This window comes from Spea bombifrons, chromosome 4, assembly GCF_027358695.1.
Source record: "Spea bombifrons isolate aSpeBom1 chromosome 4, aSpeBom1.2.pri, whole genome shotgun sequence".
Lineage (NCBI taxonomy): Eukaryota > Metazoa > Chordata > Amphibia > Anura > Pelobatidae > Spea > Spea bombifrons.
This window is the reverse complement of record NC_071090.1, coordinates 55095114-55224273: the sequence shown is the minus strand read 5'-3', so window position 1 is coordinate 55224273 and position 129160 is coordinate 55095114. Positions and strand designations below refer to the sequence as shown.

Here is a 129160-nt window from a genome sequence, read left to right as displayed (position 1 = left end):
ATCTTGTGACGATATATTTGTGATGGATCAGAAGACCAAAGGAATATGTATTAATCAATGAACCCCACAGAAGCAATGCTGTTACAGAATTGTCACTGTGAGTGCTCTGTGTGCAGAAACCACTGGGATAAAAGTAAATGTAAGTACGGAGGCAGCGCTATAAATTTATTTTTAAGAAATCTATTGACGCTCCCTTCTTGGTAAAACACTAAGAACATGTACTGATGTAAAGTGATATTTATTGAACATTTTTTCTATGAGAAACTAGCATATAAAGAACTAGCATAATCTATCTAGAAAAATGTGTCATACAACAATAAATGTAAAAACATGCTACATTATTTTTAGATCTGGCTTTAGCTGGCTGCAACATAGTTTGTGAAATTCAATCAGTATTTTAGTCGATAATCTCCAAGGAACAGCGTAGTCTTTGGTACCATCACAATGCTTCTCCTCCTGTCAGAGTCCCAACAAATCTATAGAGGCTCTATTATCATGTCAAAATAAAACAGCGAGGATACACACCTAGCGAGACTGTACAGATGTCTATACAAAACAAAAACAATGCTTGACAAAGCCAACAGAGAATACATAATGATCCTAGAATAAGTCACTTTGGGGCACATGTATTATGTATGGAAATTGATCTGCCCACCCATAGATCCTTAAAAAAATACAATGCTATGTTTTACGTGATGTAAATGTGTTTCAAATGGCACTAGTTACATTTTGATGAGGCAATATAGTGAGATATCAATAGTACAGGTGCCCCCTAGCGCCAGAAGTGCACCTTGTTCCTCATGGATTCTAGAATAACTATGGAGAAACATTCTTCACCCATACAGGTAGAACTTCAACGAGAACATCGACTTCTGATGCATCCCTCCCTAGCACAGGGGTTTTAAATTAGACAGACACCCTTTCACATAAAGTTCATTAACCGGGCTGAAAAGTACTGGTATCTTGTTTATTTATTGTTCATAGTAAAATGGCTCACAAAGCTTTATACGCTTAACACTTTTTGCACCTACTCATAAGCTGAGTAAGCAACCCACCGGCTTATTCTTATGGAGTAATTAAGTCATGTATTAGCTTTGAAATTAGAAAGTGATTTAACGCGGTATGACCTAGGATTACATCATCTTTAAAGATATTGTAACATGGGAAATATCATATATATTTATCATATATTCTCTATGTGGTATGTTTATTTCTGAGGTCCATAACATTTGTGTTAAAGGGCCCCAATAGACAGGACTCGACTGTACATGAAAAACAACCCCTACTTCCCGGCTGACCAACTGCTCATAAATGACATATGCATGGCCTTTCGACTCAATACACTGGGCAGCGATTTACATTTTTCTACTCTTGCAGCATGCAGTGACCCATATCCAGCCATAAGTATGGGGATTTGTCCATTGTGTAAGGTGGCCAATCTTGGCCTGCAAACAGATGGTCTCATAAATGTGCCAGTTTCTCTTTAATTATCATGGGTGCTTATGGAATAAACTATGCATTATACTGTATCTGGTCCGCTCAGATCTGCTTGCAGAAGAAACTTTCCAGGGATGGGCCTTCATAATGCACAGTAAAACACTGAGTTGAAACCACAACTTCCCTGTAAACTCTCTTGCCAACTCCCACTTTGGTGAATAAACTCCTTTTAGCAGGGGCTGTTTCTCTTCATCACTGCCCAAGGACTAAACCAGGGCAGCTCCACTAGCAATGGCTCGTAATTGGAAGGATACTGTGGAGGACTATGCCCCATAGTCCTCCATGATGTTAATGGGCTGTTTGGGGAGATCAGTGATCTCCCTTTTTATCTGACCCATTCAGCAGTGATGCTATGGGGAGCTTGATTGTCCACTAGGGTGATTGGCTTCCTCCAATGCAGCAGAGGAGCTGCTACCGCCAGGACCTGCCACTCCAGAACTAGTTGGGTTAGCCCAGATAATGTCACTGCTTTCGAGGAAACGAGATGGGGTCAATTAGTATATACAGTCCAAAGTAACAAATGTGCTTGTAATGGGCATGGCTGTCCAGAATGTATTGGTAAGCACTCTGGGAATTATTTTCATTTTTAAGCACAAAATAATTTTGGCTTTTGTCTCAAGGGCAGGATGTTGCAAGACTACTCTACGTGTGATTATGGCCACTAGAGTAGTAGATACAAGTTTTAAATCGAATCCTAGAGCACTCCTTGCTTCCCAGTAAAAGCAGCTGTATTACTGATTGAATGCTGAGATGTAGTTTTAACCTCTTGACTTAAACAGTTGGTGGTATTCTCATCCATCTAATTTATGATATGTTAGTACACATTCATAACCTCTTTTTAAGGCATCTGATGTTTTGGAGATATACTGCTTTAAACACGTCTTACCTGACCAAATAACGACATTCTGAGGTTTGCACGTTATATATTAGTACATACAGTATATCTAATATGTTTAGATGCTTGCAGATGCAATACGAATACCATGCTGTGTACTATTTTTGCTACACCAGCCATTAGTGGCGGCAAGATATTTCTCAACATGTACTCTGGTTGAAATGATGTTGCCAAGGTCGATGATTATTAAATAATTGTTTAGCTGATACAAAATGGCAGTCTTGTCAAAATAATTTGAAATCGGTGACCTTTTAGAGCAATATAGCTTTGCTAAATAGATATGTGCAAAACTGTGTCATACATGTTAATCAACCTGGTGTTTTTACATACACTTACAATAGAAAAAAACCCAAATATTGTGCTCATTACTTAATTCCCTTATCACTAATAGCAAAAAATACAAGCCTACTCTGGATAGGATACCTATGTTTAAAATCCTATGCCAGGTAATGCCAGATTCTGATGCATTGAAGGTAGTTTTCTCAGGTGTGTATTTATTTGAGTCAAATTTTCGGCAGAATATTTGTAAAGAGCACTCAACTTTTCTGCTTTTTGTGAGACCTATTGCTGTGGCACCAAGACCTGCTAACAAATATTACAAACAAACATGAAAACAAAGCTCTTTATGTAAAGTCCTGATTCATGTGATATAACTGGCTGCAGAAATTCACAGTAACATCTTGACTGGGCATTTCCACCATTTTTTAAATACAAGGAAACATTTCCCCCACTTTTAGTATTTACCAGGCAATGAATTACAAGGTGATTTAACATTTAACATTTACTAACTTCATTGCGTTACAAATGACCAACACTGGTGAACACCCCCAAATGCTCTTGCTCTTGACACACCTGCCCCTCGTTCAGTCAATAAAGGCCCAATAAAAACCAGGCATTATCCCAACCTCAGTGCTAGAGCCATGTGTTCCTGGCCTTTGCATTGTTTGGTTTGGGTTCCTGTTAGTCTGCTTGCAGCTACAGCTCCTTGTACTTTGTTCTGATCTCCCGTGTTTGACCTTGGCTACGTTTATGATCCAGATTTGTGTACCAGACCCCGGCAAGTCCCAGACTTACCTTCCTGTCCAGCCGTGTGCCCTGCCTGAGGGCTTCCTAGCCGTGTGCCCTCCCTAAGGGCTACCAAGCCGAGTCCTGCCACTCTGATTTCCCCTGTCCTCACTACAGTTTCCCTGTCCTCACTACAGTTCCCCTTTATTCTTTGATGCCAGTCTTGCTTTTCTGTCTGTAGGTGCCTGTCTGTACCGACCTACCCATCATGATGCATCAAGGGGTACAGAGAGAGCCTCTAGTATCCCCTGCAACTGGGCTCCTACCGGACCTGCTGGCCTGGGTTCTGACATAGCCTTCTTATATTAACTATCAAAAATGGTAAAAGAACTAAAAAGAAGGGTGCTAGCCCCAACAAATGCAAAATAATAAAACATGAGCTGCACAACCATAACAAATATATAAAATACTTAATTACTCGAATAATGTACATGCCAAAGAGAATATAGTCAAATAAGTAAACAATTACATACAGGTCTCAATAGACCATTTTAATGCAAATACAAAACAAGATAGACGCTGAAAAGAAAAAAGAAAAGGGTCACTTACAGAATAAAGACAAGGTAATATAGAAAACAGGACAAACCCGCAACGTTTCGACAAAAAGCCTTTCTTCTCGAGGTATCCTAATGATGGACTAAAGAGAAGGACCCTAAATAATGCTGTGACATCATGGTATTGCAAAGTGATCACGTGACATGGCAGCTGCCATTTTTAAATCATTTTTTAGGGTTATTTAAGGTCCTGCTCCTTAGTCCATTGGCTCACAGGGGTTGGTCCTTCCTAAAGCATGTTAAAGTTAGCGAGAGAAATGTTTAACTCAATCCTAGCTCTTAAGCATAGAAATTACAATTGAATCAGAAACTGTGCTGGAGCTACTTTTCTTTTGGGCAATTACCTTCATTTGCTTTTTACACCCTTTTTCTCAAAGATGTCTTCCTCCACCCAGAACTAGATTAAGAAGCCACCAGACTTTAGGTAGGGTACCAAATCAGCCCCCATGCTTAACAAGGTGAGTTTTTCAGTAATCATTAAAATCCCTTTCCAAATTTTTGGGTGACTGCATTCTTGGTAAGTAGTGCTTTATAATGCTGGTCTACAAGTAAAATATTTCCGGTTGAAACACATAGGACAGAGAACAAATAAATGTTGTGTGTTGGACACTCAGAATTTAATGTATGGTTCCACTTTTTGGAACCTGGCTATCACAGATCACGGAGTAAGAAATGCAAGCAAAAGGGAGGGACCTCTTACCAGGACAAAATGTACCCAGCCTTGGCTGCAATGTATATTATACCCATATGAAAGCAGACAAATAGGTAGAATAACGCAAGGACAAAATTCTACAGGAATCCTTCTCAGAGACAGTATGACCTGGCAACTAAAGGCAGCAATAATATGTGCAGAGATGATCTCCAACGGGCTGAAGGCTATCACTTCAGTATGTAGGTAAACACACTGGTATTATTATTTTGCTCTAAGCAAGTAATACAAAACAATGATGTGTGAGTTGGCCCTGCAGGCATTTGGTGATCTCTACCACTCTTAACTTTCTTGAGCAGTATACACCATGCAGTCTGTCATAACATACCTTTCACAGCAGTGTTGTAATGATATATCTGTGATAGCAGGTTTGTTATGCCTCTATTCCCTTCATGTTGGGACTGCAGGTAAAAAAAAAACATTGCAGAGAACAGCCAAAATGCCATTAAACACTACGGATGTAATAAATACCAATAGATGTTAATCTCTCCTTAAATGCACGAGTAAAAAGGAGCTAAGAATGTGCATAGATCAAACAATGGATATCACCATAACCTGCACAATTTCATTTCACTCATAAAAATGTATTTTGGAATGTATTTTTTATTGTTTTCAAATAATTATTTTATAGAGGTTTTAACAAAATAAAAAATAAAAATATTTTTATTTATAATCCATAGTGTTCCTTAGGTTGATCCTATTTTGAAACAATAATGTATTTTATTAACACAGTACCAATTGGTTTCTCATGAACATCAAGCCTGACAACCAAGAGCTCTAAGGACACACCTTAGAAGATTGTCTCCACCCCCATGTTTACTGGATTCTTCCTTTTAGAATTCTCTTTTTTGCTTGTATTAAGTGAAGTAATCAAGGAGAACAGATGGATATAACGATGATGGCTTGCTTTATACTAATGTGATTATGCACAACACTGTGCTATAGCCATCGTATGTTAATATTAAAGCAGGCCAATACATGCTCCTTAAATGAAAATAAATTCAGTTCTTAAATAATGACATTTACCATAATTGGCTCTGGACATGAAAGACACAGAGTATTGTTTGTGATTGTAAGGATTTTAAATATAAAAGCTTTAGTTGTTTCCAACAAATAATTTTGTATTGGAAGCTGTAGTTCTTGGATATTAAGGTTTAATTATACTTTTGCCCCCTGTACGCTCCCCAAAATGCCTGATATATTTTATATATTGCTGTACAACCTCTGTTTCCTTAAGCATTACATATGGGGCAAGTTGTGCAAGTAGACAGTAGCTTGTCAGAGATATGCATATAGATCAAAATGCCCCCCAAAAACATATGAATATATCATATTCACATAAAGGATGCAACATGTAATGGCCATGATGCATTGGTAAAAGTAAGTTTTAGGTTTCTCCGGCTGGCTTATGTGTGGAGTTTAAAGATAAAGGCCTGAACGAATCTAAGCCTGGAAGAAAAGTTGGATTGCTAGTTACTTTGCATTGATACATTGTACTGATACATTTTACCACAGCTTTTTTTTCTCTTTTTAAAGTATTCTTCTGATTATTCTTGTTGGATAGTTTCTGCACTACTGTTTCAGGTTACATTGATGCTTTCTTTACATTTAAATAACAAAAATACAGCTCAAATTTTCAATAAAATTCAATAACTGTAAAAAAACATAGACATATATTGACCAATTTTCTTTCTTTTTTTATTCTTATCTTCTAAAAGTGCTAGTAATCTGTTGCCTAGTTATAGTGATAAAATAGGCCTCTGCCCTTATCTAAAAGGCTGAATCTTTTATGGGCTCATACTGTTATTATCGCCACTGACTATAAAATACAATTAGCCTAAACTCAGCATCCTGTGCAATCTTCACATCTACTAAAAATCTGCTTTAATGCAATAAAATACACACAAAAACACATTCAGGAGACGAGGTAAGAAAAAAACAGGATTAAATGCCTTAAAAAGTTGTCACAATAATAGTCTCATGTTTTGGCTTGCAAAAAATATAGAAGAAAAAAATGATCTCAAAATAGATGATATCACGCCGTAAAGTTATAGGATCAGATGGCAGGAATCCTTGAGACGAATACATTGGAGTTTTAATGTGAATATTTCTCTAGAAAGTACATGCACGGCAGGAGTTTCATATTTTTTTCAGATGCGTACGTTGTGCTTGTGCTTTCCAGGGGTTTGCATTTTAACAATACTTTCAAACAGGATGTTTAATACAACAATTCAACACCCACTAAAAAGAAATGGGAATAACCTGTAAGAAACTGTAAACACACAGGCTTGTGATGGATGTAGCAAAGTCATAGCACAAAGCTCAGTTTGAGTTTAGATGAGCTCAGTTGTTTGGCAGGCTTCCTACTGGGTTTAACAAAGTTTGGTGAGTTGACCAATTTGACATAGTTGCGACTCAATATATAAGAAATAACACTACAAAATGGCAATGTGCACAAATAAATCGAGTAGGAAAATGCCTGTAGCATTTTATAACAGCTGCATACCTACCAATGATGTCTTTTTAGGACCCAAAACTCTCGATTTTTCCTCCCCTGTGTCTTTTTTAGTAGCAACTCTGATTTTTTTTTCTGTGTTACAGTGTTCTACAGCATTAAATGTCATAAACACTACCCAGTGGCCATGTGTGTAATTTTTGTCTCCCCAGCATGGAGATAATGAGAAGGTTTTTTTAATATCTTTTCACACACACACACACACACACACATATATATATATATATATATATATATATATATATATATATATATATATATATATATATATATCCTAAGCAGCCATTTCTACTTGGCCATTATGTCTGTATATTGACTGTTTGTAAAATATGCAGCTCTGCATTCTAATATTTTTTCACTGCTGCATGTTGACTTGTAATGAAAAATCTAGGCAGGAGGCCATTGTTTATAGACATGTTAAGCAGCCATAGCTCTCTGACTCCATGCTGTAAGGTTGGTCAACATGACAGAGGCTGTACACACAACAGGTGGTCATATGGTAGGAATACTATATTTGTATAAGCAATGGTGGACATATATAGAACTCTGTGAAAGTCATGGATAAGATGTACATTTATCTATAATTACAAAAATGCCCCCCCCCCAATTATCTGATATCTATAGTGATAATAAGAATTCAGGAAGGGGGATATGCACTGCCACTGATGGACAAGGAGGTGAAAAACCCTGTGTTCTACATCAGATGTACTCTCCGAACCCTTCAGGTTGTAATAGCCACATACCGTATTGGCTCGAATATAGGCCCCACTTTAAGTCTTTAAAGTGGGGGTGCGGCCTATATTCGGGGTCTAGCGCCTGACGCCCGGGACATGCAGTTCCGGGCGCCGGACAGGCAGCGGGGTTAGGATACAGATCCCCCACAGCGGTGCAGGGGACCTGCATCCTACTCTCTGATACGCTCAGACAGCCTCCCCTGCCAGCACTTCCCACGGGGGGAATATCTCGGGGGGGAGGAGGAGGACAGTGGCAGCATATCTCGGGGGGGGGGACAGTGGCAGCATATCTCGGGGGGGAGGACAGTGGCAGCATATCTCGGGCGGGAAGGACAGAGTGGCAGCATATCTCTATTAAAAAAACTTTTTCTTTAAAAAAGCACCCAACTTTTAGGGTGCGGCCTATATACGGGGGCGGCCTATATCTGAGCCAATACGGTAATACCTAATATAAAATGAAACTTTTTATTGTGTAGCACGACTTTTCATCCTGCGAGAAGACAGCCTGTGGATTAAATTCCAGTTTGTCTATGCAGCTTCGTAGGATGAACAATTTGTTGGCAATGTATTCAAACTGCAATTTCTAAAAATGGAGGCATGAGGTTGTGTCCTTAAAACAACAGGGCATGTATAAAAAATATAGCACACTGCTTGGGAGTAGCTCAAATCTTGCCATTTAAATGTAATATACCAGTGAGAAAGCATTAGCAGGGATGCTCAGCTTTTCATTAAATCAGAGTAAAATATGAAGGAAACAGCTCTGGACCATATGAGCCCTGAGAATTCATCTATTCATTCTTGAGACCCGAGTAAAACACCCGTGACTCATCTATATATGAACATCTGAGCAGTCGCAACATGAGCAGTCATATTTATTCCTTTGCAGCAGAAATGAAAGCCACCAGCCTTGTTTTGCAGAACAGCCATGCTCCTTCCTGCACTTAGTGTGCCAATGGACTAGATGGGCCATGGCCATGGGTTCTGTGCTGGGGAGAATGCATTGGCAGCATAGGAACATGTGTTTTCAATACATTTTCTGACAATGTTGCTCTATGTCAGGATGCAGTTACTGTAAATACAGAAGGAAGACATGGGGCACTGAAGCAAATATACTTTGCTTTACTAGCCCATCATAATAGGGCATGGCTGTCTCTATAAATGTAATTCTATTCATAGAAAGCACAGAGAGTGATTGTAGGTCTCATAACAGATGTAAAGCTTGAGCACAAGTACATATGTTATACTTACAGACAGGCATTGCTTTATGCTTTGTGCTGGTGCACATGCACCATGGGCATTAATATGGACCCCCCCCTTTGTATGTATAACAGCCTCCACTCTTCTGGGAAGGCTTTTGATAAGATTTTCAAGTGTTTCTGTGGGGATTTTTGCCTATTCAGCCAAAAGAGGATTTGTGAGGTCAGGCACTAACGTTGGACGTGAAGGACTGGCTCACACTTAATGTTCCAATTCATCTCAAAGGTGCTCAGTGAAGTTAAGATCAGGGCTGTGTGCAGATCACTAGTGTTCCTCCATACCCAACTCGCCAAATCATATATTTATAGGGGCACAGTCATATTGGAATAGGAAAGGACCTTCACCAAACTGGTGCCGCAAAGCTGGAAGTGTCTAAAATGTCTATGTATGCTGTAGCATGAATGATACCCTTCACTGGAACTAAGGGGCCCAAACTCTGAAAAACAGCTCCAGACTATTATTCGACCACACATTACAAACACCACCATGAAACATTACAATAGAATAAGAATATGAAGCTTACGCCAGGCATTCACCAAACTCAGATTCGTCCATCAGACCCTCTGAGTAGTGTGCTTTACACCACTTCACCTGACACTTTGTGTTGCACATAGATCTTCAGGTTGTGTGCAGCTGCTCAGCCACAGAAACCCATTTAATGAAGCTTCCGACACAGTGCTTGTGCTGATGTTGCTTCCAGAGGCAGTCTGGCGCAGCTGCGAGAGGGCGCACAGCCGCCCGATCAGCAGCTGCAGCCTGCAGGACTACATAGTTACATAGTTATATAGGCTGAAAAAAGACATGCGTCCATCAAGTTCAGCCTTTCCTATATCTGTTCATTTGTTGCTGTTGATCCAAAAGAAGGCAAAAAAACCCCCAGTTTGGCTCTTTCCAATTTTGCACTAACCAGGGAAAAAATTCCTTCTTGACCCCAAAACGGCAGTCAGATTTCTCCTTGGATCAATAAGCTGTTTTCCCATAATTAAAGATTATATCCCCGAATATTATGTTTTTCCAAGTATACATCCAGTTGCTGTTTAACCGTCTGTACAGACTCAGATAAAACTACCTCTGCAGGCAGAGAATTCCACATCCTTATTGTCCTTACTGTAAAAAACCCTTTCCTCTGCTTTAGAGTAAATCTCCTTTCTTCCAGTCTAAACGCATGACCACATGTCCTATGCATTGTCCTGTTTATGAACAGATTTTCACACAATGGTTTGTATTGGCCCTGAATATATTTATATAACGTTATCATATCCCCTCTGAGGCACCATTTTTCTAAACTAAACAGATTTAAATTTGTTAACCTTTCTTCATAACTATAGTGCTCCATTCCTTTTATTAATTTTGTAGCCCGCCTCTGCACCCTTTCTAGTTGGGGAGATCACGGCACAGGCACAGGCAGGCTGTTTCAAGGACAGAGGTGGCACAGGCAGGTTGCTTAAGGGCAGAGATGACACAGGCAGGCTGCTTTAGGGACAGAGGTGGCAAAGGCAGGCTGCTTTAGGGGCAGAGGTGGCACAGGCACACTATTTCAGGGGCAGCAGTGGTGCAGACAGGCTGCTTCAGTGGCAGCAGTGGCACAGGCAAGTTGCTAAATGGGCAGCAGTGGCGCAGGAAGGCTGCTAAATGGGCAGTGGTGGCACAGGCAAGCTGCAAAATGGGCAGCGTGGCACAGGCAGGCTGCTAAATGGGCAGCGGTGGCACAGGTAGGCTGTTTTGGGGCAGAGGCCTACCACGTCAATGTTTGGCTTAGTGTATAATAATAGGGGTTATGCTGCACTACCGTCAATGTCTGGGTCAGTGTATAGTAGTGGGAATTACACTGTACCATATTTGTTCAGAAAATGTTTTTTTATTTAAAATTATTTAATTTATTTATGAGTTGTTCATTTGTTTTTCCAGATTTCATTTTTGTGTGTGCGTGGGGGGTCCAACTTACAGGATCTGCCCCGAGTGCCAAATACTCTAGGTACACCCCTGGATCTCCCTAATCAGCCCAACATTAAGGTAGCCATCTAAACACATTCTAGGGGGCCTGTGGTGAATCACAATTCTGCCAGCAATGTGATTCACCACAAAGCCCCTAAAAAACAGCAGTGATTCTATAGGGGAGGGGAGAGCGGAAAGGCTTTCACGGTGCTGAGGCAGCTGCAAGATTGTGATCTCCCCAACCAACCCTGCTCATCGAGCGCCCCTGTGGGCAGTGCGTACCCAGTCACCATGAGCGCCGGTCTGAGTAGGAGGTGTCCAGTTAGCAGGGCTGGTTGAGGAGATCACAATCCCCCTCTAACCAGCCCAACGTTAGGGAGCGCGAAGTCTGGCACTTCAGACCTCAGCATCCGTGCTCCCTAATGACTATGCTCTGGCAAATTATGCCGGGCACCGGAATATGATGTTGTACCCCCATGCTCTGCTACAATAGCCGACGCATAGTGATTAGGGAGCACTAAAGCTGAGGCCTGAAATGACTCACCTCGCGCTCCCATGATAGGATAGAGGATGAGAAAGGTAAGAGGTGGGGAGAAAGGGGTGTAAGGGCAGTATATGTGTATATATGTGTGTTTATGGGCAGGTGATTGTAAAGGCAGCATATATGGGCAGTCCTGTGTAAGGGCAGTGTATGTGTATATGCATGTTAATGAGCAGGTGTGTATAAAGGCAGCATGTATGGGCAAGTATGTGTAAGGGTAGTGTATGTATAAGCGTGTTAATGGGCAGGCGTGTGTAAAGGCTGCATGTATGGGCTGGTGTGTGTAAGGGAAGTGTAAATAAAATAACATCAGTAAAAAAAGTTGCCGGGGGCACAATTTTCCATTCTTGCCTCGGACGCAAAAGGAGCTAGCTACGGCGGCGCTGCAGAGACAGGCGATTCTTACACGCTTATGTGCTTCAGCGCACTGCTCTGAGTGTGCACAGTGTGCCGCTTCATTACTGAGCCATTACCCCTAGGCACTTCCACTTCACAATAATAAATAGCAAATACAGTGTGTGTAAGGGCAGTGTATGTGTGTATGCATGCAGATCTACGAGGACAGAAGTTTCATGAACAGACTTGTGGCAAAGTAGGCATCCTATGACAGTGCCATGTTTAAAGTTACTGGGGTCTTCAGTACAGCACATTCTACTGCCAATGTTTGCCTATGGAGATGGCTGCCTATATGCTGCATTTTATACACCTGTTAATGTGTGGCTTAAACGCTCAATAATTAGGAGGGGTGTCTACAATACTTTTGGTCATATAGTGCATGTATACGCAAATACATCTCTTGTCGAGTTTATGTTGATGGAAGCACGGATATGAGGTATATGCAATTCAAAAACCCTGTCCAATCCTTACTGTACATACATGTTTTGTAATATACATTTTGGTTCAGGTGACGGGTTCACTTAAGGCAATTCTTCCCTCTTAAACATACCTATTCTTAGTAATTATCACTTTCTCTTATGGCACGGATACGGAATTCGGTTTAATTATTCACCGTCAGCATTTATAAGCTAGTTTAACCCTCAGCGCCAAATCTACTCTGAACCCTCAGCAGTTTGGCTCTGGTTTCCGTTTCCCGTGTACGTCTTCACTGCCATACGCATAGACCCTGTCAAGGCTTTTCACACTGCCCGGTCGGGGCACGCGTGTGACCGGTGCGTGGGCAGCCTGTCAGCACTTCCACGGTCCGCGCAACAATATGAGTGCCTGGCGCACAGGGAGGGCCGCGCTCTACGTCACCGCTCGTACCCTCACCTATTGGCTGATTTGGGAGGCTGTGTCCTGCCGTGAATGCCCATTGGCTGCAGTTAGGAGCTTTAAAGTTCTGTAAATAGACCCTTTGACTGTTCCTGATCCGGTGACTTCACTCCAGCTGTTTGGATAGGTCAGGTAGAGGGGGTGGGGCGCCTTTATCTTCCTGCACTGACTGTAGTCACGCTTTAATCTGGTGCAAGGTAGGTGTCATAGTGAGTAGTGACTTTAGCCTCTTTGTTCTGCTGAGCGGCCTCGTTGGTGTTTTTTCTTCCTGCAATCTGATAACCTAATCCGCAGGCCCGTGCATCTTGTGTCAGAGCTGCAGAGTGATGTGCCCGGACTGGATTCCCAAAGACCGCTATCTGCACTAGACTCCCGTTGTCTCTCCCCGATCCACTACTTGTGCACTATTTGTATATGTAGAACACTGCACGCGTGCTGCACCAGCCGATCGCGAGCGCACAGTGTCTTTGTTTAGTTCTAAAGGTATTACATATAATCCTCTTTATTAATGGAAGGGATCTACATCTAGGTGCCGAGTACCCCGTCTAGTGACTTTAATAGCATGTTCCTTTCTGTATTACATGTTCATTGATCTCCTTTATTTTACTATCAGATGCTAGAAATAACTAACACATCTAAACAATAATTGCATTGAAGGCAAGTAACCATCCTGATCTATTGGGCCTGTATAAGACATCTGGATTGTGAATCCCCCCTCCTGGTCTGCTGAAAATATTAACTTCAATTCTGCATACTTTTATGATCTGCATTAATATACTTCGTCTAATTTAATGTATGATTTGTATGTGTCAAACTTTCTATTCCAGGAGAGAGAGTTAAGAGAAATGTTCTAATATTTGGCAATTATAGTAATTCACAGAGAGGCACACTTCATATGGCTTTACTATCTGCTATACAGCAGATGATATATCTATATGTACATGCCTACTGCATACCATACATAGGCATATGATGAGACAGGTGGTGAGTATGACCACACAGGATTGTATGTCAGTTCACAGAAGAAGACATGTCTGGCAGACGTAGGAGTTCTTCTTTCAGCCTTGTGTCCCATGCCTTATCAGTTGTACTCATTTGTTCATCAGAGTTTTACTGTAACTTTTTAGCAAAGGCACACAGTGTTCTCAGATGTTTTGCTCTCTCTGTCGTCTTTAAGGACGTTAATGGCTTAAGGCATTTACTGAATGCTTTCTGTTTGGCATAAGAACCTTGTTACAATCCACACCGCACCTAAGACTGATTACTTATATCACGTAGTGGAACTTCAAAATAGTTTGTGGGGGGAATTTTACTCTTCCGGATCCTGCATGTCGTAAATTAAAATAGATGACCGCTATCTGTTTTGCTTTGTAACTCTCTAGTAAGCGATTCTGAGCTCCATGTCCTAAATAAATCTGATCCTCCGGGTCACTGCCCCGTGACCCTTTCTCCCATGTATACCCGTCTTCATCTGATGTTATAACCTGGTGCTTATAAAGTATCTAATATTTAATGGTGAGCAATAGAAGACAGGTGGTGGAGTTGGATCCTTCATTACTCATCTACCAACTAAGACTTGTCTTTATTCTTTATAAAGATTGTTCCTCCCATAAGGGAGAATTTAAAACCAGGTAAATATTTGTGTATTTATCCATAATGCATTTAATTGCGCATGCAACAAGTTAGTAACCCATATACGCTCATATTTACACAACACTCTCTCACATTAACTCCTAAATTGTCACTACAAGTGTTTCTATAATTTATTATTGGCTGAAATCTGTATATTTGTATAGCGTGTCTTAACATGCCCACACACTATCTATAGCGTATTGTGTGTGTGTGTACAGTACATATAGTGCTCAATAATTTATCAGTATGGAAGACAAGCTTTTATATGCAGCAGCCCTATTGTAAGATCAAATGTGACATTATTTGTCAAGTTAACATATCTCTGAGCAAGTGAGAGACACATTCCTAATGTGTGTGCAATAAATAATTTACCTTAAGGCGGAAGAAGGGTATAATGTTAAGTGCGTTTCTGATCATGTGTTTATTATGTGTTCTTTAGGCGGTCAACATGTGGCAGATATTCAAGTGTAAAAGATATAATGGACGGATTGTCCATCTGGTGCGACATCATCACAGGGCTGTACTGGCTATTAGACGGGAGGACATCAATGCCTGGGAAAGAAGAGCACCACTTGCACCAAAGCATGTCAAAGAACTTACCAACCTGGGGTACAAAGTATTGGTACAGCCATCAAATCGACGAGCCATCCATGAAAAGGTCTCCGTCTCAAAATTCTCTTTTATATTATGAAACCTAATGTTCAGTAGAAAAGAATTGAAAAAAGGGAAATCCCAAAGGTGAAAAATACTTTTCTCCTCAAGCATAAGATACAGTGCTGTATACAGTAGTGTTGGTCAGCACTGACAAATGATCTTTTTTTCTGGTGGCTTCTAGAATACATACAAATACTATGCAGCTGTCTGAAAATAATATATTATGCTAAAACTAGGGTTTTTAACCCGTTAAGGACCAGTGGTGTGCCTGGCACGTCATGGGGTTGAACGAGCGTAGAAAGCAAGCAACGGTGTTTCTGCAATGCCTCAATATTGAGACATTCAGAAAACCCCAAAAAAGGTTGCAGGGGCTCTGTTGGATTGTTCTTGGGAGCAGTATGTTCGCCATATTCAATATGGCAGCGGATGACTGCTTAAAAAGAGCTTGGGAAGGGATCAACAATCTCATAAGATAAGTGGGTGTCGCTGAAATGTTTCAATATCGTCAAAGGTCAAGGCGTCTTAATTTCTGACCTTGCTGCGTGTTTTTTTTGTTTGTTTTGATGTGTAGTATGAATTAAGATTTCACCAGTCCCTAGGTGATTTATCAACCCCCGTCTTTTGTCCGCATCGTTTTAACACAAGGGGATCAGTAAGTTTGCACGGTCATTTCATGATTCCCTTAAGCTGCGACAGATCACTTTTTATCAAACCCAAGGCAACTGAGTAGAGGGTTGTGGATAATTCTGAAACGTTGCAGCAACTGTCCATTTTGCATTACAGTCGTACTACTTTCTATATTGAGGATATTATTAACTAAAATAATAAGGCAGGCTATCGACCCTGCTTTATCGAACAACCCAAAATAAATTCAGAACTAGTCAGCAAACACTGCGTATATATGTGTACACCAATAAGTATAATGTGATACTCGCACAGTTACAATTCTTTCACGGCTGCTGAACCAATGTAATGCAATTCCTATAGTGAATAAATATGAATAAGGCACGCACTCCTGTTATCACCTGTGCCAAATTTTACAAATTGTGTGTGTCCCCTTTTAATTCACAGTACTATGTAATAAATATGAAGGGATTTTATTATATATAATGTGTATTTCTTTTACTAGTTTCACATATTGACAAAATGCAATACCTGTAAGCGTATAAAATATAGACAGATGGGTAAAGTTAAACGGCAAGCTGTGATCATAACACTGATCAATCAACGTTTAATCTCTTGTGATATCTCTGCAAGTACGGTACATATACAGAGACAAGGAGAGATTGCAGCGTTTTTCCTTCATCTTTCATGTCTTCTATTACTAGGAGTATATGAAAGCTGGTGGAATTATTCAAGAAGATATATCGGACGCGTCTCTGATTGTTGGAGTGAAGAGACCTCCGGAGGAGAAACTTATTCCCAAAAAGACTTATGCATTCTTTTCACATACCATTAAAGCGCAAGAGGCTAATATGTCCTTGTTGGATGAAATTCTAAAGCTGGTAAGCTTAGCTACCTTTCCGCTGCGTGATAAACGGCATACTGCACATATATTCTACTGTGATTCCTTCCAATGACTTTTGTTTTATTGAGTTTATCTCATTTGAAATACGATTATTTTATGATAATAAAAAGTGGATATTGAGAATCTTAAAAAATATATCTTGAGCAGGACTATTTAATATAATGTCTTTCCTATTAATATATAGTCCTTGATCTCCAAATTATTTTAATTTATTGGTTCTGAGACTCAGAAGATTATATTTTTTTTCTTGCATTTATTTATGGTGTATAGTCTTAAATATGGTGACTTTGATGTGCTTAGACATACGATTGACACTTGATAGTTTGCACAAGGTGCTTCCACAGAAGTATCTTTCCTTGGCAATGGACAGCCTAGATGACAGTTACATACATTTATATTGTGTGTGTGTGTGTGTGTGTGTATATATATGTATGTATATGTGTGTATATATATATATATATATATAATGTGTGTGTGTGTATATATGTATGTCAAGAACACATTGAGAAAGACGGGCTGTGATAATATAGTAAAGCATTCACAACATGGTTTAATATCTTTCTACATGGTAATAGTCAACTGACTCATGTCAAGATGATTGAGCAAGAATGAAAATGTCGACATTGTCCATTGTGTTTCCTCTTTTTCTTTTCTTTATATAGGACATTCGACTGATTGATTATGAGAAAATGGTGGATCATAAGGGAACGCGAGTGGTGGCTTTTGGACAGTGGGCTGGGGTAGCAGGTACTGTTACATTATATAAACAGCTTCTATGCAGCTTTGTCGCCCATTAATAACGATGTACCCAAGTAAGGTTTTTAAAGATACATATTTTATTTATACAATTTAATTTATCTACCTTTTCTGTAGATAGATCTTACTGTAAGAGCTGTAGAAGACTGTGACATTCTTAGCACCTAGGAAAAAGTGGCATCATATAATTGTTTTGAAATAAAACTTACATTGGAGTCAATTTTGCATGAGCTTCAGCACGCTTTACTGCAAGCGCTTGACAGAAGTTATAAAATAAGACTTCTTCAAGCATTAGACCAATGGGATGCCTCTGCTCAATGACTTGGGTTTTCCCAACCAGCCCATTTACACAATGGAAGACTATGCCAACCTCCATAGTATCCATAAAAAGCTGCTGCTGACATCATACCCTGGCACTCTGCATTGAGGATGATGGCGGCGGCTTGGGACTCTGCCCTAGGGAAGCACCTAAGTACAGTAAGCCACCATATACTAACCATCACATTTTAAATATATGTGCAAAATAACTTCATACAATGTTTTATTTTAAGAAGCACTGAAGATTACACAAATTCAATGTCAAAATGGCCTTTTACAATCCAATCAAATGCAATTCAATACATGGTGAATGGCAAAGGTGTCATTGTGCGTTCAGAAAGAGCCTAACATATGTGTATGTTAATAACGCAGGAATGATCAATATGTTGCATGGCTTGGGTCTACGGTTTCTTGCACTGGGACATCACACCCCATTCATGGTGAGTATTTTTTTTCCCAATTTATTTTGCATATTATATAATACTACTTCTACTACAGTATAATCCTAAAATATCTCTCTGTGAATATTCATGGCAAAACTCTATAGTTATTTTAACACTTTCTTTATATTTTTTATATATTTGAATGTAGCTTTTTTGAACATCACACTACACTCTGGGCATAACAGAGGTTTAAAGCACATATTCCGTACCTTATGGTGTTGTACATGATTGCAGATATTATGTTCGAAGCACAAGCGGCGAGTTCATATACTACTGGACAATGTTTATTGTATTATATGACATGTTCTCTTGATGACGAGTACTACTGCAATCTTATTTGCTTTCAGCACATTGGGATGGCCCATAACTACAGGAACAGCAGCCAGGCAGTGCAGGCAGTGAGGGATGCAGGCTATGAGATATCCCTCGGCTTGATGCCCAAATCCATCGGGCCACTTACCTTCGTTTTTACTGGCACAGGGAATGTATCAAAGGTAAGAAATATCTTTACATACGTGTTGCATATCACATATGATTAGAAGGAAGCTGTGTATGGATGTACCTCGCTACCTACCCATTATCATGTTTTGTGGTTATTTGCATACCTAGGAACATTCTAAATGAGCTGGCCCTGAGACTCTTAAAATTCTAACCCTTAATAGCTCATTGTAAAGATTCTATGTAGTTACACTCTTAATGTGCCAACCAAATTGCTCTAATTGCGTCACTTGAGTTGAAGTAGGGATATCAACCATAAGATACTTGTAGCAAAAGCACCAACTGTGAGTCGTGTCTATAATCACTGCAGTGTAGACTAGGAATCCGCTCTAGACTGTGTGACCCTGAGAATCTGCCCCTTCACCCCGAGTCTCGGGGTCAAACCCTAAGAGTTCCCAGGTATGGTTATCTTTATGGGATATGCGTTGTCACTAATGACTGCACCATAGATACGTGGAGTGCACTAAAAGTATAGATCCTGATCTAGTTATGTTTGCAAATGTATAGATCAAATTATTTTCTTGCCATCTCGGTTACCAGTATTGTGGTGTAACCTCTTGCTGTGTTAAGGGAAAAATGACGTTTGCTGAATACAGTTTGTGTACTTGCTATTACTGCCGTTGATTAGAATGCCATTCATCATTATTGTCTCTTCCTTCATCCCTTTATATCTTCCTTTCTTCTCCTTTATTACCATTATGTCATTGCTAAGAACTGTGCTTTCTTTTAGGGCGCACAGGAAATAATTAACGAGCTTCCTTGTGAATTTGTGGAACCACATGAATTGAAAGAAGTATCAAAAAATGGAGGTAAACAAATTCTCATTCAAAGGTGTGATCTTGTATAATTGTTTGGAAGTACTGACTTTGAGACCTTCCTCTTAGATCTCAGGAAAGTGTACGGCACAGTGTTAAGTCGTCACCACCATCTTGTTAGGAAAACTGATGGCATACATGACCCAATAGAGTATGAGAAGAATCCTGAGCTTTACACCTCCCGTTTTAACACAGATGTGAGTATTATACACGGGGGGCGGGGGAGGCTCTTGCAGTTGGAATGCAGTCAGACTACAGTGCGATTGACTTCTTTACTAGCCACACTACAGTGAAGCTTGCCAAAAAGCTACACCCTTCCGACCGAAGAAGCAAGTTTGACAGCTCAGGTTCTTGTTCTTGGCACCCGTGAGCTCTTTTACTAAGTATTTCAACACAAGTGCATGGACTTGCTCCAAGATTTGATAGATTTGTAGTAAGTAGTTCAATGACATTACCTTGATCATATTTGATGATCATATAAAGGGATGAAAAAAACAGATCCAAACACTTACATAAAAATAAAAGTTAAACATTTTATTTCAACTCTTTCAATGATAAGATGTTAAAATATAGCACATACCTCGCAGCATTGCATATTTCAAACCGCTAAAGGAGGACACTTGTTTTTTAGAGGCGGATTTGTGATTTTCTTCCTGAACAAATATCTTTTCTAGCAAAAACAATGTTTTGTTTTGTCTAGTTCCTCATGAACGTTTTTTTTTTTTTCCCCATTTGTAATAATTAGATTGCTCCTTACACAACGTGTTTGATTAATGGAATTTACTGGGATCCACATACACCACGTTTGCTTAACAGACAAGACGCTCAAAGGCTGTTGGCTCCTGTGAAGTCTACATCAGCAGCGATAGAAGGATGCCCAAAGCTACCACACAAGTGAGAGCAGTTTTTAATACTCTTCTACTTCTTCTTATATATTCTGTACTTTTAGTTTCTTCCCAAGATTCAGTGCTTCTGGTGAAGAACCCAGTGCTGCTTTATACTAACTTTTTATGTAGTACTGTATTTTGCCATGCTGACTGGCGATAAGTACTTCGGCCCCCTGGGCCACACAACTGGGAAACCGATCATGGGCCATCAGGCTTCCCAATGTGCAGCTGCTTAATGGCAGGTTACAAGGGAGATCTCTGATCTTCCCAGCTGGCCCATTTATACTATGGAAGGTTTTATTATAATATAATTTAAAGATCACTAGATTGCATTAAGAGACACAACTTTATGTAACAGAGCACTGGAATATGACATCATACCCATGCTCTCCTCCTGGGGGGATGGCGCCTTGCGGTGTTGCCCTGGGTCAGCAACGGAGGTAAAAACACATATGATCCATTTCCATGGCGATTGTACAGGTGTTGTGCAACTGTAACATTTACACCCACCATTGTTCTTTACAGGCTTTTAGCTATTGGTGACATTTCTGCAGACACTGGAGGATCTATAGAGTTTATGACTGAATGCACTACTATTGACATGCCTTTTTGTATGTATGATGCAGACCAGCATATCATTCATGATAGGTGAGAACCTTTTTAAATTCTTTCTTTCTTTTTTTTTTTTGTTTTTTTTTTGTTATGCACATTTTGTGCATATTATAATATCTGTTACATTTTTTTTACAGTGTTGAAGGCTGTGGTATCCTGATGTGCTCAATTGACAATTTGCCAGCTCAACTCCCAATTGAGGCAACAGAGTATTTTGGAGACTTGCTGTTTCCATATATTCAAGAAATGGTAGGATAGATTTATTTTACAAGCCTGCCCTAGATATGTTAAGCAGGTTTTAAAGAAAACATATTAAGACATGGGCGGGGGGGGGGCTTTAGCTATGAAGCAATAATCTTCTACATCTTGACGCATAGAAGAAAACAATACTTCAGAACTAAAATAAAAACAACAACTTAACCAAAACAAGCAACAATTAAAGCTAATGACCACTATGTGCTATTCATACAAAATGAAACATAATTGGATGACCATGTATAATTTCCTCAAATTTTTGAAGATGGTTATTAAGCATTAATACAAACCTTCATGTCACAGGAATTAAAAAAAACATATGCCATGCATAATTTCACCAAGACTGTGCTATCTAAATAAGTGTTTGCCAATACAATGATCTTTAAGATACTGTGAAACTGTTGCATGGCATCACCACTAGATGTCACTACACTCAGAGGTTGCGTAATAAGTTTCCTCTGCGCTCACTTGTTCTGTCTATGGTGAGATGACTCAGGGTTTGTGCATGGGACGACAAAGTACCTCTCTGCATGTTGTGTGAGTTAAATCTCTTTCCTTGTTTGTGATTGGCCTCTACATTCATACTATGGATTAGGTTTTTAATGCCGCATTATAATTTTAGTTAAGAGTCGGTAGAACAGCACCTTTCAATTGAAAGCAGTGTTTATCTTTACTCTGTTGTCCAAATATGTGTCTATTCCATTTAGTATAGCAAGTCAAAAGTGGACCTGTTCTGCAGCAGAGAGCTAAACTTTGTATCCAATTCAATGTTTCTGATGTTTTTGTTTGTTACATTTAGCACTTTAATAATCTAAGCTTTTTATTTGTACAGCTTACATCTGATGCATCCAAACCTTTAGAGAAGGAGAGCTTTTGTCCTGTTGTACGCGATGTAAGTGCACTTACCAGCTTTTTATTGACAAAATCATTCTGCTATTTGGGTTCTGCATATTGATGTGTAATGTGTATACATCATGTTGTGTTGTAATGCAGGCGGTGATTGCATCCAATGGTTCGTTGACTAAGAAGTATAAATATATACAGAAGCTGAGGGAGAGCAGGTACAGAAAACACAGCTACGAATGATTATTATATATTCTGCTTGCTCATTAGTTCTTTTTGCTAATGTAATTTCTGAAAGTGTCGTCTTGGGCAAACGATGGGCTCCATTTGTATAAAGCGTTCCGTTTTTTTCTTGCCGCCTTCATGGCTTTTAGCTTGAAACAGTTCGGATGTCCTATCATCTACTCCCACTAACAGCATGCAGTAGACGTAGCTGCACAGATTTATTTCATTTTCTGAAACTTAATTATAGAATTTGAGAAACTGACATATTTGATTTGATGAGCACATAACTGGAGTATCTAATAATGTTTGTTTTACTTTCCAAAGTAGTCACATGTTTGTATGAAGTTGACCAGTAAAGTTAGTTTTTGTTCATTTATATTTGCTTGTTTTTGCTTGCAGAGAGTATGCACAGTTGATGACAATGGGGACAAAGAAGAGGATCTTAGTGCTTGGATCTGGCTATGTCTCTGAGCCTGTCATAAGTTACCTTACAAGGGACCCCAGTGTTGAAATAACTGCAGGTAATGTCAATGGAAAGTTAAAACTTTTAACGGGTAGTGTCTCATAATGTTTGTTTTTGAGAGGCTTCGGAACCTTATGTGGCAGAAAGGGAACAGGAAAGGGGTTTGCAGCTGTACTACTTGGCTTCGAGTCCTGTTCATCAAACTAAACTGCAAACAATTTAATGTCCGGACACCCTGGTCACAGATCCATAAGAAAGATATATTTTGGAATTTGAGGGAGGGTACGTAAGGGGCACGTAAGGACTAAGTTATGATGAGTACTTGGCCAAACTATCGCATGACTGTTTAACTGTGTAGAAGGTCAGTACAAGGGGAACTGTTCATCTTGGAGACCAAATGTCCACCCTTTTCAGAGGAAGCTGTAAGGGCAGAAAAGCTTTAGATTGAACTACCCATTCTGCTCCTGGCATTCTCTGTAGAACGGGGTTAAAAGGTACACTTTAACAATAGAGAGTCACAGTTGTCATTTGTTTTTTTACATTTCCTTTTATTCATATAGATAAAAAAACATTCAGGCATTTTAGACAATACAGAGGTCACATGATAAAGATTAGATCAAGGGAACCTAAAAATATTTTCACATTTTTAATTTCTAGTATCTGTCATCAAGGATCAAGTTGATCACTTGTCAAAGAAATACAATAACACCACCCCACTGGCCCTGGATGTCTTGAAGAATGAGGAGAAACTTTCCTCCCTGGTTAAGAAACATGACCTCGTTATCAGGTTTGTATTGCAATACATTTAAGTGAACTTTGCGGGCAGAGTACAGTTTAGGTAGGTTGCCTTTGCCTTGTTCTTGCTTAAACGTTTACTAACCTTTTCTTTTATTGTTGGTATTTAGTTTGCTGCCTTACTCAGCGCATCCTTTGGTGGCAAAGAAATGTATAAAGAATAAAGTAGATCTGGTAACGGCAAGCTACATGACACCTTCCATGAAAGAGCTCCAGCAAAGGTATACCGCCTAAGAGTTTTTTTTTTTTGTATAATCATGTCTCCGCTAATTTTGTCTAGTTTGATCACATAGCCTCTTAAAGTGAAAATGACATTTAAATATGTCCCTTTTTCCCCCCTCAATTTTTCAATACCATGTCAGTAGGTAAGTAAACTCGCCTACAAATGCTTAATTCCTGCCCATTTTGCTATCTTCCTGCTGGCCAGATGAGCTTGCTAGGAATTGTTGTGCTGTGCTATGCCAGGCGTCATGTACCTGCATAAGATCATACGTGTCAAATGGTCATGGTTGGGCATGATTTTTAGGGAGCTTGGCTGGTGGTACTTTAGTGACCATTTGTCTCTGAGGCTTCATCAGCTTGTACTTGTTTTTCCAGCTGATTAGCACAATGTAACAAGTATTCTGCTGATCGTTTGGATTGGTAGTTCAAATAGGAACTCTCTCACCCACTTACAACCCTTATCTCGCCCTACATTAACATCTTTGGCTACCACGCAGTCCTCGCCTCCTGTTTCTCACCCCTTATACACTTAGATTGTAAGTTCCTGCGGGAACAGGGCCCTTCATTCCTCTTGTATCTGTATGTCAATTGCTGTATTGTACTTGTCGTTATCGGTAACATTTTCATCTTTGTACAGCACTGCAGAATCTGTCGACGCTTTAAAAAGTATAATAATAATATATCTGCAGCTTTTGATGCAGCGTGCCTGTTTTATGGTATCTCCTGTTCTCCCTGTTTCCTGTTATGACTAGTGTTAACCAGCTGCTGCCTGCAAACCAAAAAGCAGACATTGACCATGTGAAAGAATCTAAAGTTTGACTGTTAAATGTCAAGTTCTTGCTGCCCATCATCCATCCAAAGACGCATTTTTGTATCCAAAACATAAAGCTGATGGCGATACAAAAGAATGAAGTAGAAAAACTATCGTTCACATTTTCTGTTTTCTACATATTATAGTGCTGAAGATGCTGGAGTTACCATAGTTGGAGAAATGGGTTTGGATCCAGGTCTCGATCATATGTTGGCTATGGAATGCTTCGACAAGGCTAAAGATGTGGGTGCCAAGGTGAGCGTAACGGAACTCTGTCCAGGTCCCCCTATCTGTAACCTTAACCTCTGCAAAAGATCTGCTGTGAAATATCATCAATTTGTTTAGGTATAACCAGAAACTGGGGGATGCATCTTCTAACGGGCTTTTTTGGGCTTTTTTTTAGGTGGAATCGTATATTTCCTTTTGTGGAGGTCTTCCTGCACCTGAATTTTCTGACAATCCTTTGAGGTATAAGTTTAGCTGGAGCCCATTGAGTGTCCTTCTGAATACAATTCAACCGGCAACATACCTGAAGAATGGAGAGGTAAATATTAACCAATGAAAAAGAGGAAAACGGGATAAATCTTTTGTGAGGTAGAATCTTGGGCCATATTGAGTTTCTGAATCTCAAAAACTGTTTACTGTGTCTTTGAATATTAAAAGTAAGGTAATAAGGTATTATCACATGAACACAGATTGCAGCATGGGTTGACATCATCTTTTTATTATTATACGTGTACTTATAATGGTGTATGACTACCTGCATGTGTAATGAATGGGACTAACCTGAGGAGGTGGCAAGTCCACATTACTTTTATTATTTGCTGGTTTATTTTTAGGTGGTTAACATTGAGGCAGGCGGCTCCTTGCTTGAGTCTGTTACGGTCATGGACTGCTTCCCAGGATTGAACTTGGAAGGTTTTCCAAACAGAGACAGTACAAAGTATGCTGAACCGTATGGGATCCAATCGGCCCATACTTTAATCAGAGGGACTCTGAGATATAAGGTAAATATTTTAAAATACTGCGGTTACCAATGAACTGGGTTTGAAAAAAAAAATGCTAGATAAAAACTATATCAAATGATGTCAAGACCTATTGAAAGAGGTATTAACATGTCGTCATGCTCTGCGTCCTCTCTGGTTTAGCTATGCATTATTTGTGTTGGATTAATGATCCTGGAGCTGGACATTGATGCGTTTTAGGCCCTGTTTATAGAATAAGTAACCAGATTATTTTATTTTAAATTATGTAGGGAACTCCTATATTTAGTAGTGGGGTACATGATGTGTAAATTGTGCAAAAACAAAAAACATGGGCTGGCAGTTTAGAAAATAAGATGACCTTATAACAGCCACATCCAACTGATTATTGTATTAGTAATGTTTGATTTAAAGTTTGCCATATTTTGGAAAATCTGTCCTATAGGTTTTTTTTTTTTTTTTTTTTTTTTTTAAATAAACTATATCCGTTTCTAGATTGAATGAACATATTGTTTTATGCATTTGGTTACATACCCCATTCCCTTGAAGATAAAGGTTTGGTCTCATAAAATTAATCTAGACATTGCTTTAAGTATAGCATGAAAATTCCCCTCCTCGATGTGGTTCTAGCCAAAGGTATAGAGGCATTATCACGGAAGTATATAGGATAAACAGCTAAACTATCAATTGTGTTGTGGATTACGAACTACTCTAGCACTTGATATGGATCAGAGCAGCATCATGTTCATTCGCCCCTTGGATGAGCATGAGAGGTGTGATTTATGGTGTGTCCCCATGAGCTACGAAGGCAAAGCATGAAAAACAGTCGGCTAAATGACCATTTACTTTGCACTTTAGATCTGTATTAAAAAAAAAAAAAAAACTCTACTCTTACTAGCCCTCTATACTCCGCTTCCATGTAATTAACATTTAAACAAATGTCTAAAGGACAATGTTTCAAGCACTGTGAAAAGCTGTAATGACCATTTCCCTTTAATGAACCTTTTAAAATCAAATTCTTCTTTTGTAATACAGGGTTTTGCTAAAGCAATGAGTGGCTTTGTGAAATTGGGATTAATTAATTCAGAACCTTGTCCGCTTCTGGCCATTGACGCTCCAGTGATATCTTGGGTAAGTAAAGCGGATCCCTGTGTTCTATATTGTTATTATATGGAAATGGACTATGTACCCTTTTTTTTTTTTTTTTTTTTTTTTTTTTTTATTTAATTTTTTTTAAATAAAATGTAGTACTTGGTACTTTTTTAAAGGATGATAACATCTTAAGTTTATAGGAAGCAACTTTAATTTATAGCCCTAAAGAGGAAGCGCCTTTAGGTAAACAAGTTGCTTTTACCTAATGGATGTCAGTTGGGGCATGTCAGCAACCTGGAGGGCTCCCCAGGTTTGGGTACAACCCCACACAATTCTTTATAAAAAAACAAACAAACAAAAAAAAAACATCGTATTACAAGTGCACAATTGATTGTTGAGCAAACAAAATACATGAATAAGATTTGTATTCACTGTTGTACATTTTTTTTTCTTTTTACATGGTTGGCATTCCCTTGAACAAAATTAGTTGTTGGAATGAATCGGACTATGAACAATATGCAGTTAATTTACTGTTCTGATAGAATTGTTAAACTTAAAGTGCTTTTAATTGCTTACTTTACTAATGTACAGAGAGAGCTACTTTGCCACACTTTGAATGTCCCAGCTACAGCTAACCCCGACCTTCTCAAAGAAATAGTGTTCAATAAACTGGGAAAGGATGAGAGCAACTTGGAAACCGTTGAATGGTAAGAAAACTGTACCTATTCAGGGGGTGCTGCTGTCTTCATGCAGCCTGGCTGGTTTAGATCCTTTGACACCGCTGGAGGTCTAGTGATGATCAGGAGGATCAGCATTCTAGATTTTCTTTGAGAGAAATCCCTGTTTTAGGCAACCAGGGGGCTTGGTCCATGGACAAAGTTGAAGGACACAAGTGAAGCAGGGAATATCCAAATGATCCATTATATATAGAAGTGTTTGTGTACACATTACATTTCAATTATGCCAGTGCATATCCAATGTCTGCATGCAGGGCCAGACTGGGGACAATAAAGCATCCCTGACAATCTAAGCATGGTGGCTGCTAATGACATAAGTACGGCCAATGGTTGGGTATAAGAGGTGGCATGTTTTCAGACATGTGCAGCACATGGCGTGTATGTCTAGCCGTTGGATGCACACTGTACCCCCTGGTCTGCTACTGGAGCAGCCAACCTGCTGTGATGTTGGGCAGCAAGATTGAGCTCTTACTGCTTTTTAACTTTTTTTTTTTTTTTTTTTTTTTTTTAATATTTATTTTCAATAAATGAATGTTATTTTTCATCGACAGGTTTGGACTGCTAAGTGAGGAACCAGTGCCAGTAGCAGAATCTATCATCGATGCTCTTGCTAAGCACTTGGAAATCATGCTTTCATTTGGTAGGGATGATATATCATTTTAAGTGAAAATGCCACAATACTGTATTAATAGGTGATCTGTATCATGTACTTCAGACATCTTTTTATTTTTTCTTCTTTCAAACTTCCTCTCTGATCACTTTATTTTACCAAAATGAACAACATTTTGCTTAGGCCAGCTTGTTGGGTTAGCTGTCTCTAGATACCAGTTGGGTACCGTTTTCCTGTCACTGTGTATACATATTACCAATGCCTTCTGCCCTTAGATCTGGGTCCAGGGCTTAGACAGTCTGCAAGGCATGGAAAGGCTGCAGAGAAGCTTTATCCATTTCTTTATTAGCATGTGAATAACCATCATGACCACTCTTTCAAGTGGCCTGGTGTATTAGGAGGTAATGACTATTCCTTTAAGGCGTTTGGCCTGTGAAGGTGATGTTTACATAAAATAATAAAAAGTACAATAAATATGAAGATGGTATTAACCATATCGGTCTGAGTCCTGGCAAAAGACTGTAGTGGTGAGGATTAAATGAATCAAGCCTCATCATCCTTCTCATCAGAAGCGAATAAAACCCATTCTGTAAAGCCTAATATCAACCTAAAATGTTTAGTTTCCTTCTAATTAATTTTGCCTCCATTGCTGAACTCGGCTTGATAGAGGGAGTTTCTCTAGCACAGAAAAGGACTGAATTTCTGTTACCTTATTCTTTTCTCTCTTTATTATCCAGGTCCTGGTGAAAGAGACGTGATTGTTATGAGAAATGATATTGGCATCAGACATCCCTCTGGACATTTGGAGGCCAAAAATATTAGTTTAGTAGTGTACGGCGATGTAAATGGTTACTCTGCTATGGCAAAAACTGTGGGTTATCCCACCGCCATTGCTGCAAAAATGGTACTGGATGGTATGTATTTAATTTGTTTGCCTTCATGGTTAAGCTATTTTATGTGATGAGGGTCAGAGGAATCCACAGATGGATGAGTAGAAACAAACTCTTGCAGCAGGGATAATGAGCAGACTACTTGGGTTATCTCCCATTAGATTCTTATTTAGGATGACCAGACAGAAACACTAAATAAGGGAGCTTATAAAAAGCTACATAAGAAAGATTGCAATATTATCTTTCATCAGCCGGCAGTGTTCATAAATAGAAATAAAGTAATCTTTCCATTGAATCAAAATCATGAGGAGTGGCAACAAGACTGGTGAAATGCAACATGGAGCCCCACACGTTCTGAGCTTGAAGCATTTTAACGGCCGTAGAAAAAAATGCTTCTGGGTGGGCAAAATAGATTTTAGAATCTCTTTACCAGCCTGCATATCTATATCATGCTAGATCCCAATCAGAATATGAACCTATGACTATTCCTGCACTTGCAAGTGTTTCAATCTGAAGTCATAATAATCATTGTTTGCATTCAAAGCCCTGTGAAGGTTTACATTTCCAACCGAGATCCAGAACATGGAGCACAAAAGATAATTTAGTGCGCTTGTTTTATACTATATATATTTTTTTTTCTCTAATAGAATGTTTTTGTGACTTTTGTCATGTATGTGTTTTTACTAATTTAATTCACACAAATCCATGCCCTTGTAATAATCCTGTGTTATTTCCTTATCTTTTAGGGGAAATTGAAAGCAAGGGTCTGGTAATTCCATTGACCAAGAATATCTATGGACCAATACTTGAGCGTGTTAAGGAGGAGGGCATTATCTATAACACAAAGAGCAAATTTATACTCTAATGCGCCATGCCTACAAAAAAAAAATGTTTATTTCAATCCTGGAACATTCTCTTTATTTTTCTTCATTGACAATTTACCCACTTCCCTTTTTATTGCACGGTGTTCTGTCTTTGCATTTTGGAATGAACAGGAGTCCACATTTCTCACCTAATCTGTGCTCGCATCAATTTTTCCTGCCTGCTCTTTTAAGACGTGGACTTTTTTCGCCAATCTTTGGTATCAACATGGGGGGTTTTCCCCAATTGGTTTCCCATATAAAGTGGCAATAAGGTTTTTTGGTTTGTTTTAAAAGAGAGGCTTGCACAGTTGTCCTCCTCAAGACATATAGAAAGTCCCTGTTCAGTGTAGAGCTGGTCTCTGACAATACAGGAGCCACCAGGGCCCATAAAGCTGTCTCAGGTTATCACTTCACAAAGTGCAGGGGGAAGTGAGCATCGTCCAGTAAGTAAAATGAGCTTTATTCTCCATCTCTTAAGAGGTAGATTGTGCAAACCTTACTTTTAATAGTTTTATCACAAGCAATTGGTTACAACAAACCCCTGAAATGAGTATTCCCAAAGAGAGGAACTAAATAATCCTACCCCAGTTGCACATATGTCTTTTCAAAATGTATAATTTATGTCTTCAGAATTTTTTATGTATGTATTCAGTATTTATGAATCAGATTTTGTCAACAAAAGATTTTGAAAGCAACCAAAGCTACCAAGATTTAATTGAGCTGTTTATTCTACAATGGAAAACGAGGCGAATGCTAAAGGCCATAGCATCCTCAGTCTTTTATGGGCAGGTCAAGAAAAGTAAAATAAGGGATTAGGCTATTGCCAGCGAACATGCTTTAAGGGCACAGATTGGTTTAACTTGCTGTAAAGAGAATTTCACTAGCAGAAGGGCTTGACAGGAGATTCATTAAAGGCTGTTGCACAACATTAACTGTAGTTTCTACTTTAACCCTGAATATTTGTCATTTTATTCTATCCCCTGGAGATGTAGTCACATAAAAGCACAGACATTTTTAAAGAGCTTTTATGCCAACAACCCATGGATGCCTGCTTTTATGTCACAAAGATCCCGGTACAAGGCAAAGTTTAATGCAATTAAGTATGGGGAAGTTATTGACACTCGGCAGCACTAGGAATTACGGCTGTTGTACTAAGTGCAGCTTACAAAATGTAAGTTCTGCAATAGATAGAGCAGCACTGTTAAAGGCAGTCCTATGTTTAGTGGGCTAAAAATCCAGAACACATCTGTATCAATATTTTCTGGTGTGGAATGTATTATTTTGTGAATTTATGGTGCAATATCCTGGGTTGGTATAAAACCAAAACATAATGGCCACAACTGATTAGCAACACTGATCCATTGCTTTCCATAGTGATTGCACTACATGTAGAGCTTTGCGCCAGAGTCTCTCTGTATAAATATGGTCCTACATGTTCTTTACTTCCCTGCAATGTTTTTCATAAGAAGTAGCAATCTGAAAGTAAGAAGTGCTGGTATTTCATTAAATAAATGCTATATTTTGAAAATAGTGGGGTTTTTTTTTAATCTTTTTTTATAATACAGTCTGCACATTATAAGGACATGTTGCTATCGTCTGAATCTAAAAAACAAACAAATATTATATTGGTCATCGGTGATATTTGCTTTTCCAGTAAGTGACCTGCGTGTCGTAATGGACATGTATTTCAAATGTAGATAAAAGACCTTGTACCTAAAAGGCAACAAAAAAACAACACTGAACCTCTTATACAAGTGAACATCTGGAAACTTAATGGAAGATTACTGTGAAATAAGTTCAAATAGTGTGTATTTTATGTATGTGTGTGTTAGTACTGTGCAAAGGCTTTCGCCAGGTTAAAAAAAATAAAAAATAAAATAAAAAAGGCACCGTTGAGGACTGTAGCTGCAGTGGTCGACCAAGGAAACTTAGTGCAGCAAATGAAAGACATATCATGCTTATTTCCCTTTGCAGTCGGAATTGTCAGAAAACTGTGGGATCCTGGTATTACCATCTACTGTCTGGAGAATTCTGGTCAGAAGTGATCTTTATAGAAGACCTGTGGACAAAAAGCCATACTTCCGACGTGGAAAGAAGGCCAGGAGACTCAACTATTCATGAAAACACAGGAACTGGGGTGCAGAGAAATGACAACAGGTGCTCTGTACTGATAAGTCCAAACTTGAAATATTTGGCTGTAGCAGAAGGCAGTTTCTTTGGTGAAGGGATGGAGAGCAAGAATGTTTGCAGGAAATGGTGAAGCATGGTGGAGGTTCCTTGCAACTTTAGGGCTTCATTTATGGAAATGGCGTTCATGATTTGGTCAGAATCAATGGTCTCCACAATGCTAAGAAGTACAGACAGATACTTACTCATCATGGAGGCATCTGATTGGCCCCAAACGTATTCTGCAGCATGACAACAACCCAAAACATACAGCCAAAGTCATCAAGAACTATCTTCAGCGTACAAGAACAAGAAGTTCTAAATGTGATGATATGGCTCCCACAGAGCTCTAATCTCAAAACCTTCAAGTCTGCCTGGGATTATATGAGGAGAGAGAAGCAACTCAGGCTACCTAAATCCACAGAAGATGTTTGGAACAAACTACCTGCCAAGTTCCTTAAACTGTGTGCAAGGTTAACTTGAAGAATGGATGCTGTTTTGAAGGCAAAATATTGATTTGATTTAGAATTTTCTTCAGTTCACTCACTTTGCATTTTGTTAAATTATATAAAAAAATAACTATTTTTGAAATAGCTTCAAACAACACTAAACACAGATTATAGGCTACAAAAAATATTCCCACTATTTAGCAATAAACCTCACAATTGATGCCAAGGAGCTCTCAAACAGAAAAAACTGACCAGACCCTAAAACACCAGATGCATGTAAAGAAAAAAAAAAAAAAAAAAGACGTACATACGCGGGACAACATTTCTGCTGAAATAGACACAGCATGAAAATGTCATTGTATTATTTGGGAACCTCCACACAGTGATAAAGGAATCTATGGGAATATAAACTAAAGTAAAATGCCTTCTAGATTAAACTGCGAAAACAGACACATAGTAAATGTGTGAGCAATTCCAGCTTTAATGGTATAATATCCATTAAGAAGAGGCCTAAGCTGTCTTGAAAGCTTGCAATCTAATGCACATACTATTTGCCAAGGTTTTATGGAGGAATAACTTCTGAATGTTATATTGACAGTTATATGTGTTATCAACCACTTGTATTTATATTTTAATTGCCTTTTAAACTTTTGCTAAACAATATCGTTTTATATAAAACAATTATTTCCCTCCGTCTTTGTTTTTCCTGTGTTTAGGTGATCCGTTCAGTAAATATGTTCTTGTAGCACCCATAATGCAAATATTTCAGTTGAATTTTAAGCACTTTATTTACTGTCACTTTTCCTAAATGTTTGCTTTACTGAAGATCTTTTTGTCTTAACTGTTCCTCCGATATCAGGTGTCCTCTTTCACCTCTGTTCTTGTGGATGCTTCTGAAGAAAGCATAAAAAGAAGGGAGGTAAGCAAAGGTCAGGTTCCTGAGTAATGCCGCTTTTCTTACACGATTCTCAAGAAGGTATCTGGTAGAATTTTGTGGAGGTAAAATTCATCATGTTAATATATCTATGTTATATCCTTAAAAATGCAAATTAGATGAGTTGGACATTTTGTCCAATTTATTCGAGTTTTCTTTTGGAAATCGACTGTCCAACTGTACTTGACCTTGACTGAATTGATACAATTGAGATTATACATTTTCTGGAAAAAAATACTTTTACACTAATGACTGTACCATGCCGGGAAGTCTTCTTTGAAATCCAAACGCAAACAAAAATATCTAACTATGCAAACAACCACAGGTTAATTTGTGTTATCACATTATGTTAATATAATGCATTTGAAAAAAAACAAGGAAGAGACTTTTAGAAGGAACCAGGCTCATCGTGAAAAGCCAAAAGCCAGCACAATGCAGTTGCAGCTTTCTAAAACCTTGTCGGATAGAGGTCTTTTGGTTCCATTATTCTTCTTCTTTTGATGGCACACAATTTTCAAGGACTACATTAATCACTGAAAATAGCACTGTCGATGGAACAAGGCAACGTTTTACCAACCTTTGAAAGTTCATTGTTCCCTGCTGTATTGTACGGTTGATAATAAAGTGTTGTGTCTTCGGCGTCTGAGCTGAACCTCTGTGTATATTTTCAAATGTGAAAATGTTTGTATGAGCTCACAAATAGAAGACTCTGTTTAACAATTTCAGTTCCCGAGGTTGTGAATTTATTGTCCTGAGCATTGTGAGGAACATGCCATTGTAACTCCATGAGAGTTTGGGAAGAAATTTAGTGCTTCTGCCTTTAACAGTTGATGTGTTTTTATTATTATTATTAATTTATTTTTTGTTGTTCCACACGTGTCAGACCTTACCTCCGTGGGAGTTGGACAATGACCCCATATAATGGCTGCTGGAGACTACGGTAGAGGGACCTGGGCTGCAGCCCCACCTTAATCCGGGCCTGGGCCTAGAGCTCAGGTCTAAGGAGGGAGACGGTGTCCTGGTGCACAATGGGCTACAAACAAGGGATACTTTTATATCCCCAACTGGCATATTTATGCTATGGAGGCTGTGCAGACTCAGCATGGCCTCCATAGACTTTAAAAGGCACTGCACACTTTTAAGGCACCGCATGCCGGGATATGATTTGATGACACAGTGTCTTTTATCCTACCTGGCACACCGACCATTGTGGAGGAGGTGACTGGAGGGGGGCCATGGTAGCTCCAAAGGTAAATACACCACTGCTCAACTTGCCCATTAGAGGCAGCAAAATATAGAGCCGTCGTGCAATATTGAGTGCGGTTAGAGGATAAAAGCTTTTTCAAACTTCAGAGAAATAAAGTGTGGACCATTGTCCAAGTTGAGCAAGCATGGTGGAGACAACAGCAATGGTTCTGGTTGAAGAAGTGATAGACATGGAGACTATTTATGGTCATTTGGAGTAGGCTCAGTAAAATCAAGTGCACTCTGGACCTAGGCCATGCTTTAGATGAATCCCAGATGGGATTTTGTTGCACCTGTGCACAGGCTGTATATGCAGCCACATAAGCAGTTACTGTATGTCCTTATCCACCAGAAATATTCCCTGTTTTAGTCTCACTACTTTCTGGTGTGAAGTAAGTACAATACCATTTTCTGTAAAAGGGCTGAAGTTATTATTTTTGAGCCTCATATGAGGCAGCCCACGGCACGTTACAATTTCTTTCCTTGTGGCAAAGAAATAAGTTGGGTCAGATAACCTGAGAGTGGTGGTAAAAATCTGATGGACCACAGGAAACCATGAAACCATTTGTTGTGACACTGATAACAAATGTTGTTATCATGTGCATCTGGCTGTAATCTGAGCATAATTTCTTAATGTCATAATAAACCAGAAGTCTGGATTCCAATAACATTTGTTTAGAACTATTTTAGGTCTATGGAATTTTATCTAACAAACAATACAGTGGGTAAAACAACTGAGCCAGAGTTGACGCAAAACTGTAATAATACTTGAAAAGACCCAGGTCGAAAAGGAACCGAGTAACCTTAATAGGAGTCAGAGCATGGACCAGTTCTTTAACTTTCTCCTTGATTGCGTGCAGATCAGGCTTATCCAATAAGCCCAATATTCAAGGCGCCTTTAAAGAATTCCTGGAGACGATGGCATTGTCCTCACTGATGACAAGCATGTCATTTTACATGCAATGTGTGTGAGGAACCGCATTTAGAGAGCCATGTATCCCAGAGGAGTGATGATGTCATTTGAGTATGGTTTTATTGTCATGGGAAGTAAGGGATGGTGGAGAACTTACTGGACCCAGTTTTTTTATGTAATAACTGAGAACGCTGCTCTTGTGTCTACTTCCATGGAAAGCAACCCTGTGGTCTGTAACTTTAGAAATCTGTCCCTCACATAACTTGTATAAGGTAATGCCCTCCTCAAGGTCAGACTTTATTGTTTTAAGTCCTTTCTTGAGTCAGAACTTTCAACCTAGTCTAGTATTGACTAGACTTGGGCGCCAGCCAAGTCTTCATGTTTGTCTTCGTGTTCGTCTTCGCGAAAAAAAACCCTTCATATTCCACAAATATTCACCCTTTCTCATGTTCGTTTCGGGAAAATATTCCTGCATGTACTTCGTGTTTGTTTTTCTCTCTGTTTTAATAAACAGAGGGTTAATAAAAGGGTTAATGCCATAACACTTCACAGCAGCTTTGGTGCCAGGATTTTGAACATCCGAGTGACTCTATTGGTCGCTTGCATTGGCCTCCTCTGGCATCAACCAATGAAGGGCATCATCAATTTTATTTACCGTGGCATATAACGCTAGACGCTCCACCCATGCAATGGTTTGTATCACCTTCCACTCCATTAGGCTACTACTTTACATTAGTATAAATATTACTAGTTATAATCAATACATCTGGCATTACAGTCCCACTCCAAAAGTAAAGGGTGACTATGACCTTGTATTCAACCAAGCAAGCACACATGAAAGATGTTGTCCTGAAAAAAAAAAGGACTACAAAAATGGTGTCTAATACACGGCTCGGTTTTGCAGTCCTTTTTATTTTGTCATGACAACTGCATAAACATTTGCAAATTATTGTCAAAATAGCCTTCAAATGTTGTACAGTATATGCCTTGTTAAGAAAGGATCCCACTGGTTTTCCAAATTGCAATTATGTGGAGACAGTTCTGGGAAATATTCCAAGGACTATAATATTGCCTTTGAACATCACTTTGAAAAATTAATGTTTTCTAAACCGAGAACACATCCCCCAGAAATATAGGTCTCTGAATGCTTTATAAACCATAAATAACATAAATTAGCAGCTAACAAGAAGGGCGTCATCCCTTATGTAGACTATTTGATATTGCTTGCATGATATAAACTGATACAGCTTATTTTATGCCATCCATGTACATCTCCGTGGGGGTGACAATAAAGTAGAATTCCACTTTCATATTACTGGAGCTTTTGCTAGAGTCCAGGTGTGGCTGAGAAGGAATACATTTCTATTATTTGAAATGGATTTATCACTGCATAATTCTTTCAATGTTTCCAGTTCATAGCTCATAGCAAACTAAAGCGTATGATGATTTTATGTGCACTCGCGGAGCAGGCTTAATAGCTTCCACAGAGATATAAGATGACAGATGATACAGGAACCGAATAGTTCTTTCAATACAAACTAGTACGTAGCAGATTCCTTCGTATTTCAGGAAAATACAAGTTAACGTTCTTTATTTCAAGAAGATACTAAATAAAAACATTTGTATGCAATTTTTGTTATTATTATTTTGAATACTATTATCATTCCCAAGAGGGGGCAGTTTTAAGATACTATGCACAGAATTATTATCATTAAATGCTTTGTGTTAGTAGTAATTAAGATTAAATAGGGTAGAGTACTATCCAGATGCACAATATTTTAATTTAACAGAAAAAAAATGCCACCAGCCCCCTACCGATTCGAATGGGTGGGACCAGGTTGTTAACAAGAATTGAATTCCAAAAATTCTAAAGAGAAAGGAAAAAATAACTGCAAAAAATGATTTTTATTAAATATAAATTAAAAAAATTGTGGTTAAGTGTACTACCTAAAACAGAAGAATAGGAATAAAAAGAATAGGAATAAAAAGAAAAAAGCCGACACGCGTTTCGCCAAGACAGGGCTTGGCTTCGTCAGGAGCGAAATGCATGTCGTTCTGTTCTCTCCTGCTGTTTGTTTAGAGTTTAACCCTTGATTGATTCAGGGAATCTGTGAATGGATAGGGCTGCACCTCTAGAATTTTTTATATAGGGCTATTATTGAAAAGCCCAGACTCTATTTAGCAGTCTGGACGGCATGTGGTTGTGGATAGAGGGGTCAAGTTCAGGTCAGGCTATATTTCAGCTTAGGTGAGGTTAGAAAGTTCTAGATGCACTCGAGCCGCTTAGTTGGCCGCGCCCCTTTGTGCTCAAGGGTGTCGCGTGCCACTTAGTTTAACCTCGCTTTTGCGTTTCTGAGGGGAAAGTGTGTCTCGCGCTGCGCTCGCGCTGCGCTAAGGGCGGGAATTTGCCCTATAAATAGGGCTTCTGAGGTGAGGGATTTCAGACCTGCGGCGAACCGCTAGCTGACTGCACTGACCTCTTGTAGCGTCTGGTGAGCGGCAGCATAGCGGGAGAGCCAAGGGTTGAAGAATGGAGGAACTTCTTCTGAGGCGCCCGCCCTCCCACCCTATTTAAAAAAAAAAAAAGAAAAGAAAATTTTTCTGTCGTGGCTTTTATTGGGGTTAAGGTTGCCCCCCTTTTGAGGGCGAACCAGTGCTATTTTTGACTGTCCTGGCTTTAGGGCGGATGGTCTTTGAGTATTGTGTATGGTGACACTCTGGGGCTTGGGCCAAGAGTGTATCATGGTTATAAGGTTTATGTTGTTATTAAGTATTTGGTTTATGTTACAATGTAAGCTAAATAAAAGACCACGGCCTGTTTTCTCCAGTTCTAGTTGTCAGTGTCTTTATTTATTTATGGAGTGTTTGAGTAACGTATTTATTTTACACATATCCCTTACAATCACATGTCAGAACCTAGTTAGGTGTAAGAAAAACGAGGGAAGCTCGTGAGATGAATTGAGTTCCTGCCAGGGAATAAACGGAGGATCCACTTGGGTTGAGATGGTGGTGAAATAGAACTAGCATTTCTTTCTTTCCCTCACTAGTAGAACTACTATTTTTAGAATACTTACCCACCAATTCTTTATTTTAATTTATATTTCATAAAAATACATTTTAGCAGTTATTTAAGCTGTTTGTCATCTTTAAAATCACAGGACTACGGTAAGCATTTAGAGGTCATGCCTGATTGGGATACAAATGAAAAGTTCAAGGTATGATGTGATACATTAATGTATTATGTGATTGTGCAATGTCCCCCTTGAAAAAATAAATAAATAAATAAATATTTGATAAAAAAAAAGAAAAGTTCAAGGTATGAAGAATAGAAGACCATGGCATGCTTAAGCCTAGACCAGCGGACGTCCGCAATAATGTTACTATCCGTGAGGAAGCAGAACTGTGTTTTGTAGTTACCTTTATGCTTTGCATCTCAGTTCTGCTGCTTTGTACAAATGGGATAGGACAGCAAAGGCGAACCTATGGCCTGCCTGCCAGAGTTGGCACGCCAAGGACTCTGTTGTGGCAAGCAGCTAGGTTAATTTTTTAAATCGATCCAAAATAAAGGGATCACAAGGTCTGTTCATAGAGGAAAAAATAAGTCATGTCTTATGAGAGCGTTCCGCAGGAGGAGGCAGGTAGCTCCGCTAGGCCATAGGCAAGTAATCAGTACAGGGATCATGTTGCCACTTTGCAGTAGATACATAGCTGGCACTCTAGGAATTTCACAAGTGAACCATTTTACATTGGCAATAATGCCTTTTGCTGTTTAATGGCCTTTGGCTAAGATCAAGCGAGCAACTCTGAGAGAGGGAAACCTCGATGTGTTTGCCTTAAGGCTGAGGGCTGATTGAAGCCTGAGGTGTGCTTTGGAGTCCCCACATTCAGTCGATCTGGGAACGCATGACTGTGGTGTGTATTAGTGAGAGGGCACACTGTGTACTTACTGTTTGGTGGTGGTAGAAGGACTGATCACACATTGTAATCTTCATTGTCGTTTTTGTTTCCATTCTAGCTTGGCTTATGGCTGGCAATTTTGTTACAGCTCTGGCCAGGGGCCATTTCAGCTTCTTTTGAATTATTCTTTTAAAGCAAATAGAACTTCCTAGCTTTTGCATATTGCAGTGGAGCCATGTCCCTTAAAACTTGTTTTTGTGGTGGGGTGGGGTGGCCCACCTTTCCTTTTCTTGTCTTCACCGCTTCATGTAATCATGAGGTAAAACCATGGCGAAAGGGTATGTTAATATATTGCTGTACACATCCACAGTAATACTTTCACCTGGGTTGTGGAAGACATTAAGCTTATTAAAATGTTTTAAAATAATTTTCCTTCCTAAATGGACACAGTAACTAGTTTTGAGGCTTAAAATGCAAAGTAAAAGCATGGCTATACACTATGAAGCCATAGTATATGACGGAGCTTACCACAAGGAATCTAATTAATAAAAAAACCACAGGGTTGCAGCCTTGGTTTATATCTAAGTGCTGGAGATAGCTTGGGCTCAAGTGACCATCTGTCAGCGGTCATTTAAAGACAGCCAAGATAATCAGATTTTGTAGACATAGGTTTTGAATATGGCATTCAGTAAAGGTGAAAGTTGAGTAAAACCAAAAGAAACCTGTTTGCAGGCGGTACAGATAGTACAAGGACGGTGGGTGCTCAGTCCAGCTGAATTGGAAAGCACAAGTACATAATTAGAGGTGTTAAAGCTTAAGCAGAGGCGAAAATAACCCTTCCTTTTACAAATGGGACAAAAGATTATCTGAGTGGCCGTCAGAAAGGAGGAAAATGAAAAGAGGGATAGTAAGCCTTAAAAACGAGGAGCCTGAACAGATTGAAGATCATAGGTTACCACCTAACAAGTACTGCTGTTCAGTCTGTAACAGAAGACAAACAGGGTACATGGGATTCAAGGGGCAAGAGCATGCATTGTGTAATTACTAAGCAGCACGCCATAGTAGAGCGCTCACACTGGATAAAATCAATAAGGGCAGATGCGTTTTGTCCTAAGGTAATTAAAAACTGATGTAGATCCACTGCACCATTCCTTGAACTTTACAACTAGACACAATAACTCTCAAAACCATCATCCAACGCAAGAGGAAAATTGAAATTAAATGTACACATTATTATTATTTCTGCCTTTAGAGCTTTCTATCGTTAACCCGTTGGTTATATGTACATAACATATGGGTACTCACATTGGGTGGTAAATTCACCAAATTAAGACATTTCATGTCTAAAATGCTTAATATGTTTTATTTTCTATGTGTTATTTTTAAATGTATAATGTGCTTCTCATTCCTTAAAGCCATCCGTAAGATTTCATGGATTATGATAACTACAGTGACGTTAGCCATATTTTTTTAGGACACATATTTTTATATAATGAGCACAATTGACAGTACGCCCTGTATTACGTGGGGTAATTCCTTCCCGTGAATTGATATAACACACATACCATAGGGCGGCACATTAAAATGATATCCCATACATCAAGCTATTTACATAACTGTGGGAAACAAAATCTTCCCAATACCAATCTTCAACTTCACAAAACTTCTAAGAATATTCCTTGCTTTTGAGTGAAATAAGCTGAAGCATTAAATTTGTAAACGCTTATTTAGTAAAGCAGATTCAGCCTTCCAAATTTTGGCAACCCTGGCTAGTATTTCTGTAAGATCCACTGAGCTGGCCCTGCGTGATGTATAATTCAGTTAGTAGGGGGATTTTTCAAGAAGCTTTGCACATTTGTATTGACTGTTCCACCTCCTCTGCTGGATGCAACATTTAGTTGTATCACTAAATACAGAATTGAACATTCCTAGTACAGTTGAATGCCCAAAGCCTTCCTTGAAATAATTCTAAAATTATATAAAATTTGATATCATATCATATGGCAGAAAACCAGATACTGCTTTTAAAAATGTTTCTTAAGAGTGTCTGTGCTTTCCCATGCCACAAGTCACAGCGAGACAATAGCAGAAATGTGATTTCTTTATTTGATATTGCACTCCTAAAGGTAAGTAGATGCTAAGTATTTATTATTTAATATTATAAATCTTCACTATAATCATGCTTCTCGTCAATACTGTGAAAGGTGCCAGCTGTATCTCATTGTTTGTTGTCATCATGGCACTGAACTGGAAGTTGGAATTCTTTATTTTCTTGTTCTGATACCTAAAAGAAAAACATTTTTGTGTACAATATATTTGTTAAACACCAGACAAAAAAGGCTGATGAGGAACAAGAGAGACCTAATAAGTTTATGTCCTGGTTTCAAAATACTATGTAGCAATCACTGCAAGAATTTAAAGCAGGAGCACGTGAAAAGAAAAAGACGGTATTTAATCCTGAAGATTTACCCAAATTTATTACAATCTTACATTGAGAATGAATGAGAATATAAATCAAAAAAGCATGTGTTTATCAGTTCTGCCAGATAATAGAATAACGGCTTTTAAGTACATCCAGTTTTTAAGTTGTTGCAAGAACGGAAGAATCCTACTAAAACATTGCATATTTCCAAACATCTTAAAAAAATGCTTCCTATAGATACAGAAGAAATCAAAGGACTAGATCCAGCATTGGCTTCATGTTCCAGAAAAACAACTATCCCAGATGACTCTTCGGGCCTGAAGGATCCCATGGACAGAAGGATTGAGAGTGCATTAAAGAACTGTAAGTCTTTAGACGGTGCAATAGTGGTAAGAACATAACAAAAATATGGATGATAAATTTTAAGGACATTATTAAAGATGGAATTCCTAGAGATCAGCTACTTAAGATGATGACTAACATTCTTATGTCTACCAAATATCTATGTGAAACTACACAAGAATCCCTTAAACTAGCTTCTAGAAACCTGGCACTGTCCACAATGGCCAGGAGAGCACTATGGCCAACTTTGCCATCGGAAGAAGGGGTTCTGTTCGAATCACACCTTGATTACCTACTGGAACACGCTAGAAGCAAGATTTGGAAGTAAGGTGCTTCAGGTGGCTAAATAGAAATCCACGCAATAACAATACTGCTAATTAATTCCCATCAGTGGCTGCCACACATCATGCAGAGGAAAGGGAAGAAATGGAAGTTAATTTCCTGTAGTCCAACTGGCAACCAAGAATTTCCATCCACATAAACTAGCAATGTTTATCTGCATTTTGTCTCAGACGTCTTTCTTTATACTATTGGACTAACACTGTAGGGGGAAAGGGCCAACTAGGCAATCAATAGACATTTGTCCTACAAAGAGGGAAAGAAAGAATTAACCAATCAGTGGCTGCCAATTGGTGTACAGAAAAAGAACATTTCTGTAAATCTGAAATGTTTATTTCTTGAGTGCTAAAGAAAACTCCCTTCTGGCTCTCTTTCAGCCATCATCCATGTGTTCATTGCCTGTTTCTCCCTTTCATACTTTCTGCTACCTCTCTGGATGCCCTCGTGTCTCTGCCCCATGCTCACGTTCCCTGAGTCACTATCGTTTTTGTACTGAAAGGAATGATCCCTCGGGGCTTGTTAATAACTTTTATAGCAGGCCATTAATACAAAACCAGGAAGAATGCTGTGTGACAACACACACCCCTTTAGGTAATAACCATAACAGGTAGAATGTAGGGGGGTAAATTGCATATGAGATGCAATGAGATCAGAGGATAATCAGTACCACAAAGCACACTATTGATAGATGATCCAAACCTAATTAAATAAAAAGGCATTTTATAGCGCAGGGAGAATGTTCTCTGTGAACTGTAGAAAATATTTTGCGCACAATGCTCACCTGAATTAGTGACAAGTTTCTCTTTCTCTTGCTCCTGAAAGCATAAAGGGTTACACTGTGTCATAGAAAATAACACATGTTGGCTAACAGACTGATTAGGCACATTTATCACTGGGTTGTGATAGCCCATCCCTGAAAACTGCCAGTGGTCTACTGGAGAGACTTAAACATGATAGAGAAAGGCGTAATACCATAATACCTCTTTTTCCCGGATTCTCCTGTTCTGCTCCACCTGGAAAATATTGTACAAGGTTCCACAATCAAATTCTGTGAACATTGATATGAAAATCCACAGGTTTCTGGAATAAAAATGAAAGGTTGATGAGCTGAGTTCTATTAAGTTGTATGTCACTGTTATGGTTGTACAATAAAGAATATGAATGAAAAGCTCATTGAGTTGTGCAGGTCTCACAAAGTGTTACACCATCCTTTTACGGTATTTCAAATGATTGAGTATTTTAACTACTAATGTGACTCCTAAGCAATATGCAGAAAAATAAAATATCACTTCCGTATACTACATGTTGACGGAGTGTTTACTTTTTCCAGATCTTTGCTTGTGCCTTGGTGTAGGTGTTAACGCATGCTGCAATGTGGTCACCAAGTCTCATCAGGCAGGTAGGGATCTTCTTTTTCTCTTTTCCAGGTTTAAAACTCTCTAGTCTTTTGAGATATCCTTTTACTGGCCTTATCAATTCCTTGCACTAAATAAGAAGAAAGTTTAACGTTTTTTGTGCTAATGTATAAAAATATTGTACAGTCGTCTTGTGCTTAAAATGAATTAATTAAAGGAGAAATCTATATTTTATGCCAAGACTTAAAATAATAGATTGTGTCTTGCACACAATTTTGGTTCCATTACCTTTTGCTTTTAAATAATTACTGACAATTATTTTATTCATCCATAGAATGCTTACAGTGAGGAAGCTGTCTGAGTCCAGGCAATCATTGTTTTGTTCAGGTGGTTTTTTGTTGGTCCTAGAAAGACTCCTCTTTCTTCTTCCATTTAGAATCATCCCTAGGTTTCTTTTCCCATGGCTTTAATGAGAGATAGAATTCAAAAATTTGTATACTCCATGAGATTACAGGTCAAAAGCAGAGAAATTATGGCTACCTTATGTGATTAAAAATTGCGGCATTTTAAACTTCGCCCCAGGCGGCGTTAAGTCTTCGGCCGGCCCTGTCTATAGTGAAGTCAGTTATTTGAAATGTTTCAATCCACCACAATTGATATAATTCACCCTTTAGTGCATATTCCCTATACAACTACACCATTTAAGGAAACATATGTAACTAAAGATAGATTTCGTTCAGTCTTGGGGTCTGATATTTAATTCTGACCCAACAGGTAGCTCTGAACCCAATCGTCTGATGTTGTAATAGTGTGTAGTGGAGATGCATCTACATTACCCATAGTCTCTACCAATGCGTACTGGCGAGGAATTAAAGAAACGTCCTTTCAGTAGGTGTATAGTGGATGAAAATAAGGTGTATTTGTCCCTATTACGCAGTTGTTTTTGCTCAACAGCTGAATCAACTAATGATAACTGGATCAGATTAAAAGAGAGTCGCTAATGTCCATTGCAGGATTTGTAATTATACATAGCTAATTTATATAAGTTACTCATATATGAGGTTAGTATAGACGACAGAAGTACACTATATGATCTTCACTATATGATAGAGGTATAATCGCTATTTCACGATACTAAAAACATACAGCATGTTAGTTATAATAACAATTCACTATCTAACAGTTAATGTTAGCCAAAAATATGTGTAATTTTCTTTGACTGCATTCAAATGCAAACTGTCAACGGATGAGAATCTGATAGTAATGGCGACTGTGTAAGTCCTTGTAATAGCTGAAGTCTCTCAATGTTTTGCTGCTATTTATTTTAATAATATCTTATATTTAATTTCGTTAATTTGTTGTGTGTCCAGACAGCTAACATCAACAAACTTAAAACATCTGATACAGGGTATTTTTCCTTTATTAATTTAACTTATTCACTTTCATATACATGCATTCACTTTCCTACCCCTGCATGCGTGAGCAGGGGTAGGAAAATCATTAACTAAGTGCCCACAAGGCTTCTTGAAATAATGAATGTCAATGCCACATTACTGAAAAGTCTGCCATGAAGTCCATTACTGCCAGTAACTATCCATCAGGCATCGGTTACTTCCACAAGCCTTGTCACAGATGTCTGTTAATGTATGGGCACTTCTACCTCTGTCTACTTTCTATCTAGCGTGTGTCTAGTTTGTGTCCTATCAATGTCCAGTGTTCTTTAGAGACATTTTTAAACAAATCACTTGCATGAGATAAAATTACAGGCCATTTTTTTGGAAATGTATCCCAGTTCTTGAAGCCACAGTCTTTCTGTGTTCCAGATCAATAGTAGATCAACACATATCAGCAGTGGGTCAATGTAGATCAACACATATCAGCAGTGGGTCAATGTAGATCAACACATATCAGCAGTGGGTCAATGTAGATCAACTCATATTATTATTATCTTTTATTTATATAGCGCCAACAGTTTACGCAGCGCTTAATACAATACATAAATTCAAGGGGTATGACAAGAATTGACAGACTAAGACAAACCGATACATTTGGTGGAAAGAGCCCTGCTTGCAATCTTACAATCTTGAGGGAATGGGGTGACAAACATAAGGCACAGAGAAAGGGTGAGAGGTAGTGTGGCGGTTGTATCGATGACAAGGAAGTTCTAGCAGCTAAGATGGTATGCTTCTCTGAAGAAGTGAGTTTTGAGATGTTTCTTGAATGTTGGGAGGGTGAATGCTGAAGGTTCGGTGGAAGTAGATTCCAGAGATATGGGGCAGCTCGAGTGAAATCTTGTAGAGGGGAAAAGGAAGAGGTGATAAGTGAGGAGGAAAGCCTTAGCCCATGGGAAGAACGTAAGGATCGAGTAGGAGAGTATTTGCTTATGAGGGCAGAAATATATGGAGTAACAGTATTATGGATGGCCTTATATGTCAATACCAGGATTTTAAATTTAATTCTAAAGGTAATTGGGAGCCAGTGGAGGGTTTCACAGAGTGGGGAAGCAGAAGAGGAGTGACGTGCAAGGAAGATAAGCCCAGCAGCGGCATTTAGGACAGACTGTAGAGGAAAGAGTCGAGAGAGTGGAATGACAACCAGAAGAGTGTTACAGTAGTCAAGATGGGAAATGATAAGTGAATGAACCAGAGTTTTTGTGGATTCTTGGGTGAGGAATGGGGAGGTTAAGAGAGATGTTTTTTAGGTGCAAGCTGCAGGATCTGGCGAGGGACTGAATGTGAGGGATGAAGGAAAAGTTAGAGTCAAGGATGACCCCAAGGCATCGGGCCTGGTCAGTAGGAGAGATAGTTGTGTTGTTAATGGTGATAGAGAATTCAGGTAGTGGAGTGGAGATGGAGGGAGGGAGGATAATGAGTTCAGTTTTAGAAAGATTAAGTTTCAGGTAGTGTTGTGACATCCATGAAGAAATAGCTGAAAAGCAGTTGCTAATACAGGACATGAGAGATGGAGAGAGATCAGGAGAAGACAGGTAGATTTGGGTATCATCTGCATATAGATGATACTGGAGGCCAAATGAGTTGATTAGTTTGCCAAGAGATGAAGTATAAAGAGAGAAAAGCAGAGGGCCAAGGACTGAACCTTGGGGGACACCAACCGAAAGTGGAAGGGGCGATGATGTCTTCTTAGAGAAGTTGACAGAGAAGGAACGGTTATTATTTAATTATTAACGCTGTACGTCACTATAATCATAGTCTTACAACCATTTCAGTGCTTTTTTATATTTTTTTTAATGGTGCATTTAAATTAAATAACACATCTATTTATTTAAGTGACCTGTGTGTCTTTCTTTTTAAAGGTGATCTCAGTAGTCATTATGTATTTAATAAAATGGATATAGTTCACTCAAAAGTAGGTTACAATAAAGGGGAAAAATGACAGAAAAATATTTGAATCATATAACACTTGTTTAGTAAGCATAACCTTCTGATGGTACCTAAATGTCTCCAGTCCAGATGTTATCTCTTTTATACACCCACATAATTGGGATGATTTATGAATGTGCAGCAGTTGAAAATACAGGGAAAGGATAACTGTAAGCATGTCAGTGTATAAATTGTTTTGTTAACAGTTGTGATGGTTTTAGGACAAATCCATAATTCAAAAGTAAATATGCAAACAAGCACGTGGTACGATTGCTCCTTAAAAAATTGATCCGTATCTTCTGGTCAATGTTGCCATAAAAATACCATTTCCGATATTTGGTTCTTCTGCGAGCAACTGCTGGCTGTATACACTTGGACGCACACACACCATGAGCCCAATCTCCCAACAGGATGACCTGCCTTTGGTGAGCAGATGGGCCTAGCACAATTAGTCAATGTTGTTATGTTTTAAAAGGTTTATTTATATGAATGGGGTGATAGACAATTTCAAGCCTATTGTCCTTCCAGTTATTAAAGAACCTTGTGCACATATATTCATATGTAAAAGAAGTTTATTTATTTCTCACAGAGTGTTAACATTACATGCAAATACATTAAAGATATTCAATTAAGGATGCAAGTCAAAAGATTGGGAAATTTGTTAAAATAAAAACATACCAAATACATTATAACAATGAAGTTACAAGTCAACTAGAAAAACGATTTGTAGTAAAATATAAAAATCTACAATTATAAATATAAATTTGGTCCATGCCACTATTACAATATGTACAGCAATTGTGAGGTTTTTTTATCCTACAGAGGAACAGATGTTATCTCAAAATGATTAAATGTTAAAATGTAAAATACTATTTACAATCCCACATAAAAGCAACTGAAATCCTAGAGAACTCAAGACTTTCTGCACTTTGATGCGACAATAAAAAAAAATGAAAGTGTAAAATGTGTACACCTATAAATATAGTTAAAATAGTTAAAAACTTGTAGTAGGAAAGTTAATACTGTGGCGACAGGGCCTAACGCCATTCACAGCAACACTGCAAAAATTGCTCAACTTATTCTTGACATTACAGACAGATTACAAAAAGTCTTTCAAAAGGCACACATTATTAATTGTAGATGGAGGGTAAAGTCACATGTGACAGCTTAGTTGCTGATGGAATGTAAACCTAGTATATCTGGTGCCATCCGATTTTGTTTTGATTTCAAACACGTGGGACAACCGTGTGATTTTTCGTAATTATACCAAAGACTCCAAGCTCTCTGATGTGTTTCCATCTGGTACAGCTGATCCATTGCTCTCCATGCAGGCCAGAGGACTTTCTTCCTGCCTTGTGCTTACAAGACTCAGTATTGCCTTGAATAGAAACTGGTATTGTTCCTGTAAGAAAGCAGACATAGAATTACTTATTAAAATCGGAGTGCCGAAACTGTTTTTACAACTCTTCTTTAAGGCGCTTCGGTAAAACATTTCTATATAACTGTTGTGGAACTCCTTTTGATAAGTTATAAAAACTGCAGGCCTTTAACCTCAATGTTAAATTCTGTACAAGTTTTTAAAACAATTACAGTTACATAAATATGTACGAAATAAGCAATAAGGTTAAATGATGCACTGTAGGAAACATTACACTCTAAACGGATGAGATGTAAAAGTAATTTGTTGTAGAAATTTGGTTGAAAACAATTATAGTACACTGTAAGGAGCTTTGTATGCTCTGATTGACTTCAAGTGAGATTAAAGATATATGTGTAGTGTTTTAGCTGTAGTGTCGTAATATTATACATGGGCAAAAAATCTACTGTCTATAATATAACCAACTGCTCATGTGTGACATTACAAGCCATTTCATGGCATGTGACGCTTTGTATAAGGTAACCTCGACTTCCAACCTCAACACTTTACAAAGTTACATTGAGTCGCTTGTTTGGAGAAATGATTTACCAGTCTAACAGGGCTGGTAAAAGTATATGAATCATTAAGGGAAAGCAAATTGTTCTCCATATTATTCTAACTGGCTTCATAATATTGAGGAAGGAAGAAAGAAAGTAGTGTTAAGAATTATTTATCCTTTACAAAAGGCAGGGGTTATTTACTATATTTCTTTCAAAAAAAGCTTTTAGAAATATACTTACCACGTCTGTAAAAATTCCAGGTCTCATCAGATTAATCATCTTTGCTACCTGATAGACATCAACAGAGTTTTCATTTTCCAGCTGATGCATAAGGGTGTATAATGCACAGAATGTTCCAGCGGTCAATCCTCCATATCTGAAATCATACGAAATTATAAAAGTATGACATATGAAGTATGAAAACACATATAATAAGAAAGAGAAAATGGTGATCTGTCATTTTAAGGCCAGCGTCTGCCAAATGAAGTACATACATATACATGTTACACTTTCATACTCTTGCTGCGTGTGGCCTTATGTATTCGGCGAGTGGCTGCATTCTGTAGGGTCTGATCTCCTTGTGGAGTGCCAGTATCGGTAAGTGTGCAGCCATACCGGCCACCAGACCACTGGGCATTTTCTGAGCATGACCTACATGATCATCTTAATGGTAGCCCTCTATTCATTCTTTGCCCATCTTAAAACATTTTAACCCTATTACTGTTATTGCCAAACTCATTTCCACCAATGGCCCATTAAAAAAAAATGTTCTTATGAAAGTTACAATAGTTACATTTTCATCTACAGGACATTTGTGGCTTTTGCAACCCTTCCAGTTTGGAGTCCACCATTTCATCTAGGACAGGGCTCTGATTAAAAAAAAGATCTGGATCTTCCAGCAACATGCAAAGACGTTCACAAACCAAACACATTTAAGCTGCAGCAAAACACTGCTTTGACGGAAGGGGATACATGACCTTGCCCATGGGCTAGGTTTTAAAAAAGGAACTTCTCAAGTATAAAACTCGCATTCTTAGTCATGAACAATGAATGTTATAAATGTCAGTACATCACACTTGTATTTTCTTACTCATCGTGTACAACAATCGGTCCATCTTTACTGACTGCTTCTTCTTTGATTAGCTGAATCAGTTCAAAAGTCTTACTTATGGGACTATCTGGATTGGGCCACTTCGGACATTGGAAATGTCTCACTTCAAGAACATAGTCATCCTATAGGAAACAAACCAAAAGATTCTGCTAAAATTCTCATTGTGGTCGTCATTCCTGAAGGAACATGCATTTAGCTATTCATAGAAAAAAAGAGTTACGTCCGTATAGCATGTTTTTACACATTATCACAAATCTGAACTCTCATGTGATTTCTACAAAACAACCTACAGTTTGTGCATTGAGATAAGGGGCAGCATTTCTAATATGGCATGGCTGTATAAAAGCAAATGGTTTGAGCTAAAGAAAAACAACCTTTTCTACACTGTGTTTATAACACCATGAATGTAGAGCCTACTATTTCAAATAAAAAAAACTATGTTATATACCCGGTTGTCCTACAACTTTAAATGATTGCTTATGAGAAGAGCTTTTAATAGCAATCCTTATTGCTCCCAAGTAGTGCAGTCAAGCTCTGTGTAGTGCTGAGTAAATGTTTCTCTCTACTTTACACACTGGTTATCTTACTAATGCAAAGTTAAGCACAGACTTATATATTTACTAAATTCCAAGGTACCATATTTCTACTGAGAGCTCTGAATCCCAAACTATAGTGCTCCAGAGCCGATATACATTAACCTTGCTTGTAACTAAAAATGTTCTTATGAGTAGTAGATTGAAAGAGCAATGTAGTTAATCCTACATTCACTCTTCCTAAGTGAACTCTTTACAAGTGTACATATAGTTAAGGTGGGGGTAATAACAGTACCATCTATCTTTGGAATCATCATGTACTCTGTTTGTTTAACTTCCTTATCTCGCTCTCTTTTAATTTTTCCATGGTTATCTACTTGTTTTTCCTTTCCTTCATTTCCCTCTTCAGCTTAATTGCACAGGTTCGTCCTCCTCTCTTAACCCCACGGCAACTCTCTCTCTTACTTTGACATTCAGTCTGTCTGTTATTTCCAAAAGCAATGCTTGTTGACTTAATGACTCCACAATCCACGGCTGGACTAGGCTTAATATCAGCCCTGGAAAATAAGGCCAGCTCTCTATAAAATGACATAGGTGCAGCCTTCTACTGGATACATCACATAGCACACAACGTTCGTACACTTTAGTAGTATGCGTGTGTGTAAATACAGCCAAAGGCTGACTGATGGGATATGCTGTATAACTGACAGTAAAGATATGTGGGAGGCCTTCTTATCTCCCAGTCTATTGGATTGCTGCATGGTTCTCTTACTCTTCTCTACTATCCACATCTTGGTTGACTTCAATATCAACAATCCACCCTCCCCTGCTATGCACAAACTGTTATCCAAAAGAAAAATATCTGTGAACACTCTACTGCAAAATTAATCTCATCTTTGCCTGTTCATCACATGTTCATCACATGCAGATACACATGTTAAACAAAACAGGCCTTCGAGGTCTCCAGTGTTCTCTTCTCACCCTTGATATAGTCAAATCATTCTTACTCAACCATTCCCCCCTTTTCCATCTCATTCTTCTCAGCCTCATCCATCTTCTGCACTGATATGTCTTAAAATGTGTTAATGGTATTCTAAATCTTATAAATCATCTGTTTTATTGTTTTTTTTTACTGTTATAATAGTGCTACAGAATCTGCTGATTACAAAGGTGTTTACTCACTTGCGTAGCTTCTAAAATAAAGTCCTGGATTATCAGTTTTTCCTCATTTGAAAGACAAATGTGGTCTTCTCCAACCATGGACACTGTAAAATTTTCACAGGTGATGGGTTCTTCTTTGTTTGGCCAGTAGACAAACTCATCTTCTGCCTAATAAATAACATTTCTGTAATTAACAGCTTGAGATAAGGAAAAACCTAGAAAATATTCTTTCACTAAAAGATATTGTTTTTCATTGCATTCATGCACTTAAATAATAATTACATGATTTCTTCAAAATTCTAGATATGAAATACTGTGGTACTCAAAATTACAGTTATATAGTATTTTCAAGCTGTTTGCATCTTACCATGTTCTGATTATCAGGAAGCATTACAATTATCTGCGAATTGTGGTCCCATATCATTCTCCAAAAATCTTTTATTGTGTGCAGTAAAGGATGCTGGGTAATTATAAACTTATTACATTCATGATAAGCCTGCAAAAAAAATATTTTTTGATTACAAATAAAAAGTTTGAATGCCATTTTCCCTCCTCTGAAGTGAACATACATTAAAGAAATGTATGTAAAGCTAGGTGTTTATACACTGATCCCTTATGTAAAGCTGGGTGTGTGTGTGCAGAAATGTTGTCGCCCATCTGCATGCCTGAGAACATTATAAACGAGCTGGCCCTGAGATTCTTTACATATTGACCCTTCAATGGCCCATCATGCCGATTCTATGCAACAACTCATCGTATGTGCTAACCAAATGTCGCAAATACTTGTTCTCATAAACACCTTGTCTTGACATTATTTTAAATAGGCCAGGATGATACTGGTGTGCAGCATTAGGAGGACTGTGTATGGGACCTGCCAGAATGCTGTACTATTGTGGAGGTAATTACAATAGCATGTAAACGTGTAACTTCTGAGGTAATGAAACACATATAAGGATCAGATTACTTTGATTAATTCATGTCTTGCAAATGTGTTTAAGGCACCATTACAGTATATTTCTAGCCGTGCCTACTGGCTGCCTTGTTCTGCCCTCTCCCTGCTGGAATTAGGAACAGATCCCATACGGAGAGCACAGTGTCAGGCAGCTGGTTGAATGCATAGAAGGCAACAACCAGTTACCAAGCAAAACGTAAAGGTTTATGACATGGACAAGAAACATAAAACATGATGGAAGATAAGTCATTTAGGTCATCCAGTCTGCCTGTTTTTTTTTATTATGTAAATACCCAAATCAAGTCCTTGGCCTCCTCTCAGATTCATTATAACCATATGTGTATCCAAAGCATGTTTAAATTTCCTATTTGTATTAGCCTTTACCACTTTTGCTGAGTCACTGTTCCACGTATCTACCACCTTCTCAGAAAGATTCAATAGCTTACCATTATGTACGAAGCATTAATGTAATCTGTCCCTTCTCCAGCCAACGAAGAAAGGCCTACTCTTGATCTTTCAACTGCAAAAACATGAGCAGATACAAGTGAATGGATCCTCTGGATATGGCTAGAAATATGGCACATTGAAATCATGCTATTACAATGCTATTCCACTTTAGAGATCACCCTAGCTGTGTGCACGTTACGACTACCTGCTTTTCTTTGCTCACCTGGATCAAACATAGAATTTGAAGGCAGATAACCATTCAATCCATCTCGTCTGCCCATTTTTCCTGATGGAAAAACTCAGACCTTAATCAGTCCTTGGTCTTAGGCATAAAGCTATCCTGAATCTATCACATACATGCTTAAATTCCCTCTCTGCAGCAGAGATAATTTTAATTGCATTGAAAATTATCCTTATTTTACCTTGTGGTGAATGTAAAGCATCTTGTTTATTTATATTAGTATTGCTAGAATCACTTTATGGTTATTTTTCAAGGTTGCAACATTTTCTAAACTTCTATGCAGTATCGAAAAAAATAAAAAAGTTGATATATGACAACAGAAGAAAAAAAAAAGTGTACCTGGAATAATAGAAGAAGTTCGGTTTTTGTCCCTATTTTGCGGTTTCAGGGCTGTAGAGTAGTCACACTGCAGTATGTTGGGTTCACTTAACAACTGAATGATTTAAAAAAAAACATTTAAACAATAAAAAATGGTTATGTATTTTGTACGCATTTTATTTGTACTGCAATTTCAATTATTAGGAACTGAATAAAATAATGCAATCTTTTTATTGAATACTATTTAATTTAAGTTCAATAGAAATGGCTCCTAAGGTCACATATGATTTTCAACTGTGTGATCTCTTTTAGAATAAGATTTTCTCTGCCTTGTTATTGTTGAAAACAATGGATTTCTGTCTCAGCCTCTTCAAAGTGCCCACAGCGTGGGCATTGTCTATATTCGAAGGTTAAAGTGTACAAGGCTTCATGTGTAGTTTTTCTTTCAGACTTCATTCCGGTATTAAACAATAAGAAATGTGCTTCTGCTTCCTATTCATCCTATGAGAATGGCTCGTTATTGTGGAAAGCATGTCATTTTGATAGAATTCTCTGCCTGCGATAACAGTACTAGAACGCCCAATACTGATTTGTGATTAGGCCTTTTTACTAAGCTCAAGGTAAACTCTACAGTAAAGCTAGAATGTTGTATAGTAGTACCTCTACTCTTGCCCTCAAGAATAATAATCACTGATAGAAAATAAGTGAATTAGAAAAGTACTATTGATTCAGACCTAGCAAATTTAAATAGCACATGAACATATATTACCTTGAACTGTGACTCAAGTTTTGATTTCCCAGTTGGGCCCGTTGTTAGAAGAGCATTTACATACGAGTGAATTTGATTCTCTGGTACCTCTGTTTCTCTGCTCAGAATAGCCTCAACCAAGGCATCATGAATGAAGATGTATTGCTCCTAGGAGGTAAAGTAACAAACCTTAGCCTTTTCTATTTAGTTTCGCTAAAGTAATTAGAACAAACTGAAAACTTATATATATATCAAAGTATCTGTAGAAAGACACCAGTGTCCTTGTGGCTGGTGGGAGTTATTAGTGCATATAGGACAAACCCTATTGCTGTGTATCCATAAAAGCTATTATCCAGTGAGTACAGGAGTCTTAGAGCAGGCCCTTGAATACAAGACTCACAATTCTTGTTTCATTATATTTATTTCTATCCTGATCACCACTGTTGCTCTACTATCTTTCCAAATGCTCACCTTAATGAAAACATTCACCTTGACTTAATTTGTTTCCTAAGACAGAAGACAGTCTGAACAGATCATAATGTCCTGGGCCAGCCCTAGGGTTTCTAGCACCGTATGTAAACAAAGTCTCCGAGAACCCCTCTTACATGCACTTGTTTGCTAACAATAATCCTCCTGACAGCCTGTAGTGCTCACAGGGGAATTGTGATGTGAAATGGTTAATAGTGTGATGATGGCACACTGGTGTGATGCTTAATTGTAAAGGAATGGGTTAATATGCGGTTTCAGTTATTCTCTGTTTAAGAGTATAACAGAAAATTTTAAATCAAAATGTTATCATGTAGAATGCTCTAGTGCAGCTGAACATGTCCTTGAACCTGGGATCTTAGGAGTACAGCATGAGAATCCTGTTTTTAACTAAATGTGTAAATAGTTGAGCATGATCACATAGACAGATAATTACATAGTATTTCATGTATTACTAAAAAGGTATAAAAGTGGTGCCCTTTCAATAATTAAGTAAGCCCTGCAGCTCATCTGTGAAGCTAAGCATAGCTTTAATGTGCAAGAAGGGACGTAAAAATAATCTCTTTCATCTGGTTATTATGCATGCATTTTGATTTGGATAATAAACTATATGCAGGATTTCATCTATTCAGTGAAATTGGCATTTCTGTATGCTTTAACTTCTTAACCCCTGCCTGTCCACAGTTAATTTTAGTATTTTACCTCTGTTTGGACCAGGTAGTTCCTTTGAGAGCGAATATGCTTCAAGAATCCAAAAATGTTGACTGTCCCTTCTTGTTGAATCTGCTGTAGCATACTATCCAACACAATATAGGTACCAGTTCTCCCAACACCGGCGCTTTTGAGAATGAAATATTAAAATTAGATATTAAGCCCATTATATCCCCTGCCATAAATACAGACAGATAATCTTGTGTGCAAAACCAATTATGTTGAATTTGTTTAGATGGCTGGCTTATTCAGATGTTGAAAATGTGTTGTTGGCAATCATTGCTGTATAAGACATGTGCCTACAGCAGGAAAAATAACAATAACAGAAGTAAAGTATTTAAATTTGATCATTCACAGTAAACTGTGATCATTTATTATACTATTAAGTAGAAAACATTCATTGTTTTCAATGTATGACCATTTGGCAGGTTGAATTACTAAATATGTGTCTGCTCCCACTTATTTATACTGAACTGCCAATGCCAGGTCCTACCCATACATACAGTATATTGATGAACCATCACTGTACAAAAGAGGGCATGGCGCTTCAACCTGTCTAAAGCGGGGTTTTAGTAAGATTCTTTTACAGGTGACCATGGCACATATTTAAGAGGAAGAGCCAAGCCAGAAGTGAGACAGGGCTTAGCTTAGTCCTAGGATCAAATTTACAAGATGAGGCATGATCACTAAAGCAGCACTATTTATATAAATCATATATATAGGTAAAATATTTTTACCATGTCCTAACAGTAGACAGATAAACGTGATGATCGCAATTACCACAATGCATGTTACATCTGACTCTTTGTTAATTAAGAGCTGACAGGTTTCCCAAGCTAGGCTTAAGCCTTCACTGGCTTGACCAGGGTTGGCTGACAAATGCATTTTCTATTTTTTCAAAAGATTCATGGAGAACATGCTATTCTCATTTAGAACATTATCTGTTATTTTGATGTTTGTCACCTTTACATATCAATTAAAATATTGTTAGCTTTTTCAACAGTTTGTGGTAGGTCTAAACAGGTCTTCTCAATAGTTAGTTCTTCAGATCACCTACAATCTTGTCATCTCCAGTCCTATTCAGCAAAATGATACACAATGTGATACATACACATTCCCTTTCTTCAAAACCATTATGCTTCATAACCATTGTGAAGTATAATAAAATTAGTTGCTTTATCATAATCAGCAAAGTTGGCCAAATATTAAGTTTGAACCAAAAGAACATGTTTGACTATAAATACTCCAAACTCTACAAGAGATCAGCTCCTTTTAGTAAGTCACAGTGGTCTGCTCCCCACCATTAGAATGCCGTTCTTGCATTACATTACTACTGTTCTCTTACAAAAGTCATTTGAGACTAGACTTTAAGAATATTTATGTTAAACATGCTTTTCAGATGCTTAGTAAGTATGCAGGTAGACCAACAAGCGATGCCTACTATTGCTAGAATCCACAAGCGAAGTACCAAATGATCACTGAGGAGAAATGGTGTGCTATATCACATAGTAGTGAACACCTCACCTGCAGTGCACTACAACAGGACCATTAGTGCCACTCTTTGCAGCAGCCGCCTTTCTCACAAATGTAAGAACTGGAAGAGTGTACTCTGGAACACCCATGTCAGGCCACTGGGTATAGTGATATTGTACCACTGATCGTTCATTCATTCTCCCTTTCTGGGATCCCTAATAAGGAGAAAACATATTCATTTTATGTGTTTTTTATGTACAGAGGCAGATAGTAGGTAAATTACTGTTTGACTTTTTTTTTTTTTAACGTTGTTAGTTGGAACACAAGTTTGTGTCAATACCACTTTTACTAGTAAGTTTAGCTAGAATGATGCTACAGTTTCCCAGAGGCACTATTTGTACAAGACAGCGTAATAACTTTACTAACCTTTTTAATCTTAGTGTTCCGAATTGTGAACATCCGCACGGTGTAGTAGGCCAATACACGTGTACTCTTTTGGGTAATGAAAAATGCTCCAAATTCTTCACTGCCATCACTGGGCCAGTATTGGTCACACTTTCTCTATTATTTGTAAAGAAACTGCATTAATTGAGTGTACAAGAAACCCACATGTACATTTTTTTTATCAAGGTAAGTTTTACCTGCAAAAGATTTGTGTATTTGTATGAAAAGGAATTAATATTTCCTTAGCTCATAGCTGAGTGGTCCGTTTAAATGTAGTCCCCATTGAAAATGCGTGGGGAGATTCTAACACGGATTGGAAACAATTTTCTTTTTTTATTTATATAACATGGAAAGCTTTAGGCTTTCCTCTTGAGTGTTTTCCTCTCTGTTTTTGGCTAGATGAGAGCATGTTGTTGGTTTTTGAGAGTGAATGTGAGTAATATATACTATATGTTAATCAAAGCAGTGCTTCTCAACCTTTTTTCCAACCAATCATCCCTAGAACCCAATACCTCAAACCAGTATCTGCAATGCACAAATGTGCTTTCTTATTTTATGCCAAAATATTGAAATTCCCATCAGAAGAACTAAATTAGACTTTGTAAGGGAATAGGCTTGCAAGCAGGAATCATGGTAGGTTATAAAAGGTAGTTGCTGACTTCAGACCTCTGGTTAAATCTGCCACAAGGACATGTTTATCTCCCTCCCAATTCTTCTTTGTTTCAGGTCAGGATTAGTGCTGGCGGGGGGTCCCTAGGACTGGAATATACTACTAGTGCCAGTGCCATCGGAACGAACTGCACCGCAGACAGCTAAGTGCCGACTCACTGCGGACTGGATGCCTGGGGACTGGCAAGCAGTGAATGTTTTGCCGGTAGTCTCGGTGAACTCACCAGTCATAAAGATCACATCAGTTAGCGAGTTTAAGCTAGCATGTTTTATACACTGTGGCCTTTATCTACATGTGTCTGTTTCTTTATTCTAATATAATGTAATGGCCATATTGACATTGCACCAGTCAAGGCACATTTCCACGAATAAAGTTTTGTTGGTGTGTATAAGTATCATGTAGCATAAAGCAGGGTAGTGGAGTGTTTTAATGCAAAAAAAAAAATGATAGCTATTGAGTAGGAATTGGAGCAGCATTGTACTCACTCTCCCCTTTTCCACAAGGTTAGTTATCATTACAATGACTTCAACATTTTGCTCCCAGACCATTCTCCAGAAATCCTCCGCTGTTGACTTTAACGGCCCTTGAGCAGCAATGTATGCTTTTGGTTTGTTGTAACCCTGTTTCCAAAATAAAACATTGCATCAGATATGGTAACTGTTGTGCGCCCATCAACAAACATGACTAGTTTGTTTTTGTTTCCTTCTGAATTTAAAGGGCCATATTGATCAAAACTGGAGCAGTTGTGCAGTAATTACCATATTTGCTCGATTATAAGACGACCCTGATTATAAGACGACCCCCCCATAATCTGAATATTAACTTAGGAAAAAAAGAAAAAGCCTGAATATAAGACGACCCTAAAGGAAAAAAGTTTTACCAGTAAATGTTAATTCATGTAAACTATTTTTTTTAATAAAAGCTATGATTGAGAAAAATATTTTTTTTTTGTTTTTATTTCTTGTATTTTCCAACCTGTCCCCCAGTTACGCACATCTGCCCCCAGGCTTGCCACACCAATATGGCACTGTGGCCCATGATATGCCTTTTAACCCTCTATATGCCACTGTGCCCCATGGTATGCCTTTTGACCCCCTATGTGCCACTCTGCCTCCAGAAATGCCTTATACCCCTATATCCCATTCTGGCATTTAGGGGGTTAAAATGCATATTATGGGGCAGAGTGGCATATAGGGAGGTATAAGGCATTCCAGGAGGCAGAGTGGCATTAAGGGAGTTAAAAGGCATTATATAGAGCACTCTGCCTCCAGAAATGCCTTATACCCCTATATGCCACTCTGGCATTTAGGGGGTTAAAAGGCATATTATGGGGCAGAGTGGCATATAGGGAGGTATAAGGCATTTCAGGAGGCAGAGTGCACTATTAAATGCCCCCTTAACGCCACTCTGCCTCCTGAAATGCCTTATACCTCCCTATATGCCACTCTGCCCCATAATATGCCTTTTAACCCCCTAAGTGCCAGAGTGGCATATAGGGGTGTAAGGCATTCCAGAAATGCCCTACACACACACACACACACACACACACACTTACTTACTTACCGGTGCTTCCAATTTCCTGCTGTATTGCCGGGGCAGCGGGTTGACGTCTCATTCCGCGGCAGCCGGAAGGAGGTGGAGTTGGCAGCGGGGGTTTGTATGCGTCCGTCGCAAATACCTTCCCCGGCTGTCAGAGATCAGGAACTCTGGAACTCTGATCTCTGACAGTCGGGGAAGGTATTTGCGACGGACGCATACAAACCCCCGCTGCCAACTTCACCTCCGGAAGCACCGGTAAGTGTGGGGGGGGGGCGACGACAGGAGGATCCAGGTCCCCTGCAGCGGTGCGGGGGATCTGGATCTTAGTCTCCTAATCAGACCTCTATTTGAGATCTGATTAGAAGACGACCCCGATTATAAGACGAGGGGTATTTTTCAGAGCATTTGCTCTGAAAAAAACCTCGTCTTATAATCGAGCAAATACGGTAATATGGAGTAATCACCTTGGGGCCTAATGGAATGCATTTGCTATTGTAATATTATAAGACACCCTAAAATAAAAATACAAATCTGAGCTTCAAACTGTTCATGCAATGTAATAAGCCTAGTAACGGGCAACCCGCCATTTACTTACATCCACATAATTTGCGTTAATATAATCCGTTGCCTTCCCATCCTTTTCTGCCAGCTGTGAAAGTTTAACTCTGCTGTGATCATCTGCAAGCACAATTACTACAATTAAACCCTAGCATATAACAAGCATTATGTTACAATATATATCATTCACATGTTCTCCATCCAAACCCACTATTCTACATGATTTAATTACTTGAAAGATTGTAAAGTATGCATTATCCTTTGACTTCCATTATGCTTACTTTATAATGCAGCTATTCAGTGCATGGGTGCTGAATATATATTGAGAACATCTTGGGTTTAAGTACAGGAAAAAAATTGACGGAAATGGCCATAATACAGTACTCTTTTACTAAAAGTACATTAATAAAATGGTACGGGTTCCCAACATTAATTAATTATGTGCTCATACATTCTAGGCAGCCCTGGGCATAAATGCTATTAATGTCCTTGCAAAATTTAAATTAAAAGTGCTGTCTTGTAAGGCATAGGTTAAAAGTGCTGTCTTGTAAGGCATAGGCCAAAACTGTGAGGCATTGTGGCTGACTTCCCCATGAAGGAGACACGGGTCCTTCTATTGCGGCATAATAATTTATATGCACAGGATCGATTGCTCTTGGTTCTTCTTCTTAACATTTTTTAAAATATGTATTTATTACATTTTTTTAAAATTTATTAGATTATACTTACAGGCAACAATGTTTATGTATCTATTCTTATTCTTATTATCTGGATGGTTGGAAGTATCAGACGTTATTCCTAAATCAGCTGTGCAATTCTGAACCTCCTGAAAATGAAATGTATTTTCAAAGGCATAGTAGACACAGAACAAAATGTAGAAATGTTGTAGATTTATTTTATATACAGAAAAAAAAAAATAAGAATGATATCTGTTGATAAACTGCCTTACCTGGTAATACTCTTTCAGTGTCTAATGGGGAATGAATGAAAGAAAAAATAAATAAAATAAATTTCACAATGCAAACTAAGGAGGGAATGATTATGAAAACAAAGGAAATCCAAGTAATTATGATAAATAAAAAAAACAAGACTGAAAATGTGTATTAAAACCCACATGAAATGTCTGAAAAAATAAAGAAAATGTGCCAATATTTAAGATACTTAACACATTACAAAAACTGTAAAATTGACTATTTTTAAAAGGAAATTGCTGAAAAAAAGGGGGTTTCTACAAAACAATTTCAGTTTACATTGATATTTATTTAATCCTTACAGTGGAGTCGAAGATGTAAAAAGTACAAACTGAAAGGTGGCATATGACTTGTTCATACAAAGCATTTCCAAGTTATACGAAGAGAACCATTATAGTAGAATTTTGTCTGATTCATTTTTATCTGATTATCTGATTTGCATAGGTCCAAATAAAACAATAAAAAGCAATCTAAATGTTCATTTTTTAAATACACAGTTGATGGAAATATTTCAGTTGTGTTGAGGCAATTATCGGTTAATTTACAAAACATGAGAAAAGCATGGGTTTTTAAACAAATTAGAGTTGTATATTTCTGCAGTTTTTGTAAAGAAATATTACCTACTAAGTTGAATAGGAGTTAATAAGCATTTCAATGAAAACTTGAAAGTCCCTTATACCATAAGAGAGTTGACCGTCGAAGTACACAAGCAACTCGGAGCTCGCTGTGTCTAACCATTTGAGAACGCATAAATGTACCTCAAATTCTTCAGTAAATCCATTTTTTGCATGTAGTTCTCCGACATGTTTAGGGAATTGCTTTAAAGGAATCGCTCCAACATCATCTTTAAAAAAAAAGAAAGAACATTTAAGTTAAACAAATCAAGTGCATCTAAATTATGACATTTTCTCAACTTTACGAGGTACTTAATAGTGACCCTTCACTAGGAACTGTTTGACAAAGGTACAACAAGCCTGTGTGTCTAACACAGATGGGAGGGAGATCATGATTCTTTATCAAGCACATCACAAAATATTTTTGGCATCAACTCCACAAAGATGATGTTAGTGTTTTTGCTGCAATCGTTTCCCCAGATACCTCATCCATGAAGATTCTCCTGGTAAACACGTGTATAGATACTAAATTGGTTCTGAGCCCCAAAATACAAACTGTTCAACATGTCCCGCTTACAACTGAGAATGAGCAATATTCAGTATTACAGGGTTAGCTACATGGTGCAGTGCCCAATGGTTGACGATGTTAATGGAATGATACTTAAAGTGGTGATAAGAATACAGCCTCCAGGGATGTGGTTTGAGACCTGTGTCTGAATTTATTCAAAGGACATAGGGTTAACCTGTTTTTTTTTTTTAAACTGCCTGGGGGTCATGTTATATTTCTCAGATTCCCCTATCATTATGGCTTTGGACACATGATTACAATAACTCATGGAGAGACTCTCCATGGACAACTAGTAAAGCTTAGCACTGCAGTACTTAGTACTTGAAATGTCTTAAACCAATAGCAGAAGAACCATAAACTGCACCAGAGATTTCCAGTTTAATGCTCAAGACCAAGCAATTAGCTTGGTCACCAAGTCTCCAGACTGAGTTATATAGATATGGTCCCCTTACAACGAGAACTGATTATTGCGAATTATAGAATTATAATATTAATGAGTGTTTTAACCCCCCAACTGCACACACCTGACTGGACAGGCAGGGGTTAACAGGTTCGAGGATACAGAGATGACACTTTTATTCAATGGATGAAATCATGCATTTAGTTTATTAAAGAAATCAAAAACACATGCCTTATAATCAACAATGAAAGAGGAATGAAACAGGTTATGCTTACGTCCCTTCCAGGACCAGGAGACTCTCCAAGCTATGCCCAGCTTCACAGTTCGAGATGGGCTGCGGGGCTAACGCCAAGCACCATACACTAGTCCGTGGAAGAGGACTCATCATTGCTGGAAGGGTCTCACTTTTATATTTTTTACTAATACATGAAAGTCTATGTAATTATCATAAATATTGCATTTAGCTAAAAAGGATCCTCATATCCTGTCAACACCTCAACTTCCTAGATTCAAGGACATGATATAGGATGTTTAAAAGAATGTTTAGCTGTGATCCTGCTACATGACATGATTTTAATTAAAGTTCATATTATACTTTTATACAGAGAATAACTGAAAAACAGCATATTAACCCTTTCCTCAACAATTAGCCCTTACACCAACATGCCTTCATCACACTATTAACCCTGCCACATCACATTTCTTTTGCTTTCTAAGTTTGGGTTGTTTTTTTTTGTAATGTTGGCAAAAACCATTAAACATTGTCAACATTGTAAAAATATACATTGCATAAAGAAACATCTCAGTATTAATACATAGGTTTTATTTATATCAACAGATGTTCACCATTTTGAGTGACTAATAATTTAGGCTTCACTTAACAAGAATTTATTGATATGATTGCAACATCCATCTGTTCTGTTTTATAGATGAATGCAAATGAATACTAAAATTGAATTATGTAGTCAGGCTTACAAAGGAAAATTCACATATGTGCAATTGCACCTTCACACGTACATGACAGCATCTGGCAGCAGGTGTGCATTCTCTAATTAGATGCAAATATAGTAATAAGGCAGTAAATGTAACAAGAAGCAGAGATGGGTTTGATTGACGAGATGGCCATAAACTAGTGATTAAATATACACATTAAATAAATACTTACCATTAGCTACATATTGATTAATAAGCCTTAATTTGTTTGTTGGAAGGGGGTATATATATACACACACATATATATATATGTGTATATATATATATATATATATATATATATATTGTTTAAACACAAAACAAATCAGTATGGAAATTACAACTTCTGTTTCTAGCATCATACTTTGCAGGGTATTGAGAATTTTTTTTATCAAAAGGTTGCATGTTTTAGCTTCTATATGCCACCTAACTTCTGATATTTGGTACTTATTGTATCATCTGATGCTTACCTAGGGACCTTTTACAGGTATGTTGTATGCTAAATAAAAGCAGCAACAAGTTGGAATAAGATTTGAATTTTTCTAGTTATTAAGCTTTAAAACTAGTTAGAGTAGAAGTGATGCTCTCCTACTGTGCCGAGTATGATACTTTTTTAAAAATTAAAATATATTTATTTAAATATATCATTAGACATAATTCACCAAACAAGTTTTAAAAACTTAAAATCTTCTTGAAGATTTTTTGGTAGAGACTAGAATTCATGGTTCAATTATGGCTAGTCACCGAGGTCCTGAAGCAGCCCCACCCCAACCATCACACTACCACCACATTTGAACTGGGAACTGCAGTTTACCTGTGATATACCTGTGATATATATAAAATAATGCATTTGGAACATATGCTGTTATTACAGCATTGGGGAAGAGAGGGACTTGGGAGTAATTATTTCTGAGGACTAAGGGGTAATCAGGCAAGGCAACAAAGCATCAGAAAAAGCAAGCATAGTGTTGTGTCGCATAGTTAAAGGAGTTAGTAGCAGAAATATGTAAGTGGTCTTTAGATCTCTGGTCAGACCTCATCTGGAGAATTGTGTACAATTGACATCTTGTAGGATCTTGTAAATGGTTTGAAAAATCAGGAAAGACTTAGGGATCTCAATATGTATAGTTTCAAAGAGGGGATATGAAAAAAAGAATTTAAAACCATAAAGGGATTTAACTTAGTATGAGAGGGGGCTCTATTTTAAATAAAGGGAAATGTTAGAACAAGAAGTCATATTCAAAACAAGGAGCAGTGCAAGTGCAACACAACGTCTTGTTTTTTATTTGGCTGTTGGCAAGCTTGTGAGGGAGCATAAAAAAGCACTGAAAAGCATCCATTTAAGGACACTTATGGATGTCCTACCATGTCGTACTAGGACTATCCTGAGGAAGACACACAGGCATGGTGCCTCATGTGCTATGTAAAGGACACACTCAATGGTTTGCTGGGAATTGCTGGTTATTGAGGAGGGAGCCGGTTTCAGTCTAGGACGGCCACAGGTTTTTCCACAGCCTGCTTAGGGGCTATTCTCTTATGGTCTGTCTAGAGGAGGACTAACCCCCACTGCCCTCCTGGTTGACTTGACTCAACCCCCTTATTCATCTCACCCTCAACCCATACCCCAGACCGACCCCTGTCACCCTTTTTTGATTTATAAAACAATGTTTTATGTGCTTTATCTGGAAATGTTAAAGGCATACAACGGTATGTCATTAACCTATGTCTAACACAATAGAGGAATAAAGGTGAGAATTATATATGTAAGTAAATTACCTGAAACTGGGAAAACTGGGGCAGGTGGGCTGGAAACTACCCTTGGTGATGTGTTATCTTCTAAATAAAAGTGGGCTGTCTGAAAACATTTCCTGAAACACAGCAAAACAAATATATTGAAGGTTATTAAACTCAAGCAGGACCACACACTTCCTTTTTGTTCTTACACCTATATCAACAAAGGATACAAAAATGAATACATTCATTCATTTGAAGTTTGAAATCATTTGCATGTGCCACATACAGAAGAATGAGCAAATTAACACCCACATCAGAAAACCAATATGCAATACTACAGGTAAATATGATATATATATATAACAAATAGCCTTGCACTCCTACCAAAACATAAGTATGGTGATAAATACTAGTTTCGCTAGATTAAAAAACGTGCCTGGTGCTTGGCTGTTAGCAAAATAACAATAATCAAATGGTAATAAAGCCAGCACTCACGGTCTTCGATAGTACTTAGCTTTTATTGCAAGACGCTAAAATATCGAGGTTTCAGTCCAACTTGTGGACTGATGAAAGTCCACAAGTTGGACTGAAACCTCAATATTTTATCACATATACTATATACTATAGTGAATGCCACACATATACAGTTTGTAAAGTAACCATAAACAGTTTGCATTACTACTGTTTATATCTAATTAATAAAACCCCTGCATCGGTACAGGTAAAGCATTACTGTATTGAGTCTTATAGCAGTTGAAAAAAAAGTAGTGTTAAGTTCACCTTATATACATTGCTTTTATCATTTTGTGTGTTTTTTTTTCTTATTTACCATAAAAAGAAAATTAAGAAAACTGAGAGCATTTGCAATTGGTCAATTACTTCATTAAGCTGTTGGCATTTATGACCAGTAGTTCACAAATAAGGGCACATCATTTTATTTACAAAATGTGACATTTGGGGAAACATTAAAACACTTATTATGGTGTGTATTTAATTGGTTTATGAAATATCTTAATAAAACAATTTTAGTTTGCTATATCCAGATGGCATAATATTCAATTATTGTTCACAACTCTGCTACCATATATCACTCAAAAAGCCTACTAGTTTATATAGTTTAACATTTACAAATTAGCTATTCAATTTTATTGTGCAACATCTGGCCCTTGATAATGTGTACGTAGAATAATACCAGGTGCGCCATCTGTTTTGGCGTGAGAGGTGACCAACATTGTGATGACGGGCTAAGTGTGAAAAAAGGGAATCTTAATGATCAGTCAAATCAAATTAATCAAGTAATGTCTGATCATCCCAGATGTGCAGTAACTCTCTTCAATTAATAATAGAGAGTAAAAAGCCTGATATTCACTGATATAACACATTTTGATCCTTCATTTAAATTTTTCAATTTTTAATCATGGACTTTTTTTCCCCCGTAGTGTCTATGCTTTACTTTCAGCCCCGATATGAATTCTGGAATAATATACTTTAAAAAGAGATTTCACTTAAGCTTCTTTCTCTGTTGCAGTACCATCTAGTGCCCTGTGTATTGCATTTCAATGTGAGCCCTCAATACACAAATGTCGCAATAGGCTGCTAAGTAGAGTAGATTAAATGGTGTTCGTGGGACATTACTTGGAATCAACATTCTATAACCCAATGGAACACATTCTACGCACGGACAAGGAAGTCTCATTAGACCTTCCCTGGATCTTTCGCTGAGCCTGTGCTAGAGCTGATTGGTGGAAAGTATATCAAGAGTTGGGAGGTGTGTGTTTGGCAAGTTGGGTGGTGGGAAGAGGGCCAAATGCATCTGCAAAGAGGACATCATGCACTTTTAAAGGGACCTCTCCGCTATCATATGCATTAAGGTGTCTATGGTGAGTGTCCCTTTAACAGTTACAGTTAGTGCTGAAAACATTAAAAACGTAATCTCAACACTAGGGATTACACATACATTTATTGATAGATCTTAAATTGAAAACACTGCCTCACAGACATTTTTAATATTTTTTAAAACTTTTTTTATATTTTTTTTAGACGCCACAGCTGGTGCCTGCTTTGGGTGCGCTGACTAGCGGAAAAACCCTAGTCCATCCTTAAGTATATACAAGTCAATAACAATTAGCCCACATTTTACTATTAAGTGTTCTTCGAGATTTAAGATCTTTTATATAGGAAGGAAAAATGATTTTCCCTATGTACAGTGGCATCGCAGTTGCAAAATAATTGGGTTTTCCATCTGTTTGGCTATGTAAAAGTATTGTATTCCCTTCAAACTTGGTTTGGTGAAAGAAAAAGAATCATTATTTTCCTATATTCCTGTATAGAAGGAAATTTACCTATGGGCAGGGGAAGGCAGGCGCCCAGACCCCTTGCCCCCATAACTAATACATGCAGTAAAACTTTTGCCTCTGTTGTATATCATTCACGTATGTGTAAACATTATGTAAAGTTTAAATCACAAAAATGGAACACTCACCTCCAATATATCAATATGCCCACAAGTACTACAAGACAGATAAAGGTCAGTGATGAGACAACCACAAGTGGTATAAGGGTCTTCTGCTCTGATTCCAAACCTTCTGCTAGACCAACACGAGATTCATGGCTACTATTACTTGCCTCTGTAGTCAGAAAAAAAAAGGTATTCAATAATTCTATGTATTCAGTACGGGCAAATAGAAACATTTACAGTGATACAAACTGAAATTATATTTAAAATGATATTAAAAAAAATGAATATGGACAAATAAAATGTCCATTTTTAAATATTAAACATCCTATGAATGTATACATCTACATTAGATTGTATGATGCATACTCTTACCCAGCCTTACATGAAAAGATAATACAATAGCAGACAATATTATTTACTAAGTGGAAATTTATATTCCTTAAAAATAATATTGTGCTCATACTACCAAAAATAATAGGAAATAATTCACCATAATAATAATAATAATAATAATAATAATAAGCATTGCATATTACTAAATATTTGTAAGACAAATATTTTTGGGGAAAAGATCAGTTAGGTCATGCTTGCAAGCTTCAAATATATATTTATATATTTACAAAAAGCTAGACATACGACACACGCATCATTCATGCAAATTCATGCACGACTAAGGCTACGCATGCTGTTTAGTAGCAATCTAAAGTAATGGCCAACAGTTTGGAAACCCATAATATTTTAATGCTGAATGCTTCCCTTGCAAGGATACAGATATAATAACTATATGTACAAAAGGGCATAGAGTACTTATTGTTGCTAAGAGCATCATCCTTACTAACTAGATCATGGTACATATACAGAATACATATATATAAATAAATAAGTTAAGACATTTGTCTTATGCACTCTTGTGTACCAAATAAGATGGTTTCATAGCAAGTAGAACCAATCTAGTGCATATAGCACAAATGTATGACTTTGTAGTACCTGCCAAAAAGGGGTAGGTAGCGGTACAATCTGATAAGTAGAACTCATATCACAGAGAAACAACATAGATTACTAACACGTCTCAAAACCATTGTTTACAATCTGCAGGCCATGTTCTACAACTATATACTAAAAATGGCTGCTTCTCCTTGAGCATGCAGGTTATTACATATAGTGTATTTGTACAATGTCTTTGAAGAATGACAAATGAAATAACAGGTCAGTTGTGGAGACAGTGGTTCATGATGGTCATACAATTCTATTCTGTGACAGAAGAAGCAGGGGTGATGGAAGTATACAACCTGAGCCATATTGTGCATTGCAACAGAAGAATCCTTTACACGAACACTTATTGCACTAGCACGAGGAGTACAATATATTAAACAAAACAAAAAAAATGTGTGAGGAATTGCACACTGGAGACGCACCTTGATTAAAAGAAACATCTTCGCAGCATCCGAAATTATATTGGGGAGTCATGGGACAATTGTGTGTTGGGGAGAAAAACAGATCACAACCGTTCTTACTTGTTCCGGTGTAAGTGTACATACGACGCATGCACCTCATCATCGTGCAAATGATTTTGTGGGTCCATGCAATACTATGAATGAGGTAAAGTAGGATCATACTAATCACAACAGTAGCTTAGCAGTCTACCGCTATGCGTTCTGTACGTTCTTCAAAAAAGTAGTCATAGAAAAAATCACTTTAGGAACATTTTGAAATACAAGCTCCAGATCACAATGACCTCTGGCAATTTTTAGCTATTTACATTTAAAGGTGCTATTTGACTTAGGCAAAACATTAAGATCTATCGTTTTATTTAAATCAAATTAAAACCCAGAAATCTTCAGTTTCTATTCCAGCAAGCTTTAAAGGGCCTACAGGTATGTCATATGCCATACGTGTCAATTCAAAATTCTAAGAAAAAAGAATTTGCATGATAAAAGGCTTACAGCGTCATTTCTGGGAACGGTTGGGCACTTGGCAGTTCTAGGAATGATATTTCAAATGTTTCCTTAACAGGCGTTAAGTTCAGAAGGGTAGGTAGAACAGCACCTTTAAAAGAGATATAACTACCCAGAGATCAAAGCTCTACATTCACAACAGCATAGTTTATTAATGAAAACATATTTTATTTCAGTTAAGCACATGTTTATATAGTTTAACAGTTACAAATTAGCTATTCAATTTTGTAGGGGTCTTGGGAGGACCTAAGAGTGAAAACCTTGCCTCACATGTCAATCTTGATTCTACCCCTTAAAGTCTTTGAAGACGTTAAAGTGGAATACCGTGGCATGTCTTTTAAATGGGAACTGATTTAGAAAAAGTGCACTTACAATTTTACATACATGGCCTTAAAATAACACTTTCTTGTTATTAGTTGCTATTTCTAGATTTTCTTACATGCCAATATCAGACAGTAGTCCACAAATGTTATACAAGATATATATCCATGAAAATAATTCTAGACCCAAATTGCGATCTAAACCACACAGGGTATCTTGGCACCAGGTGATGTTGTGAGCAGTTTGAAAAGATAGCTAAATCCAAACTGAACAACAGCAGGCCTTGATCTTATAAACCATGCATCTACTCATCTTCAAAAGGGAAGCTGTGGTAAATAGATGCTTGGTGCATTGCTTTTTTACATGGGGGGTTTAATGAATAATTCCTTTGTACCCTGATACCGAAATATTAAAAAATATTAAAAAAGCAAATATCAAAATATTTTCAAAGAACGTAATATAAAAATATAAAGCATGCAGTGAGTTGCACTGATTTGCACTGATTTTCAGTCAGATTGATAGCCTACCTGAGAGAGAAGAAATAATACGTTATAATCTGTGCTAAAGGCTGGATTAAATGTGTTTATACATGACACAGAAAAGGGCCTGGGCGATGAAAATTAAACCAACATTCCCTTGCATTAGCGGTTTAACATACCATACAGTGCAATAAATTGGACATTAAAATAAAGGAATTCTACGGGACTACTTTTTGCACCCAAACATTTCTCTCTGCTGTAAAACACAGCAACTGTAAAGTGTTAAACAACAGAGATGACAGGTTATCAGGTGCACTTATGGGAACAGAATGGAGCCTTTTCTATCAGAATGGTCATGTATGGAGCCTTATCTACATACCGTATCTACTAGTTCTTGGTAATAGTGATCTATTTGTGTATTCTCAGAAAAAGAGATAAGGCCTACTGTAGTGTCAATAAGAAGGAAGCATATAGTGGTGTACGCACGTATACCTATATGTATACCTATATGCATATAATATGTATATATAAACACGTACACACTACACACGTGTTGTGTATATGGGGACTTTTTAATTACATCTTTATTAATAAACTGCGTTAATATATTGCACCATAGACTTGTGAGCCCACGGTTCCCTAAACATTGTCTAATCCCCTCTCTTCCATCTCTTTCCCTCCTCTTTTCATGTTTTCGACCTATCGCTCCCTGCATACATCTTAACCCACTCCACCAAATGTAAAAGGCATTGAGAGGACCCCCTGAGGGCCTATGAACAGGTCTTGGAAAGCTACCCCTTTTGATTTGATTAAAGACAGCCCTGGGTGTTGCCATTTTCACCGGAGATGATACAGTTATCTCTGTGCGCATGAGGCTCAGTGCAAACAACAATCCCACTCCGGTACTAAAAGGAAAAATGCTTAAAGGAAAATTAACTAGGCTGGATTACTAATCGGTTATATTGCCATATACTTGTCAAGTAATATAATGAATGCGAGTTGGGATGTTTTCCGAACACTATGAACTCTTTGAAAATCCCATCTTTTAGCCATTTCAATAATTTTGTATGTTCTGTTAAACTCTATGTGAAAATGGCTCCATCTAGTGTACAGATACATATAATACATCTTTTAGAGAAAATGTTTATTCTATTCCATTAGAATTTCCATTAATTTTTTTAGCTAATTCATAAAGAAATACAGCCCCCAAAATATGTTCATTCTCATTAGTGTTGTATTGCCTCTCACAGTAGTCATGTACTTTTTAAGTAGGAATTACTAGTCGGCTTAAGCAATCAGGATCTAGCACTAATACGTGCATTCACGATCTTATTATATAATAGGGTGGATTTACCTAAAAAGTCAACAGTTTAAGTTAAACACAAAATATGTTATAATAGGGAGGCTGTATTTTTAAGTTCTATAAGTTCTATAATAGACCTTAAATAGTTTGCTAATTATAGTATAAGCGACTTTTCCTAATAAAGCAATAAAATCTTTGAGATTGGTCCCCAAATGAATCAGCATTGACAAATACAAAATGTTTGCCTCCACAACACTCATAACTATGCATCTGAAGGGTATTACATAAGGCAAAATGTAAAATGTTAACAGTGACACATTTTTTGGAGGGAAAAAAAAAATCAAACTTTTGTAGTACATGATAAATATTACGCTTTTCACATTAATATCAAATGGCACGGTATGGGAACCCATATGTCTTTTTACTATTCACATATCACTAACAAGTCCTGCATTTTCAAGCTGTTCTCTGTCACTTGTGCTTTTGTTTAAAGGTGTAGTCCCTTGTGTTTTATTTGTGCATTGGAGAATATCTCTTACTGACCTGACTGTATCTCAATTACCACTGATAAAACACCTTGTGAGTAATGGCTAGAATATATCAAGGACTGTAGTGTATTCTTGTTATTTCTCTTTTTTTTTTAATTTATTTTGTCGTTTTATTATGTACATTTCTTGCAATGTAATTATTCCTTATTCCATTTTTCCCCCTAAATAATTTAAAAAAAATAATGAAATGTTAACTGTTGACCTAATTGGTTTTGCACGCAGGGAGAGGGATGGACCACACCTTTATAATACAGTGACTGAAAGCAGACAGTGTTTGTTTTAAACTCATTGCAGAAGATCCATTAATTAAATCATGCTGCTTTATCTGGCGGAACAATTATTGGCATTGCTGTTATATTGTTTATGCATTTATTTGATTAGAATCCAAAGCAAAAGGAAAGCAAAGCAAGAAGGAAAACCCCACTGCAAGAACACACAAAAGGTAATTTAGGATGGTGCAGGAATAACCAGAGAGATTAGGCGCAAGCTGTGTTAGGAATCATTATAGCTGCTCCATGTTTAATATTACCATGTTTATTTTAAGACATCAGTTACATTGCAAAAAGAACTACCTAACTCCAAACAATACTTTGTCTACATGTAAAAAACCTGCAGTCATTTCAAACATAAACTCACACTTACCATTGAAAAGCCTAGACTGTGTGACATGATCGCTAATGGGTAGGTTGCGTTCCAAACTTTCTATGAACTTGAATAACATGAAATGGGCCACTTACTCTTATCTCACACTTTTGTTTCCTCTAAATATCCATAACACTGTTTTTTTCCACTACATAATAGACTGGAAGAATATTGCTGTTGAATCACAACCCCCCCCCCAAAAAAACTTCAACAACAAAAAGAAATATAATAATTTGATGGTGTACGAGGCAATTAAAACTTTCTATTTCTCTCATCCACCACTAACCTGCCTCGTTGGCTACTGTTGAACGATCACTAGTTATAGATGTTGGTGATGTCATTTCAGATCCAGGAGATGCATCTGCTTTACCTGGTACAACAGCAACCTCAAAGTCTTTGTCTCTGTCAACAACATCAGAAAAATTGAAATCTGTGGAAGTCTCATTATCGCTAAGGCTATCTAGGGTGCTTTGACCAGAACCACTTTCTTCATCACCGGTAAGTGCTGCCCATGAGTTTGATTCGGATGTATTTTCCACAGGCAAATGTAAAGTCTGAAAATGGGTTTCCATGACAGTTGTACCACTGTTCTTCAGTGCAGGGCTTGGCGCTGATGTGGTTGAAGCTAAATGGCGTCCTCCTTCCTTTTCAGAGACTATCACCTCACCTTTCGCAGTAGTTGCTAAAGCACTTCCTTCTTCAGATAGGTCCGAAAGTTCACTCAGACTTAAATTACTCTTCTCCATCATCCTGCGATCATAACTACTAGTGTCTGCTACAACATTCTCTGGGGATTCTGTATGTGATGTGGCCTCTGTGTCAGCAGTGACAGGAATACCATCATCGACTACAGAATAGCCCATTATGGAATCAGAGCTGATAGTGGGTAGCATACCAGTGGTTGATTTAGATGTAGATGTTAACATTGTTAATGTGCTAGGACTCTCACTGTTTGGAGAATCTGCTGTAACAGAAACATATACATTTGGTGAAGTAACAGAATTGTCAACAGTTATTGCATTAGAAACATGTGTAGAGATAGAAAACATATTGTTTTCAGTACTTGAGGATTGAATAGGAGTGCCATGCGCGGGGTAAGCATAAGATGGCAAATGATGATATAAGGTGCTAGTATGTTGTTGGGTTAATATATTTGTAGGCAGTATTGGAGTAGAAATGGAATGTGAATACACAGACGGTATAAATTCTAAAGGCTGATTGATGTCATCATTACCAGAGGCTACCATAACAGCTTCATCAGAATTTACATTGACTAACAAAGAGGGTGCAACAAAATTGTCATGCAAGACCGTAGTTGTATGCTGTGAAAGCGTGTGCTCATCAGAGTTCGGAGACAAGTGGCTGCCAACAGATGTTATATATGTAGAGTGCAACATTGACTTGGCAATAGCATCAGAAGACGAAGGAGACAACAGATAGTCAGCGTTAGAGCTATGGCGATGAAGATGAGATGTCTTATTCAACACTTCACCATCAGCAGAAGCAATGTTAATATCAGACAACTGAAGCACAGTTTGTGGAAGTGCTTCATTAATTGGTTTATCTGGCATCTCATAAACAAATTCCTGAGTTGGCAAAAGTAGCATGTCAGAAGAAACAGAGAGAGTTTTTGAGGCAGTGGTAAGCATAGTTTTAAGCAATATGTCACCAGAGGTTGCTGATACAGCATTAAATTTCTGAACAGGCAGAAGATATTCTGAAATTGCAATGAAATCAGAGTCAAAACTCTTAGTAGTGGGAAAAGACACTGGACGTGTTTCTTGTGTTGGTTTGTTTTCCCTAATTACATCAGATGAAGAAAGTTCTGCAATCATATAATGATCGACAGGTGAAGTCACTTCACCATAAATAGAGGTAGTCTGCAGCCCAGTGTCATAGTTATCTAATTTATCATGTATCATGACCGGCTTGTTTTCATTAAGCTCAGTTGTCCTATAAGTAACTTCATCTCCCGAACCAGATGAAGACACTTTCTCAGCTGTCAATTCATCTACACCATAGAAAAAAAAACCACTACCAGAAAACGGTTCAGAGTTATCCTCATTGCTAAACATGGAATGTGTAGGCTGAAGTAAAGTATCACTTAGTAAACTTACAGTACTTGGTTTAAAAAACAGTTCAGTACTTGACTCTTTAACTAGAGAACCCTGGTGAAATACGCCAGCAGATTCATGCACAGAGGTTGGAGATTCAGAGGAAACCATAAAGTGTTCTGTAGAAACCAAATTACTAGATAAAGAGTAGATGTGTTCAGACACTGTGGAGAGTGCATGCATCTTTAAGTCAGTGCTGGGGGTTTCAAGTTGAGAAAGCAATTCAGTATTATTAAAGGCATAACCATCATAACCATATGTCAATGTCTCAGAAGCAGCATGAACAGTCTGATGTGGCATCACATCAGGGTACTGTGTATGACTTGGTTGAACAAATGCAGTGCTTTCAGTCAAGGCCAAAGAAACATGCAAGGACAGTGTATCAGATGCAACAGCTTGAGTGACTTGCGAAAACATTTCAGAACCTGCATTCAGACGATCAAACACTTCACTACTGGCAGAAGCGGAGGAAAAGGTAAGCAAAGGTACTTCACCATAGGAAGACAGGGTAGGTTCAAGCGAAACATCAACATTGGGAAATAAAGGTGTAGCATGCAGGATCAAATCAACATCTGAAGTAGCAGCAGAAGCTTTCACGAGCTGAGCGTCAGACAACAAGGGGGTAACTAAAGGAAATAATTCACTAGTGTGCGAAGGCTGAAGAGGAGTCTCACCATTAGATACTGGTTGAGTGGTCTGAGAGAATACATCAGTCGCAGGGGAAGCAGAACCTTGTTGTCCTAAGCTTGGAGAGATAGATTGAAATGAAATGTCAACAGGAGACAGAGTAGAAGCTGAAAAATGTGGCATCTCTACCCCAGGAACCAATGTACTTGGATCCAGCTCAGCAGTGCTAGGAGATGTGGACACAGATGTATCAAAACTGACATTGACTGAATTAGTTGCAAGCCGATTCTCTTTATCAGTTGAAATATTAAGTAATGTAGTTGAATCTGAGGTATTTGAGGCATTAAATTCCATGATAGGACCAGGGGAAGTCTTTATCCACACTTTTTCACTGAAGGGAGATGAATCTTCTGTTGTATATGGTTTTGGTTTCTGAGAGGTGTTTTCTGGATTTAATGTCGAGAAAAAAGCATCTGGAGTAGAGACAAGGGTGTCATTCAATTGTGTGTTAGGCTTTCTAGTGGGCAAAAACATTCTCCTCTTCCAACTTGAAGTTGTCATCTGTTCATCAGCACTGTGTTTTGCATCTTTTTCATTGGTAGCTTTAGTTGTGTCTGTAACATTGAGCATCCATAATTCAAAACTACTCTTCAGATCCTTAATTTTGTATGTTGTTGCTTCCGTTGCTACTTGCAAGGGAACCTCTGTGTTCTTCACAGGTCCTTGTGTCACATCCACAGGTGTTTTGGTTGTAGATTGTAAAGTAGGATAAAAGAAAGCTTTATTAACATTATGTTGACCGAGAAATGCTTCAGTACTTGATTTACGCGATGCTAGGTTTTCTTCAGTGTCGTGAATCGTTGTAGTTGTTGGGGCTCCTTGCCCTTCTATTTGGTTAACGGTGCTAATAGTGCTTAATACAATTTCAGGTTTTTTGTTTTCACTGTCCTCTTGAGGCTCTTCACTGTCCTACAAAGAACAAAAATATGCCCTACTTAATGTTGTTATGGTCTCTAATAAATGATAATGTGTGAAAAAAGTAATGTGTATATACTTTAATGATTATATCAGGAGACAAAACAACTGGTTAGGCTTGATTAAATAATCAAATAACCAACTTGAAGATTATTGCCAGGACTTTCATAGCACATCAGACCTGCATTCTTATTGCTTGAGTTTTGATACAGGGACCTAAAATCTGATCATAAATCGAAGTGTGTTCAAATACATTTTATATAAATCTGTTAATTATATTACAAGAACAACCAAAAACAGATTGAGATATTGAAGAATATGTTGATTAACACATTCACCTAAGGCAGAAATTAGCTAGCAATTATATAGCCATAACTTTTGTGGGGTAAGAGGGGCAACTGCCCCAAACGCCAAAAGGTGAGGGACACAATTGAGGCACCCAGTGGCAATGCCCCCACACCCTCTTTTGCGACGTCACCCCAGGGGGCCGAACCTTTGACTCTAGTTATGGCTCTGATGGTGTCCTTTCAATTTCACACATACTACTGATCAACTTAAAGTGGGAGTAATAGATTAACATAAAAAAGATATATTTTTATACAATTACCTCAATGTCCTCTTCAGTTTCTGTTAAATCAATAAAGGGATCAATTCCTGTGGTAAGAGTAGAATTGAAGGTTTATTGTTGAACACAATAAACTTGAAATAACATGCAGTTTAATAATGTACTCATAGATATCAACACATTCAATAAGTCATAATGATCGTGTGGACATGTTTTTAAAAAAATACGCAAGCTGTACACTTGCATAGTTAAATAAATGTACACTCGTGATAATGTTTTATCGGTATCATTGCAATTACAATGACACTAACTTCTTTTTTTGTTGATATTACTATTTAAGAATTGCTAAAATAAGCACTAGAATGGATGACTGAAAAGCTTATTTGCAAAAGCCCTTTTCTGAGAACTACTCTGGTTAAACTATAATTACATAATCTGTATGTATGACAAATGAATAAAACTGATGAAATGAAGAAGACGACACATAAGTGTGCAAGTAATGTCAGCTGTCACATAGAAATATAACATTTGACAGCAGATTTGGCTCATCTAGTCTGCCCTTTTTGTTCTGCAGCATAGCTTTGTCTGCTACTACCATGGTGCATAAATACATGAAAAGGGGGGAATTCAAATATGAATTATGTTAAACTGCATTCAGTTATGTGAGTCTGTCCCGGAAATGGTTTCATTTTACCAAATCCCAGTTTCCTCAATTTATAATGGAATCCCAGCCAATAAGCTAACTTCTTCCAATATCAACATTTGCCTCTTACATTCACTTTGGAGGAGATACCAGCTTTCAAACTCCTAAGCTCTCTTAAAACTATCATATCAAAATCGTCTTAAAACATCTTGCATCTCAAATATGCTTTACTACCTATTTTCCAGGAAAGAAAAGGAAAGAATAATAAAAAAAAATCTTACCTTCCAAAGAGTATGATGAGTTTTCCAGAGCTTGCAAATTACATTTTATGTTTTTGTTTTCCTTTGCTTAGATGCAAATACATGTAATAAAGTCTATATTATACAGTGATATGATATTTATTATTATATGCCTTAGGGAGACCTTGTATATTGATATACAAATAATACTAATACTAATAATTATTAATATATTTACAAATTATGGGTTATATATATCTATAATAATATATAACGGTTTAATTAATTTCTATTTCATTTATAATCATAATACTTGAGATAGAGTAGGCATGTATCTTCAGATTGAGATATGCCATGCCCGCACTGTGCTTTGTGCTAAATAGCATTACTCTCATTACTCTATCACCGAAATAAAACATAAATATATTTCTTTATCTGATGCATTGGCTCCATACAGTCAGTAGTCATCTACCTAGCCTTTGTAAGTTGTTTGGATATAGACATTATGCACACAGTGAATGGCCAGCTTAGGTCTGGTGTTACATATTTATTCGTAGGCCAACTTTCAGTAGTTCATAATTCTTTGCATGCCGGATAGATTGTAGGCAAACTAGTTGTATTGTTTCCTTCTGCACTCACACAGAGGGAAAACTCAATATATCTTAAGCACATATCATTAGGGACCCTTCCCCATTGTATGAAATCCCCAGGACAGAATTTGAAAACATAATGTATTTGTTCCCTTGGAAATTGAAAAATGATGGCAATGTAACTGACAATAAAACACAACATGGACCAAAAAACTGTTACAACCAATATATCAGCATCATTTCCTGGATAACAATCTTGATATCATTTTCAAATGTATTATTAATTACACATGCACAAACACCGTGAATGAAAATGGTTACGTGTTTCAAATATGACGAGTGAACCATGCTTCATCTATAATGCAAAGTTAAAGAGATCTGGTCACGTGTAAGTATTAGGATATAGAAGCAATGAAGTGATTGCGTTCCCAACTGAGCAGAGAGGTTTATGGAACAGTATACAGAACGCCCATGCCAGCATTATAAAGCAGTTATTAGGTTTGTTTACTAGAGATCCCATGCAAAAATTAGGCTTAAGTACTTTCTTTTACCTATTATTTACATTTCCTAGTAAGCCAAATACAACAGTTCACAATTATATTATTGCTTTTTTCACATAAATACTATAGAATATGAATTGTAAGAGAACGTGATAATGTTAAAGTTGCATATTATTGCATAGAACCTTTAAGTAAACCCACATGTGAGAGAAACATGGAATAACTTGCGCAACAAATCATGAATGTTAAACATAAACCATTATGACATATATAACTCCCATATATACGCATACATTTTGTATAAAATCTACTGAAACAAATGTAATGGAACAATACAAACAGAGGTAGTAAATGATTTGTCAATAATGATGGTTCAAGTTAATATGTGAAACGAAGATTGTCAACACATTGTGTTAAAATAAATCATTTCAGTATCCAGATTGTTTTTAACATTGATATTATGTTTTTTTTCGGCAGAATAAAAACACTGGACCAAAAGCTGAACCCTGTCCCAGGTTTCTCAATTAGAAATTATCCCATTGCCAATAAATGTGTCTATTCCAAGATGTCAAACCCTACATACGTCAATACCTTCTTAATGATCTATCAAAACCGACACAAGTATTACAAACAGGAGGCTTCATTCTTGATAAGGGGCAGATGTAAAATGGCAGTAGTTTTGGGGATGATCATCAGATTTCACCAAATACCATTTAAGAAATGATTAATACAGATACTCATTTCCAATGCTGGTCTCTGACATCCTTTGATTGCCTGATTGCTATCACTGGCCTAATAGACCTTGCCGCTAGGACTATTACTGAGCTTCTTTCCTCTAGTCACAGATTACACAGCTGATTAATGACCAACCAAGAAGCAATCCGAGGATACCCTTTATTATAAAAATAAGACTGCTGATGTATTGATCTACATCAGAACAGAGGCTGATGCCTGAGCCAAAGAACTCAGATAACTGTTCTAGATATTTTTTGCATAAGACAGTTTGATAAGGGTAGTCAGCATTATTATGATCCCAGCAATTAATAGTTATTTTCAACCTAAGAAAAGTCTCAATAACATATGTGAGAGTAAAGTAAAATTAGTAGTACAGAGGTGTTCTAATTTTAATTCATACACTTTTTACACGCAGTACAAAAGTCTGCATTATATCGTCATACAAGCAAAGAAAATCAAATGAAAATACTTTACAACACATTGATTGCTCGACTCTTCCACTATTATAAGACTCGTGTGACTTGTGGTATGACTTGTGGATACTTTAAAAACCTGGCCCCAATAATAACACTGTGAATATGATATTTTCCCAACATGATAATGATAATATATATATGAATGGACCTTATTAGATCATCTAAATACACATTAGTTGTTGAATGTCACAGTGAAAAAGTATACCCTAGCTAAATAAAATGAATTCAACAAAAATAAATTATTACTAAAAATATATGATTGATAAGATGTATGAAATTCATTTACATCTGCAGGAGTGTTGCCTAGTCCATGCACTGTATTGCATGTAAGTAAAATATTCTGAATGAAATGAGGGCTTAGTGCTTAATGTCATATAATATCACACCAAATTTTCAAATAGTTTGGCACAATGTTATTTAAATCGCATACCTGGGCCATCTACTGTCATGTCAACAATCACTTGGTCGCTGCGTTTTCCACGTAGTCCATTTGTGCATATTGCTACCACTTGTAGAACGTAACTTGTGTTGGGCAATAAGTTATACACTATTGCTCCCTATATAAAAAAAAGTACACAGATAAATCAACAAATTCAAAATAAAGGGGCACACACAACAGTATTAAGAAGCAATTAGCTTACAAAAACATATATGATTTCCACTATTCTTAGTACGTAAGCCCATTGATAAAGAATAGAAATACAGCACATAACATTATTGATGAATATTATGAGAAGCCATAACATCAATATAATGCTCAGAATATTTAGTTTAAGAGTAGTCACTAGAAACAGTAACTTTGTATCCTATGAACAAGCTTTTTGAAGAATTGTAAAATTAATTTCATGATGCAGTTAAGACATTATTTATGGATTATAAAGGCATTCGAGTGTATTACCAAGTCTTGATAGCCGTCAGTCAGATACTCATGCTTTGTTTGATCTTCTCCTTCTAATTGTTGATAAAATACCAAATATCTCTCAATCACTCCATCATAAACAACCCTTGGTCGCTTCCATGTAATCAGGAGGCTTGTGTCATTCTGTGCATCTGCTCTCACATCATCAGGCTCTGAACTGCAAACTAAGACACAAAGAGTCAGAGGTTTTAGAAATATGTAGTAGACTGGATTTTACCAGTTTTCTTAAAACCCCAGTGTTTACGGGAGCCCTCTGAACAAAAAAAGCAGTACCATAAGGAGAATAGCTCCAGCAGAACTCACTCTTCATGATCTGATTGCCTCACTGATTGGCTGGAAAGAGTTCCCATTGAAAATCAAGAGAAGTGCATTCCATGCATGCACACAGGGATCTGGTTAGACCTCCCTGGAGCGTTCACTGAGCCAATGCTGGAGCTGACGAGCAATAAGCAGTATCACGTGCCAGGCAGAAGCATATCTTGGCTGGGTGGAGCACTAGGCCTGATTCAGGGCAGCACCCCAGTGCCGTGATATGATGTTCCTTATAAGTGCTCCATAGTGGATGTCGGCTGGTAACAAGGGAAAGCTCCCCAAGCAGCACAAGCAGAATTATTTTTCCTATAATTTGGTTATATAATGCACAGTACATAGAAAATTGTATTTAATTTGTTGAGGTTTATGTTTTAAACACTTGGGGGTGCTATAGACACAAAAACTGCAATTCCAAGGCTTCCAAGTACAATTCTAAATGCATCCACAGCAGCAGTGATTACTGTTTTGAACACCTGTTGGGCTGTTACTTAAAACCCAAAAAGCTTAATGCTTCCAAAGATATTCAATAGTTTATTCTGGATAAACGTGAAAAAAAATAACCAGGGAATCTTCAAAAGGCCTATGTAACTTGTTATTTAGGGGAAGTATGTCCAAAACCAATTAGGTTAACCAGTTCCTGCACGTCCTTCCCCATAATAACAGGTTGGTAACCAGTTTTCTCCATTCCAGTCTAAGAATTCTTCCTGGGTTAACAGGAAGCTTCAAAATGGCTCTGGAACTCCCATGATGTTCTCCAGACATGTTTGCAGAGCGCCAGGAGAGTTTTAGTTCGACAACTCTTTTAGATCTACTTATTACACGAGCTAGTATGTTTTCAATCAGATTTTCCTACCCAACATTGCTTGAGGAAGAATTTACAAGGTCATTTTTATTAGTAGGTTTCTCAAGTAGTTTGTCCTCTCTGGGATACAAAACAAATAAAAACCATTCAGGGACCTGATATCACTTTTTAATATGTGAAAATATTAACTTTACAAAAAGATGTTGCTCTGGAAGTTGAGTTTGTAAGACTGGCTTCTGGCGTACATATAGGTTGACCCTGTGCTTTCAGTTTACGCCAGGGTTCTGGGTATGCAGAGTGTAGTGAACATTTCTTTATAATGCTTGATGAGCAGATGTTCAGCAGTAGCTTCTTATGCAATATCTTTAAGTGTTTTAGGTGTGTAAATGTATTGTTTCCACCCAGTAGTGAGTGATAGGTTTCCTTAAAGCCCTTCAGGCAATTCTTGACTTTTTGGTGATGAGATGACTGCTCATGTGCTGCACACCTTTTAATGACACACTTCTTTAGAATGCCTATCACTAATAATGCTTTGCCTGAAGATCTGCATAAAGCTTTAACACAGCTTAGAACTGACATTTAACCCTTTGGCAGGTTAAGAACATGCAAGTACTACTTGATTATTAGATGAGGCAATAGATGAGGTTATGTTCTATCTATCTGTCTATCTATGCATTTAGGACAGTTTATTAATTGCAAGTCTTCCACTTAGACCATTTTATTTTATAGGTAAACATATATTATGATATATGTTTATATGCAGGGTACAGAAAAATAGAATTTGACTGCAGATAAGAACCATTCCTTGTCATTGATCTCATCTTAGATTCAGGATAGTCATTTGTCAAATGCATGTTTAAATTAACTTCTACCATGATTTCTGGCAGACTGTGACACTTATCTGACACCCTCTCAGTAAAGTACAATAAAACATACAATTTGCCCATTACCTATAAGGCCTGTTGGGACCCAAATCCCCCCAGCTGTGTGTTTGCAGTAGAAGTCCCTGACACTTTAATTGTAGCAAGAAAACTGCCGGTGAAACATCCAGATGTTCTCAACTGAAGCTAAAAAATATCTGTTTCTTTGATTCATGTTTAATTGTGCTCCTAGCATGTTCCAATTTGATGTGGCTGGGGAGGGTACTATAATGCCCAAGAGCAGGAACAGGCTGGCCTAGTGGGCAATTGTTCACAAAGGGCCTGTCCAACCTGGACCGAGCCAATCGAGGAGGCAGGAACCAAGCAGAGTCACGTAATACAATGCATATGTATGTATGTTAGCATAATAGTGTATGTGTGTGTTAGCATGAACATGTACATGTAACTGTTTGTGTGTGAGGGGAAGTGTGTAAGTATGTGTGTTGGCGTGAGTGGGTCTCCTTGTAAGTGTGAAAGTGTGTGTGTAAATATGTGTGCCAGTGTGTATTTGGGTTAACGGGCTGGGCAAGGTTGGTTTGTCTGCCAGGTGTCAGCCCTCCTCTGCCCCTAAGAGATGTGAACAGCAAGGATCAGGTGTGTGGATTGATGGAACATCTTGCTGTACATTCTTGGTTCAGTAAAGATCGGTAATGGAAAAGCAATAGTTTGCGCCAGTTTGTGTTCCTCACACACACAACACACAAATATACCGCTAAGAACCCAAGTAAAATAAAGACACAGAAGGAACAGCAGAACAATGTCTTACAGTGCAACTTATAAACATGACTTCTTGGGGAAGCACTGGGAACCGGTTACATTCAGAAACTAACTCTAAATGTGTTCTTAACAGAAAACTGTATGCATTTAGGACTTGTTTATTGCATTCTAAAGTAAAGGGAAGACTAAACCATGAAATAAATACATAAACAGGAAATTAAAACCAAAGCATAAACAAAATTTCATATTTAGAAGACTCTGTTTCTCCTACCGTTTTCATTTAATCTAAAAAGGCAGATTACTGTACTTTGCTGTGTAACCTAATACAATTTAAAGCTGCTTCCAACTGATTAAGCTCTTTATCCAACATTATGGTTCTGACTCATAAATAATTTATGGTTTACGCCCAGAACAGAAGAAAACTGAATAAGTATGAGTCCTATCCGTTAAAGCGTTAAGGGCTTTCTTATGTAAGGCATATTTGCGCAAATCATACTGTAACATGTTGGAACAGATGCGTAGATTGAAAAGGATGCGAGAGAGAAAATAATTACCTGGTTCAGGAATTTCCTCGGTGCCTGTATACGATGAAAACACTTGTCCAGAGAACTTATACTGCTGGTGCCGAAAATTGTTCTGTAAATAGTCCATTACCATGACATAACCTGACTGCTGCATCGTGAGGATCTCACAAAAATATTCCAACTGTAACACAAAGAACAAAAAATGCATCACACTAATGGTTATCTTTAATAAATGGCTGGAGATGGTCTAACTGATGTAATAAGCAGAAATATTTAATATTGTGCTTTTTTTTTATTGTATTGCTAGAATACTTATTAAAGTTTTGCTAAAGCAGTGGTACCCAACCGTGAATCTGTAGGATCTCCAATAGTGTAGATTTTCCGGATATATTTAAAAATGCTTGCTTTGCATGATAAAGTGCCACTAAGCACTAGCTTCATTTGAGGGGGGCACAATATTTTTTTTAGAAAGCAGCTTGCATAATCGAAGTTATGCACTGCTTTTTCTGAGCAACCAACATAGTCAGCTTACTGTGTCCGTACAGGAACACCAGCGCTAATTGTCACATATATTCATAGTACCTGGCTTTCAGATATGGTCACCGTGTCCTTAAATACAATCCATTCCACTGTTTCTGAGCACGGCGGAGTTGATAGCGATCCGTTGTACGTGTAATATTTGTCTGTGTAACTTGGAAGGAGGTTAAGCAAAACAAATGGCTCTACAGTAGCCCTTTTACCTGTACGAAAACACAATTATGCACATAAGTTACATGACACAGTAACCAAATTGGATAAAGAGAGGTGATCGATAAAATAGCCAGATTTTATGACATTAAGTTTATTTTCTATATCTTACACTCTGGCGTTTCAAAACATTGGTTCCATATAGGCATTTCATAGAGGGATATTTGGCAGTTGATTATGGTGTTTGGCTGCAGATGACATTATTGTGAGCTCAACCATCACAAGAGATTTGAGTAAAGGTAAAGGAAGTTAAATTGGGCACCACAATACCTTGAACTGGTCATGGTATATACCAATGTACTCAAAACAGCCGTAATAACAATCGACATTGTCCTACGTGCGATCAATGTCATCCTAACTAGCTACACAGAGTTTGGTGCCATTGTTTACCGCATTCTAATTAACATTTTTATAATTCTGTTTTACTATGTATTTGATTGGTCTCTGTAGCTTATTGCACTTTTCATGCCGATTCCTACTACAGATCTACTGCATAACCGGACTGATGTAGACAAACCTTGACCCATGAGAATTCCAGAATAAAGAGTACAGCTTGAGCTACATCTACCCAAAAATGCTAGGGTGCTCGTTGATTGTGAATGAGAAAGGCTACGATTTAATATACAAAAACAATCTCAGGTTTCAAGGAAGTTGAGAATAAAACTTCTACTTACCATAGCGATGAACACGATTTACACCATCGATAACTGCTTCATAATTTGGGTTATCCTCTTGACCAACCTGTAACAGCACAAGATATTCATAGCTTATTGCATGGTCATGTTTTTTTACTTGCATGCTGCTTGTTATTGAAACAAAGTAATTTGCTTCCCAAATTGCTTTAAAATCAGAGGGGGACCCTTCTGTAAAGTTGAACTAGGGAGACCAGTAAGATGGGGAGCTATTAATCTTCTGTTTATTTTTAATTGAACATGTTTCAACTGTTGAGTTTTCCACAAGTTTTAGTTTAAAGTCACATGGATACAAAATGGACAGGTCTGGACTGTTCATGTGGCAAACCTGAACGATGGGCAGGTGGAAGGTCACGTGGTAGATCCAGTCCTTTAATGGACCAAAAAATGACTCATTTAGTGGGTTAAACATGAAAAAGTGATGCATTGCTCGGAAAAGTACAAGGTATTCGATTCTTAAACAGTTAACATGCTTTATCTCTTATTTCATTAAAATAGGTGTGTTAGCTGCCATGGCGACTCACCAAGACAGTTGTCATGGAAACTCTTAAAACTTTCATCCCACACAAAACCACCTTCAAGTTTATTAGCCTATAATCTGGAATAAGATCAACTATTAAGGGGCAAATTCCAAATGCCTATTACTGTTTCAATTAAGTTCAGATCATTAAAAAAGCTGTTACAATCCAATTAACAGCATTTTATTATTATGTTCTAGTAAGTTAATGATGTTCAATGTTTTCAGACATGTTGCAGACCACCACCTATAGTTCTACCCTACAGTATGAGAGCATACATTTACAGAAGGAAATAAATGAAATTAAATGTAAACATCCCCTATAAAACAGGATGCAACATATACAATTTACTGTAGCTTTATTCTAGAGCAAAATGGCCGATATGACAACTCTACTGTAGGGACAATTTCCAAAACAAGATGTGAACACAAATACACTGTGCATTGTTTATGTTTATATAACATATAGTTTCATAGCTTTGTTAATATACTTTTTTTTTTAAAGAAAAAAATACATATTCTGTCAGAGAAAACTACCCACTACAGAATAGAAATTCACAACGGCATTTTTCGAAATGTCCATTTTTAATCGGATATTTCATAAATAATTCATACTTTGTAGAAATAGAAAAGCTGTTTTTTTGGGGTTTTTTTTTAGATCATACCCCAGGCAGTAGGTGGTTTGTTGACATGTACCTTTTCCTTATATCCATTCAGGATTGAGTATTGCTTGGCACCATTGTAAAGTTCAGAAAACCCCAACAATCACACATTTAAATCTAAATGCATTCCTAAATTGGCATTCTACTGGGGAGACAAATATTTCTGCATCCCTTAACATAGTAACAATGTTTTATCTATTTGAATATTTTAATATGAGAAGCTTTAAGCTTTGCTTTGGAATCCTCAACATCCTTTTCCTCTGTCATTAGCGATTCCGATCTGGATATCTTCCGGAGCCTGCGTATTATGTGATGTCACTGCTGTGCCGTGCATCCATCTGAGAGACAGCTGGCCACTCATCCTCCCAGCCTCCCTAATCCACCTCTTTTCAACAATTCTCCTTACAATCCATGAAAAGCTCTTCCTATTAACCCTTCACATGCCCTTTTCTCCCTGAACACTGTCTCCACAGGCAGAGGCAGAGACACTAGGTTTAGAGGGCCCCTAAGCAGAAAGAATTAAGGAATATCAAGGGGATTTAGTGGATATTAAGTATAATTAATGAAATATACAGTGTATGTATATATATATATATATATATATATATATAATATATAAGAATCACAAGGTTGAAAAAAATACATTACAGTGATATAAATTCCTTTAAGAAGGGGTCCTTAAACCAATAGGGGCCCTAAAAGGTTGCTTAAACATCTTATGGTTGGGTCACCACTGACAATAGGTGAATTTCCCCTCCTCCCTTTTATATACGGTATATTTATAGTTAAAAAACAATTCCAGAGACCCACTCATTTGAATCATAAAATATTTTTGGAAGACTCTGTGATTCAAGTCCATTTACATATCACCATGATTAGCGGATTGTAATACTATGACAGCCTGTGTCAGCCTCTTGGCTTAGTGTTGACAAGGAAAGTGGAAAATGGTCAGCTTCTCCGCATTCATATGCCAATTTACAAATCGCAAATCATATTCTAGGATTTTACTTGCTATTCTTTTGAAAATAATTTATTTACAGTCTTGTCAGCAGATATGGTATTCAGAAAATCGACTGACAGTTCAAAAAAGGGAATGGGCAGAGAGAGAGTATCTCCAGAAACAGCAACATATTTAGGAACAAATTGGAAATGGAGATTACGGAAGACGTATAAACGAGTGCTCAAGTCCAGAAAATATAGTGTTTTTCACATTAAATGATTTGGCATGTTTCACTTACCTTAAATAAGATGGATAAAGCTTTTATTTTCCCATTTCCACTCACTGCATCATCGTAACTTTTGAACTGGTCACTATTAAAGCAGAAGATTTGCATCTGTCAATACAATTGGGGAAAAAAATTATTTTTGCATTTAAATAAAAGTAATGTATTAGCACAATACAAAGTATTTTAAAAAATGAAAAATTCGATGAATCAAGAAGCCTATTCGCTGTTCTATTCATTAAGCTCTTTGCTTTGATTCATCCTGGTACTGTATTTTAAACCTGTCTTTGGAAAAATGGACACAATAGGAAAATGACAAATTCTCACAGCCCTGATTTATCAAAGCACTAGGTTGTTTGTCAAGTCCAGCAAGATGTGCATACAATTGTTGGAAGTTGTAGAGAACTGCTGGTCTACCATATCTTTAGTTGAAATACATTGTCAGTTCCCCTAAAGCCAAGAACACCACAGTGAATATATTTTAAATTATGACCATAATTTAACAGTAATGCACTTCATCCATTTTCTAATACATGCGTGGTGCAAATAGTATCAAAGGACTGCCTTTGAAACAGCATTTGTACTCTTTGTAGTGGACCAGACAGACAAATTACTCAGCATGGGAGAGCAGGTGAGTGATCTGTGGCAAGCTTGAGTAGAGAGGACTCGGCAATTATTTGAGAGGCTAAATGACACGTACAGTATTAGAGCTGCAGAAATCTCAAGGGGATGCCTCAATAATGAAATCTCCAGGAACAGCGACATATTTAGGAACAAATTTAGTATTATGGGGAAACCATTCGCTAGCATAGAATCTTTGGCTGATACACCTTAACACATTGGTACTTCATGGAAGAGGTGGGATGGTGGGATTTAGGTGCATGGTGAATATAAAGAAGGAAGCAAAAGAAACAAGCGCAGATACCTCTTGCTTCTCGAAAGGAAATGGCTTACAGGACAAAACCCTAAAATGAATAACTGCTTACTTGCCAAACTAAACTATGCCTACTCGTATTATTGGTGCATCCTTACAGAATGCTGATCCCTGCGCATTTAATAATGTCATTGTAATTATCATATTTTCCTGTTAGACGCCATCTTTTATTTTTTGGGGGGCCAAAACTCACGAAGCCACAGATTACGTTACCTTTGAATAGAAAAGTGGTTCTGGTGCCGAGTTTGAAAAAAAATATTTTATCACCATAGCAACCGGTGGAATGATCTGCTGAGGGTGCCACCTTTTAGTTTAAAATAACCTTGGAGTCACCCATTGTACAGCGCTATGGAATTTGATGGAAGTAGTAAGTAGTAATTAATATATTAAATAATTAGACCCTTCTTGCATACCATAGCATGCTTTCATAATGCCCATTCTGTCTTTAGATTAACCATTGTAATTGCTTTAATAAAATAATGTTATACCTCAAGAGGAAACTTCTGTCCTTCCAATCCGTGCTCTGAGCCGTCTGAAGATGAATTGCATTTACCCCAATGAAATGTTATCTTGCTTGCTTTGTACTTTGTATCTAAGGCACCACCACTGAGATAGTAATCATCTGTCAGATTAATTTCCACTAAAAAAGAAAGGAAGATTGGGTTAGTAATTGTGGTAAACGTGAATATTAAAAACTTTTTGAAAACAAACCTATGGTAGGTTTACAAAATATGTATAAACGAATAAATGATCTAAAATTAATATACACATTCTCAAAGTTTAAGCAGAGTACCATTTATTTATTTCTACTTCTTAAAAATAAAATGTGATATTTGAGGAGGCAATCATGTGTCAGCACAAATTGTATCCTCAACAAAAGAGTAATAATGCTGAATTGAGTTAATCTATCCCACTCTTTAAGGATACAATGAAAGGGAAGGATAAAGAACATCAAAATGTCTTACAAACCAAGACAAAAGGCATGGAAAGGTCATTCATTCATGCCAACTTGCTGTTGCTCCACTTATAAAAACAACATGGAAAATATTTTTTCTACATGCTTTTGTTTGAGCTAGCTAAACTGGAAATGTCAATTTAATCTACCATAATGCAAAGACAATTTACAAATGTAAATCATACATCATTATATTTCAGTTTGATTATTTGTTCAAATTCATTCACTCAAAAGTTTGCTCATTCTAACATTTCAAAGGCTACATTCCATGGTCACCCGCTGTGCTAATGTTAATTGGACATTGATTGCTGCATTGTAGCCTGTACATGCTGTGAACACAGCTAAAATACAAGGTTACAGAGTGTCCCAATTCTTAACACCAGGTATAGATTCTTACAGCTACATAAATCATATAAATAACTGTGACCATTCTGCATGCAATATTAGTGCCTGCGTCAAATAATTACATTGAAGAAAAAATGACTTTTTCCGTATGACCAAACTACAAGTTAAAACAAATGGCCCAAAAATTGATAAGCAAATCAATACTTATATTGCCACTTGGTATAACAGCGATTCACAAAGTCATTCATAAATCTCTTTTTAAAAAATATTAACTTTATCTGTGTACTAATTTAAACCCACAGTCTGAACATGACCTGATGTGGAGATACTTCCTTGGGGTAGACAGCGTGTTTGGTCTTTATGAGTTGAAGTAAAGTCTATTTCCCATGAAAAACAGCAGAAAGTTACCTACGGCTTTATTTCCGCTAACCGATGGGCATGGTTCAATATTAGCTTTAGGTCTGCAAGTTCCTAGTTTGAAAGAGAGCTCAACAATACATTGACCTCCCCACTGTTTCAATGAATAAATTGCATTTATTTAGTTTTTTCCATAGCCACATGCAACAAAAATAGTTGAAATGACATTAAAAAGGTAAACACATAGACAGGCTTGACTGATATGTTAAAAGCACTGATTTAAATTCCTTTGAGATAATGACGATTAGCGTCAAACAACTATTAAGAGTTTTAAAGAAAGCGAGGCCTATTATCTTACCTGTTTTTCCAGTATTGCGAATTAACGCATTTTTAGAGGACATTTTTTCCCATCCCTGAAATTCTAATTTTTTCAGATTCATGTTTAACTGAGTGAGATCCTCATCAATGTTGATAGGAGATTGTTTGGCACCGTTGCATGTTGGATATTTTTTCACCCAATTCGTTTGGTTTAAGCCTTCTGCAAACATATAGATCGATGCATTTTTAATAAAGGATTTATGTGCAGTCATAAAGCAGAGTATGTTTTACAGTATATATTCATGACATAAAACATGACAGACACACACAAGAACTCTTTTTCAGTGATTACAGTTATTAATTATAATGGCAGGGTTTAAATACATAACATTAAATACTGGTTATTTAGTACAAACGTACACACGCACATGCTAGTACCCTAATTTTGCTGAGTCCTACCTAATCCTAACATGGCTATATTTCTTGCCATGGAGCTGAATCATCGGGACTGCGTTGCCCTTTTAACCTACTGATACCCTCCTCTGGACACCATTAATCAGGTGGTGCTTAACCCTAAAGTTGAGTAAAAACCTCCTAATATACACAAAAAAATACAAAAGCATATCAATTCAAATTTTGGGGTGCTGTATTATAGTTGATGGCATTCACTTTAATTATTTCAGGTTTGGATATTTATTATGTTGGTTTTCTTAACGATGTTGAGAAAGCCCTAGTAGTATGGAAGAGTTAGGAAGTTTAATGTGTCACACTTCCCTCCTATGGAAGGAAAAGTCCGTGTCCATGAAATTCTCTCTTTTAGCAGTAGAGCAAATTTCATCTTGGTGATAAAGTTCTGTTGATGAATTGGGTGTGTTGGGATTGGAGAACAAGGGAAATAATAGTATGGAAGCCCTCTGTGCTGGTGATTTGTGCATGGTGATGGGGTGGCGGCTAAACCCGAGATAGCGGTTTGTGCCAGTAGAAAGTGTTTCACAGGTTTGATGTAATGCTTGGATGATCGGTAACTTGTTGTTGGTGGTTATTTCTTTGATGATGCCAGGGTTACAGGTAACATGTCTATCCCTATGGTGGAGGAAGATGAAAGGATCATTGTCATTCCCTGTAATTGCCCATATTCTCTGTTACAGATCCAGATTAATGTCCTTTTCTTCACCAGTGATCTACCAAAGATACAATAACCAAAATATTTCACAACCCTCAAAATATATAAAAGCCTTTTTGGTATATTTTTCAAATGAGTTTCTTTTTTACCATCTTACTGGCCTTCTAGCTAATCACCATAACCTCATTATACTAATGACCTGACACGCAGAGTTATTTTTAGACACTTTCATAACATTGGAGAGGTTACTGGAATTACTTTCTCTACACTTTGGAACTTTGAAGACATTTGAAGAAATGATTTTTCTCACTGCTCGATAAATCTCAGCAGTAGTTCCATTATCAATTCAAACACATTTCTCTGAATTGCGTAATTTGTCCACAAACTGAAACAACATCAAATACATTACGTGACTTGCATTTTTGTCAGTCATTTTGCTTGAGGGTTAGACCTCGCTGCTCTTAATCCTGCCACTCAATGTGGATGTTTTTAAATCTTAAAACGCACAAAGGCCGACACAATTATCTAGTGATGTAAAGGAACTGGGCAGGTGTTCATTGAGCTGGATCTTTACTCATTGGGAGTAACAACAGCAAAACACACAATACATAAACACAAATATCAAAGCCTAACATGAACACAACAAAATAAAGTCATGTCACAACTAAGGAGGTCAGATTATCAGCGCAAATTATCTACGTCAAACTACGTCATATCATTAAACCAACAACCCCCCCCCACACACACACCTTTAAGAGTTCTCCAGATCTGAGTAACCATTGACTACTCAACTGAATGTAACACATGTATACTACATGTACTAAAACGTAATTATATGTGTTTATGTAAAAGCAATTTGAATATATGCAAATTTTGTAACATGCCCATTACATGCTCCAGGTGAGTGTCTTCAATTTACAGGCAGTGAAGTGGCTTTATAAAGTCCAACTGTGGCTAAATCTGCCCGTTGTCAAAGGCATACCCCCTACCTATCTTCAGTTACCAGGCATCCATGTTTATCATACCAACCTCCAAACATGTGCCTTGTCAATATTTCACAATCAAACTCCTTTGTACTGAATACACTTATTGATCTCAATCAGTTGATGGGAAATTAGAAACTATACCTGCTTTGCAGTAGACCAGTGTTAGCGGAGTAAAATGTAAAGCCACACAAGCTTTAAAGATCTTAAGGGTCCACTAAAAAGTATCACAAATGTCTTTGAAGAACTTTTGCTAGGGCCAACCTTTTTTGTTATACATAGACTAAAAAACAGCACCACAGCTAAGGCACCCCTATAAACATGGTTTCAGGAACATCTGCTGTATTTTCTTATTGCTTTCCCTACTCCGTTGGGTATTGCCCACTGTGGACAGGAACTACGATCAGAGTTTTTTGAGAAAGCACATCTGCAGATGACAGCCATATGGGGTAGTCAGATCTGAAGAATGGGGTCTGTTCACTGTAATATTATTAAATATTTAGATGTGGTTGTTGGCAATGATATAAAGAACCTTTAGGGAAAAAACGTGTTTAAGCAGAAGATGTCATTTTTATTTTTACTATTATTTACTCCAGCTTCATGCCATAATTTACATTTTCTTTACAAACAATTGGATGTAGGCCAATTTGGTAATGCAGTGTATACTTCTCAACACTGGACCAAGGCATGACTTTACCAAGACTTTTTCCTGTGATGAATGTATAACATTTTATATAACTAATGCATTTAGAAGAAGTTTATTGATGCAATTTATATGATTTGATATTAAAAATATTAAAAAATAAAAATGCATTACTTAATGTGTAAACCCATTTCTGGGTGTTTCTATACACATTACTGTGACTTGTAGAGATGATACACTATGATACACCAAATATTCCAAACATTCTGTAGAAAATAGGGACATTGGAGGTCGAGAGAGGCACAGGTCCCTTTTAAAGGGGGACACTGAGTTGTTGTTTTTTTATGTGTTTCACTAAAAAACATTATTTAATAACATACAAACTGAGGAACACTGTTCATATGCTCACATAATTTATCCTCCCAATCCTTTGATGGGGGCCCTAAACAGCCTATTCTCATGGTTTGGTAGCACCACCAATGCAATGAGGCAGGAAGGAAAGGAGGCTTACAACAGGGACCAACGTCCGATAACTTGCACGCAAGGAAGAAAAAAAAAAGTAAAGAGACACAATTGTCCTTTCCGTTGACACAATTTCCCTATTAAAGCCAATCCACATTTACCTCTTCAGGAACTGATTTGTTGTATATGTTTCAATCACAGTCGAAAACAAATAATTATACGTGAAATGGCAGCAAAGTTATATAGGGTTTTTAAAATAGACTATAAAAAATAATGATGTATTCCATTCAGTTTTACCATATACTACAAAACATAGGAAAATAATGCAACTCATAAAACAAGTTAATAAAAATGCACAATTATTTTAAATGGATTAAAGAGGAAAGAAAGCCTTCCTCCACGTAATTAAAGACACTTGCATCTCATTTCCAAGTAACACTGGAAACATATTTAAACCATTGCATGCCATATGTACAATAAATCCCAGCCATTCTTAAAAATGTAAAATATCCCAAATTAATTGTAATAAACCCAAGCAGAATTTTTGATTTTTATTTTAAGTAAAAAAAATAGCTTAGTAAAAAAATTCAAGCTTTCTGTCGTAAGTAATAATGTAAACCATCAGTCCAAACAGGTAAGGTCATGGGTGTGGACCATCTTTAGATGTAAATTAATTAAGACACTTCACATTCAACTTTAGAACAAGATGTCCCTATCTACTGTAGATTTGCTACAGATGAAGTCAACATATCTTAGAAGTAATCATATAGTAACCCTCAGATATCATAGAATATGCTGTATTTAAATTGTAAACTTGTTTAAGCAGGTCCTTTGTCTTTTATTTCCATAAGTCCAGATGTCATGAACTGCTTGTTATATTCTTTGTCTATTCTACATCACTGCAAATTATGATGATTCTATATAACTCAATAAATGAGAAGAAGAATATTTACACCTACTGTATTAACTGACACATCATCTCACTCATTATTAATCTGGAGCAGATGAAGACGTGTTTTGCCCCTATAATTCTTTCTAGTACAGAGCGCTGTTTTGAAGGCAAAGCGGGGTCACACCAAATATTGATTTGATTTAGATTTTTCTTCCGTACAATCACTTTGCATTTTGTTGAGTGATAAAAAAAAAGTAAATTCTTACTTTACAGCATTTTTTCACACATGCCTCAAAACTTTTGCACAATACTGTATATTCATGTGTTACACATGAACATGTGTTAATCATTTCCCCCTTTTCCTTTTTTTATAACTCAAAATAAATGTTTGACACCTATATATTCCCATTCATTGGCGAATTGCAGTCTGTAAAGTCAGCGTATAACTGACAATGAGGTCACTACTTCAATATCTACAGAAAAAATAACTGCTTATGTTCTGTTCCTCTATCACTACCCATCAATTGCATTTTTTCTGTAAATAATCCCTAAACTAAAGATTATTTATTTGGCTTCCTTTTATTGCTCAACACCCAAAGATGCTGGTCGAGTTGGTAGAATAAATCAGGATAGTTAAGAAAGAGATGAATATGTCCATGTATATACAGTGGGGCAAAAAAGTATTTCGTCAGCCACCAATTGTGCACGTTCTCCCACTATAAAATATGAGAGAGGCCTGTAATTTTCACCATAGGTACACTTCAACTATGAGAGACAGAATGGGGGGGAAAGAATACAGGAAATCACATTGTCTGATTTTTAAAGAATTTATTTGCAAATTATGGTGGAAAATAAGTATTTGGTAAATAACAAAAGTTAATATCAATACTTTGTTATATACCCTTTGTTGGCAATGACAGAGGTCAAACTTTTTCTGTAAGTCTTCACAAGGTTTTCACACACTGTTGCTGGTATTTTGGGCCATTCCTCCATGCAGATCTCCTCTAGAGCAGTGATGTTTTGGGGCTGTCGCTGGGCAACACGGACTTTCAACTCCCTCCAAAGGTTTTCTATGGGGTTGAGATCTGGAGACTGGCTAGGCCACTCCAGGACCTTGAAATGCTTCTTACGAAGCCACTCCTTCGTTGCCCGGGCGGTGTGTTTGGGATCATTGTCATGCTGAAAGACCCAGCCACGTTTCATCTTCAATGCCCTTGCTGATGGAAGGAGGTTTTCACTCAAAATCTCACGATACATGGCCCCATTAATTCTTTCCTTTACACGGATCAGTCGTCCTGGTCCCTTTGCAGAAAAACAGCCCCAAAGCATGATGTTTCCACCCCCATGCTTCACCGTAGGTATGGTGTTCTTTGGATGCAACTCAGCATTCTTTCTCCTCCAAACACGACGAGTTGAGTTTCTACCAAAAAGTTCTACCTTGGTTTCATCTGACCATATGACATTCGCCCAGTCCTCTTCTGGATCATCCAAATGCTCTCTAGCAAACTTCAGACGGGCCCGGACATGTTCTGGCTTCAGCAGGGGGACACGTCTGGCACTGTATGATTTGAGTCCCTGGCACCGTAGTGTGTTACTGATGGTAGCCTTTGTTACTTTGGTCCCAGCTCTCTGCAGGTCATTCACTAGGTCACCCCATGTGGTTCTGGGATTTTTGCTCACCGTCCTTGTGATCATTTTGACATCATGGGGTGAGATCTTGTGTGGAGCCCCAGATCGAGGGAGATTATCAGTAGTCCTGTATGTCTTCCATTTTCGAATAATTGCTCCCACAGATGATTTCTTCACACCAAGCTGCTTGCCTATTGCAGATTCAGTCTTCCCAGCCTGGTGCTGGTCTACAATTTTGTTTCTGGTGTCCTTCGACAGTTCTTTGGTCTCGGCCATAGTGGGGTTTGGAGTGTGACTGTTTGAGGTTGTGGACAGGTGACTTTTATATTGATAACAAGTTCAAACAGGTGCCATTAATACAGGTAACGAGTGGGGGGCAGAGGAGACTCTTAAAGAAGATGTTACAGGTCTGTGAGAGCCAGATATCTTGCTTGTTTGTAGGTGACCAAATACTTATTTTCCACCATAATTTTCAAATAAATTCTTTAAAAATCAGACAATGTGATTTCCTGTATTCTTTCCCCCATTCTGTCTCTCATAGTTGAAGTGTACCTATGGTGAAAATTACAGGCCTCTCTCATCTTTTTAAGTGGGAGAACTTGCACAATTGGTGGCTAAATACTTTTTTTGCCCCACTGTATGTGAGAACAGGAAAAAAAGATTTACAGGAAAAATGTTAAAAATGTTATTTAGTACAGTAGGTGTTATTTGTCTCTGTTTATGTGATGGGACCTATTGTAGTAGGCCCTAAAATTAAGCTCAGGCAACTGCCCCCTTTTGCCTTATGTTAGAGAAAGCCCTGAATAGTTGTTTAAAAATCCTGCCATACAAACATTATGTTAACTTGACTAAAATAATCTTTAGTGGCAGACTCAGTAAACCTGTTGGAGTAGTTCATGGACGGAAATTATTGATGTTATAAACTCCCACGCTCACTGCGAATGTTGCATACAAAAACAGCTCCTACATATTTCCACATGGGGAAAGTTGCACATAGTACAATCAGGGATTGTTTTGTGCTACCTACTGACCTTATTGTTACAACTCCTGTAAACAACCTCCCCAGATGTTTCTAACAGACTAGTCCATTTGCCTAACCAACCTAACCTGCCATTCCATGATGCAAACTATTCTAACCTAGGCCTACACGTCCAGAGGAATGGCAGTGAAAGTGCCACATTACTGAGATGAAGCTCAATATGTCTATTAAACAGCGATCTCCCTTGTGACGACTGGTCATGTTACACTGTGAAGGTCTGGGTCTAGTCTTTAGAGCATCCATAGTATCTATTCTCCAAAGCGTCCTTCAGAGTGGCAGGGCTAAGATATGATCGTACGTCCCATCACTCAGCACAGAGAACACTCGAGAACCAAGAGACCATACTCAAGCGAGATCCATGGCTATGAGAGACTAGGGCAGTGAATACATCATTAACTACAATGAAAATATCTAAAGAGCATTCAATTTAAAAACTCATCCTCTATTAATAAATGTCATAATTTTTCTTTACAATACACACGGGTCCTAATCACAGAACCTTTTTCTTGTCTCATAACTGTAGAGAGGAGCCCCGGATGGCACAAACACAAAAGAAGTAGTACATATAAAGTAAAAAAATAAAAAAACTTCTATAAACATTAAAATCTCAAACAATAATATAATTTATTATTATGGCATTCACATGTCTTTAATATCATGGCATTCACCACCAGCCCTAGACATCCCTTCCCCAAAATGTATTAATGTATAATAGAATGGTACACGCAAGGTTCAAATTTCTTTACATATTCTCTAACCCACCAAAAAAACACAAACAATCACATACTTAAACCCAACCCTGGGTCCATGTGCCTGTAACACTACCTAGTTGAGATCATCCTGCTACTTCCCAGCCATCAGTCTTAACCTCACTGTCTAGGTGGCGTCATGTAAATCTTTACCTCAATAGCTATTAGTCCCCCACAATAACACTTAGCATTACCACCTATCCTCTCCAAGTGTGTTGTGGCATTGGCCTTGCCTCCCATCTGAAAAAGGGTGCGCAGGTCCAAAAAGGACAACCCTTTTCTGCCCCACCTATTTAAACAAAGTCCTGTATCTACAAGCTCTCAACTTCCTACCAAGTGCCCATTAACCCCTTCCTGCCCATTCTTCCCACCAACTGACATCTAACCCTCTTTCGCTATGGCTCTGGGGCTTGCTACATTTTCTAATAAAAAAAAAAAAAAAGGCGATACTACACATACTTAACTGAATATAATTCATACCTTACAATTATTAATACCGCTTAGTAAGTTATCAAAGATGGTTAACATGTCTCCTGTCTAGATTATAAAATATGCATGGAAGAACAACGGTTAGATGACTCATGAGCTTCTTTCATGCAACTCAAACTACAGAAAACATAGCATAGAAATAGAACATAATATTTACACATACAGCTATGACGGTCTTCCTGTTTACTTTTGAGAATAGCCAGAGTTTTTTCCACCCAAAATCAAACATATGGCAATCAATACTAGCTACACAGCTAGTTGCTAAACATTCATAGGAGTCACTGGTAACAAAATATAAGGATTAATTCCAAAGGCAACATGATAAAGCACATCAATGGAATAATACAGTTCACTCAGTGATCATATATCAGGATCATATACATTACTTTCCTTTTAACACAGGTGATGCTGAATGTGTAAAAATTTCCATGTAAAATTCTGTACGTTTTAATCTAATCGACCTTTTTGTTTTGCAATTGTCCAGATACAGCCAACAATCTTCCTATAAGTATTATAAATTGTTTTCACTTACCCGTGTATGACCAGTCGATTTCTTCAATTAATTTTCGCTGCTGTCTGTAATATCCAAAAACCAACCCTACAAAAGAGACATAAATATATTAAAAATGATGAAATTATTGCAATGACAAAACCTGGGTGTCATATTATTTACTCCTATATATTTATTTTTATGTATACAGTATATAGTATATATATAATATAGAGTATATATACGTTATTACAAAGACTACTGAGCCAAATGCAATATACATATATATATATATATATATATATATATATATATATATATATAGAGAGAGAGAGAGACAAAAGTATTTTATATATTTCATATACATACACACACACATCAAATCCAATAATCCTGCACTTAGCCTCTACTAATACAAGATAATCCACACGCTCTGGTGCTGTTCAGCCACTATACAAAAGTCCAAAATATTAAACACACTCACGGGAAAGAAATCCAATCTTTATTAACAAATTACATTGACTCTTTGTCAAGATTATATATATATATATACACACATGTTCACAACACATTAACATATTTTAATGCCATACTTCATTTACCATGGGGGTAACAAGTACATCAATGCTTAGTTCTGTGTTCAAGGTTTAAATTGATGCTAATGGAAATCAGTTATATATAGTGCAATACAAAGGACATTTCTTTGTATCAACATACGTAAGGTGTCATCCTGTACATTAGGGGAAACACAATCCTCTGCCTCTAGGATCACATACAGAGCACACACTACTACATATTTTAGCAACAAAATTAAATCTACAATCCCCAGAGCTATTTTTCAAGTTTTCTTCTATGATAAAATAATATATTTGGATACCAAAGCGATAATTAATTTTTGAAGAGTTTATGTAAAACTTAACAAACTTACAAAACTCCCAAAGGAGCTACATAAAGAGCAAAAAAAAGTCTTCCAAATTTTGGTCTAACACTTAACCATATTTGGTTATTTTATATTTGATTTAACTGTGGTATTGTTTGTATTGTCTTTTGGAGAGGTCCCTTAAATAATAAGAGTTAAGTTAATAATATTATCGCCATCTGTTTTCACAGTACTAACTAGCATGTCCTAATGCTATATTAATCCCCTCACCCATATTAAGGTATTTGCATTCCATTTCTGAAAGCTTAATGGAGGCTTATTGGGAGTTGCCTATGATACCACAGTTAATTACCGCTCTCGGTGCTGCCCGTGGAGCACACAGTAGGGTCTGCACGTCAGTACGTGGAATTACTGAAGTCATATAGACAGGTAGACTACTGCTTTCTGCATGGACTAAAAAGAGATAAAGAATTTCCAAACCTGTTGTATGCACTACCATGGTCAACGTCTAATAAATCCTGGGGTCTCAATATAGTACATAACCCCTTAACGTCCATTGCCGGGTCAGGCACGTCATGCAAAACGGTCACTTAACGACCTATGACGTACCTGACACGTCATGAGACTTAAACAAGCTTAGAAAGTGATCAACGATCACTTTCTAAGCTTAAACGGTGTTGCTGTAATGCCTCGATGTCGAGGCATTCAGCAACACCGAGATCGGCATGATGGGCCATGTCTGGCCCCTCCCCGGGGCGTCAACAGCCGCCATACATTGTATGGCGGCGGACGCCCGTTTTAAAAGCGTTTAGGAGGCGATCAACGATCACCTCCTAAACGTCAATGGTGTCGCTGGAATGCCTCGTTCAGGAGGCATCCAGCGACACCAAACACTTACCTCTGGGTGGGCTGTGACCGCTCCGGAGAGCGGTCACAGCCGCAGCTGCACGTTGTCTTCGCCATCCGCAAGATGGCGGCGGCCCGGGAAAAAGAATTATAAAGTTTTAAAAGTTGGCTAGACGGTCTCCAGACCCTCTAGTGAACTCTGGCTCCACTTGCAGGTTGAATACAGGTACTGCATTCAACCATACAAGTCAATGGAGCCCAGCTTTCTAATCACTATGTGATTAGGAAAATATTAAAAAAAAAAAAAAAAAAATTAAAAAAAAAAAAAAAGGAAAAAGAAAAAGCTTAAAAAAAACATGGTAACATTTAAAAATTATTATGCTTTAGAGGAACTATCCAGTTCCAGCAAAATGTAAAAAAAAAGTCCAAAAAGAGTAAAATAAATAAAATAAAAAAATAAAGTTTATTATTATGAGCAAGTGCTAAAATTAGCACTGACATGGAAAAATTTAAATAAAAGCATTTCAAATACCCAAGGGGTGTCTAATTTAAAAAAATGAATGGTTTGATGGGGTAAATTGGAGTGGCCGGGCTCAAAGATAGGGCATAGGCACAGACTGACCAAAATGGGGAAAAAAAAGCGCACTTCCAAAATGTGGCATTTTAACCCCAAACACCAGACAAACCCATACATGTGGGGTATGACTGAACTCGGGAGATGTTCCTGAATACATATTAGGGTGTTGTTTGATAGTGACGTATACCTGGAGCTATAAATTTATACCCAAAGTATAATTTGTGTGAAAAAAAATACAAAACAAAATACTACCACAAAGTGTGGCAAAGGCTGGTGGTAGAATCTGATGCATGGAAAGGGTTAAATACTACCATTTTAAGTACCTTGGGGTGTCTAGTTTTCAAAAATATATGGTTTTATGAGGTAAATTGTAGTGGCCAGGCTCAAAGATAGGGCATAGGCACAGACTGACCAAAATAGGGGAAAAAAAGCGCACTTCCCAAATGTGGCCTTTTAACCCCAAACAGCAGTCAAACCCATGCATGGGTGGTATCACTGTACTCGAGAGATGTTGTTGAACACATATTAGGGTGTTGTTTGATAGTGACGTATACCTGGAGCTATAAATGTATACCCAAAGTACAATTTGTGTAAAAAAAAATACCAAAAAAATACTAACACAAAGTGTGGCAAAGGCTGGTGGTAGAATCTCATGCATGGAAAGAGTTAAAATACTAGCATTTGAAATACCTCGGGGTGTCTAGTTTTCAAAAATATATGGTTTGATGGGGTAAATTGAATTAGCCGGCTTCAAAGATGGTCCTATTAGGACATGGGGGCAGAATGACCAGATGTAAAAGTTCCAAGTTAAAAAATGTGCACTTCCTAAATGTGGCGTTTTACCTCCCAAACAACCCAACAAACCCATGCATGAGGGGTATGACTGTACTCGGGAGATGTTGCTGAACACATATTGGGGTGTTGTTTGAAAGTGATGTATACCAGGAGCTGTATATCCATACCTGAAGAGCAATTTTAGCGATAAAAAAACACAAAATAAATTACTACCACAAAGTTTGACAAAGGCTGATGGTAGAATTAGTGCATGGAAAGAGTTAAAATTGTAGCATTTGGAATACCTTGGGGTGTCTAGTTTTCAAAAATATATGACTTGATGGGGTAAAATGCATTGGCCGGGTTCAAAGATACCCGAAATGGTACATGGGGGGAAGAATTACCAGATTTGGAAAAAATGGTTTTGAAATAGCAAAATGCTACTTGTACTTAATGCTCCATAACGTGCAGAAAAAAGCAAAAAAACATAAAAACATTGGGTATTTCTAAACTCAGGACAAATAGTAGAATATATTTAGTAGGTTTTTTCATTAGCTTTTTTGGATGAGTAAAAGATTTTTGGGGTAAAAGTCAGAAAATGTGTTTTTTTTTACATTTTTCATCATATTTTATTACTTTTTTTATGGGAAATTAGATAATATGATTAAAACAATGGTATCTGAAGAAAGCCCTTCTTGTGCTGAAAAAAACAACATATAATTTGTGTGGGTTCACTAAATGAGTGAAGAGAAAATTACATCTAAACACGAACACCGCAAAAGTGTTAAAACAGCCTCGGTCCCAATGGTACAAAAGGTAAAATACAGCCTGGTCCTTAAGGGGTTAATCTAAAATCTTTTTATTTTTCTAGAATAATATATGTTTTTCTTGTGCAAAAAAAAGTCCACTTAAGGAGTAAGCAATCGGTTACTACTGGTTTCTACAAATAAAGATTTTGGAATCGCTGATTTATAGCGTGAAGTGCTTATCTTCTCAAAAGTGAAGGTTCTGATGGAAAGACAAGTGGTTTCTCAACATATCACCAATATCAAATCAAGGAATTGCCCAAACAGCAGGGAACAGTCCGTTTGTTGACAGGATGGTAAGACAGTAGCATCACTAAAATCATTTATCATACATAACCCACAGTGCTATAGGATCGTATGTCTAGTAAAACAGGATGAGGCAACACTAGTTTAAAGACAAAGCTGCAGTGTCATCAACATTTATAGCACAAACATACATCTCCCAGGCCCTGCTCCAATATCACCCCTCCAAACCCCTTTCAAGAGTTTGAAAGAAAGTGGGGCTATCTCTACCTCTACGTACATGGGCATATTTACTTTGGGTGTTGCCAGCCACCTCCTGCAAGCTTGTATCCTCACTGCAGAACTCTGAGATATGATGTCATTTCCTGGCACTCCGTGACTTGAAGCATTCTTTGGAGGCTGTGCCTCTTTGGCTCAGCATCCATAGTGTAGATTGGGCTGTTACAAAGATCTGAAATCTCCCTTGTAACTTGCCCATTGAAAAGTGGCGCACCATCCAAGAGTGACTTGGGACTGTTGCCCCCCCTAGATCTGATGGCAGAAATATACCACTGCTTACATGTGCTGGCCCAATCCCGTAATGTAGAAACACTCCCCTTCTTTCTTTTATAACAAGCAGAAGAGGGGTAGCTCCTGGGGTCTAGCCATGGTTAGTTCCCAGCTTTGATTTTAAAACTTTATAGCAATCTATGTGCAGCTCTAGAGCTACACAAAGTTACCATTAATGTGGTAAAATATACAATTGCAACAATATTTAACATATAAGTAAACTAATAATTGCAATATTATATTAACAATTAAATATTAGTAATTTATGTGATTCACAATAGCTAACATCCATTTCTACATTTTTTTTTTAATTACTGGGATTTACTCAAATGATCAGTCATCTTAATTGTGTTTGACGTGAATGGGAGAATAACACACGGTTTCAGTCTTTAATTCCAGTTTATCCAGTCATTAAGGATTTGGAGTGGGTGGAAATTTAGTCTCAGCAGTGAATGTGTCATCAGGAGTCAGTGCTGGTATATTCACCAAGTCCACTTCAAATTATGATTTGTTTTTTCAAACTGACAAAATATTCTGCTGTTGTTACAATAGAGAAGACATAGAAAGAGTCAGAATGTTGATTTCATTGGATATTACCAGGACTGATTTAAAAAAATAATGAGGTACCAGATCAGCACTGGTTCAACACATTGCTTCCGTGCCACTCTGTATAACTGACGTCTCATGTGCAAATGTACCCACACATGAGCATGCATGAATACCGAGCTGGGTTGCCATAAATGACACCTGTGTGCTTCAATATGTAACCCCTTAACTGGTTGCCCCTATGCAGAATAAGGTTGGCACGTTAGCATGGCTCTGCTGAATATGCACAGTACTGTATATGGTGGTTGCAAAGTAAAAAAACTTTCTGTTTAGTAACTTGTTTTTATGGAAGACATTAATGCAAAGTGAAAATATTTCCACTAATTAGAGGGTAAGACACCACCTTAAGCTATTGACAGTAATCAGAAAGTAGTGGGATTTCTAGTCTGTCTAGTTATAAATTCACTGGTGGCAGCTCATAAAACATAGTCGCCAGAGTAATAAAACCCACAATGCCGTCCAGCTGGTACTTCCTCCCAGAACAGTGAAGGGAGCGCGACTGAGACAGCTCTATGATCACCCGGTTCGTACTGAGTTTGCTTAATGCACAAGCTTAAATAAAGTTATAGGAGCAAAACCTCAAACACCATAAATCAAATCCTTCCATGCACGTTTCACCGACTTTCTGTTGGCTTCCTCAGGGGCAAACGGTTACAGACTCACTGAAGTGGGCTACCATAGTATCAAACATTTTCCATGGCATCATATTAATGGAGTGCTAAATGTTATAACAGGTTCCCTTATTATATGTATATCTATATATAGTACCAATATATATATATATATATATATATATATATATATATATATATATATATATATATATATATATATATATATATAGTTTAATGTCACAAATATATCAAGGGCAATCATCATATATACAGGGTAGTCATTATCAATTATTCCAGAAAGGGGGTATAGTTAAACCTCATCAATCATTCCACTGGGAGTTGGTACTATGTCGATACCACCAATGTGATTATTGGGAATTAATGTCTGCTTTCCTAGGACCCAGTGAAATGTGTTCCATGTCACAAAAAGTCTATATTGCTGGGGCCCCAATTACACTCCGGGAGCTACAAACAGTCATTAAATCCTTGCCTAACAACAAAACGCCCGGCCCTGATGGCCTTCCGGCCGAATATTACAAGCTTCTCTTGCCCCATATTCTCCCATATTTGAAGGATCTTTACAATAATATTCTGAATGGCAATCCCCCCCCGCCGAATTTTAATACTTCTCGAATAGTGGTTGTTTTAAAACCTAATAAGGACCCTACCCTTCTTCCGTCGTATAGGCCCATTTCCCTTCTTAATCAAGATCTTAAGATTCTTTCTAAGCTAAGGGCCAATAGACTCCAAACTATATTACCTAACCTAATCTCTCCTTCTCAAACCGGTTTTATGAGGGGGAGGCGCTCGGCGCAGAACATCCGCCGTGTCTTAGCTGCAATTCACCACACTAAACTTGCCCGTCAGTTCCATAATATTATTATCAGTTGCGACGCCGATAAGGCGTTTGACAGGATCTCATGGCAATACCTTACTAGTTTTCTCAAATTTCATCATTTCGGAATGCCATTCCTGAACCTGTTTAGGGCGCTGTATGAGTCCCCTGTAGCACAACTGACAGTTAATGGTCTTAACTCCCGATTCTTTTCACTAGGTAGGGGTACTAGACAAGGCTGCCCCTTATCCCCACTTTTTTTCAACCTGGCGGTGGAACCCTTGATACGTCTTCTAGAGGCCTCTCAATCTATTGTAGGTATCAAGGTGGGCAGGGTAGAACTTAAATCAGCGGTTTTTGCGGACGATTTTCTTTTATTCCTATCCGATCCTAAATCGGCCATCCCCCACCTTTTGACTTTATTGCAATTATTTCACGAGGCCTCCGGTTTCCTAATTAACCCGCTTAAGACAGTGGCCTTGCCCATTTATGACCAGGCTAAGTTAGGTTGGGGTGATACTTTCCCCTTCCAATGGTCCTCCTCACGCTCCATAACTTACTTAGGTCTGCAGATTCCCGCGAATTTACATCTTCTTTATGATTTAAACTTTTCCCCACTCCTCTCTCGCATGGCGAACGATTTCCGCTCCTGGGGACGACTACCGCTCTCCCTAACGGGTCGTTGCCATTTATACAAAATGGTGGCCTTCCCTCGTCTTCTCTACCCCCTTCAGATGCTGCCGCTTATCATAGAAAAATGCGACCTCCGCACACATGATAGACTCCTCCGTAACTTTTTATGGCAACATAAGAAACATAGGATTTCTTTATTTAAACTCCAACAGCCTGTTTCCCACGGTGGCCTTAACCTTCCGAGCCCCCTGGGATATAGCCTTGCTGCTAACTATAAAATAGCACTTGAATGGCTTTTACAAACACCTTGCTGCGCCTGGCCTCTCTTGGATCAACAGTTTACACCTGACGTTCACCTTGCCTCTCTTCTCCACCTGCCCCCTTCCGACTGGCCTGTTTCCTTACGAGACAACCCACTACTTGTTGCCCCTGCCAGGGCTTGGAGGTTGGTGCGTAGGGCCCAAGGCCTTAGCCCAAATGTCTCCTTGTATCTGCCTTTCCTCCGCAATCCTGATTTCCATGACGGCAGGGCTGCTGCTCTGTTTTCCCACTTGTATGCTAGGGGAGGCAGACTCCTGACCCATTTCTTAACTGATGGTATTGGGGCATTACTTTCCTACGAAGGTCTTTTGACTAAATTCTACCCCATACCTATTCATAGGTTGCATTTCCTACAAATCTCCAGTTACGCTTCTAAAATTCTCTCCTGCCTTTCTCCATCTGACAAGAACAATAGACTAGATAAACAGACCCTACTCTTGCAGACTGGTCCTACCTCTGTCTCCCGACTATACAGTTTGACTCGCCCGTTGATTGATCTAGAGACCGTGACTCAGGGCCTTGCTAAATGGCGGCTGGACTTCCCTGACCTTACGACAGACTGCCTGGTTGACGCCACTATTAGGGCTACTAGGATATTAGTCTCTAAATCCTATTCTGAAATGTTTTTAAAATTGTTACATAGGGCCTACCTTCCCCCAAAGCTATGGAAACTGGTGCACATGGCGGCTGATTCCCACTGCCCGAAATGTCTCCATCCTGACGCAGACTTAATGCACTGCCTCTGGCTCTGTCCCCAAATTCAGGTTTTCTGGGCTTCCATTCATGATTTTGTCACTACATCGTTGAAACTACCTCTTACTATGACCCCCGAATGGGCTTTATTTGGCATTTTTTCCCCCGCCGATACTTGTCGACTTCCAGCGAGAGATAGATCCCTACTGGTGGTGGTGGCGGCGGTGGGGAAGAAGGCCATTCTTTCTCAGTGGATCCAGCCACATCCACCCACTTTGGCCATGTCCCTGTCACGACTAAATTATATTTTCCAAATGGATTGGACCGAATCTTCCCTACATAGAGAAACCAAAGCCCGTGCCTTCTTTACTAAATGGTCGGCGTATATTCCCACACTGGCTCCCTCCACTAGGGCCTCTCTCCTTTCCATGTTCCAATACACTGGATGGTTTTCTCGGCAAATCCTACTGGGCAGACACCCCCTGCCGGGTTTAGGTTGATTTTATTTTATTCTCATTTTATTTTGTTGTTATGGTAAGGTTTTCCTTATGTATCTTGAATTATATACTTTGGTACACGATGTATCGTTTGTTGTCCTGGCGGTGTGCTGTGTCGGGCGTCCCTTCCGCTTCGTACTCCTCGTCCTACTCTTACTTTGTCTTATTTACCATTGTACCACTGACGACTGCTTTAAAATCATTTTGTAATCTTTATTCTTTTTGATCTTTGTATACGTGTGTTTGTATACTTCAACTGCATTCCTCCTGTTTGCGGCAAAAATAAAAGTTTAAAAAAAAAAAAAAAGTCTATATTGCTTTCATGGTAGATCTTGACATGTCTCGAAACCGAGGTTTCAAAGAGGGCCCTAATCGAATCATATGTTCTAAAATCCTCCTCCTAACTTGACAGAACATTTTTCCTATATGTTTAGCACCACATGCATCTGTCACAGGCTAACAATGGCACCAGGTGGGTAGAAAAGGGCTATCTACTGAACTATGTGCCCATGAAGAAGAAACAATTAGCTGTCTCTAATCAATGTACAGAGCTCATACAAAATAATAACAGAAGGAGAGGCACACGCATAAAATAATTGGATTTTTTTCCTAACTTTAATATGCTTTACTAAAGGAACCAACAACATAGAACCTTTTATTCTGTTTTAATATTAATTTGAACCACCTGGCACCTAAAAGAACAAGTTCAAAGAATGTCTATGTGCCTAGGGGATCTTAGTCTTAATACCCGAACACAATGTTCATTTTGCATAGGTGGCAGTTTGTAAGAACTTGCTAGGCCTTTTATTATTTGGCATAAATGCGCAGCATACTAAAAGTAATTTATTACAGCGAAAAGGTTTAGAGCCTACTTCTCTGTCAGGTGCCCTGATTTCAGAGCATTGTATATTGTATTGGTCTTTCTTATGATTCAAGGGTTTATTCTTTTATTTATCAACTATACTTTCTAAATGTGAGAGTTTGGAGTATCCAGCTGTGAGATAAAAGTATTAACATGCTTTCAAAGAAACACATGAAACAAAAACAGCACAATTACAGAACACGTACTTTAATCCATTGGTTATGTTTAGAAAACCGCTTAAAATGACAACATAAGCACAGGGTCGGATTTTCTTGTCATACCAGATAAAATGCAGTACTAGGGAGTGAGACCTTTACCTATAAGGAAAATAATTGTACCCGAGTCTTTTACTGTTTCCAAAAGGCCCGTATTAATCTAATATGTACAAGAAACCAGAAGTATCCTCAATGGAGTAATCTAACAGGAAGCCAGAAATCAAACAATTATTCCAGTGGGTATAACTGGGTTATCTGCGAAGAACTATTATAAAGTGATTGACGGGAAGGAAACTGTGAATTAGGGAGGTCAATGACCAGCACATCATGGATTCACATCAAACATAAGTGAACACTTTATTCTTTTATTCATGGATTCAAAATATTTCACAAACAAACCAATCCATGTTTTACATGGATTATATGGTAAAGTTTTATTAATAGTTTTATTAATAGTTCTCATATTATATTACCATTTACATATAAACCCGCTGCATATACAATTATATCCAACATTTACCGCTTAACATTGAAAGCTATGTTAAATATTCAACTATTATACTCTTCCATTACTCATGCTTTCCTCTAGGGAAGGAACTAAGAGATCTTATCGAAGCTGACTATATCTGATTACTGTTCTTATCATGCCCAGGCCTTTATCTACATATAGCTCTATAGAGGAGTTAAGTCATTTCTGAGGAAAGACTAATTGCATCACCACCACTAGCAGTCACCTCTGTGATTCTTTAGAATGATGCAAAATCTTAAACTAGGTAATAAAAATATATCATGTAATTAGAATAAGACTTCGTACTATTATAATGTTATTTGATGCATTTGATTTTTAAGGTACAGCATATTGTAAAGAGGGTTGCATCACTGTGCACTTTAGCCATGTATTACTCTGCAAGTTATCTGAAGTAATGTGAAAAATATGAACTTGCCCAATTAAACAACAAATCTACAAAATGTATATATTAGCATTAATCATACACAATTCCTTAATAATGATCCCCTAAATTTAAGGGACGGACACCTCTTCAGCATAGATGAAGAACATCCTGCTCTGTGTGCAAGACAACATCAGTCCCAATAGAGTCCTTTTACTATGGGAGGACATGCCCAGTGCTCACACCCCGCTCTCCTTTTCAAGCTTTGGAAGATTAATGTGAGCAAAGTCTAACAGATTATATGTTGAGTTACAGACTCTAAATTTTAGGCCCATGTGAAGGTCCACCTAAAAAAGTATAAATCTTCCCAAAATCCACCTTGCTAAATAAGAATAAGGAGTCTGCTGGGAAAATAATCCATTCTTAGCCTCAGAAGGCAATGGGTATTTTATGTGTCTTATCTAGGCACTTTCTGTCCCCTAACACTACCGTTATTTAAAAATAGTGCTGTTTGTGTTAATCCAGCAGTATATTTTGAGGGCGAGTGATAGAACATGGTAGGTTTAAGGGTTTGAGAGCCAGAAAGTTTGACTGTTCTTTTTTTTTCTTTTTTATAGGTCATTTGTAATCCAGAGATTAAAATTGCACATTATGATGGGCCACGCACTCTAATACAGTTAAGTAACACATTCTTGCATCATAAGTGGTAGAGGCTAATACAGTGAGTGAATGGGATAGGCATGAAGCTATCCTGAATATTAGAACAAACATTGCTTAAGGTTTCAGTCTATACATCAGATTAAAAGGGGCTGTCTAGATGGAGCAAATAGGTTTTATCTGCTGTCAGATTATATGTATCTATTGAGAGTAAGAGTGGCTGGGCAGTAATTTTTTTATTTATTCAGATGTTACTTTAATGTTATTGTACTTATGTATGGAAAACTTGGTGATTGCATATGGTCCAGGCAGGGGCGTAACTAGAAACCTCAGGGCCCCGGTGCGAGAATCTGTTAAGGGCCCCCCCCACCCCAACCCATCTATCCCTTTCTCACGATCTACCCTCTCCCTCCTACCCCCTTCTCACGATCTACCCTCTCTCTCCCTACCCCCTTCTCACGATCTACCATCTCCCTCCCTACCCCCCTTCTCACGATCTATCCACTCCCTCCCTACCCCCCTTCTCACGATCTACCCACTCCCTCCCTACCCCCCCTTCTCACGATCTACCCACTCCCTCCCTACCCCCCCTTTGTCGGTCACTTACCGTCAACTCCTGTGTTGGGAGCGTGAGGCGTTTGTCTCGGGTGCCGGCGCTTCACTGTTGAGTGCCGGCATATGACGTCATATGCCGGCGCTCAGCGTGAAGCGCCGGCACCCAAGACAAACGCCTCACGCTCCCAACACTGCACTCTGGGCAGCGCTGAGGCAGGCGGCGGTGGCGACGGCGGCAGCAGCGGCAGGGAGCGGAGGCATCCTGGATTTCTGTCAGTCGGGGGTCCCAAGAGTTGCCGAGCGGTCGTTTTCAGCAACCGCTCGGCACCCCTTGGGCCCCCCTGACTGGCAGAACTCCAGGGCCCGGTCGCAGTCGCGACCCCGGTAGTTCTGCCACTGGGTCCAGGTAAGTGAGATCCCATTAGTCTGGTAGAGAGCAGAGTACATTGCCAGTTACTTTGTATTGGCCGTTTCTGCTAGCTATAGAATCTAATGATATTATTCACACAAGCAGTTCACAAACACTCATGTAATGTATGAGCTACAATAGATAATCTGAATAAACCACAGGAATAAAACGTTTTGGCTGTGTTTGTATGTTAGCCAAGCTATGTAACCCCCAGTATATAGAACTAATAATCTGATAAGTGCTTTGAATGCGGATTGAATAACTCATTACTGCACGCAGTATATTTTCAAATTGCTTTTTTGAGCTGTGCATTCTCTTTAACAATGTTTAAAATTAAAATCACATATTGTGTTATGCACTTAGTAATTTGTAAGTCATTAATCTTCTCTTATCACACATATCAAAGTATTCACTGAAGAGGATGTGTTCAATTATTGGAAAAGAATAGCAGTAAAAATGATTTAATGCTTTCCCGGCAACAGATTGTCACGCAGACTGTTTCAGCTCAGCTACAATACATTTGTGAGATAGTCTGACTATATCTAATATTTCCATGGATACATATTATTCCGAAGCGCTTTGAATCTGCATGTCCTTTTTCCCAGACTCATGGACAGTTTTCACCTCTTTTTAGTAGGATATTCAAAGCTAATGGGAAATGTAACAGAGAAGATGGAAGGTTTTCAAAGCAATATTGAAAGTAAAGTTGAAAGCTCCCAAAAATGTATCTGGATGATATCAAAATCCAATACAGTTTTTATTTTCTTTTATCATATGGTACACGTTTCTTTCATTATAATCTCTTTTTTTGAGGCTGAGAATTGGACACACAGTAAATATTTGTAAGATAACAGCTACCAATACAAATACAAAATTCCATTTCCAAAAGCAAACAATTAAAATTTTTTTTTCTTGCGGATGTATGAATATAAGTAAATAATAGTTTGCCATTATTAAGTGTTGCTATACTTTAACTCAACATTTAACAAGGAGTTTGGTGCATGATTCAGATGAAGTATAAATTGTGCCAGCCATGTCCAGTATGAATGATGTTGATGGTGATGGAATTGAGAAGAACCTAAACAAATTATGCCAGTGGTTATTAAATTCATTTTTGTTGTGATCATTTTTTTCCAATTCAAATTAAGCTAAAATGTAAACGTAAAATATATGATGTGGCTGATTATAAAGATATCTTAAGAGGTAGAAGAAAAAAATGATTTATATCTAACAACTATCATCATAACATGAAATAAACCTCAGAAATGATATACATAATATTAAATGTAAATCAATTCTGAATTATAAATTATAAGCAAGGCACAAAAAATTGGGAGGCCAGTTTAGATATTTTTAAGATTGTTAACCTGGGAATAAATAAATGCATGCTTTCTTTCATGGCATGACATAAAAGATCCTCATTCATTTTATATGGCCTGTGACATATTTGTGTTGTTTAAGATATCAAGTTTTATTCGCCGCTAAATAATTGAATAACTACCAGAGATCAATAGCATGCGCAGCTTTTGACATTTAACCGCAGAGTGTACACTCAGCCAGTCCCACAGCTTAATAGGTTTCATAACCAGATGAAGCATCTTCCCAGTAAATAAAGAACGCTACACCCTGCAAGTACTATGTAAAGTCCATTATCTGTGGTCACCTGGGGAAACAAACTGGATGTTACTCAAGGTTGTGCATAATTGAATAGGATATAGATTACACCTCACTCATTGCGTGTAAGAGCAACAGACCGCAACAATTAAGCTACATGTTGATTTTGCATCAATGCGGAAGCTAGCCGCAGAAGTCTTCCATCAAATTGTATTAATCATTCAAAGTGGAACAACTGAGCTGAAGATCTTTATATTCCTATGTTTTACATGGCATACATTTCCAAACTACAACAAAGAAAGAGCAACAAATATTTAATCTATCTTTATATATATATATATATATATATATATATATATATATATATGTAAAACATGAAACATACAGATGTAGGTAGGTCTGCCATTCTTCTTCATAACATCAAAAACAGTGTATGGAAGAAAATAGTAACTTTTTTGCTAGGTGTAGGATAATATCTCTAGCAGTAATTACAAATGATTGAAAAACATCTATAAAATGTTACATTTATTAAAGGACTTAGTATTTTCTGCACTTCAAATAGAGAGGCATTCTACGCAAAAACTGTATAGCACTGTGTAATAACAAAAATATAATAATAAAAAAAACTAGATTTCTTTGAATTAGATGTTTTGGGGACTTGGCATGGACACAAGGGAATATCTGCTGGAATTAACATCTTTTAGCTCTTTTTTTTCTGTGTGCCTCCATTGTAAATTCAAAAGGGCCCGATCTGCATTTCTTTGCCGTGGAATAAAGCCCTAAGATGGGAATTTCCAGGACAAGGAACACATTTTTTTTCTCTTATGATTTGTTTCAGTGTTTTTCACACCTCGAAGATTCGGTCAAGGGCCTATGTTATTGACAAATTCAATTCGCTGACAAAGCAGCTTGCTTTGTTTCTTTGCAGGAACGGACAAAAAAAAGCAGACACAAACAGGGTAGCTGGTAATAGTACATTGAAAAAAGAACCCCCAGGTTCAAGTGAGGTAATAAATGTAGAGATTAATATTTTCCAACAGCATTAGAGTCAAACAAACAGTGATTAAACAAAATAATTATAATTTGTTATCTACAGAAAGATCTAAAAAAAAAATAGCAAATCTATTAAGCACCGCCATTCATTTTTCGTTTGCTTATCATGCAGTGGTATGTCACATCACAATGCTAATGAATGTGAACATATAGGTTTTACTTTCATTATTGTAATTAAAAATGTTAATTTGGAGATTCGAGTATTTGTTCTTAAAACCCAGAATCCTGCTGTGCTTTCAGAATGCTATTGATGGGAGCGGGTCAGGCTAAAGCAACCGGGTCCTGGTGACCTTGGTAGGCAAAGTGTCTCTACAAGGACACTGTTGTCATTGGCAAGGCTTGTAGATTTCATTGGTGCATATGGGGCACTTAGTCCACCACAAAGCATGTTACTGCATAACCCTGATGGTGACATCAACGATTTTAGGGCAATTCGTTCTATATGTAACCTCCAAATATTGTGTAGGCCCATCTGAAGTTTTGGACAATTCCAATGTACTACTGTATCCAGCCTTTTATGTGTCTGATTCACTATTACTGGGTTTCTTATCTCTCACAACAATAAAAACTTTAATCTGAACATGATGACATATAGCAGAGAGAATGTAAAGGTACAGCTTTTCCCAGGACCTATGAATCTGCCATTGGTGGCTCACACGAATGAATAAAAGAACACAAAGAGATATTTAGTCAAAGGAGAAAAAAGCCGGGACCTATCAGGCAATCATCACATAAAAATAAGGGGAAATTAGATGCTTGAAATGTTAGAAATCATTGTTAGGGACAAGCCTGATATCTATTAGTTAGACCCCTATTCCCATGAATATCATATCACTTGCTGCAACTGGAAGATGATGGTCGTAGCTTACTGATGGGGCAATTTGATATTCCACATTTCCACAAAGAGAGAGTTTATTTTCAAAATATCTGCTTGTTTCTGTACATTGGTAAGAAAATATATACGGTACTTTTAATGACAAATGGCATAGATCTATAGATCTGCCTTCTCGTTCGCCATATTAATATCAAGTATCAAGTAGAAATACAATTTTGTGTTCCTGAAGTGGCAGGAAATATGAAATGCATTTATATATATAATGTTAATCACAAGGACTATAAAACATAACTATATAGCAAAGATTAAATTTGCTAGCTACGGATAAGTTCTATGTGTTATTGTGTACAAGTAGCATATGCTTCTCTAATTGTGCACAACAAGTTACTCTGCTGCAATTATCGAGATAAAACCCCAATAGCGTAATTCAGCTAGCTAATGGTTCTTTGAAGGTCATATGAGTTTTCTAGGATAGGATCAACTCCAACATCTAGACAGGCTTACATGACATCATACCCTTAAAGAAAACAGATCAACAAATGGACACTGTCATTCTCAAAATAGATGCATAATTAGACCAGTTGTTCTTCAGGAGTCATTTGTGGAATTTGTTAAAATCTGCACTGCTAGTGAAACCTGAGGATCTAGTTCTACTGTACTATATACAGTACTACGGTTTGTACATATAACCATGACATACATGTTAGGGTCTGTGTCGATGATTTTCTAGTTAATTATATAATTTATCCTACTGCTCATTTGAGTGGCATTTAGAAGTTTCTTGACATTTTAGGTCAGCTGACAACCACACAAAATCTGTGTTTGTTTGCTGGCTATACTACGTCCTTTTACACATAAGAGACTATAAAACAGTTACTGCTAATATGGCTAGGCCTCTGCTCTTAGTGTGTAGACCCCATTAGGTGTTTGATCAAACTTGTGGTCAATATTGACTCGCATAGTGCAAATAAATATATTTCTTTATAGCTGTTCTTTTCCCCTTTGTCCCCTCCAGCAACTTTTTGTAGCTTTTTTCAGCTGCTATTGTTTTTTATGACATACCATTATTTCTACCAGTTGTCTTCTCTCCTCACCGTCTGCTTGTTAAAAAGTACCCCCTAGAATGGTTCAGCTCAACTGGCAAGAAATTACCTAGGAATGGTCTAACCATACAGTGAAATACAAGGCTGCTCTGGCAGTCAAGCTGCAAGGAGCATTATTTGACCATATTAGATACATGGCACAAACAGAATACAGGATACCTTATTTAAAAAAACCTCTGTATTTTATTAAGTCTATGAAAATGTAAAATGGTAATACATTCCACAGAGCTATTAAACAATTATACCTTTTTTCTAGTCAGTATACTCAATACAAGTATTATTAAAACAATACTACTACTACTACTACTAACAGTGATGATGATGCTAGCATTATTATTATTATTATTATTATCATTATTATTATCATTATTAATTATAAAATACTTTCATAAATAAAACCTCAATACGCCTCTCTCACCCCTCAACCTCGTAATCTTAAAAAGTTTCCATGGTAACCTCAAATAGGGGGCTGCCAAGGCTGGCTTATGTGAGTGAGGGCTCCTGGTTGGGCTGTTTCATGATTGTGGGCCACTATCTGAAGCTTTTCTGAGCGTTTTAGGGCTTTTCTACACATATGTGAAACACTTTAGAAGGAGATCTGGCAGATGATACCTCTCATAGGAATAACCCGCACACAGATTGTTCCTTCGAAAATGTATTTCTTAAGAGTAAAACACATTGAAGAAGCTGAACTTATGTTCGGGCCAAAAGTCATTCCTAATTACTTTTTTTAAACATCAGAAAGCCTACTCAGTAAAAAGAAATACAGCAAAAATGGTAACAATGAATATATTAAGAAGGTAATTAACACATCATTAACAAAAGTGATTGCTCAACTGAGAACAATTTAGCACAGGATAGATGTTAAAAAGGTGCCAATTCATTTATTCGCGGAGATGTGCTGTTATCTATTTACCATAAATACCAAACACACTCAAATATCAGATACTCTTCTGCTCTGGCATAACAAGACAAAACTTGCGTTTCCAGAGGCATGTTTCACATGCAAATTTTCATGAATCCAGCTGCATACTTTTTTGACCTTATATGTTATTCTTTAGATGCAAAGCACAAAACCATTTCTACTTTTAAAGGACTCGAAAACATAATCCCACCGTTTGTATATTAAATATAATCTACACAATTTAAGCCATTCTACAAGAGCCATGACACTTTGTCTAGGATCATTTTAGTTCACATGTAGAGTAATTATTGTAATTATTATAGCTCATATATAAGTATTAATACATACTGTGGCTGTTTTGATTATGTGGTATATTTTAGAGTTAAAAGAAAACAACTATGTTCTAGTTTAGTAGAAAAATATATATAGTCATATATTAGCTCAAGAGTAAAATGCAGTATTTACACAGGTTACACCTTTTATTGGGGTAACATAGAAAAAAGATATAAAGTCACATAAGCATTTGATAAACTGTCTCTTGTTTAGACAGAATCAATATACATCTTTAGGCCCAATAAATGTCTCATCAATCTGCTTTACCAGTACATAGTAAATATAAATAACAGCCCTATAATAATAATAATTCTGTATAAACATGAGTGCGTTATATTTAGGTATATTCATAATACTTTATCATTCTGTCATACTGTATGTCAACAGTCGTACTAGCTTGTATTATGAATTGAACCTGTCACTCAAATAGTTTTGGTATGCAGAGCATAGTTAGCGTGAAAGCAAAAGATCTATTTGGTTACATTATGTATCTCCTGCGTTATCACTAGTCCTCTGATTTGGTGATCAAAGATATACAATGATATTGCACAACCTAAAGAAGACAACGTCTGGTGGATAGGGCGCCAGGTCGACATGGCGCGTGTGGCACAGTGTTTAGGTTTTAGTAACTACAAGCCGCAATGAAGAAATTCATTGATTGGCACATATGATAAAGCAATTGTACACTGTCCATCAAAGTTAAATGTTAAATATAAATCATACTGGTCACATGAATATGTATAGTGTTTGTTGAATGGTAAGTATAGCATCAGCACACTATTCATAACAACTGAATGGCAACATGCTGTAGTATATTAGGTACAATGTCAGCAATAAAAAGTCATTGTAATATATAGGTTAGATAACAAAAACTAAAAGGACTACTCCGTGCCAGGGTGACCGATCATTCATTGGGGAAGACAGGTACCCCATTTCTTAAAACATAAAGTTAAACTTTGCTTACTGCACCAAGATTGGTGACGTCCATGTCTTTCCTTTCCCATTGTGCAATCACTTGTGCATTCTGTCTTGTTAGTTTCTGTGGTATTTGTCTGTCTTTCCACCAGCTGGCCTATTTGCCTTTAAGTCTGTTTGCCGTTATGCTCAACATGCTTATTAAGGACGCACTCTCAACTTGTGCTTAAATCCAGTTGCCAGACACAATCTTATGAGCTGAACATAGGTGTGAACCAACAAGATTCTCCAGTGGTTGTTTTCTATGAAAATGTCTTCTCTGTCTAGGCTAACACTGGCATCTGCGCAACATTGCATCATGAAACCTGTGCAGGCCTGTTGAACTTGTTGTTCAGTCCTACATCTGTTATTATTGCAGATTTTCCCCGTATCTTACACAATCTTCACCTACCTACACCGCACATATATATATATAATTAGTTGTCAAGAGGAATCTCTGGAGCTATTGGTAGCTCTCGAGTGGTTTGCACGCCCTAGAAAGTCTAGGGAAGAGTTCTCTTTAGGAGAGAACCCCCCCCCTCTCCACTATCATTTACCATTATCAATCAGTGCTTATGAGATTAACATGCATTGCTCCTATGGGAAACCAAACCCATTCAGCATACCAGAGAAGAATATACTTTATTTATCTAGGCAGCTCTCAAGTGAAAGAATACAATGCAATAGAAGAGAAACAAAGGAGGCAGATGAAGACCAAAATTCATCATGTTGACTAGAGCGGGTAACCTTTTAGCAACCTTTCCCACCAGCATCTCACATACTGCAAGGAAAACGGTTCTCCGGTGCCTGTAACTTTAACAATATTTTTTTAGAAAACGACATGATATAATGTATTTTCTTTCCATAAAATGATGCAAGCCACTTTCTCAGCTATTGTAGTAAATTTAATACCACCATTTCTTTCTACACTTTTCTAGCTGCCAAGGCTTTAAGGCAGCTGTGAAGGGCACCTGTATCCTGTGGCAAATATTATGGTTGAACAGTGTTTCTGCTATTGATATCATTGTAAACCATCCACTGAGAGAAATAGGACCTTTTACTGACATTTATAGAGTTTCTATACCTGTGGCTGATTACCCCTTGATGGAGCCAAGGAACATAGAGACAGATGTTATTAGGGAAGATTAATTGTCAATTGGTGGTCAGTAAGATTGCAGTTTGCTCAAGCAGAATTAAGATGAACAGGAGCTCTGTGCATATAAACCCAACCGCTTGAGTGCTAATTTTCTAAGGTTATGTATATTTGCAAAACTTTCGGTCCTTAATGTGATTATTGGACTATATTTCTACAGTGTATCGGTCCATTGCAGTAACAATTTTCCGGCGAGAAATGTAACTTCAGTATAAAAATCTAAATAATAAAAAAATGTAAAAAGGAGGTGCACTTGGAAAGGGTTTACCCCCCCCCAAAAAAAAAACCACAAACAGTAAATACAATAAACAAAAATACCATGAACAATCTTGGACAGGAAAAAAATAAATGTGTTTTTTCTAATCAGTATGTGCCCTAAGTGAAATAGATATAGAGGTTATTATTTTATGGCCAAGATCATTTAATAAGAAATGAACATAAGAAAATGAGTCAAGCTCCTCGTCTGTCAAATTGTTATGTTAAATACTACGTGTGATGTCCTTTTTAATTATTGTCCAGCTCTACAGAATAGGGTGGCGCTATATAAAACAATACATAATAATATAATAGTTATACTGTTGATCTTCTGTTCGCTTGTCATTGAGCTATGTGAAATATAAAGTTATAAAGTTACCCAAACTATTGCTGTGAATTGGTTCCTTTTAAATCGCCACACCTTTACGCCCTGAGGTGCCTAATTGTGAACTGGCTGTGGTTCTAGCAGTGGATTGAGCCTTCTGTGCCTTAAAGCTATGGTATTAAAATAGTTATTAAATGAGGAAGCAGGTATGAAAAAAGTACGCATGTCCTTGCCTGCCTGTTTGTGCATGACAATCCTTTAAAGGCTTTAAGATATACACTGAGTATTGGAACGCACACAATAAGCATGGCCCTTTATAAAAAGAATAACAAAGGGAATAATAGTATAAAGTGTCAGTGTTGACAAAGCTATTCTTTATAACTCAAGGAAACTCCCCACTTAAAAATATTAACGCTGGAAGAAATATCACATACAGATGAGCAATGGACTAGAAAAAAAGCCCACTCTTGTAAGTAATATAGAAGTACGGCTATGTGGCATTTAAATGAAATGTGCTTTGTGTCATTCCAGTATTCTGCGCACAGACGCATGATGGTAACTTCACTTGACACATACATATAACGCTCACTGTACTCGACACCCTGTGTGTTGCTTGCAGTGCTAGCAATCCGATACCTCGGTATATAACAATGTACTAACACTTTAGAAACGATATCAGGTAACTTATGTAAGAAAGACCTCTTATTTTATTCTTCTACATTGTGAAATCAAAAGAAAATGTAATGTTCATTTATAAAGGGATTTTTTTTTTCCGTTCAGAAGATCAATGGAAATAATGAAGAACATGCAGTAATTTGCAGATCTAGGTCACAGGTAAAGATCAAAGGATGAGGGACATATTTTGTAAAATAAAGAGATATATCGCGTGATAGTAGCTAAAATTACTTTCTAGATTTTCACCACATAATTTAAAAGCACTAAGAACCACCAAACATACCTTCTTTTTATATAAAATTGTCTTCTTACAGGTTACTAATTTTAGGTTTTTTTCTAAATAAATAGACTTTACCCAATCACTGTGATCACTACTTCTGTTTAAAAAATAATGGACATTTTCAGCCTCAGTACAACCTTGGGTTCCTATTGCCTGAAACCTCATATTTGATACCCTAAGGCCCTTTATATGTTACATACCGGACCACCAGGGATGGGGTCACACAACGGGGGCTTGGGATATGGGGGCATGTATAGCAAGTCCCGATTACACCTGCAATTACCAGTGATGCCATTAGGCCACCAAGGATAATATTAGCAATGGGGTTACTGTTAATATGGCTGTTTAAGGGTGAACATTTAAAAAGCCAGATTTAACCCTTTCCCAGTGCATTTGAGATGAAAAGAAAACACTCCATATCGTAGCAGCATAGAACCACCGCGGCTACCTAGCTTCATGTGATCAGCACATGGGACAATTGCTCTTCTGTCTCCCTTGCCAGCTTTCGCCCCGCTAAATAGTTTGCAAGAGGGTTGCAATTTCATCTGACTGGCATGGCTATGCATTAAAAAGGACTGTCTCTGGTGAGACCACAGCTCTCACGCAAACTGACTTCCAATGTCACAATAATCCTGTCTGTCTCCAGCCCATGCTTTCTGATCAGGGTAGTTATGTTCATGTTTTCAGGTTTTGTGCTTATTGTATAGCTGGCTGCTATTACATATAGGAAATATGTATAGATAGCGGCTAATAATGCATGCTGCTAACAACTCGTGTAGACGTTTCAGAGGCCAGGTAGACACTAAGACAAAAACGAGAAATACAGCTTTGACACTTATAAATCTATTCAATTGGTTGCAAGACTGAGACAGGCATAACATCAACGATATATATCAATTATGAATGAGTGCATATATATATTTCACTTAAAGTGAGAGTTTGCTTTCCCTGACAGCTCCACTAAAGAGAAATACAAAGTATTCTGTGAAGATATGCATTCTAAAATTGTTTAAAAAAACTATATAAACTGCAGCTCTGCGGCTGCCACTCTCCTCCTTGGTCTGATGATTCATGCCATCACTGAACTCAACAGGAGCACTTCCCATGCATGTGCATATGGGTCTAAACCCCCTGCCCACGGTGTCACCAGACCAGTGCTGGAGTTGACTTGCGTTAAGTATGTTAGCGGAACAAATCTCCTACACAGAAAATGGATGGAGGTGTGGGGAAAGGGGCGAATGAACATAGAGGCATTCTACAGAATCAGGGGCACACCATTAAAATGTAAAGGAGCCATGCTATTTTATGCATTAAAGTTCATATGATGGGTTGATTGTCCCTTTAAAGGGAATGTTTAGTGCCCCACCAACAATAAATGCATCCTTTTACTGAAAAAAGAATAAAAAAAGTTACTTTCATTATCCCCCTCCGTGTTCTGTGTTTGGCACTAGTGTTGGATACAGCTAATCACTGGCAGAAAAGCTCTCCCATTTAAATCAATGGGAACACTTTCTGTGCATGTTCCCAGGGGGCTCATAAAAGCCGGTCCTCTTGTGAAAGCGAGTGCTGGAACTGGCTGGCAGTGAGTAGTAGCTCATTCATGCGCATTGCTAAACAGGAGATGCATTCTGTCAAATACATACCCTGCAAGGCGAGGAGCTGGGGGGGCAGGGAGAACGACAAAATACATAGAGAAGATTCTGATGAATCCCTCTCTGCTTATGAATACAAAAAAGCAATTGTCAGGTAACACTTAGCTATTATATGCATTAAAGTGCACATGATGGCTGGGCTTTGTATCCAGGTGGTGATGGCTGATTCTGTAGGACTGAGTTACAGTAAACATTTGGGATAAAAGAGTGTCACCAATTTATTGGCCAAAATGTTCGATGAAAACCAAAGGCGTTTATATGTTTATTGTTTTATCCTACTGTCTCATTTATGTCTATGGGTCTTTTTCATTTACTTCATGTAATATTAAAATTGACAGCATTAAGACAGAACTAATGTAAATAATTTGATTGTGAATTCTTGCAACTGTGTGGTTAGATTGGACTATGTGCAGTGTCTACATTGACACCTATGATATTTTACATGCAATAACTCTAGATGTTAATCATTTATATAGATAAAGACAGCTGGGTACTTGTGTAAAAACACAGCTTGACTATTATTCAGCTTTGGAATAAAAGCATTTAGTATTTAGCGTCAGGTTTAATTAATGCTCTACAGAAGGAGGGTGTCTTAGTAAAACTGATATATGAGCTATATTAGTGTTATCTGTTGACATTATGCAATAAGATGTACTGTGTAAATCATTAAAGGAAAAGCCGTATCCCTGTTCTTTGTGGAAAGAAAGCAACTGGGGCATTGAGTGTGACTACTAAATTATGTCAATGGAGGTATAATGAAATGGTAAGCAGTGAACTAAAGCAGCATAGCAATAGACAAGAGAGAACAAAACCTAATTAACTGCCTCCCACTGTATGAAAATTATCTGGAATAAACAGCAGGGCTGGTTCATAATCAAAAGAACATAATGCAGAACATAAGTAAATGCAGTAAACGCAGCACATAAAAAAAGCTTTTCGCATTGTACGTTTATTTCTTAAACTGACATGATGGAATCATAGTATACTGTCTGCATGCCAATCAATGGTAAAAGTGTAACGTCCAGTCTACAATCACCCAACTACTTACATTGACATCTATCAATAAAAGCTGTATCATTATACAAGATACTATGGTTTTTTTATCCAGCTAATTGCATTCAAAAAGGGTAATTACTAAGAGAATCATACAAGGCGATTGAAGTGGAAATATATTAATTGAATAATGCATGCATGGTTCCATGGATGACACTTAAAAGTGTTCTTCGCCGAACTTCATTCATTTAAATATTAAATAGAGTATGAGACCAGGCTTTTTGTTCTACACCATCTGGCTGGCAGACAATGCTCAGCGAATTGTTTTAGAGCAAGCAGCTTTGGGTACCATTACCGTGCATTTTACCTGATTTGTCTTCTATATTCTGGGTTGGCACATGTTCGACTAGAGAGTGAATGCTTTTCCAGAAATGACCGCGCAAGGTGACCATGCCATAAAATCATTATTAAAGAGTGCAGAGCAAAAATGCCATAAATAAGACTAGCACCTGTAATTTGTTTTGTGATTTTGCAGTTTACCTTATAACAAAGGGGGTGTACAATAAGGGCTGTAAAAAAATAGCAACGTAGTCTTCAGATCTTTTGATTGGGGTACAGCAACTACGTTAGGAAACGAGCACCCTGCCCATTGGAGCTTACAGTCTAAATATGTTTTCCTTTGATCCCCACTCAATGAATAACCTGCCCCCCACCCCATAACACAGCTGACAGGTTATAACAAAGGTACACTGGCCTTGCATGTTACAAGATGCAAGAGATACACCATTACTACGCGATTGGGCCCTAGCCCGTAAACTGTGCAAGTTATTGTGCTACATGGACACAGATGCTTGTTGTCTGCCATTCATAGCCACGATACATTGTTGTCTTTGTTAGCTGTTTTATATTTTTCTTATTGAATAACACACAATGTGACAATAAATATTTTTACATGCATAGGAAATACATTAAAAACATGATGAAACATTATAAAGGGGGCATAGTGTGTTGCCTGCTACTTTGGTACTGAAAAGGTAGGAGCTTATAGGAAACAGGTACAAATAGATAGATAGATAGATATAATAAATATATAATAGATAGATAGACCCTTCTCAGTGTTATCAATGGTGTACTAGACTAGAATGACAACAATGGGAGATCTCCTTTGACCCGTCTCTATAAGATGTAGCTCGTCATATAGATGGCCACAGGCTACGTGTGACAACCTAGGCAGACCTGTCTAGCCGCATGCATTGCAAGGCTGGACACCAACGCCATTGTGATCAACTATAAATACAAACTCATCCAAGCACCTTTAGAGTGAATAGGATCACCTATAGCATCAGTGAGGTCTCAGCTGCACCAGCCCTGTGCCTTAAAGACCCCCCCACACAATGGACATAGCACGCAAGCCCCCTTCACTGGCAGGGGGTCTTTGTTGCTGGAAGATTCATTTATGGTTTAAATCACTTACCCAATTGACAAATAAAGAGCAGCTGAAGGCAAGCCACAAAGCGTAGATGTAACATCTCTCTGCTTTTTTTCTGTGCGAGGCTTTTAATGAAGAAGGGGGGATATATTTGTTGCAGTGGAGATCCAGAGCTCAGAAGGTATTCCTTAGGAATGTGTCACTGGCTTCTAGCAGCGCTTCATGGCTAACACTTTCCCCAAAGCTGCCTGCTCTGATCCACTGGCTAAAGCGAAAAGCAGCTATGAAAACGGCCTCCCAGGCAAACAGCTGCCCAAGATAGGGTTAACAGTGACGGAGACACTCCCCCAGCAGCTGATTGGTGGAATTCTGAAGCTCTCCTGCTGCAGATTTAGGCAGAACACAGATCTTTGGAGAAGCCACAGGAGGAAAGTGTGACTTGTCTTATCTCACTAATATAATAATAATAATAATAATAATAATAATAATAATAATAATAATAATAATAATAATAATAATAATATAATTATTATCATTATTATCCCCCAAAATCATTTGTATAATATAGAGGTGATGCAATTTTCATCATGATCATCATGTTTCATCATGTTCATCTGCATAAATTTTGGCTGTAAACTGAGTTTTATCCTGTTTATTTGTAAATGTGTACAGAGAGTGGCTCCAACTCTATGAAAAAATGTCTTACCTACTAAACGTGTTCACTTTATGTAGGTATTTATGTAAAGTACAGTTAACTGTGTATGGTTATTTACTATTTATTCTTGTGAATTCTTTTTTATTTGCTGTATAAACTTATTTCAATGTTTCTTATATAGTAAATCCTGCATGCTTGTATTATTATTTGTTTTTAATATTATAGCATAGAATGGCTGGGCAGTTTGAGCCCTAATAAACAACAAAAAACAGTATATTTTTTAAATATTTTTATCACTGTGGTGTTAAAAACACGTTTCTACTAACCACTTACAGCTCACCGACTCTCACTTGTTTTTTGTTTTTGGGTTGTATAAGGGAGACTGCCCTGAGTATTGGTTTGAAGCTTTTTTCCTTTTTATTACAGCGCTTTATTTTCACCCTTTACGGTTTTTTAGTTTGAGCCCTAATGGCAACACTGGCCAATTGGCCCAGTCATTTTAAAATGTATTCACTAAAGCCACGATTGCCAGGAGAATTCTAATTTTAAGCCGCTAGCACCAAAATACATTATGAGGGGCCAAGTTCACCGAGCTGCTGCACAAAGAGATCTGTAAAAATGATTTGTTGTAGAGTACTTCTTACAGGAGGCACTTTCCTGGGATGCACCATTTAACACGTATAACGTAGCTAGTGGTTTGACACCACAACCTTCCTGACAAGTGCCACCTTAGTGAAAAACTTCAGCTTTGGACTTGTACACAGATTGTCCAACATGCACACTTTCAAGTTTTCTGAAGAGACCCACATGCATTACTGGGAACTCTAAGGATTTGACCCTGTGTTTTAGGTCTAAACTCAGATTGAAGGGGTAGCCTGTCACACGATCTGGAACATACTCTTTCTTATTCTTCACAGCTGTGATTATATCTAGAACATCCAACCAGGGGCGTACCTAGAGTATTTGGCACCCGGGGCGGATCCTGTAAGTGGCACCCCCCCCCCAAATGTAAAGACATCTACAAAATTATGTTGGCAAGAATATTTATTGCACCAATTTGTAAACTGCATGTCAACTGTAAACAACAAGAAATCTGAAAAAATAAATTAATAACGTATAAGTAAAATAAATATGTTTAAATAACATTTACTGAACATATAATAGTGCTTTCTTTAATAACCCCCCCAAAAAAACAACAAACACAACAAGTTTCTAAGAAGACCTAACAAATGAGTGACAAACATTACAAATTAAGTACTGGCTAAGCAGCTAAAGACACTATAAACTAAAAAAAATTCTGATATTATAATCAGGAGTCACCATAACATTGTTCTCTTTTTATTTAAGCATTTGCATATATAGTGGTGTTGCCATGTCGACTCATGATTATATATACCATATGAACCAGACACTGACTGTGGTATAGCATGACACCTATCACTATATACTGAGCCAGGCAGTGACGGTGGTACAGCATAATGCCTATCACTCTATACTGAGACAGACATTGACGGTGGTGCAGCTTAAGTAATTTCATTATATATTGAGGCAAACATTACAGTGAAACAGCATAACTCCTATCACTATACACTGAGCCAGATACTACAGTGGAACAGCATAACACCTATCACTATAACTGAGCCAGATATTGATGGTGGTACAGCATAACCGCTATCTTTATATACTGAGCTAGACACTTATAGTAGTACAACATAACTATCATTATACACTGAGGCAGACATTGACAGTTGTGCAGCACAACTGCTATCATTATATACTGAGACGCGCTGACAGTAGTACAACATAACTGTTTCCATTATATACTGAGGCACGCGCTGACGGTGGTACAACATAACTGTTAATATATACTGAGGCCCACATTGCCGGTGATAGAGGATAACACCTATCACTTTATACTGAGCACACATTGACGGTGGGGCAGCGTAATCCATATCA

The 129160-nt window shown here is 37.7% G+C and overlaps 2 protein-coding genes across 7 annotated transcripts; one reads left to right on the top strand and one right to left on the bottom strand.

The window, feature by feature from the left end:
• Positions 1-13066: 13066 nt before the first annotated feature.
• Positions 13067-29992, top strand: AASS (aminoadipate-semialdehyde synthase). Of its 2 annotated transcripts, none has more exons than XM_053464174.1 (24): positions 13067-13171; positions 15046-15264; positions 16589-16765; positions 17451-17535; positions 18235-18302; positions 18653-18799; positions 19534-19612; positions 19688-19815; positions 20364-20512; positions 21031-21153; positions 21255-21366; positions 22205-22264; positions 22366-22433; positions 22840-22961; positions 23561-23690; positions 23809-23919; positions 24878-24986; positions 25135-25275; positions 25571-25738; positions 26750-26845; positions 27398-27513; positions 28095-28183; positions 28891-29067; positions 29790-29992. In XM_053464174.1, exons 2-24 carry the CDS (start codon positions 15055-15057, stop codon positions 29906-29908), a joined length of 2784 nt encoding a protein of 927 aa, XP_053320149.1. In that variant the 5' UTR covers positions 13067-13171; positions 15046-15054; the 3' UTR covers positions 29909-29992. The 2 variants fall into 2 exon arrangements, with proteins under 2 accessions (XP_053320149.1, XP_053320150.1); XM_053464175.1 differs by lacking the exon at positions 13067-13171 and adding an exon at positions 14585-14605.
• A 17910-nt stretch (positions 29993-47902) lies between these two features.
• On the bottom strand, positions 47903-126859 carry PTPRZ1 (protein tyrosine phosphatase receptor type Z1). 5 transcript variants are annotated; one of them, XM_053465327.1, is made up of 31 exons: positions 126595-126859; positions 100572-100637; positions 92071-92250; positions 90544-90695; positions 89137-89232; positions 86702-86768; positions 85863-86020; positions 85311-85461; positions 81985-82169; positions 81517-81643; positions 77946-77992; positions 76411-77332; positions 73909-74586; positions 68399-68543; positions 65959-66050; positions 62387-62472; positions 61607-61627; positions 61387-61483; positions 60695-60777; positions 59046-59180; positions 57873-58007; positions 57498-57661; positions 55965-56100; positions 54798-54944; positions 54050-54143; positions 53469-53542; positions 52438-52566; positions 52092-52238; positions 50356-50498; positions 49506-49641; positions 47903-48750 (listed from the first exon to the last, which is right to left on the bottom strand). In XM_053465327.1, exons 1-31 carry the CDS (start codon positions 126647-126649, stop codon positions 48610-48612), a joined length of 4989 nt encoding a protein of 1662 aa, XP_053321302.1. In that variant the 5' UTR covers positions 126650-126859; the 3' UTR covers positions 47903-48609. The 5 variants fall into 5 exon arrangements, with proteins under 5 accessions (XP_053321302.1, XP_053321303.1, XP_053321304.1 ...); XM_053465328.1 differs by having other exon boundaries at positions 73909-74583; XM_053465329.1 differs by lacking the exon at positions 61607-61627.
• Positions 126860-129160: the final 2301 nt, after the last annotated feature.

Bases quoted from the DNA above. Each gene is read 5' to 3' on its own strand.
- PTPRZ1 (XM_053465327.1), bottom strand. From the start codon at position 126,649: ATGTTACATCTACGCTTTGTGGCTTGCCTTCAGCTGCTCTTTATTTGT. The intron at 59,181-60,694 runs GTAAGTAAATGG...TTTTGGAAACAG, and splicing joins TTAACGCAAATTATGTGGAT to GGTTACAACAAACCAAAAGC. The intron at 50,499-52,091 runs GTGAGTAAACAC...TGTTTCCTATAG, and splicing joins TTATTTTAGAAGCTACGCAA to GATGACTATGTTCTTGAAGT.
- AASS (XM_053464174.1), top strand. From the start codon at position 15,055: ATGTGGCAGATATTCAAGTGTAAAAGATATAATGGACGGATTGTCCAT. The intron at 18,303-18,652 runs GTGAGTATTTTT...ATTTGCTTTCAG, and splicing joins GACATCACACCCCATTCATG to CACATTGGGATGGCCCATAA. The intron at 29,068-29,789 runs GTATGTATTTAA...CTTATCTTTTAG, and splicing joins TGCAAAAATGGTACTGGATG to GGGAAATTGAAAGCAAGGGT.